The sequence below is a fragment of the Rhinichthys klamathensis genome, unplaced genomic scaffold, assembly GCF_029890125.1.
Source record: "Rhinichthys klamathensis goyatoka isolate OS25496 unplaced genomic scaffold, OSU_Roscu_1.1 h1tg000323l_1, whole genome shotgun sequence".
Classification (NCBI taxonomy): domain Eukaryota; kingdom Metazoa; phylum Chordata; class Actinopteri; order Cypriniformes; family Leuciscidae; genus Rhinichthys; species Rhinichthys klamathensis.
The window spans coordinates 644,743-759,836 of NW_026606839.1; the positions used below are offsets into that span (position 1 = coordinate 644,743).

The 115,094-nt window shown below is 38.8% G+C and overlaps 2 protein-coding genes across 4 annotated transcripts; both read left to right on the plus strand.

Annotated features, from left to right (window-relative positions):
* Window positions 1-20,607: 20,607 nt before the first annotated feature.
* LOC130105581 (interleukin-6 receptor subunit beta) lies at window positions 20,608-55,779 on the plus strand. Of its 2 annotated transcripts, none has more exons than XM_056271636.1 (14): window positions 20,608-20,693; window positions 22,415-22,541; window positions 38,687-38,865; window positions 39,844-39,983; window positions 41,336-41,495; window positions 43,221-43,303; window positions 50,250-50,472; window positions 51,681-51,869; window positions 52,179-52,277; window positions 53,097-53,234; window positions 53,330-53,458; window positions 53,561-53,651; window positions 53,888-53,969; window positions 54,777-55,779. In XM_056271636.1, the coding sequence occupies exons 1-14, from the start codon at window positions 20,621-20,623 to the stop codon at window positions 55,239-55,241; spliced, it is 2,178 nt and encodes a 725-aa protein (XP_056127611.1). In that variant the 5' UTR covers window positions 20,608-20,620; the 3' UTR covers window positions 55,242-55,779. The 2 variants fall into 2 exon arrangements, with proteins under 2 accessions (XP_056127611.1, XP_056127612.1); XM_056271637.1 differs by having other exon boundaries at window positions 22,418-22,541; window positions 54,777-55,380.
* Window positions 55,780-65,013: 9,234 nt separating this feature from the next.
* Window positions 65,014-108,089, plus strand: plpp2a (phospholipid phosphatase 2a). 2 transcript variants are annotated; one of them, XM_056271654.1, is made up of 6 exons: window positions 65,014-65,305; window positions 91,220-91,371; window positions 96,183-96,445; window positions 99,712-99,769; window positions 101,198-101,374; window positions 107,352-108,089. In XM_056271654.1, exons 1-6 carry the CDS (start codon window positions 65,242-65,244, stop codon window positions 107,499-107,501), a joined length of 864 nt encoding a protein of 287 aa, XP_056127629.1. In that variant the 5' UTR covers window positions 65,014-65,241; the 3' UTR covers window positions 107,502-108,089. The 2 variants fall into 2 exon arrangements, with proteins under 2 accessions (XP_056127629.1, XP_056127630.1); XM_056271655.1 differs by lacking the exon at window positions 65,014-65,305 and adding an exon at window positions 73,142-73,163.
* The last annotated feature ends 7,005 nt before the right edge of the window (window positions 108,090-115,094 follow it).

Here is a 115,094-nt window from a genome sequence, read left to right on the forward strand (position 1 = left end):
GTACTGTACTGTATCCCACAATGCAATGCACAATACATTTTGTTTTAATTTAATTATTGATGACATGACTTGCAGAATTAAGCATGCACATAATGAGGTCATGTGATTTACTATTTAATTTCTAGTAACTTTCACAAATAATTACAAGAAAAGGCAAGTAACACATTGAATTAAACATTAAAAAAAACATATTTTCTTGTAAAACGCACTTTAACCCTTTTATGGGGCAAGTAACCATATCTAGTCACTTCGCACGCATTCAAAATGCCCTCCCCCTTTGGAGTTGTAGAGTCATGTGGTTTTCTCTCAGCCAATCAGGGGAGATATTGACATCAAGGCATCTGACCAATCAGCAGTGGCCGGAGCACCTCAAACACAGCCATCTTGCAATAAATAAATCAGAGTTGGTTTAATATTGACTAAGCATATTCCTTTTGCAGCTGTCTGCTCGGCTATTTTATGGGAAGAGGAACATTGTTGTTCCCGTAAACCCTGCCATCAGCGATGATGATAGCTCAGAGGAAGAAGACAATGATGTGGCAGATCCCGACTTCCTTCCAAAAAACTTGTTCTTATTGTTTTTATACATGCACTTTTTAAAAAACAAAACAAAATGTGTTTTATTTTTAACCATGATCCTCGTGGCTGCTTATATTTTATTTGTTGTTTAGAATTATTTTGTATTCATCAAGTATTTATGATTTATTTATTTTTCTATGACCAATTATAAAGTTTGTTTCACATATTATTATTTATTTTCTTCTTATTTGCCAATATTTTGACTGTTACTGCTGTAACAAGTGGTCTTGTTATCGGTTCCAGAAATGGTTCTGAACTGAATGTTATGTGTTTTTGTTGAATGTGTTTTTCTTGTATGACAGTCATGCCAGTATCAGTACCTCAAGACATGGATGTCTCTAAATAAATGTTCCTTAAAGTGTGTGTGCGTTTTTCTCATATTTTTTTTTCATTCACTCTCGGTAATTTCTTTTACCCTAGACGGGCAAGTGCTCATATATGGTAACTTCATTGACCTTGATTTGCAATGCAAAGATGAAAAAAATTGATTTTTTTTTTTTTAAATGTTCTGTAACATTTTAAAATTTAGAATTTCCAAATATTTCGATGAGTGCCCTATTTTTACAGAGGGGGAAGGTCGGGGGTATACGGACATCATAAGTCTGCTCAGGTCATTGGTTCAGAATTAATTAATTTGTCTGTTACTTCTTTGTACAGTAGCTAGGTGTCACTAGTGAGCAATGCTGAATGAAGCTTCGAGTAATGAACCTTTGGGTGAAGCAATGGGCTGCGAGGTCTCAGTGGTTCAGAATTCAAAATAATAGTATTTAATAACTTTCTTTCTAACTAATATTTCTTTCTAACTAATCTTTCTTTCTTTCTAACTAATCTTTTTTTTCTAACTATCTTTCTAAACTAATCTATCTTTCTAACTAATCTTTTTTTCTTTCTAACTAATCTTTCTTTCTTTCTAACTAATGTTTCTTTCTTTTTAACTAATCTTCCGTTCTTTCTAACTAATATTTCTTTCTAACTAATCTTTCTTTCTTTCTAACTAATCTTTTTTTTCTAACTATCTTTCTAAACTAATCTATCTTTCTAACTAATCTTTTTTTCTTTCTAACTAATCTTTCTTTCTTTCTAACTAATGTTTCTTTCTTTTTAACTAATCTTCCGTTCTTTCTAACTATTCTTTCTATCTATCTATCTATCTAATCTGTCTATTCTTTCTTTCTAACTAATCTTTCTTTCTAACTAATCTTTCTTTCCTTCTAACTAATCTTTCTTTCTTTCTAACTAATCTTTCGTTCTTTCTAACTATTCTTTCTTTCTTTCTTTCTATCTATCTATCTATCTATCTATCTATCTAATCTGTCTATTCTTTCTTTCTAACTAATCTTTCTTTCTAACTAATCTTTCTTTCCTTCTAACTAATCTTTCTTTCTTTCTAACAATTCTTTCTTTCTTTCTAACTAATCTTTCTTTCTTTCTAACTAATCTTTTTTTCTAACTATCTTTCTAACTAATCTTTCTTTCTAACTAATCTATCTTTCTTTCTAACTAATCTTTCTTTCTTTCTAACTAATCTTTCTTTCTTTCTAACTAATCTTTCTTTCCTTCTAACTAATCTTTCTTTCTTTCTAACAAATCTTTCTTTCTTTCAAACAAATCTTTCTTTCTTTCTTTCTAACTAATCTTTCTTTCTTTCTAACTAATCTTTCTTTCTTTCTAACTAATCTTTCTTTCTTTTTTAACTAATCTTTCTTTCCTTCTAACTAATCTTTCTTTCTTTCTAACTAATCTTTCTTTCTAACTAATCTTTCTTTCTTTCTAACTAATCTATCTATTCTATTCTTTCTTTCTAACTAATCTTTCTTTCTAACTAATCTATCTATTCTATTCTTTCTTTCTAACTAATCCTTTCTTTCTAACTAATCCTTTCTTTCTTTCTTTCTAACTTATCTTTCTTTCTTTCTAACTAATCCTTTGTTTCTTTCTTTCTAACTAATCTTTCTTTCTTTCTAACTAATCTTTCTTTCTTTCTAACTAATCTTTTTCTTTCGAACAAATCTTTCTTTCTAACTAATCTTTCTTTCTTTCTTTCTAACTATTCTTTCTTTCTTTCTTTCTTTCTTTCTAACTAATCTTTCTTTCTAACTATTCTTTCTTTCTTCCTTTCTTTTTTTATTTCTTTCTAACTAATCTTTCTTTCTTTCTAACTATTCTTTCTTTCTTCCTTTCTAAACTAATCTTTCTTTTTTTTAACTTTAAACTATTAAATCTTTCTTTCTTTTTTTCTAAACTAATCTGTCTTTCTTTAAACTTTAAACTATTTAAACTACTTTAAACTACTTTAAACTTCAAACTAGTTTAAACTTCAAACTTTCTGGTCCAACCTTTCACAACTTATAGGTTGTCTCGACAAACTTTTTCTAGTTGTATAGTTCATGTTTTACTGTTGTTGTTTTTTTATCACTCCATGTGACAAAAACAGTTATGCCATGCAGAAAACAAAATGCAAGTCTTCAAATAAGCATTACTGCATGAATGATTCTTGTTAAAATATCTCCGTATTCTCATTTGAAGCAAATATTTGGTTAAGACGAGATTTGAAGCAGCTTTTTATAACATGTTGCACTTTGTTTGTCATTTTGCCTTTATTCTCATATTCTGCATTGTTCCTAATCCCAATTAAGCAGCCAATCTTCAGTTTTTCAGTTCAGCATGTTTCTTATGCAGCTCTGAAAGAACCTCTCGAAATCAGCAAATTTAGGTCATTTGAAATAAATGATTTTCTTCCAGAAATCCAAAAAGTTTGCTTTGCACAATTATTACATGCATCCTTTAGTGTAGTGATAATCAGATAGGTAATCAAGCCAGCTCTGGTATGTGGAGTAAATTAAATAGATTCTAATTTACTAAAGTCTCTTCCATTCGTGAGTAAACAAAGGGGGGGATTCTGTATATGACCCCCTTCGGGCATGTTGACCAGATTGGTGCCACTATGGCTAGCACATGACACATTTGGAACAAGCCAGCGTTGTCTTCAACAAATAGTCAGCCATTCAAACCCCTCCGTCTCACGGGACACGCATCCCCCCACAGGAAGAGTCCACAAAGCTGCCTGAATGCTGAAGGACAATCACACATTGATTGCACACACACACACACAAATGTCCTATAATGTGTATATAAATGTATACTGTATAACACAGAAATTGGATCCAACCTTCCGGTATGCATGCATATCTAATTAGTCTTGTCTTATTCTATAGATGTAGTTTTAACTGTTCTGTAACTTCGAACCTTAAAGTTTATTTCTAAGGAAAGGATCTATAACTCTCCCTCTTGGGTCAAGACTTTATGACTCCCAAAAGGAATTCCAAGGGAAATCACAGCTCCCACTTGAATTCTGATGAAGAAAGAGGAATAGACTCTGCAATCTTATATTGTCTATAAGTATAACCACTTAAGAAATGCATAAACATGAATTTGATGTTTCCTAGGTCATGGTAGCAGGTATTATGGCTTTATAGTCGTGTGAAGAAACTTTAAAATGCTTGTACTTCTGCATATGAATGTAACTATGTTCTTCTACTTTTACCTGCCATGTCTGGTAGCTGTTTGACCGTCTTGTTTTGACCGAACCAGTCATACATAGGATATTACTGTAAAATCTATTGTCCGGTCTGTACAATCTTTCTGGGTAGGAATGACAAAATGTTATACCATCATAAATGATCCTGACAAGACAAAGAGGAATCTTCCGCGGCACTTTTCTCCCAGCTGATTGGTGCCTTCATGCCAGAAGGGGCGTGAACCTAAGTGTCCTTAAAGAGACGCGCCGAGCTTCCCTTGTCTGTCTGCTGAAACCCTTCGGAAAGTTTCCTGAAAACTCTCTGCCTAAACTCCCTGGCTCTTCCTGCTCTTCGTGGCTTCATCATGTGACCCCTCGTGCGTCTGGACATCGCCTTTGTGTGATGATCCATCGTTTCTCTTTTGTTTTCGTCAAGTTTATTTTATCTTTTTCGAAGTCTCCTCTGTTCATGTCTTCTCGCGAAGAAAATGAACACAGCCAGACTGGCAAGCTTCACCTACAAGGACATTCAAACACGCCGCGCTCGCTGGACGAACTCGAACGCTCGGCATCCACATGACAGAGATACACCCACACGCCTTTTTCAGATCAGCCCCACCAAAAGAGCTTTACCTGTGCAAGTATTCGTCTCACTATGCTTATTTAAGATCTGTTGAGTCTTGTTCTAATTCAAAAGGTTCTGTGTCTGTGATGAATTGTGCCAAGAAGATCTCTCATCTTTCTCTCTCTCTCTCTCTCCCTCTCACTCAATCTTGCGCTCTCGCAATCTCTCTCTCTCACTCCTGTTTGTTGTTCGTCTGTCTCATTAGTTTTACTGTTTACTGTACATACATGTATCCCGTGTGTAAATGTAGAATTCTGTATCCGTAGTTTCATTTTATTAAAACCATTATATTCTTGATTGTTTTGAATGCTCATATTTTTACAAGTCAATGAAATGCGATCCTTAGCTATAAAAGCTTTACAAGTTGTTACCATATCAGTAACGTAAATTTTATAAACACGAGAAAATTAATGTTCACGGCCGGAACATTGAGCTTTCTCGGAGTTTATAAAAAGGGACAACCCTGTTGAGAAGTTGGTTAGTTAACCTTACGGCTGTTTGCTGGACAAACCGATTGTTTGATAAACTAAATTGATTCCCTTAACGTTGTCTCATATAATCGATCTGTAATGAGACCATTGATATATGAATGAGGAATTATAATTCGTTATGATTTACCATTCATATATACAATCGATCTATTTTCAATTTCGATAATTTAACTGTAATATGCAATATATTAATCATATTCATGATTAACTATTAAAATTCCCTATGCATAATTTGAGCTAATTAAGGCACATCTCAATGTGGCTACAATTTGGTGGAGAATGCGGGCATTTCAAACTTTGTTTTATGAGCAAATTCAGTTTCAATCTGTTTATATGGTTATTAATAATTTTGTGCACGCACGATAGGGAATTTTGAAATTATGAGATAAGTCGCACTGCGAACTCACTCCTAACTGACAGGCAAAAAAAAAAAAACCCGACGTCAGTCAGTAACGTTACATGTTAACAGCTGCTAAAATATGCATAGACATGTTTTTATCACTGTTAAATGATTACACTGCAGTATTAATATCACGAATGTCCTGTTTTGAGATGAAGACAACTCTCTGCAGGTGATACATTTTAATATGTCTAAAGCCGCCTATTAAGACGAAGCAATCTCTTACTAGTGTGAGACAATCTGATCAAAGCGAGAGTCCTTTGATTCAGTAGTAAAAGGCCTGATATTATAATCGTTAGAGTAACGATGAACTCCTGGTTTGAAAAAACATTGACTTAGCTACTCAATTGTAAAAAAACCGAAAAGCATATTATCACAAGTGCTATTTGATATATGCTTGGAGTCGAATACAGATGAATAATTCCTGTTTCCTTTTGCACGACGCAGCGAAGAAAACCTGCTAACGTGTTAAATATAGCACCGATAAAAATCCAAAACTGAAAACATTTTTAATCAATGCCATTTGATAAATGTTATCGGGAGCCGAAGCAACAGATGAATAATTCCTGTTGTCCACAATTTACGTGTAGTGCAGTGAAGAATCCTGCCACACACTTTTGTGAAATATAGCACCAAAAATCCGCCGAGATTTTGAAATAATTGTGATTTTTGCAGACAACTGACTCATAGAAACGCACTCAGAGTTAAACCACTCTGAAGCCGAGTGCTCAGTTCCGCTGACAAACACTAAAGACACCTTTTTAGTGCTTAATAGTGCAAGTTACTTCAACCCCATGACTTCAAATGGCGCCATCGTGTGGACGTTAGGAGAAAGAAATTCTAAGCGTAAAATCACACTGAATGTAATTCCGCTGACGAACACTGGAGGGCAGCCTTCCAGTATAGTCTGATTACTTCCGCTCCGTGACATCATTCTGCGCGAGCTAAATTGCGCCCCCGTGTGGGCATTCCCAAACAGGTCACTTTGTTTTCAAATTCTCTCTTGTTTTTTTTTTCTCTCTTTTTCATTTTCCCTGTGATAATGAACTCTGCGGTCTAACTTCAATGTATATATGTGCATTAACAGCTCTGCTTGTGCTAAATATTATTGGATGTTAGATTGTCCTGCCCCTGACTGATTGTAATTATTTTGAATTTGATTCAAACAAGATTTGAATTAAAATTTAAGTTAAGACTCTCAGCTCAGCCACTGATACCCACTTAACAAAGGGCGCCCCCTCGTGGCATCCCCTGCTAAGTCGGTTTATCACTTTTCCTGCCTTCATTCTGTTTTGAAGTGGTCAATTTCCAGTTGGTTTTATTTGAGGTGCCATCACCGATACCTTACAGTAATCGTGATTATCATCAAATATTATTCTGAGCTTTAACTCGTCTTACACTTATTCAAATTTGGTTTGGAATATCAAATTCCTAATTTAAATTTGAATTAAGTTTCTCATGTCAATTCCTCTTTTCTCTTTTTTCCATTCCGTTGTGAATTGTTTTATTTCTACTTCTCTCTTTGGATTATTTCATAATTATTAATGATACCTTGCAGTAATCTTGATTATTATCAGAGATAATTCTGATCTTTAACTTTCAGTACGCGCTTATTTAAATTGAGTTTAACAAATTTAAATTTAAATTTAAATCAAGTTGCCTATTCAGCCATCTGATTTATCATCAGATATTATGCTGATCTTTAACTCATCTTACACTTATTCAAATTCAGTTTGGGATATCAAATTCCTAACTTAAATTTGAATTAAGTATCTCATGTCAATTTTGTTTTCTCTCTTTTCTCTCTTTTCCATTCTGTTGTGAATGGTTTTATTTATACCTTTCCCTTCTGATTATTGTATAATTATTGACGATACTTCACTGTTATCGTTAATTATTATAGGATATCATCTTGACTTTTCAATCCCCTTACACGCATATTTAAATTTGGTTCGAGACCAGTTTGAACTTAAAATTTGGATTGTGTTGGTCTGTCAGCCACTGATATCCACTTGGAGGAAACAGCGCCACTGTGTGGCCTTGTGGATACCAAATCGGTATCACTCTTTTCCCCTTTTCACTATCTGTGAGTGTTCATGTATATCACCTTTCTCTCCTGATTATTTTACAAATAGGACTGATACTTCAGTGTATCTGGACTATTGTAGGATATCATTCTGAGTGTTACATTTCCTTACACGTTTATTTAGATTTGATTTCAACTCCTTTGAATTTAAATTTAAATTAAGGTGGCTGACTCAACCAGGTTAACCACAAGTGCGCCCCCTGGTGGCAAAAACCCACTACTACGGTTCACTTCCTCCTGCGTTCAGCCTGCTCTCTCCAGTTCTACCTTTCGTTTTTGATTATCTAATAATTGTGGATGATACTTCACTGCTATCATTAGTGATTATTTGATATTATTCTGATTTTCCTTTTAATTCTTCGTACATGCTTATTGTAATTGAATTTAACCCTCTTTGAATTAAATTTGAATTAAGTTTGTCTAATTCTTGTGGCACTAACACGCTACTACCTGCCTCCTCCTTTGTGCCTCTGGCTTTCGTTATTTTCTATTTTCTCTTTTGGGTTAGGTCATTTTGATAATTACCAACATTATCATAATTTCCTTTAGTTTACTATTATTTAATAAAGCCTTTGCCTTTATTTCTACATACATAACTACCCCATTGGGTTAAACAAGAAAACCTTAATTCACTTTGAGTTTCGCTTGCTAAATCCTGTTCTGTATTTGTACGTAGAATTCCCCAGGTGGTGATTTGACGATCATCTCTGGCTGGTTTCCGGCAAGCTGGTTTGTCTGACTGGCGTTACCGGCGCGGACCGTGAGTGAGCCTCGGACTTCCCTGTCTCTTTCCATTGGTGCAACACATAAAACTGTGTCATCAGAAATCTGGCACTCCAAAGTCGCAGATTGTTTGAGAAGAATGCACCTTGGTAGAGATGAACGGAGAGGCCCGAGGACACGGCGGTTGAGCGTGGGGGGCGACGGAAGGATTAACCACGACGCTGGCTCCAACCAGAGTGACCTCAATTCACCCAGGCAAACTAAATAAGGCTTTCCACCGGTAAACCCACTAGCCCGTGGGCCCGGCTATAAATCCAGCTGGATAGCAGGCTCAGGCTCCCTATCCCCTGTAACACTCTCTGTGTTAGTATATCTCCCCTTTTATTACAGACCTATTCATTTGTTCTGTTTAATTTTACTGCAATCTTTTCTATCACACTATCCTTCTGTTCTGTTGTGATTTGTTTCTTTCAGTTCACCTAGAGACAGAACCTATGACATAAAGGACAGCTAAATAACAGATCGACCACTGAGCAGCTAGCGTCACCATGTGACCCACTAGGCTGCCGCCCTGTCAAAATCTTTATTTAGGCCTTTTCGCTGACCTACGCAAATTGTCCCAATCTAACTGTCTGCATCAGTTAGCCAAAATTCGCATAGACGGCATAGCCCGTATTAGCATAATTCATTAGCTCGTAAACGAACTTGCAGTGGTTTTGCTTTCTTGTGTGTGTGCTGTGCTCCTCTCGCCCGCAGTGAGCCAGTATTGTGCCGGTCTTCCTGTCCCGCAGCCCGCTGGGACAACCTGGAGACATGGCTGAGATCCACCACACCTCTACTCCTCCCCAAAGTCGCCAGTGACTCAGAGCCCCCGAGCCAAGAGCAGCTGGACGCCGACTTGGACAAGCTGAGGGCTCACAAACCGAGCCAAAGCTACAACGACAAAGACTGGGCCCGACACGTCGGAAACCTCGCTCACAAGCTCATCGCACAAGCACGCCTCCACGAAAGGAGCCGCATCGCCCTGGAGCATGAAGGAGCAACGCTAAAGATGCAAGCGGAGGAGGCCCAGATCGTCAATCGTCTAGATCAACTACTCCTCGAAACCGAGGAAGAGGATGACACCGACCCTAAGCCACAGAAGGAAGTGGAAAGACTTCAAACTGCCCCGTCGGATCTTCGTCTACACACAGACCGAAAAGAGCAGTCAGAGAAAGAAACCAGAGAGGAGCTCAACATGAAACTCCAAAACGGTGAAGCTCTCCTTGCAAGAGCAGAGACTGAACTAAAAGAAATAGACACTAAAGCCAAGGCCTGCGAAAAACACTTGCAAGCGGCCCAAGCTGAAATCCATGAACTCATTCAGCACAAAGACAATATCATATACAAAATTGACATTGTTCACAGAGAGCTGAAACACTCTTATAGATTACAAAGCGACCGGAAAGGGAAAACGTCACACCACAAAGTTTCCCCTGACCAGCCATCCGCACCTTTCAGCCAACAACACAGAGCTGAAAAGAAAGGTGAAAGTCCACCGTTCCAAAAAAAAAAAAAAACACCACCAGCCAGCCCACAAGAACCCCCGTCAGCGAAAGGGGGAGAGCCTTTCCAAAGAACCCCTGCAAGAGGCCACGACGTGCACACCTACCTGCAAGACATTGACTTTCACTTACAGACTGTTACCAACACAACCGCGTGGGACAGACTTTACCTGATAAGGATTACGTCCAGCCGTGAGGTGCGCAGCCTCGTAAATCGTAAAAAAAAAAAAAGACACTGTCAAAACTGACTACCAGCAGCTGCAACAAGCTTTGATCCGTGAATTCTCTGATCCAGAATCAGACCAAGGGTTATTCACCGCCATGGACCTCAAGCAGGCCCGACTTGAAACCCCACAGACCTTCAACAACCAACTCCGACAAGCCTATTTCGGAGCCCAAAATCACCCAGGTATGGAAGAAGATTTCAACTTCAGAACTCTGTTTCCCCGAAATCTGCATCCTACGGTGAGTCATCACCTAGGTGTCCTGGCCTGTCCCCGTAGCATGTCTACCCAACAGCTACGAGACTTGGCCCACCAAGCTCACATTAAGCAAAAGACTGTGTCCAAAAGACTTTGAAAAATCCAACAATCTACTCTGTCTCTGAACACTACTCAGAGCTGCCCATAGAGGGCGCCCCACAACACCCAGCCACGTCACAGATCCTGAAGGTGCTGAAAGAGCTTCTTCACGGAAGATCTCCCAAGAGAAACAAGAGGTACGAGCCCGACATCCTGTGTCTAAGCACCCTGAACACTGCTCGTCGGCCCCAGGCCACAGAGCCAGCCGTCACACCACAAAGTGACAGCATCACCCAGCCACCACAGCTGACCGCTGCACAGCCTGAGCATGACAGCACAGTGTCACACAACTGGGACCAAAGTCCCGAAAGACCAAGCAATGCTGTTTTGGCTACCTGCCTCCGCAGCGACCCACACAGGGCCGGCCCTAACCGCCCATCGATCAACACACCAGCCCCAACGCCAAGACGCCTGGGAAACCTGATCCAAAAGTGGGTGGCCCGGAAGCTCTACCTTGCCATCACGATAGACCTTGATTTCAGCATTAAAGCCCTGCTAGGCACAGGCTAAGACCTCATTTTGATATCAGCTGAACTTTTTGAAAGACTCAAAGCTAAGAGACAAGATCGAACTCTTACATCTCAAACGTGTGAGCTGAGCGTACAGTTGTACAGCCAGAACAACATCTGGCTAGAACGGGTAGCTCACATCCACCTGACAATTGGTCCTTCGAGTCTAGTCCATCCCGTGCTCATCTCACAAATGAACACTTTTCCACTTCGAATTGGCAAAGATCTGCTAGATCGATTTGAGCCTTTAATAGACTTCAAACAACTGCAAGTTTGGGCTCAATTGCGAGAACCTGACCCCCGCCAGTCACACAGGTCACCAGAGCTAGACTGGCAGGCCACAGAGATCACAGGAACTCCCACAGCCAGCCATGAAAAGACACAGACTCAACACCAGGTCAAGGTTCAACTGAGCTACCCTGCACCTTACAGCTCACTAAAAGACTTTGACACCTGCTGCCCAAAGGTCATGACTGACCTGCAGCTATATGATCAAACACCTGCCCTTGCCAAACCTGGCGCATTAAACGAGCTGAGGCCATTTTCAACCCTCAAGGTTGAGGTGAATAAACACTGCTTGGCAACTTTACGAACTAAACTGCCTACCTCAGAGCCACTTCCGCTGGCTCCGCTGTGTACAACAACCAAAATAGCGGATGCGGGCTTCTGACACAATAAAGACTTTGCTTAAACACCTCTTGACCCCCCCCCCCCCCCCCCCCTCTTGGTTTCACTTTCACTTTCACTTTCAAATGGAAACCCAGATACTTTTGTTTTCATTTGTTATTCATTTTATTTTGACTTAAGGCGACCCCTATTTTATTTGTGAGTGATTACACCTGTTGAGCCTGAACATTCCCACTCAGTTCAGTTGAATTAAATTAAATTTGGGATTTAATTAAATCAATTTGCTTAGTCGATTTCCATTCTAGTTACTAGAGCTATGAGAACACTCGATGTTTACCCTTTTATTTTGATTTTATTTCAATTTATTGACTTCAGGTTTCAGCCTGAATCCTTATTCAGCTCAACAAAGCTTAACTAGATTTGAAATTTACTCACATTGCCTGATACGCTCCCCCTTTAGTCTCCTAGAGCTATAAGGACGTCCTAACTTTACCTTTACTTTATTGTAGATAAAGTCACTATCACTAGTCACTATCCTCATCTTCTTTCTCTCTATAGGATTACGATATCTAGCGACTGTTGTTTCCTTAGCGAGTTACCCAGAGCAGTAATATTCTACTTCCTGTTTGTGTTTTACCCCTCCTCACTCCTGAGCACCAAGCTAAGTACATGAAGTACGGATAACACAAATGCACAGTAGGCCCCAGACAGAACTGCAAACACTTCCCGTGGTTTCTTCTTCTGTTGACCTTGATGTTTGATGTGTCCCTGCCAGTTTAGTCTAAAACAGCAGCTTACCCATAAGGAACAACAGTCTACTTATGTCTCCTAGCTAAACTTAAATAGGTAAAACACTCCTTTCTTCCTCTTCATTTCTGGTTTCATCCTATCTCTTATTTTTGTTTTTACTCTATTTTGTTACTCTCGAAGTATAACATCTGAAAAGAACCAACATGCAATTTTTTTTTGTTTTGTTTTTTGTGTTGTTTTGAGTAATAGGTTATGACATTTAAGAAACCAGTCATCAGTCGACGCTGCTTAATGCACATCTACTAAGATAATCAAAACCTTTTGTGTGTGTGCTCACCAAAACCTAAATTTTTGCTGCATCTACAAGCAGAGTGATACCTAGCGGTCAAAACTGTTCACTAGCTGGAAAGTCTGCTTTTATGCATAACAGGGCAAAACTATATAGGCTTAGACAAGCTTTGACGTACAGCTAATCTATTTTCTTACTCTGTAAACAAATAAGATAAGTTGTTTAAAGTTAAGAGAAGAGTTCCATGAGTAAAAGTAACAAATGCCAAAACACATTTGCATTTTACTGAATGTAACGCCAAGTTCTTGAAAGACTTAAAGTATAGGAGTCCCCTTTTGACCCGTTTAAACATGCATAACTCAGTAAAATGTGCAGACACTCTGCAGATACTGTTGAATTGTTCTGACATGCTCTGGTTCCCATGACAACAACTTGCCACAAGAAGTGTTAACTTGTAATGTCACTTTTGTAAACAAACCAGCCTGGGTGGCTAAGCTAAATCTAGCCTAGCATCCAGCTAACTTAGGCTAAGCTAACCTAGCTTAGCATCAAGCTAACTTAGGCTAAGCTAACCTAACCTAGCTCCCGTACAGCATAGGCTAAGCTAAATAACTTCCACAGTTAGCAGCTAGCATCATTTACTTGAACCCTTAATCACCGCCTGTGTTCCACAGGGCAAAGTATTCTAGAATACTTTCCTCAACACCAGTTAGGGTTTCTAAATATCCACTTTCCGGGTTTGCAATTCTTATTAGCTAAAGTTCACCTTCACTGGTTTGGGAATACTCCTTGCTAACCGTTGAAGACTAACTTCGCAGATCCCCTGTTAATTAAACTTAAGTTTAACTACATGTAAACTGCGTAACTAACCACAGAAGAATTTGTATAACCATAGGAATTTTCATCTGCATGTTGACTAAACCTTTGGAGGGACACACACGATGTGGTTTTGAACATGCAACCGCTACAACCCACTATAAAGTGTTGGTCTGGGCAAATCCAAAGTTAGTCACTAGTGCTACTGATTATTATCACATTCAGATCATTACCGCTGTTTTGATTACTTACTTTATGTTTATTTATTCTTTTAAATTTTTGTTTTCATTAGTTATTTATTTATTTACTTTTCCCACTTTGATAATAATAGCAGTCAGCTATTCCCCGGTCTATTTGGTCATCTATATGATTTAATTTAATTTACTCTCTTGTTCGAATGTGGTTCCATTTCCTATTGGGCCCAGAAAGGAAACAGAGACACCTTTATTTGTGATTGTGCTTACTTTCAACAAGTGCACTCATTTTTGTGACCCTGCAACACAGGTAATTTCAACAATTTACTAGGGCACAACTATAGTCCAAAGGATTGATAATAAGCATAATTGGAATAGGAAAGCTGTCCTTTTTCTCCCCATCATTCACTTCGTCAAGCCGTAGTGAACCACTACTTAAGTCCAGAGAAATAATTAAGTCGTAAGAGCCATCTTAAGTCATTTATGTAATCTCGGCTATGCCCTTTCCAGGAAATACTCTCGGAACCACATAAGTCTTAACATCCACAGCCAAGATGATAAAGATAAAAAAGACACATCACTAGCTAGATACACATGAAACACCTAACTTTATGCTACATATCTAGCGAACCCATTAAACTGTGGTTCTGAACTTTTAGGGTCATGCATTAGCCTCTCACCACAAGTATGACCAAATGTCACAGAGCCCCTGCTTCACCTGACCTTAACCTTATAGCTACCACAGACTGTGACAAAACAATGGACACTATGAGAAACCACCTCTCTACCCCGCCAACCGCCCACGAACACCGTCTGCACCCAGCGACAACCAGTGCCCCTGACACCCTACGTCAACAAGCACATGCTGCGTGCACAGGACAACATTCAGCGTTCTGCACCTGATGCCATCACTGCGCCAAAGCTTGTGATGCCACAGTGCAAAAGGGGGGGTCATGCCAACGTACGCCCTGGACGCACCACGTGCTGCTCAGCACCAGAGACACTTGCAAGACACCGAAGCAAGTGGCATACCGGCATCCTCAAAGCGAAAAGACTGTCCGAGCCAACCGAGGACGACACTCGCTGAAATTTTTCCTCCCTTTCTCTTTCTCTCTCCCTTTCACTTTTACCAGGATGATGCTGTGGTTCGCGATGCCTGTGCCTCCAGCCAACCAGAGGACAGCCGCAATCGGACATCTCACCAGGTCCGACAGCAGGCATCGTCCGGAGAGGACAACAGCTCCTGATCACCAACTGCAGAAACCACACCCAGAAAGTGTGTGTTCGACGCAACCCCCGCAACGTCTACAGAGCACCTCACCCCAGCACAGCAGCCCAGCTGTACAGCTGGACCCGTGCCCGATGGACAGAGGACTCCCTCGCTCACGCCAAGGCCGAGCACATGCTCAACCAACTTGATAAAATGACTGTCACACAAGCGGACTTAGGTGGACACAACCACCGTTTCAAACGGTTCCTGGGAGCTTTGCTCGGAGCCGCCGCTGCTGTCAGAACTCTGTTAAGCATTGGTATGCCCAGTGCCAACGCAGTGAACCATGTGACTGAAATTCGGACTGAGGTCCCACAGCTAAGACTGCAACTCACAACACAGAGTGCATCCCTGCAGACCATCGGAAAGACATTGATGGGAACTGTGGTAATTCTCAACATTCACAGCGTTCTGCTGAACCAGACAGTAAAATCCATGAAACAGCTGTTTACTGTCTTCCAGAAAGACTTTGCTCAAACTCCGCTGGTCACAGCCCCGGACGGGGTGGCCTACCACATGACCAGCAACACACCGCTGCACCTGGCCCCACATGTGCAGCCCACGACCAAAGACATTCACTATCTCTGCCCTAGTAAACCCTTCCTCAAAGACAACACTGACGGAATCTGCGGTTTGCAACCCATGATCAGCAACACACGCTGCCTTGCAGAAGCCAAGCCTCGCACGCAAGTCACCGAGATACAAGCAGAGACTGTAGGTGACAGATGGCTCGTCAACACCCCCGTGCGAACAGCTACGCTCACTTACAACCAACATGACACTGCCACCCGTGTCACTTTGCTCAAACAGAGCGTGTGGTTTCAAGTACCGAAAGGTGCCATCCTCCACCTGGATGACCTGACATTGTTCCATCTTCCAAGCAAAGAGTACAGATTAGAACTGGAAACCCCATCCTTCGTCAGGAACCACACTGTCACCCTAACTCCAGAACGGGAATTGTGGTTTGCAAAAGGGGGTCCCAGTGAATTGACATTGCTCGTATCGACACAGCCCTCCAAGCTCTGTCTCGACCGCCAGTCGTGACTACCGCACCTGTGGTCCAAGCCTGGACCGCAGCCGACACTGCGCGGTGCATCTCTACGGTAACCGGCCACACTCTGACACTAGGTTTGGCCTCCACTCTGCAAAGGAGACTCAACGAGATGCAAACATCTTCAGCCAAACTCACGAAAGCCGTGCCTGAAGGTCTCAGACAGCATCCCCGGAAGAGGGGGAGCTAAGTCAGAGACCACGCCGAACCTCATCGGGCTGAGCCCTCAGTCCTAACGACCACCTGCCATCCGACCTTCATGACTTACCTGCTATCCTACCATCAGGTTCCACCTGCCATCCTACTTTCATGACTTACCTACCATCTGACCAATGTGACGGTTTAACGAGGCCGCCCACACGGGTCCTGCCAAACCGCCAAAAGGGGGAATGTAGTGATAATCAGATAGGTAATCAAGCCAGCTCTGGTATGTGGAGTAAATTAAATAGATTCTAATTTACTAAAGTCTCTTCCATTCGTGAGTAAACAAAGGGGGGGATTCTGTATATGACCCCCTTCGGGCATGTTGACCAGATTGGTGCCACTATGGCTAGCACATGACACATTTGGAACAAGCCAGCGTTGTCTTCAACAAATAGTCAGCCATTCAAACCCCTCCGTCTCACGGGACACGCATCCCCCCACAGGAAGAGTCCACAAAGCTGCCTGAATGCTGAAGGACAATCACACATTGATTGCACACACACACACACAAATGTCCTATAATGTGTATATAAATGTATACTGTATAACACAGAAATTGGATCCAACCTTCCGGTATGCATGCATATCTAATTAGTCTTGTCTTATTCTATAGATGTAGTTTTAACTGTTCTGTAACTTCGAACCTTAAAGTTTATTTCTAAGGAAAGGATCTATAACTCTCCCTCTTGGGTCAAGACTTTATGACTCCCAAAAGGAATTCCAAGGGAAATCACAGCTCCCACTTGAATTCTGATGAAGAAAGAGGAATAGACTCTGCAATCTTATATTGTCTATAAGTATAACCACTTAAGAAATGCATAAACATGAATTTGATGTTTCCTAGGTCATGGTAGCAGGTATTATGGCTTTATAGTCGTGTGAAGAAACTTTAAAATGCTTGTACTTCTGCATATGAATGTAACTATGTTCTTCTACTTTTACCTGCCATGTCTGGTAGCTGTTTGACCGTCTTGTTTTGACCGAACCAGTCATACATAGGATATTACTGTAAAATCTATTGTCCGGTCTGTACAATCTTTCTGGGTAGGAATGACAAAATGTTATACCATCATAAATGATCCTGACAAGACAAAGAGGAATCTTCCGCGGCACTTTTCTCCCAGCTGATTGGTGCCTTCATGCCAGAAGGGGCGTGAACCTAAGTGTCCTTAAAGAGACGCGCCGAGCTTCCCTTGTCTGTCTGCTGAAACCCTTCGGAAAGTTTCCTGAAAACTCTCTGCCTAAACTCCCTGGCTCTTCCTGCTCTTCGTGGCTTCATCATGTGACCCCTCGTGCGTCTGGACATCGCCTTTGTGTGATGATCCATCGTTTCTCTTTTGTTTTCGTCAAGTTTATTTTATCTTTTTCGAAGTCTCCTCTGTTCATGTCTTCTCGCGAAGAAAATGAACACAGCCAGACTGGCAAGCTTCACCTACAAGGACATTCAAACACGCCGCGCTCGCTGGACGAACTCGAACGCTCGGCATCCACATGACAGAGATACACCCACACGCCTTTTTCAGATCAGCCCCACCAAAAGAGCTTTACCTGTGCAAGTATTCGTCTCACTATGCTTATTTAAGATCTGTTGAGTCTTGTTCTAATTCAAAAGGTTCTGTGTCTGTGATGAATTGTGCCAAGAAGATCTCTCATCTTTCTCTCTCTCTCTCTCTCCCTCTCACTCAATCTTGCGCTCTCGCAATCTCTCTCTCTCACTCCTGTTTGTTGTTCGTCTGTCTCATTAGTTTTACTGTTTACTGTACATACATGTATCCCGTGTGTAAATGTAGAATTCTGTATCCGTAGTTTCATTTTATTAAAACCATTATATTCTTGATTGTTTTGAATGCTCATATTTTTACAAGTCAATGAAATGCGATCCTTAGCTATAAAAGCTTTACAAGTTGTTACCATATCAGTAACGTAAATTTTATAAACACGAGAAAATTAATGTTCACGGCCGGAACATTGAGCTTTCTCGGAGTTTATAAAAAGGGACAACCCTGTTGAGAAGTTGGTTAGTTAACCTTACGGCTGTTTGCTGGACAAACCGATTGTTTGATAAACTAAATTGATTCCCTTAACGTTGTCTCATATAATCGATCTGTAATGAGACCATTGATATATGAATGAGGAATTATAATTCGTTATGATTTACCATTCATATATACAATCGATCTATTTTCAATTTCGATAATTTAACTGTAATATGCAATATATTAATCATATTCATGATTAACTATTAAAATTCCCTATGCATAATTTGAGCTAATTAAGGCACATCTCAATGTGGCTACATTTAGCATTTTTCAAGGATGGCAAGCATTTGTAACACTGGCGACTCTTAATAATGACCGAATGCACCTGTGTGTGTGTTCAGTCTATATGAGAAATATTCCCCCAGCATCACTTGTGTGTGAGTGATTGATCACACGAGGGCTTTGAGTTTGTGGTGTTGGGTGGGATTTGCAATTACATGAATGTTTTCCATCTGATGTAGTTGAAAACAAACATGCCCTCCCTCTCTCTCTCTCTCTCTCTCTCTCTCTCTCTCTCTCTCTCTCTCTCTCTCTCTCTCTCTCTCTCTCTCTCTCTCTCTCTCTCTCTCTCTCTCTCTCTCTGAGTAATATAAACCGCTCGAAACACATCTGATCTTGTTCAAATATTCTTTAAGAAGACGCGTTATCAACCTCTAAACATCAGCTGTGTCGTAGGAAGGTTTGATTTCATTTGGTTTTTAAGTCACCATTTTCATATTCTAATATTCCAATCAATTCTCTTTTCATAATTAAGACTCCTTATAAACTATTGCAGTTTTTCCTTATTATAATTGTCAAATATCTTAATCCATTATGTTTTTTTTCTAACAGAAAGACTCCCAAAACTATAATCACACTAATGTTATGAAGTTCAAAATGTTCAGAAGCTGCGCTGAAAAACACGATTGCATAAAATGTTCCAATCATTCTCTTAATAATCTCAGTGTGTAATGACCATTTCCTATCTGTGTATTTGAAAGGCTTTGTGAGTCATTTGAAGGAAAAGATGAACATAAAATACTGTAGAGTCATAGTTTAATCATACAGTTGCATTTCAATTTTAGGTTTGTTTTTGTTGTAGGCCTATATTTTTTATTTGAAATTAATATTTGATGCATAACCACTGAAAAAAAATTATATATATATATATATATATATATATATATATATATATATATATATATATATATATATATATAACATAAGAATATGTACATACTATTTATATGAAATGTATTATTATTATTAAAATAAAATCAGACCCCATTTTTGTCGTAGCTATTGTATTTGCATAAGAAACATGAAAATAAAAGTTTGATATTTTTAACCGTTTATATTTCAGCTAGGATAGAACGATATTATCCAGAACGATATTATCCAGATGTATAACCAACTCCATTATTAATGATGATATAGCCTGTTGTACAGTAGTACAGTAGCAACACTCAACACGTGCGTATACTGATGTCTTCCTCACGGCGCTCCACACGCGTGTCTGCGTTACATCAGCGTCTGACACCTGACACTTAAAGAGCAGGCTGGAAATGTTGGATTCAGCGTTCAACTCTTCTCCTCTTCTTCATCATCTTAGCCTTCACCCAGCACAGGTAAACTCGCGCTCATGGCGACTTTACGCTGTTATTCTTGCTTTCGCTTTGTTCTGTGGTTGAAATCCGCCATAAAAGTCATTTAAGTTGCATCATTTGCGCTTTCATGCTTGCCAAATGTGAATCTGTTTTGACTGAACGACTAGAAAATCTTAATGTGTTATTGTCTTATTTTTTATTTTGCTTTACTTTTTACCCTCTAAAAAATACTTTCTGGATTCAAACATGGACTTATTATTATTATTATTGCTTGTATGTGTGTATTTATTTATTTACACATTATTAATAATAACAATAATAATATATTAATATTTTATTATTTGTTTGTTTATTTATTTATATTTTTTAGCCTCTAAAAATATACTTTTCTGAATCCATGCATTCATCTGGTAATTCGACTTATTCTTATTTTTCCTTTTATGTATGTATTTGGATACTTTAAATAATATAATAATAATAAAATAGTATTACTTGTTTATTATTTTTATTTTCCTTTTTTTTTATAAACATATAGGCTACCGTACTTTTCTGAAACCATACATCCAGTGATTGGACACAGACACACAGTGTGCTGATTTAATGTGGGAAATTGCGCAAGAGTTTGGCTCTGATCGAGCCTCTGTTTACTTGATTTATGAATCCATCACATTCCGCTCATCAGCTGAGATAGGCTATCGTGATCTATCTTTTACAGCAGTGGACAGTCTTCGCGTCAGAAATGAGCCAACGGAAGCCTTCTCAAGCTGGACTCCTGCTCTGGATGTACGTAATGAACAAGTTCTTGGACACAGGTTAGAGTTTTTATAATAATAAATGTAAATTTACTTTCTACCAAGTTAAAATGAGCGTCTTGGCCGTGTCAAAGGGTTAGTGTAATAGTTAAAGATCTGGGCTCGTGTAGTAATTGACCGGTTAAGGGGATGAACTGTCTCTGATGTGCTCGAGTTAGTTGTTTAACCACAGTTTACCGTGGTGGCAGTCCCAAGTTCTCAGTAAGTGAATGAATAGGCACCCAAAAAATTCAGTTTCATCCTCTTCCAGTTTTGTACGCTTTCTTTTTTCAGTAGAAAACAACAGAATTTCTGTAGAATCGTCACATGGCTTTTTTTTTTTTTTTTTTAATACAATGACTTTTCATATAGTGACTGAAAAACACCATAACAGTATAGTTCATATGACTTTTGTTATTCATACGCAAGTTTTGATTGAAGAACAGACCGGTATTTACATTTTTATTCGCTAAAGATCTTTCAAAGCTATATGCAAATATGGTGCTGGTTGGACGTCAATAACACCATGGTTCTCACATGTCTCAAACCTGATGCAATACATCAAACGCCGCCATATTGTATATTTGTAAGCATTCTTAAAAAGCTGTAATTGTGATCTTTTGGTATTCAATTCAAGTTTATTTGTACAGTGCTTTTCACACGACGCGAGGTTCACAAAAACAAATCACGTTTCAATGTTGCTATCAGTCAGAGATGAGTGTCAAAGTTAAGTCCATATGGCAGTAATATATAATCATAGATAATTCAAGTTATGTGGTTATTTAACATCATGTAGCCTATTTAGTTAAGCAGACACAATGAACATGTTGCAATGATTACTTCTTATTAATACAATATAAGGATTATATTTGATAGTTTTGTATGTTCTTCAGAAGTACACCTAATATCAAAGTAATATTAAAAAATATAATATTTCAGCTGAATCAGTAATTAAACATTTTGCATAATGCATTTGACTGAACTGTGTAGAAAGAGAAAGAAACAATGCATTGTGGCACAATGTTTTTTCATTCACACTATTACAAGTATTGGGCCACCGTTACCAATACCCACAACAATGTTGCAAAACGGCAGTTAAAATGAAGCACATGTTTGTGGTTGTGTTGTGACATCATTCAGTGTGTGTGTGTCCAGCTCAGAGTTTCTTTGTGATTCCCAGCACTGGATTATTTCTTGCCCTTTATCTGAAACCTGATCTGTACGGCTGGTTGTTTTGAGTTCAGTTCACACACACACACACACACACACACACACACACACACACACACACACACACACACACACACACACACACACACACACACACACACACACACACACACACACACACACACACACACACACACACACACACACACACACACACTGCTGCAGGGGTTGATGCTCACCGGCTGTATGTTGTTGTTGCACACCTGCTATTTTTGTGTCAAAATGAGTTATATTGGGCGGACCGGGGCTAGTTGTCACACTGAGGGCTCAATCCCAGTAGCTATAAACTTTCAACCAAAAGATCCAATTACACACATGCTCAATAAATATGAAAAAAAGATTTTAATGGAAAGATTTTGAACTATATTCTCAGGTCCAAGGGTATTTACTTGTCATGATGCCAGGGTGAGGCAAGTTGTCACATGTTTTATATGTTGTTATTTTATGCAATAAGCCCAGAGACACTTTCTTTGTGTTTAGAAACACCATTAAACATGTGCTAACTCTCTCAGCAGCAGCAGCTTCTTTGACACTGTCCATCACACAGTGTGTGATTCTGCAGTACATCAGCATCACCTGTTATTGGGAAACGAGCGACCACCACCTGAACGCCAGCAGATACAGACTGCAGATTAACAAGTAAGACATTTCACACTAACAAAACGATCTAAAATGTAGCATGTTTATGGACTGGTCGCACCATCAGTAACATGGTATTGTTAAAGTACCTTAAGGTAACTCATTAATATCATGATATACATGTGAAAAAGAAAGTACACTCTTTTGAATTTTATGGTTTTACGTACCAGGATATAATAAAATATCATCCGGTCGTTAGCAGCAAATGAGGTAAATACAACAACACATGACATATTACACTGTGTCATTATTTATTTAACAAAAATAAAAGCCAAAATGGAGAAGCCATATGTGATAATCTAAGTACACCCTATTCAGTTGCTTGTAGAGCCACTTTTAGCAGTAATCATTTTCTATATGACTGCCTTATCTCTCACATTGTTCTGGAGGAATTTTGGCCCGCTCTTCTTTACAACGTTGCTTCAGTTCATTTGTGGGCATCTGTTCATACACATCTCTCTGAAGTATATGAAATCATTGAGCAGCATGACATTGCAAGTATTTTTGTATTAAAGTGACAGTTCACCAAAAAAAAAAAATGAAAATTCTGTTCTCATTTACTTAGGTTGTTCCAAACCTGTATGAATTTCTTTCTTCTGCTGAACACAAAAGAAGATATTTTGAAGAATATGGCTAACCAAACAGTTGATGGGCACTATTGACTTCCATAGTATAGAATAAAATATTATGGAAGTCAATGGGGCTTCTGTTCGGTTACCAACTAGGGCTGTCACTTTTTATTCGATATTCGAATATTCATTCGAACATGACGTGAAATATCCGTAATCGAACTATAAATAAACTATCCGGTTTTTAAAGTGCCATGTGTAGCGCATTTTTTACAGTCTATGATTAGACCGTTTGTTTTTTATTTTATTGTTTGCCATCTCATCCAGTAGCGGGCGCTCTAAACGCATTGTAGCGTAGGCCCATGACCAAATCCAGCGAATAATAGCCAATAGCCATCCTGTTTTGAAAATGGAAGATAACTCACAGAACGGCTCGTAGATATTCGAATACATTTACTTGATATTTGATATCCGTTCGAATTCGATTTTTCTTAAAAGTGACAGCCCTATTACCAACATTCATCAATACATCTTCCTTTGTGTTCAGCAGAAGAAAGAAATTCATACAGGTTTGAAACGCTTGAGGGCGAGTAAATGATGAGAGAACATTTTGGGTGAACTGTCACTTTAACATCTGATACCATAGTACCACCACAGTACTCAGATTTCTTATCACATGCTCTTGCTGGTTTTGATTGGCGTCACTACTGTCAACCAATATGGAAATTTGTGCCGATCATCGAAACTGATCATTAATGTTTCATGAAACGTGTTAAAGATCCTTTATTCAAGTGTCATGCGTTAAAAAAAGTCCCTTCACATTTAATTCGTTTTTTCTTTTGAAATTAATTTACATATACATGAATACACATGCTTTTTAGGATTTTTAGGGGCTTTACAAACTTGTTATCTTGATTTGAAAGTGGTTAATGATCGTGGTTAAGGATCTGTCAGTGTTGTTTTGAGTGGATAGAAAAATGATAAAAGAAACAATCGGTTTAAGTTGCCAAACACAAGTTCTGTTTTTATATTTACGCATTGCAATGGTTTTAAAAGCACTTTTATTTGCTGTACAGTTTTCTTTACTTCCTATATAGATGAAACAAGTTCTTGGTGTTTCATTACAGGTTCTTCAGATCAGTGTTTTGATTTCTGGGTTGTTGTTTTTTAAAGAGGATCTATTAGGCCCTTTTACAAAGTCTTGATTTTGTTTTGCGCTCTACTAGAATAAGTTTTCATGATTGAGTTTTCAAAAACACATTGTTTGTCACATATTTTAAACTTTTGCAGGACCTCTTTCCCAGTCTGTCAGTAACGTTCAGTTTAGTTCCAGTCTCTATGAAGCCCCTCCTTCTGAAAAGCACACTGTGCTCTGATTGGTCGGCTGGATGAGTGAGTTGTGATTGCTCAACCACTTCGAGCCTGTTTCGGAAATGTCACCGTAAAGGCTCGTACACACCGGGACGAATATCGGCGCGCGTTATTCGCCAGCGTTTATCAACGCGTTTTTTGTGTTCACACCCAAGCGATTTTCGCTGACGATGAGCCGAGTGGACATGCAAATTCATTCCCTGACATTAGATGGCGCCCATTTGCTCTGCAATACCACTCAATAACATTCTCTTTTATTAAGATTTAGATATAGTCGCTGTCGCGTTTGTCATATAGTTCTTTGTTCCGACACCAACGAGACCAGCAGCTCTACATTCATCTTGCCTTGCATCTTCCTCGTCTTATTTCTTCCCGGCAGTGTAGACGCTACTTGGCGTATATCTTCTTCGCCGTTACGTATGTGTGCTCGGCAAGACCGTTTTGTGTTTGAGCGCCCCCAAGTTGTGTTTTACTGTAACTTCAGAAGCTCCAGACACGTGAGCAAAAGCGCCAATCTCATTGGTCGGATAGTTTTTGACGCGGCGCGTCAAACTAAAAAAACGAACCCGAGGCGTTTTTTAAAAAAAAATGACGCTTTTACGCGTGGCGTTTTTCGCGTCGGTGTGCACACTCACATTGGCGCCCTTTGTTTAGTCACGAGGCGTTAAACGTTGGCGAATATCGCGCGCGAAATTCGTCCCGGTGTGAACAGGCCTTTACTTACCCTTACCTTACTGCAACTCAACCAGGCTCCGCCCCTTTATTTTGCATTTGCCGTGGGTGGGAATTATTTAAATGAGGAATATTGAGACGTGTTCATTCCTGGAAAAAAACCATAGACTGTAAAAAAATATGGACGTAGTGTCCGTGACGTCACCCGTAGGTTTCTGAAGAGCGTTTTTGAAGCCTAAAGTGGGCGGGGCCAGCCGTCGCCATCTTGGCAGCGCGTCACCTTTCGTCACTACCGGATAACAGAAAATGGGCAAAAAGGCAGGACGTAGGTGGAGCTGAGGGAGAGGGAGTAAAATCTTTCCGTGGCAGGGACAGCTGCCACCGAGACCTGTCACTCCACCCGTCACCGCTATTGGCAGCTGTCTCTCGACCTGTCACCGCTATGTGCGCCTGCCACTCGACCTGTCACCGCTATGTGCGCCTGCCACTCGACCTGTCACCGCTATGTGCGCCTGCCACTCGACCTGTCACCGCTATGTGCGCCTGCCACTCGACCTGTCACAGCTATGTGCGCCTGCCACTCAACCTGTCACAGCTATGCACGCCTGTCCCGCTAACCGCCACCGCTATAAGCGCCTGTCACGGCTATACGCGGCTGTCCCGCGACCCGTCACGGTTAACTGCGCCTGTTTCGCGACCTGTCACGGCTATACGCGCCTGTCCCGCGTCTGTCTCGGCTATACGCGCCAGTCCCGCGCACTGTCACGGCTATACGCGCCTGTCCCGCGTCCTGTCTCGGCTATACGCGCCTGTCCCGCGCTCTGTCACGGCTATACGCGCCTGTCCCGCGACCTCACGGCTATACGCGCCTGTCCCGCGTCCTGTCTCGGCTACCTCACTGCATGCTATCTTAAGGTAAACTTGCACTAATGTTGCACTATGAAAGTGCGTATCTATACCACGAATTTAATTTCTCGTGCCATTTATAAGCCAAAAATAGTTTTTGCGTATGATACGCAGTTTTTGCGTGTAAATGATACGCAGTTTTCGCGTGCATATGATACGCACTTTTTGGCGTGTAATACGCACGCACTCCACACCCCAAATCCTACCCAAGAGATTTACAGTGCGTGCGCACTACCTTAGCCCGAATGAACAGGAACCGGGCTAACGTGAAGGCTGTGTGCGCGAAAATCAATGAGTAAATTTACGTCACGGTAACAAAGAAAGTCTATTCAGACAAACTGTTGAAGGTTCAGTGGAAAGGGGATAAGAGTGATGTTAGGAGGTCCATGCTCGGTCATTTGCACAGATTACAGACAGTGTGCGAGGCTGCGAGCTCAACACCAATTTGTTTGAAGTTCAAGCTGTTCAAGCAGATGATATGCATTTGTCATAGTGAATGAGGAGTGGGGGTGTTGTGGGGTGTAATGGGATTTTCAAACTTGCTGTAAACGTATAGCATAGGCCTATTCACACCAGCCGTCAGGTGCCGTCACCCTTCCTCCAAAATGTACCTTTACCTTTTTTAACCTCGAGTACCCTGAAAGCTAGCTATTTGATTGGTCTAAGTGCGTTGACCAGTTTAATTTGATTGGTCCAAAATCGACACCAATGACGGAGGCAGCGATGATGATCAACTTCAAGGATCATACATGCAGGAGTATCATCAGCGTAAGTACAAATTTGTTCTGGTGTAACCATAGATTTGCATGATTTATCTTTTATAAAATAAAGTTTGATGTAGGCTATGTTTAATAAAAAAAAAATATTTATGTCAATCTCTTTCGCATTGGCACTGAATATAGGCCTATAATTTTCTTTGATAGGTATCGACACTTGTTTGACTCAATTATGGAAGGTAAGCAAAGTCATAACATTTGATTATTTGTTTTGCATTTTATTTTGATAATTCTTTTACGGGTGTCCGCAGATCCATTTGTTAATGTAAAAAGGTCTTGATACTTGATTATTAAGATGTCTTAAAGGTCTTACAATGCACAAGTCACAAAAACACGTCCCGTCATGGTTGAAAATATGTTAGTTCCAAAATGAAATTCGTGCTTTCAACGTCTTGACTTTGACGTTATCTGTTCTGTATCTGTTCGATTTATTTATGTCCTACCGCGACTATTTTTGGCCATGGACACGATTACCGTCGGACCAATGTTTGTATCAGCAGATACCATTTTTAACTTAAGTTCGTGCATAGCTCTACGAACGCTGTGTTTCTTTTGCATATGGCGTTGTATTTATAGTGTAGGCAGGGCTGTCATGTTGTGTATGAGGTGATGAGATGTGACATTTTTTTTTGTGACATTTTTTTTGTGTTTTGTGAAATCCACGGTTCAAGTAATGATGGTTTAGTGCCTGGGGGAGGGGGAGGGGGAGGGGGGGTTGGTTGTTTTTTTTCGGTAGTTTGGATTTGACCGTGGGGGAGGGGTGGGTGGGTGTGTGTGTGGGGGGTGGGGGGGAGGGGGAGCTAAAGTTAAACAACGACAAGATGTAAGAGGTTACTTTGAAGGCCAAGCACAAGTTAAAAAAAAAAAACTTTTTTTTCTTTTTCTTGTGCTTGGCCTTCAAAGTAACATCTTACATCTTGTCATTGTTTAACTTTAGCATTTGTTACAATAAGAATTTAATTACAAGTAAGACTGATGGCTCCTTATTAGGCCTATGCTTAGGCCAATGTTCCTTTTTTATTTCTTTTGTATCTATAGCATTTGTTATGAAAAACGACAACCTACACAGTTAGAAACTATAGCTAAAACATGCCACAGTTGTAGCTAATAAATATTTAGTGAAAAATCTATTCCCTTAACAGAGATTATCTATTAGGCTATAAATTCAACAACTAGTCATATTGAGCAGATAATTGATCCGATCAGTTCGTACAGATTATGAAACCTCCACACGTGCGATGTAGGCTACCTAATACAATTAATTAATAGCCTGATTCTTTGTTTTCGTAAAAAAGTAAATTGCGTGACGCTGAAGTTTCATTATTGATCATGATTGATTTAAGATTATTTATTTATGTATTTATATTTTTTCTATGCATAGGACAATTTTTCTAACAAATGTAGCAATATTGATATAGCTATTTGCTCTATTGTTGTCTTGTGTATATCTTTGGCAACGAAGTATAAATGGATGTGAACTTCATTATTAGACTTTTATTTTCCAATTACATAATTGGATTAATCATATGCTCTATGCACATCTCTCTCTCTCTCTCTCTCTCTCTCTCTCTCTCTCTCTCTCTCTCTCTCTCTCTCTCTCTCTCTCTCTCTCTCTCTCTCTCTCTCTCTCTCTCTCTCTCTCTCTCTCTCTCTCTCAACATGTCTTCTGTTTTTATTTGACAGGAAGGGTATTTGAGTTTCTCAACAAAGAAGACTTTTTGGAGCTTGGAGGTGATCAGGATTGTTGTTACTGCTCTTCTTTAGTTACAGCATCTAAAAATCATTTTTCTATAAAGCATCTGAGATTTGCTATACACTTTAAAGAGGGTGACACAAGTGAGTAATATCTTGAGAATTAAATCTTGCAAATATTAAAAATCTATTAAATATGTAGAATTTATGTACTGAAACATTGATTACAAAAAGTCCTATTGTCTTATAGGCAAGTTCACCATACCATGTCACTGTCCAGATCGTAAAAGTGGTAAAAGGAGCCACTGGCATTGTCCTAAGTGTGCCAAAATAATAAATAGATCTGGAGATTTCAAATCCCACTTACAAAATCATGGTAGGTCAATGTAAACAATTAAAATCATACTCTTTGTATCTTTGACAAGTTTAAAAGTTACACTACATCTGTCAAATGTATTCCTTTTCTTTGCCATAACAGGTCTGATTGTGACAGCAACACCTTCTGGTGAGTACACTGAGAAATTTAAACCAAACAGAAGTAGAGATACAACAGTGGTTTATAACTGAAATTATGATCAAAATGGAATTTGTCTTATTTTTCTCAGATGTGGAAAAACCTTCTGTGCCTACTGTTGGAACTGACCAAGTCCAACAAGGAACCAGGGTGTGCCATATATGTGGGATTCATTTCAGCACCACCTCAAACTTGAGACGTCATGAAAAAGAGCAGCACGATGGACAAGAACCCATGATGTGTATTGACCCCAAAAATGGACTCTATGTGACAACAAAACATTCCCATGGCATTAGACTTCCTATACATGTACAGAAGTGTTTACCAGGACGGCTGTATGATTGTGAAGTGGATGAATGCAGGGACTTTATGAGCATTGCTGCCCAAAGTGGAAACCCTGGTAAAGAATGCTACCACCTAGAGAGGACCAGAAAAGCCCAGGCATATATTCCACCACCAGCACTGAAAAATGAGTCTGTAAATGAGATGGTGGAAAAAGGACTCATCTCAACATCCAGGCAAGAAGAATGTTTGGCACTCTACCAACATGCCTACTCAGAGGAAGTCGACTGTGTGTTTCCAATTTTCTGGGGGGAACACAGTCTCTCTGGTAGATACATCTTCTTCTCAGTGTACACTGGTGAGAAGGACAACTGGTGTAGGTTTGGAAGGACAATTTCAACGTTCGATACCAAATCAGGTAAATGGCACTGCAAGTGTATAGGATCAAAAAACAGAATCAGCTGTGTACATAGATACTTGTCTATGTGGTGGCTGTTCCAAGAGCATCCACACCTGGCCAAAAATGCAGTGGATACCTCAAACGAGGATATCGAAGATATTGAGGAAATGGTCAGTGGAAATCTGGGTATGCATTATCAGCCAGAATACACGCATAGTAGTGTGATCATTATGACCAACTACTTGTGGAATTCCAAGAGAATCCCAGAGGATCTTCCACTTGATTTAACAAAGACAGAGAAGCGCATTCCAGAGAAATTTGAGCCTGCAGAGGCAAATTGTCCTTACTGTCCAGGGCCGTGTCCTCCTGAACTGAACAATGCTTTTGTCATAACAACACAAGCAACGGTCTATGGGATGTTTTCGCAGAACAAAGGTAGGGCATTCTTTAAAATTTTTACACTTAAGGCACTTATATGAATTATGCATATATAAAAAGTGAAATGCCAATAAATGTGTTGATGTGTTTTCATGTAGGTATTTCAGTCTATGGAAAGGAGTGCCCAGTTTGCAAAAACGTAATTCGTTTTCAGGATTACAATTCTGGATTTCACAACTACAATAACAAGATCTTTCTTTCCATACCATTATGTTCTCTTCTGACAACCGGTCTTTCGGTGAGTTCGTCCAATTGGATTGTTACAACTGTGGGACGTGTTTTTACTAAATTAAGCACATACTAAAATATTAACAACATGTTTTAAAACAGTCTTTTTTATTCTTTGCAGAATCACATTGCTGTTGGACGGATGTTGCGCACAATAGAGTCCCATTCTGGGACTAAAGTGCCATACAACTCCCTAAGGAAGGCTTTCTATCACTTCTGTGCTCTCAAAAAGTATTCATACAACTATTTTTGTTACCGCTGTGGACACCACCCATCTGTCGTCATTGCTGACGCGAACTGGAAAGTTGCTTTTGAATTGCCAGGTGAGAGTTGATTTAAAATGCATTTCAAAACTTCTAGCATAATTTATCCCACATTCACAAGCTCATTGTCACTTTCCTTTTTTTCACAACTACCAGTCCATCTCCTAAAACGTCCGGAGAAACATAATATCACACCCCAGGACACGGAAGTTAACGTGGCAGCAAGATGGGATAACCTGGAGAAGGAAATTATAGCCACCGGATTCTGTGATGGTAGGCATAATATGTTAATACGTTACGTGCTCTGTAAATTTTGCAACATTATTAATCTTATTTCTCTTAATATGAATTTATACTAATTGTACTTAAGTTCAATTTCTGTATAATTCTTTAAGTTAAAATTCTGTATTGTTTCACAATATGGTTGAAGCCATGCATTTTTATTGTACTTCAATTACATACATGACAGAATGAACCTTACAAATTTCATTCTTTAGATGCATCTGGCAATCCATTTCAAACCTCATTGTCCTACTCTGGCTTTGCTCCATGGATGGGGCAACATACACGCACCAGTGATACCCTACCGAAAACTGAGGTATTCAAAGGGCTATCCCACAGTGACAGGGCCAGCAGCAGTCGTGTTGCAAAGGACATCGACGAGGACCAGATTTTACAAGTTCTCGATGCAAAATTGGTAAAGTGCATTGTACATGATTTTCTTACATTCACATTAACATGCAACACATTATCTATAATTTTGCATTGCTAATAATGTTTTAATGTAAATTTTCATTTGATCAGCCAAAAAAGGATAAACTGATTGAAGCCTGCAATGTCCTCGGAGTGTCTGCCAGTGGATCAATCACTGACATGATAAACAGGCTTGAGGAGCTTCTCCTTTATAAGCATGTTTATCCTAAAATGTTTGTGAAACTCAAAAAAGCTGGAGGTAAGATGGGTTTTGTTACTCTTTGGCATGTATATAATTTATAGAAGGGAACAATATATTAGAAATTTTCTTTTGTGATACAATATCTTTTTGGTTAAACTCACCTACGCTGTTCTGTAAATATTTGTTGTAATACAGGTGGAGTTTTACACATGGGATGCACCCATGGAGTGGTCTACTATGCATCGCCTTTATGGTGGCAGGAGTCCGCTCGGGACCATGGGGATGCCTTGTTGAGTTTCAAACACCCTCCTACTGTGTACATATGTGACATTGCTGGACGTGTTGCCAGACATGTCAACAATCGCACACAGCAGCGATTTTTCAAGCCACATGATGGGAGGGTGTGTGAGCCAACAGAGGAAAATATATCATTGGCATCTGCTGGGAAATTGAGGGTACATCCTGACTGGGTCAACAATATCAAGATGAAAGCAAGACTCAACCCAGAACCATCAACAATGGACAATTTCTTACAACCTCATCCAGAAAGTGGAACATCAGACCGCTTCTCCTTTTACGATAGGTTCCACCAAAAGAACCAAAAACGACCAGCGGAGAAATTGCGGAGTCTGAAAATAATCCCTGAACTGGCTTCTCTTATCAACACCTCAGAAGCTGAACAAGTGAATAGGGAGCTGTCCTCAAGCCGGTATTCATTGTGTCAGATGAGAGATACCCACTATATGTTTTCATTACGCCTGTACTTCCATCTACACAATACCAGGAAAAACTCTGCATTTTTGAAAGAAATGCAGAAACGTACAGAGGAAAATATATACCTAGGACTACAGGGCAAACTGATGTGTGGCCAAAAAGGTAATGATGTGAAATTTGAAGTAATATGTGCGGTTACACATTTTCATTATAGCGAATCTATAATATTTACTGAGGAGTAATGCAATCATAAATAATTGCAGAAACAAACACACGACCAACAGAAGAACAGGGCAGAGATCCACATGGCCCAGCAAAAGTTGACAGTATGCCTGAGGAGGGGAAGAAGTTTTCTGTGGCAATGTTCCCCATTGAGCAGATGCACAAGGTAACAACATTGGAATTTTCACACCACTAACAACCATGAACAACAATAAGAAATTTAACAGTACTATCAACATGTACTGTTAATAGTAATTTGCTGTACTTTTTCATCATTAGGAGACAATCTCCAAACTGTACGCTGTAAAGAGGAAAGAAGATGATGTCATTGCCAGGATTTCTCGATTTGCCATTTTATATCTGAGAGACCTTAAATCTGTTCTTCCCCCTCATCTGTTGAGTGACACAAGCAGTATAGCAATGCCGTGGCTAACTGATAATGTAAGTATGGAATGCTATAAAGCATTATAAAAGTTGTCTTATCCATACATTTAATATGTATGTGCATCACCCCATACTGTATATGTTTATATAACAAAAAAACTTTTTTGTTGTTGTTGAAAGGCTGTCAATTGCCGCATTGCTCAAATTGCGGAAGAGACTAAAGATGTAAGTTATTCAAACAGAACCTATGACTTACCTGTGACATTTATAGTTTGTTATATAAAGACTAAAACCTGTGATTTTGGCTTTCAGGTTGTGGCCCTGAACACAGACACGTTCATTCTCTGGCACAGAGATTGGCAGAGTAATGCAACAGTGTCAGATGTGCACTTGAAAGTTCTTGGGGTATTTACAAAATGTGCAGTACAAAATGCACATATTTTTTCAGCATAAGCATCAAGACACATAATAGTGTCATAAATGTCTCAGAAGTTAATGTTTCCAGTTTGCTTCATTTTAGAATGCTTCAGATCTCCAGAAAATTCTTTTTCCAAGGATTGTTGGACCTGGAGATAACCCAGAGATGGGATGCCACTTCATTCTTTGGGTAAAAACAAATGATATACTAATACTATAAAAATATTACTAGTTGTTGTTTTTTCCTTTTCTTTCCCCATTTTTCCAGCTTCAGGCTGCTTTAAACTGGACCACCATTTCATATTGCAGTAGCCACTGCTTTTTCATATGCAAAAGATGTTACTGTTATTTTTACTTAACAGGTTTATGACATGACTACAAAAAACATTAGACTTTATGACAACACAAGTCAATATCTGACAATATCCGACCTTGACATGGAAATTCTGAAGTAAGACATTTATACTGTAATTCTTTTTACACCCTATTTCATGTAATTACAAATTGTGCCCAATACATAATGATTTATAAATAATAAATTAGCAAAATATTTTAAACAATTTCAGAGATGCTTTTAGAAATATTGCATCCTTAGAAGATTGGACTGTGTCCAGTCCAAAGCAATGGAACAGAGATGATGGAAGGAACTGTGGTGTTTTCGTATGCACAGTGAGTTAACTGTTTTTAAATAAATGTATTATGTTGATTTTTTTTTAAATATGTTTTTAAATATATATATTTTTTATGTAACTAACTGATACTGTTAAATCATTTTTGGAGTAGATGGCAGAGATGGAAGCTAAAAATATTAAAATGTGCCAGGAAATTCTGCACAATGAGCAGATGGGATACCTTCGTCTTTACCATGCCTCGTGCATGGTGAAAAATCTGCAACCAGAGGTATTGCTGGGAATTTAAAACAAGGTTTACAGTTTACAGGGTTTGCAAAGCTTAACATGAAACATTTTTTTAGGACTTTCCACCTGAGGTTAAAGCAGTCCAGAGTGCAACACAAAACAGCTGTATGGCCCAGGATGTTGATGTCTGCATTTACCAAAAATATCGATCAAAGTATGTAATGACTATTTCATTTCCATGTAGTCTACTGTTTTGATTAAGCAGTTACTCATTGTTATCATTTAACTGTCTGCAGAGTGATGCACCCACAAATCAAGTCACTGGGCTGGATTCAGTGTGACCTTTGCCAAAAATGGCTGCATGCTGACTGCGCTGGCATCAGTCTTGAAGCGGTCACAGCAGAAACATCATTTAGCTGTGGATGTAACACTAACCATGTGCATACCTTCGAGAAGTATGTTATTCCTTAAATTATATCTTTTGCATAATAAATTACAATACATGTTTTAATGCTACTTTGATTTTACAGAACATGGGCACTCTTGAAGCAGGGCTGGTTGGTTGACATTGTAATAGAGGATCAAGAGATCTTGGTAAATATTAAAAATTACTAAGCACACCATTTTACTACTTATATCCTAGCTGTATCATTTTGAGTATTGTTATTTACAAAGAGATAGTCTCTCATTTACATTTCACTTTTGTAATGGCATTCATGAGATTACATAATGTATAGCAATGTAATCTGTTAGAGCTTGTTGAGGGGCACTATAAATGTAGATTAATAAACACACACACACACAGACACATATATATATGTCTTACACTTGTCTAACTTCTGTAACTATATAACATTCCAGAATTTACACGAAGGCCTGAGAACTGACACAATCCGATCCAACAGGATGTTTTTATTTAAACATCCAACATTTTCTCCAAAGCTCAAGATGAAGCTCAGTGAAAAGCTTTGTTTTTTTGATGAAGAACAGGTAAAATTTCATATTGTTGCCTTGTTTAACAATTTATATAGTAAAAATAAGCTTGTGTTTGTTTATTTATTTTGAACCAAGAATATAAGACTGTATACAGATGCATAAGAAAATATGTCGGACTATTTGAACATCTCACATTTCATCACATCCGTATACTAGCAATGTAGATATTCTGTAGAAACATTTACAAGGTTACTTTATAAATCGTAATACATTTTTAAAGCATATAAATGTTAATAAGTACAACTTTAACAAATTTTTTTCTACAGACTGAGAGGATAATTGAAAGATTATACACAGTAACACAATTGCCCAGAGACTCCCTGGAAAACACAACCTACATTCTTGATGTTTTGACCCCTGAGGTACATAAACAGACGCTTTGATACAGTACATTGACAATAGCATTAAATGCACTGTACATGTACCTTTCATAACTGTATATTCTTGTCTTTTAAAGCTAACACTGTTAATTCTGCACAAGACTGAGGGCTTTCACAGGTTCCAGGCAGAAATGGCTTTACAGTCAAACTTTGCTTTGGAGTACGTCTTTATTTTACTGTTGTTGTTGTTTTCCTCCTTAAAACATTTACAAAAAACTTATACCCCTGTCCTATTTTTCTTTTAAAGGGTGAAACAATCAAATCCACCATGGTTTTGAAGGCATAACCGTCTGTGTGATAAGGGAGGTCGGCTACAACTGAGCAACTGTGCTTTTGGTCCAAGAGCAGGGGAGGCCCTCTGCAAAATCTGTTTCATGCCCTGTTTATGTTTTTGTAAAGAAGAGCCATATTTATTTAAAGATTGTTATTGAAATATTAATTTAAATACATGTTTATATATATTTACAAATATATTTATAAAAATGTATGTAAATAAAATATTTCTTATACGCATGCAAATTTCAATAGGGGACTATTTTGAAGTTTTATTACAAGAAATTGTAAGTGAAAAACTAATAAACATTCTTTGTATTTATACATATAGGCCTATTGCATTTTTTTTTTTGCAGCATTTTAGGTTACTGTTATAACTCGGTTGCAAAGCAACTACATCACTGTGTATTTTAGACAAATGTGACCTCTTTAATGCAATATAATAGCCTAACTGTCATTAACATTGATGTTTTAAAAAAATCTAGCCTAAACATTGTTAGATATGATGACAAAAAGACACCATAGCCGTGCCCGTGACGGGTCGCGGGACAGGCTCGTTCAAACGTGACGGGTCGAGTGACAGGCTCGTATAGCCGTGACGGGTGAAGTGACAGGTGCATTTAGCCGTGACGGGTCGCAGGACAGGCGCGTATAGCCGTGACAGGTCGCGGGACATACGCATAAAGCCGTGACGGGTCACGGGACAGGCTCGTATAGACCTGACGGGGAGCGGGACAGGCCCATATAGCCGTGACAGAACGCGGGACAGGCGCATATAGCGGTCGCGGGAAAGGCGTGTATAGCCGTCACGGGACATGCGCATAAAGCCGTGACGGGTCGCGGGACAGGCTCGTTTAGACCTGACGGTGAGCGGGACAGGCCCATATAGCCGTGACAGAACGCGGGACAGGCGCATATAGCGGTGACGGGTCGCGGGAAAGGCGTGTATAGCCGTGACAGGTCACAGGACAGGCGCATATAGCCGTGACAGGACGCGGGACAGGCGCGTATAGCCGAGACAGGACGCGGGACAGGCGCGTATAGCCGAGACAGGACGCGGGACGGGCGCATATAGCCGAGACAGGACGCGGGACAGGCGCGTATAGCCGAGACAGTACGCGGGACGGGCGCATATAGCCGAGACAGGACGCGGGACAGGCGCGTATAGCCGAGACAGATCGCGGGACAGGCGCGTATAGTCGTGACAGGTCGAGTGGCAGGCGCACATAGCGGTGACAGGTCGAGTGGCAGGCGCACATAGCGGTGACAGGTCGAGTGGCAGGCGCACATAGCGGTGACAGGTCGAGTGGCAGGCGCACATAGCGGTGACAGGTCGAGTGGCAGGCGCACAAAGCGGTGACAGGTCGAGTGGCAGGCGCACATAGCGGTGACAGGTCGAGTGGCAGGCGCACAAAGCGGTGACAGGTCGAGAGACAGCTGCCAATAGCGGTGACGGGTGGAGTGACAGGTCTCGGTGGCAGCTGTCCCTGCCACGGAAAGATTTTAGCCTTACTGAGCTGAGGTGCTAATGCTATACTGGCCTCGCGTTAAAGTGGCAGCTGATTGAAGAATTAAAGCCAATAGTTTAGTTCATGTTTTTGCCCAAATATTATAATAGTTAAAAGACGTAACTAAAAGTGAGACTGTGTATCGTGATGTATTATTATTCTGCTATAAAAATGTATTATCATGCAGTAACTTACAATATTGCTCTGAGCTTGTGCGTTTGACAGTGATTCATGTGCATACATGTCAGTCAGTATGGCATCGCACGTCAAGTTTGTAAAGAGCTTTATTCAGTCCATTTCAAAATCTGATTTTGGCCGCCTCTCAATTATTCAAATGGGTTAAACCAAAGATATTACCTCAGAAGTTCAAGTAAATGCACTAGAAATCCGCGCTCATTCAAGGGTGTGCATCTGACGTTACTGCATGGACGGAGAGAAAGCACTGACACCTGCAGGATTTCATCTGATGGTACTTTCAATAAAAAGTTAAATAAGCATATCTGTTCCGTGAGAGCAACAGTACCGCATTTAATGAGTGTGCAATGTGCATGGTCTCTATATCTATAGACTTTTTTTAGCAAGGAAATTGTCAGACATCCATTAACGTTAGTGCATGCGAGGAAAACAACTGGAAATACAGCGCTAGTTGTTCTCTCCATACTCGATAACGACGGAATCCAACGGCGTGGGCGGAGGTATAATGCGTGTATTAAATTGTATGAAATAATCCCGAAAAAAGCACAAACACGGCAGAGATGGCAAGTACAGCAGCTGCTGGAATAAGCTCAGAGTGACGTTAACAGACAGCAGACAAACGAGCGCAATCCACCTGTCACTCAAGTGGCCACGCCCTTAATTATGCAGGCTTAATATAATTTAAACGGATGAGTTGTAAAAAAATTCACCCCCCTCACAGTTGTCATGAAGGGCAAAATAAGCTATAAAGACCAAAACCACTTTTTGCTCCAGGCTGTACACATGTTTTTTTTCTGCTGTAAAGTTGGGCATTTTAACATGGGGGAGATGCAGATTTAACTCACTTCTGCCTCCAGCCTCAAGCGGCCAGTCGATGAATTGCAGTTTAATTCACTTCCGTGTTGGTTTCAAGCGAGAGACAGGGAGGTTGCCGCTTGTAGAAAACTCAAGACTACAATGGAGGCGTTTCAGGGAGTTCAGAAACACTGACACTGATATAGAGAATAACTCCCGCTGGAGAGACTCTGTGCTTTGTAACTTTGCAGACATTTTTCAGGCTCAAACAGCAACATTACACACTAAAGAAAGCTGAACATGTAAAAAAGCACAAGACCCCTTTAAACCACCAGTACACAGTTGGCTCTTAATTTGCAAGCATGTAAGTGTGAATATTCTTGTGTTATTCTGCACAGAACCTATTGTGAAAGCAAAGAAAGCTACAATTGTGTGGGTGTCTGTGAAACCAGAGGGTCTAACTGCTCCATCCAGCCCATCAATTCAGCGTTACACTGTTTCCGTGCGGACGTGCTGGCGTACACACACACTGGATCCATACGCTCACCGCTGTACTTCTTCAACGGTCTCGAGTCAGGTACAACACTTCACTAAACAACATTAATGTCCATCTTTGTGCCGACTGTAGCTTTGAAACTGGAGGTATGAACACTTTGGACATAGCATACCACTATACAAGTCTTACTACTTACTACTGTACTATTTAGGGTGTATATTGTGCCTAATAACTTCCATTATGCATATAATACCCAGACAACCTACACTACTGGTAAAAAGATTGGGGTCAGTAGGAAATGAACACTTTTCAGCAAGGATGCATTGAATTGATCAAAAGTGACAGTAAAGACATTTATAATATAACAAAAAAATCAGTTTCAAATAAGTTCTTTTGAACTTTCTGTCCTAAAAAAACAACAATGTGTATCACGGATTCCACAGAATTGTAAAGAAGCACAATTTTGACATCGCAGGAATAAATTACATTTTAAAATATATTCAAATAGAAAAGTTATTTTTACATTTAATAATATTTCACAATATCATGTTTGTACTGTATTTTAATCAAATAAATGCAGCTTTACCGACCCCAAACTTTTCAATGATAGTGTACTATATACAGTATATTCTTGAAATCTAGCATGTTAATGTATTAAATGTTCATTATCCATATCCAGTCATCCACACAATTTCATATGCAATTTTTTTTAGGCATACAGCGCAATTAGCAGTATGCTAGTATTCTATTCTGCCATTGTAACAGGTCAAGGTTGGTCGTGACAACGCAAACAACAAGCAATGAATAAAGAGAACAAAAGCACACATGCACACATTGTTTATTCCTTTCTTACGATGGTGACACATGTCTCAAAAAATGTCATTAGAATGCATTATGCAAATGACAAATTTCCATCAATTATGATGTTTACAGTCAGTATTCATCATTCTTTGCACCTGTGTTCAGTGCCAAGGGCATTTCTGACCACAGGAAACAAAAACCTGTTAATAAAGAGTTTTTTCTTTCCTATTTTACTTATGTTTTCTCTCTCTATTGCAGTGAAACTTCCTCCCCCACAGATTAAACATCTCAAGCCATCAGCTGGATGTTTGCATGTGGTTTGGGGATTGACTGAGAGCTTTCCCAAGGATGAGAAAAAACACATACGGCTCCAAGTGGAGTTCACAACACATGACCAGGTTTATACATATGTCTATAATGAGCAAAAATATAAGAGTGATAGTTCACCTAAAAATGAAAATTCTGTCATCATTTACTTATCCTCATATCATCCCAAACTCAAACTTACTTGATTATAATAATGAATCATATTTTGGTCTATTTCGCGCACAAAGACTTCAGAAGATGTAGATTACAGTGCATGAGTCACTGTAATGACTGCTTGTATGGGGCATTTCCACTAAAAACTTTTTCAAAAAGTCTCCTTTTGTGTTCCACAGAAGAAAGAGAGTGAGCGAAAACAATGATATAATTTTCATTTTTGGTTGACGTTTCCCTTTAAGAGTGTCACGTGTGTGGTTTCTTTGTGAATAAGTGCACTTAATTGTATTGATTCAAATCTTAAATTTGAATATATATTTTTAAAGCATATTTTTAAATGTATTTACAAATGAAATAAGAGTACAATTGCATACACTTAAGTACACTTTTAAAAAGTGCACTTTGCAATAATGTCTAAGTAAAAGCTTTACAGTACATCTAAAATCATAATTCAAAAAACTTGTCATGCTTTAAAGGAGCACACTTATTTTGATGTGTTGACTACCATACTAAATTACATGTAAAGATGATAATTTTAGTTGTAGTGTTATTTAAAATTATTTTTAAATTTACATTTTTAATGTACTAAACTGCAACTTTATCATTACAAATATATGCAATTAAAATATATATTTAAATGCATGACATACAAGAATACAAGAACAAAATTTATACAATGTACTGTATATTCTTTTAAAGTATTATCTCCATAATAAGTACTATTTTAGGCCCAATTCACACTGCAACAACAGACGCCCGCCAACCGACGCCAACAGTCAGGGTTTTGTCGGATCAGTGTTGTTACCCCTGTCGGCATCTGTTGCCATTGGTCGGCGCTTGTTTTCGCTGATTGAACATGTTGAATTGGCGTTTGACAGGTTGTGAATTGTCTGAGAAGTGACATACTTTAATTTGGCTATTGTCTGTGTGGATTGGTCTTTAAAAGTATGATAAAGTGTACTTCTTTTTCACAAAGGTTAACAAAAATGTTATTTGATTACACCAAATATAAGATTAGACGGTAACGCTTCCTTTTACAGTCCTGTTACCCATGTACCTACTATATACTTATTATAGTAATTATAACAACTGGGTAATAACTAGGTACTAACCCTGAACCTACCCCTAACCCATGTACTTACCTTATATTAGCCAGTACTTTCTAGGTAAGTACACTGTAAGTACACGTAAGTACTGTACTGTAAAAGTAAGCGTTACCGATTAGACTTATATTTGGTGGTTAATGAAACTCTCTCCTATGATCCTGTAGACTCGATCACAGACTATACAAGCGTATTCCAATGAGACACTGGAGCTCTGTGACTTACACCCTGGATCCAAGTACACAGTGAGACTGAGAGCTCAGGACAATCGAGCATGCGTTCACTGGAGCTCATGGACCTCTATAGACACCACCACAGCGGAGAAAGGTAAAACTCGGATGGGTCTGACAGAGAGCGCTGCCGGGATGACGTATTTCTGTAGGCCAAGTTACCCAGAAGTTAGCACAACAACAAAGAAGTTAGGCCAACCCAGAAGTTAGCACAACTGGTCCCACAACAGAGACCCAATAGGATTTTTCCATTGGCTTTTGGATGATTGTATAAAATAAGAGAAAGGTTATGATTCTTACATGTTTTGTTCATCATGATACTCTTGACAAATGAACACAAATGAACTTCGGAAGCCTAAATTCAATCGGCAGAAGTAAAAAGCTAAACGTAGGCTATAAAAGAACCACACTACAGCACTTATATTTCACCTGAGTTAAGAGAGTTTACAAGACCGCAATTTATAAACACAATGAGGCTGTGAAAGCAGACTGGAGAGTAGTTGACCTGTTTAGTGTGATGATGTTTCATTTCACCAACAAACTCTGCAGTCTCATTTAGACACTTGGTAGCAACTGCCTTTTTCAAAACAAGTAAAAGCTTTTAAAAAAAATCACAAGGGGAATTGTGATGTATTTTATGTTGTAGAATAAAACATGAAAATAATTTGAGTTTGAGTTAACCATAACCCTTTTGTTTGCCGGTGAACGTGAGTTCACCAAGTACAACATGATCCTGGATCAACATCTTTGTGGGAGCCAATCAGATTTGAGGGACAAGTTTACAGTTTATGTCAAGTTTAGGCTTAAGACCAGGGTTAGGTGCTTCTACATCAGTTTAAGTTCACCTATTATTTCCCTCTGATTTAGGGAGGTTTTGGGTAGGGTTAGGTTAAGGGGCAGGGATAGGGCTAGGACTACATTTTCAGACAAGAATGTTGTTCCAGTATCAACAAAGTATGCTGATCCAAAAACATGTCTTACTTGGCAAAATCACGGTGACCTTTGTCTGCCATTTCAGGCATTTAGCCAAAAACCCCCATTGCTAAAATACTAACTCATTTCCGGGTTTTGACCTACAAAAATACGTCATCCCTACAGCACTATTTCCCTTTTAAAGTGCCCCTGTTATGCTTTTTCGGTATTACTTTTCGTGTATTTGTAGTGTATAATATACTGTAGCTGTTTGTGAATGTAAAATGTCTGATCAAAGCGAAATGTACAGATCAAAACGAACAACAAAATCTTAAAAAAAAAAAGAACCGATTCTGAACTGCCGAAACGAGTTGTCAGTAATTCCAGTCTTACTTCCTGCATGAACCGACATAACAAATTTGCATAATGCCAGCCTTTGGTGTTCATTGGCTGCCTGCAAACAAGGTCTTCTTTGACCCTCAAACACTGTAGTTGAAGCTGTCAACATGTGGAGAAGATGCTGTCTTCTGTGCTGCGAAAGCAAATCCACTTTGCTGCTCTTTTCAAAGGATGAGGACCGTTTAGACACTGTGAGAAAAGAGCTGATGCTGCAATGTATATTATTAGAAAATTAAAGTGTTTTTTTTTTTTTACCTTGGATGCCCGTAAACCTATTGAGACTCCAAACCTTATTAGGAACCATTAAAATAGGGGCACTTTTTGGCTTGAATCTCTTAAATGAGCGTGCATTTTCACATCAGACCAAACACACACTTGTTCAAAGCAATTCTAGAACACTCTTTACGATCAGTTTTAGTGTTTGATGACAAAGAGAGTCATTTGCGTTTAGTAGTGTGGTTAAATGTGGTCGTATGGATGAATATGAGTTATAGGATTGATCTTTCCTCAGCCCCGTCTGCGGCTCCTCGGCTCTGGAGACACATCCAACCTGCAGAAGAAGCTGGAAAGAGACGCCTCACCCTGCTCTGGAAGGTTTGCTTTTATTCTATAGAAATCTGTTTTCAAATATACATGATGAGGATGTGATTTAAAGGATGATTGCAGAAAGGCAGTTAAAGCACCGAGCCCACAGACAAACAGGCACCTCCTTTATTAGATCATTGTTGTGTTTCTCAGATATTTTGCGTTAGCTTTTTATAAAGATGATTCACCTATAATTCCTTGAAATGAGAATTGAAAACAGACACAAATGAGTCTGTTGACATACAGCACGATGTTATTGAGATATCTGACTTTGATTGCAGACTTTATCTTGGCACAATCTGAGCACAGTTTATGATATCTGAGACATTTCAAATTACTGGGGACTTTTTTGCAGAAGTATCGAGAAGTATTTGAGATGTTAAAAAGACCTAATTTGTGATTTTTCGTTCCTGTGCGATGGACCATTCTTGATGTATTTATTGGAAAATGTATTTAACCTTAACAATGACATCATCATTAATATTTAATATACACTCACCTAAAGGATTATTAGGAACACCATACTAATACTGTGTTTGAACCCCTTTCGCCTTCAGGACTGCCTTAATTCTACGTGGCATTGATTCAACAAGGTGCTGAAAGCATTCTTTAGAAATGTTGGCCCATATTGATAGGATAGCATCTTGCAGTTGATGGAGATTTGTGGGATGCACATCCAGGGCACGAAGCTCCCGTTTCACCACATCCCAAAGATGCTCTATTGGGTTGAGATCTGGTGACTGTGGAGGCCATTTTAGTACAGTGAACTCATTGTCATGTTCAAGAAACCAATTTGAAATGATTCGAGCTTTGTGACATGGTGCATTATCCTGCTGGAAGTAGCCATCAGAGGATGGGTGCATGGTGGCCATAAAGGGATGGACATGGTCAGAAACAATGCTCAGGTAGGCCGTGGCATTTAAACGATGCCCAATTGGCACTAAGGGGCCTAAAGTGTGCAAGAAAACATCCCCCACACCATTACACCACCACCACCAGCCTGCACAGTGGTAACAAGGCATGATGGATCCATGTTCTCATTCTGTTTACGCCAACAGAAATCGAGACTCATCAGACCAGGCAACATTTTTCCAGTCTTCAACTGTCCAATTTTGGTGAGCTCTTGCAAATTGTAGCCTCTTTTTCCTATTTGTAGTGGAGATGAGTGGTAACCGGTGGGGTCTTCTGCTGTTGTAGCCCGTCCGCCTCAAGGTTGTGCGTGTTGTGGCTTCACAAATGCTTTGCTGCATACCTTGGTTGTAACGAGTGGTTATTTCAGTCAAAGTTGCTCTTCTATCAGCTTGAATCAGTCGGCCCATTCTCCTCTGACCTCTAGCATCAACAAGGCATTTTCGCCCACAGGTCTGCCGCATACTGGATGCTTTTCCCTTTTCACACCATTCTTTGTAAACCCTAGAAATGGTTGTGCGTGAAAATCCCAGTAACTGAGCAGATTGTGAAATACTCAGACCAGCCCGTCTGGCACCAACAACCATTTCACGCTCAAAATTGCTTAAATCACCTTTCTTTCCCATTCTGACATTCAGTTTGGAGTTCAGGAGATTGTCTTGACCAGGACCACACCCCTAAATGCATTGAAGCAACTGCCATGTGATTGGTTGATTAGATAATTGCATTAATGAGAAATTGAACAGGTGTTCCTAATAATCCTTTAGGTGAGTGTATGTTTATATGTCCGCACCTGGCATACAGACAAAAACAAATCAACAGCATAAACATAGAGATGTAAAGCAGATCAGCGACTGAAATAAAAGACTCATTTATACTCTCTTACTGTGCATATGGCTCAAGGCACTTCCCTTTTAAACAACACTCTTTCAAATTTTCCTGTCAGCTTAAATCTGACAAACAGCACGACCACATCCTGCCTCCACATATCAACTGATATGGCTGAATTTAGCACATTTAGCGCCTGATTTAGTGATTAGACAATCTGTAGAGTATTCTATACCAGATTGCTTCTCGACTAACTTTTTTAAAAGAGATAGTTCAACCAAAATTGATAATCCTTTTTAAAAATGACAACTCCGACAACTGTCATCATTTACTCACCCTCATGTTGTTCACACCTCACCTGTATGACTGTTTGACACAAAAAAAACATATAAATCTGAAAATGTTAATGTCTTTTTGAACATACATTGAAAGTCAATGGGGTCCAATGTAAAGTATCATCATTCTACAAGAAGATCTAGTCCCTGACTTGTCCGTACCGTCATCTACTCGTTGAGTTTTATGGAATAATAATTAATGAGGCCTCAGTTCAACTTAATAGGTTTTAATAAGCGGTTTTGTCTCTCGTCTTTCACTGCTTGCAATAACATTTAGAAGGATAATAACCTCAGAATGACTCCAGGCTCACAGCTACTGTGATTAATATGATTTGGTGTGGGGTGAAATGGCTCATTCTGTTGCAGAGGAACATTTGGAACAGGAAATGAACACAGAACCCAGTGCTAATTAAAGACAGAAGTGTGCCATGCATGTTTACTCCTTTACATGTTTGTCATTTTCATTGCTTTATAGTCACTCTGTTACATTTAGTGTGGATCAACTAAAGCAGGACTAAATCTGTTCTGACAAACAAAATAAACTAAGTAAATCCTTATTATCTAAATCAGGGATTTTCAAACTGGGAAAAGTGGGTGGAAAGTTAATAAATAAAATCATTTTTTAGGGCTTTCATTTCATTTTAATTTTATATGTTGGTAATTTCATTTTCATTTCATATGTTGGTAACGCTTAACATAAAGCCTTATGTGTAATGCATTATAAAGGTATTTATTATGTTATAATGCACTATCTTTTCATAATTTGTTTAATTTAAAATGCATTATAATTAGGGCTGTCAAATGATTAATCGTGATTAATCACATCCAAAATAAAAGTTTTTTTTACATAATATATGTGGGTGCATTGTGTATAATTATGTTATATATATAAATACACACACATGCTTGTATATATTTAAGAAATATTTTCATGTATATACTGTATATAGATTTATATATAAATGATATTTTTTTCTTAAATATACATGCATGTGTGTGTATTTATATATATATACAAAATAATTATACACAGTGCACCCACATATATTATGTAAAAAAACTTTTATTTTGGATGTGATTAATCGTGATTAATCATTTGACAGCCCTAATTATAATATTTGCAGATTCTTTGCAGAAATTGGTTGCTTGATATGTGTTTTAAAAACATTATACTTTCTAAAAGGGGTCATATAATGGTACATGCACTTTTACAAGTTGATTGTACTGAAATGTGTGTTGGCAGTGCCTGTACACAAACATCATATAATGTGACCTGATCCAGCAAAATGAGTCACAGTGACCCAAATTTAAAAATTGAGATTTTGGTATTAATGGAAAGAGGAGACCTTAAGCTTTCAATTGATATCCTAGTCAAAGTCATACCTTGAATGGTTGTAAAGATATACACATTTGAATTATGGTCGTCTGCCCTCTTTTTCCAATTGAAAACCTGAGAAAATCGCTTTTAAAGTTTTTTGCCCGTTTTTTGTTGATATCTTTCAAAATCCATTACATTTAAAGGGATAAACTATTTATTTTACAGCTTAATTTGACCAAAGACATTAATATATAAATGCTATTAAACCAGGCTAAAGCTCAAATTATTTTAAAGTTTTTATTTGAATAAATAATTTAACAGTAGGCCTACCTTTTACAAAAATGTACTAAAATCAGAAAGATTGAACAGAGGTGCTACATTGCTTGAGAGAGAGAGAGAGTGTGTGTGTGTGTGTGTGTGTGAGAGAAAGTGAGAGGCAGAGAGACAAGGAAACAGATCAAATAATGCTAGTCTATGCAATCATATCTTAGTGTAGGCTAGTTGACAATAACAGCGTAACAAATTCATAACGGAGATACCAACAAATATTGGGTTAATCAAACACATTAATGAATTCTCCTTGCAGATAAATAGCTACACTCATTCACATTTGTCAATCACGTTATGTCAATCACGCTTGCACACTACGACACTTTCATCCGTTATATAAAAACAATCGTAAGTTTTTCGCATCCGTAGCAAGCAGTTTGAATGGTGTTTTGACAATTCGGAGCCACCGAATCAATACGAAGAAAAAACCCATACGAAAAAAACGCGGACTCAGTGTGCAATGGCCAGGGGGCTTGATGACGCTTTGGCAACTTTGCTCGCTTTTGACAGCGACATTTCTCAAATTAATAATATTTAATCTTTCTGAGGAGATCTGCTAGCTTGTTTATTACACAGAGCGCTCGCTGCGAGTCTGACGGTAGGGTGACTGGACCAATCGCGTGCAAGGGGGTAATCCATCGACCGGAAGTTGAAGCCGGCCGGGTGCCGCCATGTTGTAGCAGAACTTCACTTGCGTTAGCATTTCCATTGACTCCCATTCATTTTTGCGTCACTTTGACAGCGAATAACTTTACATCTGAGGCGTTTAAAGACTCCATTTGTCCATTATTTATTTCTAAAGAAACACGACAATGCATAAAGGGCTCCATTACCTTCTATGTTACACTATGGCCCCGTAGAAACAGATTTAGTAAAAAAAAGCTAACGATTGCGTCATAACCACTCGACTCTCTGTCGCGCTGTACAGAAAGTACCGTACAGACAGGAGGAGAAGCTCGCAGGCAATCGGGGGGACGTCCCGTCAAGGGAGAAGCCCATAGATAATGAGTCCATAAAAGCAACGGAATACTTACTCCTGCTCACTCACGCCAAAGAACTCTTTGCTCAAGTTCCCCGTCTCTGCAAGATTAACGTTGGCAGTTTTCACGCACAGCTACTAGAAGATTAACGTCTGTCAGACAGGTTGCTCACGTCATCAAGCTTAGTTTGAGTCGGTCTGAGTCTGCGCGTCAGGAACGGAAGTGCTCAAAAATCGCTAAAAGTGGGCTTCAACTGTCTCAACTGAGTTCCAATGAGATCGCTCTGTCCATTTCTTTTACTGTCTATGATCGCGTGCCGGTCACTCGAAACGGCTTCCCATCGACAAATAATCAGCATTTGTGTACATTTCTAAGCTTTTTGATTGGTTCTATACAACGTGTAACACCATTTAAAGAGCAGAGATAGTGACGTTTCAGGGGATACCCGGGAAATGCTCAGAGGTGACGAGAGGAGTTGAGAAAAGCAATGTTCATTTCCAGCGAATTTAGTAAAACTTTGTAAACTTTAATAGTAATTTAGATACCTTTACTCAATTATCTGGACTACGAAACTTTGGGAGATTATTTTTGAATGTCTGTTCTTTGAAATTAGCACCAAAAAAAAAAATCTATTATTTCATTGTTTTTCCACATAATCGGCCCATATCTTAAAATAGAACGTTGCGACTTCCGACTCATTTCGCCAGATCGGGTCACTAATGATAAAAATCCATCCAGTGGTTTTGTTTTAATCTCCTTATATGTTTTCCCCTGCCTCAAATCGAGCCGTTTGTTTTTGTGACGTCAATAAAACGGACGCCCCTCCTACGATTGTTGATTGACGGGAGCGTTTCAACACAGACCCGCCCTCGCACATGAGGTAGCTGTCAATCATAGTCTGCGCGGCGCGGACCGGACCGGCGCGGTCATTGTTGATGTGCCGGAGCACTGTCTATGAGCAGAATGGCTCTAAGCGATTGTGGTGTTCTGTTCTTGGGTGTAATAACGAACACAGTCACTTTAATGTTCCTGAATCCGAACGGCTGAAGACGCAGTGGCTGAGTTTTGTTTTCGAAGGGAATATTCCCCACGAGCAACGTCAATGCTTTCATGTTTGCGCGAATCATTTCACACACCAGACTGCTTTATAAACGAGGGTCAGTATAAAGCTGGTTTTGCTAAGAAGCTTTGCTAAAAAGGATCGGTACCAGATATTCGTGTTCCTGCTGAACCTCCAGAAGAACTGAAGTGAGTGAAACGTTTTATTAAACTTTATATTAATATATTAATCTTTGCAAATCGCTAGCTGCACGCTTCATAATGAATGCGTCTAAGGTTTACACTCAGTCAGGGTACATTACGGCATGTTTTCTATGTATGACGTTCTCAATATAATTCATAATTCCACGTTTATACTGAACAACGGGTTATGGTCATTGTATTATTGTGTTACACACTGTGTACACACAGAACAGAGAGACGGGGTGAGCGCAGCTCATGATCATTTAAAGGCATATGCACTGAAACGGCGTGCTGAAAACAGAGCTGTTTTTGACCAGGTAAAATAAGTGTTTTCTTACAATACTAATGAGAATTTTTAATTAAAGTATATTACAAACTTTTAATTTAGACCCTAAAGAATCATATTAGCTTGTACAAAAATGGCATTATATGACCCCTTAAAGGTGTAACAATGAATTGAGAAGTATTATACATATCTAGTTCAGTCATGAAACTCTAGAGGGCGCAGGCTGATACATGCAATCTTTTACATCCTTTACATGCAATCTGCAAGCAATCACATAATTACTGCATGGCACAAGCTGATTGGCCTTTGCTGATCCTGCAGCCAATGAGATTGCTTGCTCACCATTTAAATAGTCTGGTTTATTGTTTGCTGTAAGCTAGTCCTGCAGCGCGCTATCAGAGTTTCTCTGAAACCCTCCACCTCCCCCAGCTCCACCTGCCTAGATCTGCTACCGGATTTATGGATGTCTATTTAAGCAGCAGCAGCATAACTTACATGCTTTACAGCAGCGTGTCTTAGCAGTAGCAAGTCCATACTTGCTCTGTAGCTCCGGCTGTGATGAAGGGGTCAATGTTTGTCTGCTTTTCATGGCCCTTTTAGCCCCTGCTGGTAGATTTTGTTCCTACACTATCTGCCTGGATATGCATCTTACTCCAATGACCTGCTTTAAAGCATGACTAATTATTCATAATAATTAATATCTTTGGGTTTTGTGTGTGTGTTTCAGCCTGTCTCCTGGCCTGAGGTCAATGGTGTTGTGCTGAGTTACTCAGTGTCCTGTCGCAGTGAGCTGGATTCATCTCAGTGGACCTGCGGCGCATTAAACGCATCCAGAAGCTCCTGCGTCCTCGCCGTCTCAACCGATCCCTGTCACTGCAACCTGACGGCTACCAACTCTGCCGGGACGTCACCTCCAGCTCACATCTACATACCCGCGCACACAGATGCAGGTAAATCACTGATGTGATGCTTCAGCGTGTTTGGGAGTTTCAGTGGAATTGATGTGTTGGAAAATGCAGCTAATAACCACTGGACTGGTTTACATGGTTTCTAGCTGGTCCAAACCGGTGGTCATTTATGGTTGCTTGTTGGCCCTAGCTGGTCTTTATGCAACTTGCTACATTAATGTAGAATTGAATGTGCATCACAGGTGTACATATATCATATTTGGTTAATTTGATGAATTCAATGAATTTGAATGTGTTATAAATTTTATATTGTATTATATTAAAGAGCATTTACAAGTGAACTGAAAACAACACAGTGCTATTTCAATGAACAGTTTTATCACGTATTACATTTTCCGAAGAAAAAAAGCCATTTCTGGGTCACTTCGTATTCCCAACACAGATCTGAGCTCCCTCCAAGGCTCAAATGCGAAGCCGATGTTCACTCTAGTCCTTGCTCGGCGCCGGTCGCTCTCAATCTTCGATCTTTTTTGTCCACTTGTCAGGGGTTTAACTTTTTTAGTCTTCTGTCGAGTTACTGTTGGTGTCCGAGTTGTCCTGGGTCTCTTCTGTGTATTCGCAAAATCCATTGCACTGCTTGCGAGTGTAGGCTACTTGCTGACTAGCGGTGGTGGCAGAGTGATCTGAAACGTTTAACATGAACGCGCTTGACGTCACATCCGCAGACAGCGCGGGATAAATCCGACCCGACAGAAAATAGGAAAAATAGGATACAAGCTTATAGGTGCACCCAATGTGAGCGGACAAGGTGTCAGTATGCTCATCAGGAGATGTTTAAGTCATAAATGGTAAAATAAAAAGGCTATTGTTATGTTTATTTTGGGGAAAAAGTTCCATATAGATAAGTTTGACTGTTTTTGACTGATACGAAAATAATCAAATGAAAATAAGCAGCTTTCTTTGTTTTAAAGTATTTCATTCTCTGATTTGTTTAAAAAAAAATAGGCACCGCAATTTTTATTTAATATACAAACTTTTTTTCATTGAATTTTTTTGCCATAAAAAAACCTAAAAAACGGTTGCTTTCTTATGCTTGCTGCAAAAATCTCAAAGCAACTTCCTTGTGGACGTGTAATGAAATAGTGATGATTATATGGGAAATTCTGCACAAGCATTCATAAAACAACATCATTATCAGAAACCTTACGTTCATTAATCCCAAATGTATCTCCCATTTCCTGCCCTGGAAGAACTCCCTCCCCCTCAGAACTTCAGCGTCACCCCATTGGACGACACTCGTCTGAAGGTGGAATGGACAGCTGCACTGAACCAATCAGAGAGCGGATTTGTGCTGCAGTGGAGTTCTGTGCCTCACAGTGGACCAGATAGTCTTCACTGGGAACATATGAATAACACTGCAAGAAGTTTTAATCTCACAGGTCTGATCAATCACTTATACTCCTATAGAATGCGCACTAAGTCATTTTTTGTTTGTTTTTGCTGGTCGATATGACAGTGGCCTGTTGGTGTGGATCACATCACAAGTTCATAGTTACTGGTGGCATTAATATACTGTATTTCTTTATTGACTTCATTTTATATTCATCTTTCATAAGAAGTGTTAAGTTTTCCTTCTTTTTCGTCCTTAGATGAAAAAACATACTGTCGTCTTTTACTACTTATAATCATAGTTTAATCAAATAACTCGAACAGAATAGTTTTAGTCCATGTCTATGTGTGTGTTTTAGGTCTTCTGCCAGAAGTCCCATATAATCTGTCAGTCGTGAGTCTGTATGGGCGACGAGCAGGAAGTGACAAGTCTGTCATTGCCTTCACACAGGAAGGAGGTCAGATATTACACTGAAAAATGTAAAGTTATTGGAACTGAAGGTGTGGTAGTACTGCAATAGTGTATTTGTCATTTGTTTTCTGTCATATGCCATGCTGAAAAAAAAAAGCAGACAGAAACATGAACTTTAGAGAAGAATGGGGCTAGTAGGATGTATAACTGTAAGGTTGTGAGTCAAAAGTCCAAATACATAATTGTATTACTATTTACATTTAGATGAAAAGCCACTATATGTGTTGTGGAAGATTTATATTTATGTATATAAAAATATTTTATATATATAAGTGTATTATTATATGTAAGTATATTATATATTATATATGTAAGCATATTATATATAAGTATTTTATATAGTATGTCATATTTCAAATATGTCACTCCATATATTGTGACAACATGCCCCAGTCACCCTTAAAGGGATAGTTCACACAAAAATGAAAATTCTGTCATTAATTTCTCACCCTCATGTCGTTCCAAACCCGTAAAACTTTCATTCATCTTCGGAACACAAATTAAGATCTTTTTTTATGAAATCTTAGAGTGTTAATGCATCTCCATTGACAGCTAAGCAATATATTAATCATAATAATAATAATCATAATACAGTGCAGCTACTCTAATAATACTAATTTGCATTACGTTCGACTACTCTACTCATCAATCCAGCTCATGGCAATACCGGTATTTAAATATCAAGATGAACACAATGAACAGTGTCTGTTCATGTAGTTAAAGGAAGTCTGTAAGTGTATGCAAAGGCACATCAAAATCCTTGTTGCCGGTGTGAATGCTTTACTGATGTGTTCCTGTGTATCAGCGCCCTCTGTCGGCCCAAAGATGACAGTGCTGAAGACGAGCGGCAGCGGCGTTGTTCTGAAATGGGAACCTGTTCCTATAGAGAAACTTCATGGCTTCATCCAGAATTACACTGTTCTGTACAGTATAAATGGCCAAAGTAAGACGCACACTTTTCTTTGCAAAACATTGAAAAGCCATATCAGAACTATTTCAGAACTGAGCTTTCATTTTTGAGTTTGTCTCTATCTGAAGGTGAGAAGGTTTACACTAGTGCTGAACAGATATCTCTGAGTGGACTAACAGCAGGAACCTATAACATCTGTGTAATGGCTCACACTGCAGTAGGGGGCGCCGCTGGGCCGTGGCACATAGTGGCTGTGGGTAAGAATGACACAATTTGGGTTGAATTTATTTTTGATACATTCATGCATGCCTGCATAAACACAATGTTATCTTTAAACCTGTTTGCGTGTGTGTCCAAAGGGCTGGAGGATGTACAAGTGATCCCCATACTGCTGTGCTCACTACTACTGAGTTTTCTGATACTAATAATCCCATTATGCTTGAGAGTGAGGTAAGATAACTTATAAATAAATCATGATTCAGTTATCAAATATATTCATTCAAGGAGAGCATTAATAAACATGGTCCAATATTTACAACCTCAAATAAATGGAGATAGCATATTAAAAACACTTTGCAATGCAGTATGTTCTTTTATTTAGATAAAAATGTCAGTGTTTAATTAATATGATAACATACTACTAGCATGCAGTACTTATTGTCTCTGTATTTATGTTTGTTTTTTAGGATTAAACAGTGTCTCTGTCCGACCGTACCAGACCCCTCAAAAAGCAGCCTGTCCGTCTGGTCCAACACTAAACCATGTCAGGTAAACACAACCCTAGTTATAGTTATTCAGCGTGGTCAGGGATTCTTCAATACGACCCACATGCTGATAGGAGGAAATATATACACCTCTTGGTATCAATATAATCTTAAACTAAAATATGTAGGTGAGAATAATTTTTGGCGAATTAATTGTATCTCTTGCTACAGTCTTGGAAGAAAATTCCTTCCATATTAATGATGTGGCCTTTTTTAATTTAAGTATATTTAGATATTTTTACTGGAAAACACATACCAAAAAATTTTAAGGACGAAAATATTTTTTGGATACAGTACTCAGTTTCCACTAATACTAACAATTTTTAATAAAGTTTTGTCAAAAGTTGGTGTACTTGGTTACCAAGTACGACAACAGTGTCAGAGAAAATCATCCACAACATGAAATATAACATATGAATGAAGTGAAATCCTGGTAAATACAACTTGTGAACAGAATATTTTTTAATATATTTATAGAATATTATTATTAATATATTATTAGTTTGGAGTTTTAAATAATTCGGAAGGTTAATTAATGGTAAAAAGCATATTAGAAATATTTCTGAAGGATCATGTGACACTAAAGACTGGAGTAATGATGCTGAATATTCAGCTTTGCATCACAGGAATAAATTACATTTTAAAATATATTCAAATAGAAAACAGTTCTTTAAATTGTAATTATATTTCCACAATATTACTGTTTTTATTGTATTTTTGAGCAAATAAACGCAGCCTTGGTAAGCATAAGAAACTTCTTTCACGCACATATATATATTGTAGAAGTGTTCAACTCTTCTATGTTCAACAGCATAAACTAACATCCACCATGAGCTCCATCATCTCTATCGGTCAAGCTACAAGCTATCAGGATTATGCTGAGAAAGACTACGTCCCAGTTCAGGTATTAGCCTACCACACTGTTAGACATGACGACAATGAGGCCGAAACCAAGACCAACAGCACTGGAACACACCTGGACCCCAAACCAGCACCAACTCAAGCTTTCCCGACACATCTCCTCAACCAGAGCTACACCAAACCAGACCAAGTCATTCCTGCTGGATCTACAGCAGAAGACTTGGAGGCCTCAGCGGCCGATCTCTTGTTTGATTCACTCTTCAGCTGTGAAAGGAATCCAGTAGATTTCAGCAGCTACATCCATGTGTCCCAGAGCTACGCACCGTTTGTTACAACCACAGAAGCATTCAGAACTCCCGAGCTCGTCGAGTGTTCGCACTTCCTGCAGGTTTTACCGGAGGACACCAACATTTAGTTCATCACAGCGTAAACAACGAGTCCTACGTGACTGGGGTTTCACAATCCCACTCTCTCCAGCCAGCCCGCCAAAACATGTGCCCTCATATCAAACACCATCTTTGTGTGCATTCTGATCGACAGATATACACAGGCTTGGGAAGTCACAGGAGAGTTTGAAACGGCATAAAGCTGGTTGGGACGTAAAGCCAGATGCAATGGAATCTGATAACTGGCCTGATCTGGAAACTGTCTGGTGTAGACAGCCTCAGTTAATTATAATTGCACTGGATTTACAGAAGTTTCATTGGCAGGTTCAAGAGATTGGGTCTGCTCACTGTTCTGCCTGACACTGTGACCTAGCAGGAACTGCTTATCCTACCGTCAGATCTCGTCGAGGTCAAGGACTAGTCATTTCCACATGCGATATCTCTCACTAAACCATCTCAAGAAAGAAAAAGGTGCATAAACCACTGATACCAGTTACAAACTGCATGGAAAAAATGTGCCAGGTGGGAAAATTGCTTCCGTCGCATGGAAACTTCTTAAAATATTTTCTGTTTCTACGATAAAACAGTGCTGTTGACAGCGTATTGTTTTTCTCATTTTTTTATTATCGTATGGTGCTTTGAAAACTTCAAGTATTCTCATTATGTTACTTTCATCTTGTGATATTTGGTTTACTGTTACATTTTGTAATTAGTGTTTTTTTCTGTTGACATAGTCAAGGACAAACAGTCCCAGATGGGACATCACTTTCCCCTTCGTGGGACTGGTTACATCACGGACACATCTTGGAATTATACAGACCCGTTTAACTTCAGAGGGACCAAATTGTCCTGTTTATTATTGTGCATTGTGTATTTCTGATGGTCTTAACTAGCACTGCTCCTTGCATTAAACCTGTCGTCTCCTGCTTTACTCTGTCCTGCCGTTATATGGCCTTTTGGCTGATTAGATGAGTTAGTTTATGACTGTTTTGGATATCAGACAAAATACATTGTTTACTGGTTTTGGATATCAAACAAAACTAAATTCTAACTAGTTTTGGATATCAGTCAGAACTCAATTCGAACTGGTTTTGGATGTAAGACGGAACTCAATTCGAACTGGTTTTGGAAATCAAACTAAACAGGTTTTGGATATCAGATGGAACAATTCTATTTGGTTTTGGAAATTTGACAAATTCTAACTGGTAATGGATACCAGACTAAACTAATTTCTAACTGATTTTGGATATTAGACGGAACTCAAATCTATCTGGTTTTGGAAATCAAACTAAACTCGATAACTGTTTTTATATATATATATATATATATACTGTATCAGACAGGGCAGATTTTTGGGGGGATAAACTCAATGTTTATTGGTTTTGGATATCAGACAGAACTAAATTCTAACTGGTTTTGGAAATTTGACAAATTCTAATGGGTTTTGGTAACCAGACACAGAACACATTTCTAACTGGTTTTGATTATCAGACAGAACTCAATTCAGGTTTTGGATATCAAACAGATCAACATTTTTTACTGGTTTTTGATATTAGAAAAAACTAAACTATGATTTTGGTTATCAGACAGAACTCAATGGTTTTGGATATTTGACAGAACTAAATTCTAACTGTTTTTTTTTTTTTATCAGACAAAACTAAATTCTAACTGGTTTTGGATATCAGGCAGAACAATCCAGACAAAACAAATAACATCTGACAGGATCTGGTAACAAGACTGGATCTAGCTAGTCTAGAAATAATCTAGAGCTAATCTTAATCCAGTCTTTTTACAAATTACCATTTGTGTCATTAGCCATATATATGAACGTAAACTGCTAACCAGATGGACTGGTAACCTGTTAAGCTGAGAAAAACAACACGACCCACCTGATCTGAACTACTGTATGTATATATATAAATATACACTGAACAAAATTATAAACCCAACACTTTTGTTTTTGCCCCCATTTTTCATGAGCTGTACTCAAAGATCTAAGACGTTTTTTACGTACACAAAAGGCCTATTTCTCTCAAATATTGTTCATAAATCTGTGTTAGTGAGCACTTCTCCTTTGCCGAGATAATCCATCCACCTCACAGGTGTGGCATATCAAGATGCTGATTAGACAGCATGATTATTGCACAGGTGTGCCTTAGGCTGGCCACAATAAAAGGCCACTCTAAAATGTGCAGTTTTATCACACAGCACAATGCCACAGATGTCGCAAGTTTTGAGGGAGCATGCAATTGGCATGCTGACTGCAGGAATGTCCACCAGAGCTGTCGACCGTGAATTGAATGTTCATTTCTCTACCATAAGCCGTCTCCAAAGGCGTTTCAGAGAATTTGGCAGTACATCCAACCGGCCTCACAGCCGCAGACCACATGTAACCACACCAGCCCAGGACCTCCACATCCAGCATCTTCACCTCCAAGATCGTCTGAGAGCAGCCACCCGGACAGCTGCTGCAACAATCGGTTTGCATAACCAAAGAATTTCAGCGCAAACTGTCAGAAACCGCCTCAGGGAAGTTCATCTGCATGCTCGTCGTCCTCATGGGGGTCTCGACCTGACTGCAGTTCGTCCTCGTAACCGACTTGAGTGGGCAAATGCTCACATTCGATGGCGTCTGGCACTTTGGAGAGGTGCTCTTCGCGGCTGAATCCCGGTTTTCACTGTACAGGGCAGATGGCAGACAGCGTGTATGGCGTGTGGGTAAGCGGTTTGCTGATGTCAACGTTGTGGATCGAGTGGCCCATGGTGGCGGTGGGGCAGACGTATGTTATGGACAACGAACACAGGAGCATTTTATTGATGTCATTTTGAATGCACAGAGATACTGTGATGAGATCCTGAGGCCTATTGTTGAGCCATTCATCCACGACCATCACCTCATGTTGCAGCATGATAATGCACGGCCCCATGTTGCAAGGATCTGTACACAATTCCTGGAAGCTGAAAACATCCCAGTTCTTGCATGGCCAGCATACTCACCGGACATGCCACCCAATGAGCATGTTTGGGATGCTTTGGATCGGCGTATACGACAGCGTGTTCCAGGTCCTGCCAATATCCAGCAACTTCGCACAGCCATTGAAGAGGAGTGGACCAACATTCCAGAGGCCACAATCAACAACCTGATCAACTCTATGCAAAGGATATGTGTTGCACTGCGTGAGGCAAATGGTGGTCACACCAGATACTGACTGGTTTTCGGACCCCGGACCCATTCCCCCCCCCTCCCCCCCCCCCAATACAGTAAAACTGCACATTTTAGAGAGGCCTTTTTATTGTGGCCAGCCTAAGGCACACCTGTGCAATAATCATGCTGTCTAATCAGCATCTTGATATGCCACACCCGTGAGGTGGATGGATTATCTCGGCAAAGGAGAAGTGCTCACTAACACAGATTTAGACAGATTTGTGAACAATATTTGAGAGAAATAGGCCTTTTGTGTACATAGATAAAGTCTTAGATCTTTGAGTTCAGCTCATGAAAAATAGGGGCAAAAACAAGTGTTGCGTTTATCATTTTGTTCAGTGTATACATATATACACTCACCGGCCACTTTATTAGGTACACCTGTCCAACTGCTCGTTAACACTTAATTTCTAAGCTGCCAATCACATGGCGGCAACTCAGTGCATTTAGGCATGTAGACATGGTCAAGACAATCTCCTGCAGTTCAAACTGAGCATCAGTATGGGGAAGAAATTTGATTTGAGTGACTTTGAACGTGGCATGATTGTTGGTGCCAGAAGGGCTGGTCTGAGTATTTCAGAAATTGCTAATCTACTGGGATTTTCACGCACAACCATCTCTAGGGTTTACAGAGAATGGTCCGAAAAAGAAAAAACATCCAGTGAGCGGCAGTTCTGTGGGCGGAAATGCCTTGTTGATGCCAGAGGTCAGAGGAGAATGGCCAGACTGGTTCGAGCTGATAGAAGGGCAACAGTGACTGAAATAACCACTCGTTACAACCGAGGTATGCAGCAAAGCATTTGTGAAGCCACAACACGCACAACCTTGAGGCGGATGGGCTACAACAGCAGAAGACTCCACCGGGTACCACTCATCTCCACTACAAATAGGAAAAAGAGGCTACAATTTGCAAGAGCTCACCAAAATTGAACAGTTGAAGACTGGAAAAATGTTGCCTGGTCTGATGAGTCTCGATTTATGTTGAGACATTCAGATGTTAGAGTCAGAATTTGGCGTAAACAGAATGAGAACATGGAACCATCATGCCTTGTTACCACTGTGCAGGCTGGTGGTGGTGGTGTAATGGTGTGGGGGATGTTTTCCTGGCACACTTTAGGCCCCTTAGTGCCAATTGGGCATCGTTTAAATGCCACGGCCTACCTGAGCATTGTTTCTGACCATGTCCATCCCTTTATGGCCACCATGTACCCATCCTCTGATGGCTACTTCCACCATGTCACAAAGCTCTAATCATTTCAAATTGGTTTCTTGAACATGACAATGAGTTCACTGTACTAAAATGGCCTCCACAGTCACCAGATCTCAACCCAATAGAGTATCTTTGGGATGTGGTGGAACGGGAGATTCGCATCATGGATGTGCAGCCGACAAATCTGCGGCAACTGTGTGATGCCATCATGTCAATATGGACCAAACTCCCTGAGGAATGCTTCCAGCACCTTGTTGAATCTATGCCACGAAGAATTGAGGCAGTTCTGAAGGCAAAAGGGGGTCCAACCCGTTACTAGCATGGGGTACCTAATAAAGTGGCCGGTGAGTGTATATATGTGTGTGTATTCACCGGGCACTTTATTATGTACACCTTGCTAGGACTGGGCTGGACCCCCACTTGCCTTAATTCTTCATGGCATAGATTAAACAAGGTGCTGGAAACATTTGGTCCGTATGATAGCATCACGCAGGCCATTTGAGCATTGAACTCATTGTCATGTTCAAGAAAGCAGTTTGATATGATTTGAGCTTTGTGATATGGCGTGTTATACTAAAGGCCCAAAGTGTGCCAAGAAACACATCATTACACCAGCAGCAGCCTGAACCGCTGATACAAGGCAGGATGGATCCATGCTTTAATGTTGTTTGCGCTAAATTCTGTATGTCGCAGCAGAAATTGAGACTCATCAGACCAGGAAATGTTTTTCCAGTCTTCTATTGTCCAAAATTTGGTGAGCCCGTGTGAATTGTAGCCTCAGTTTGCTGTTCTCAGCTGACAGGAGTGGCACCGGTGTGTCTTCTGCTTCAAAGTTGGACGTGTTGTGCGTTCAGAGATGCTCTTCTGCAGACCTCGGTTGTAATTTGTGGTTATTTGAGCTACTGTTGCCTTTCTTTCAGCTCGAACCGGATATTTTCTTTTTTTCAGATCATTCTCTGTAAACCCTAGAGATGGCTGTGCATGAAAATCCTAGTAGATCAGCAGTTTTGGAAATACTCTGATACCTGTCTGGCACCAACAACCAGGCCACGTTCAAAGTCACTTAAATCACCTTTCTTCCTCATTCTGATGCTTATGACCATGTCTAAATGTATTAAGTTCCTGCCATGTGATTGGCTGATTAGATATTTGTGTTAACGAAAAGTTGAACAGGTGTACCTAATACAGTGCCAGGTATTGTTTAATTTACAAATGAATATAATTAAGCAATCCCCTTGTAAAATAATGTTAAAAGTTCATTTTTGTGAGCTGTATCTGAAGATAAACCAGACTACGGAAGAGGAAAAGACAGCGAGAGAGTCGCTAGGCGAGCATTGGGAACATTTTGTTGGGAATGTTGTGGCTTTAGGCCAGAGTTCACCACCGCTGGTCCATCTTTCCTGCGACTGGAATTCCCGACAAAGTCCCTCTTTGTTTGGACAGACAGACGGGCCAGGGCAGTGTCACACATACATCCGGCTCCACAGAGCTGATCTTCGGTGACAAGAGGCCGTGTGCCAGAGCTGGTGCAGCAATATTTATTGTGGATGAAATGTGTTATTGTTGACAATAGATGGATATTCACGCTGACCTGCCAGAACTGTGCTAACACACTCCTTGCATTCCACCAGTCCTTCGGGAATTTGTCAGCCTGCGAATGTGGCTCAAAAAGGAATGGATTAATGCTTAGCACACAATTTGTCATTCCTGTAGTAATGTTCTCAAGGCTAGGTATGTATATATTCTGACAAAGCACATGTTATTGTTATTTGACTTATAAAGTGAACAGAAAATCACCTTGTGTTATTCTTATCTAAAGTCACAAAGGTCAATATTTGAAAGTAAACACTCAATTTGAGGAAATATGTGCATTTACATAGACTATACATGTGCTGAGTGTGTTGAGCGCTTGGAAATGCCAGCATACGTTGGACTTTGGTTATATTTATTGATATTTCTTGGGTGTGGTGATTGATCATAGCTATTTCCTTTGCACTTTGACTGCTCCGTGTAGATCTTTCATGTATGGAGAAATTAAAAAGTAAAAAGTGCATGTTAGCTTTTTCTCTCTGTGTAGACATTTTGTTAACTTTGGGTATTTTTGTATTTAACTTCCCTAATGTTATCAGAGCAATAGCACAACTTGACAAAACATCCTAGGGACAAAGGAATAAAAGGGCGTAGTGATTATTAGGGTTCATTTACTTAAGAACTAAAAATAAGCTGGATATATAAACGATCTTTTGTGTATATTTTGTATTGTGTGAGACAAGTTTGCACATCTTTTCCAGTTGAAGTAGCATAAATAACTACTCGGGAGGCAAAAAAGCAGTGCGAGCTGCTGTGAAAGGCATCCATGGTGTGTAAAATAAATTGGGGTTACACATACACAATGCAATTAACAGAAGAAAAAAATACTATAAACCATAAACTACATCCAAATGATGCTATTATTAGACTGGATACTGTTAAAGGGATAGTTCACCCAAAAATAAAAATTCTGTCATTAATTACTCACCCTCATGTCGTTCCAAACCCGTAAGACCTTTGATCGTCTTCGAAACACAAATGAAGATCATTTGAATGAAATCTGAGAGCTTTCTGTCCCTCCATTGCTATGCAACTACCACTTTCAAGTCCCAGAAAGGTAGTAAAGACGTCATTAAAGTGATCCATGTGACTCCAGTGGTGTAACCTAAATTTTATGTAGCAGCGCAAGTGTTTTGTTACCGCAAAAAAACATAATTTACCACTTTATTTACAAAATATTAATCTCCCACAGTCGTTCACGCAACAACATCTGCTCTCGCATTAACACAACACGCATGCATCGTGGTGCTCTCGTGAATGCACATTGGAGATTAATATTGTGTAAATAAAGTGGTAAATTGTGGTTTCCGCGCAAACAAAAGCACTTGTGTTGCTTCATAAAATTAAGATCTTTTTAATGAAATCTGAGAGCTTTCAGTCCCTCCATTGACAGCCTACGCAACTACCACTTTCAAGCCCCAGAAAGGTAGTAAAGACACAATTAAAGGTAGGGTAGACAATTTTCTGAGAGGCTAGCAATAGCGAGCTAGCTTTGAAAGCATGATATCCCGTCCTCCCTTCAGAGCGTCTTCAAAGCCACAACTGCTTCAAAAGTTTCAAAACACATGAACACGTACAGCAGTGAGTAGCCTACACAAAAGAATCACGAGAGACGGCGTTAAAGGGTTAGTTCGCCCATTTAAGACATGAAGTTGTATGCAATCCTTACCAGCACTATAGTGCATACACACTGACCCACTCTGTTGTCACCTCCCTGGTCAGAGTTCTGGCCGCTGGAAGTTTTTCAATAAAGTACTCCCGGTTATTTTCCGGGGCCACAAAACTGTGCGTTTTTACGTGAAAAAATGATTTGCGTTTCAAAGCTTGATTAATTTACCACACAAAAAACACGCCGGTCAAAATTCATACCTCAGTTTTAATCGGCACTATTTTCTATCCATCCGCGCTGCTGCTGTCAACGTCAACAGTGCGCACGTTCCGATCTGCTGTAGTGTTTACACAATCGATTGACAACGACGTAAAAAGTATTAAATTAACAATTTAAAGTGCGAACTTGTAAATTCCCAGGCTGTGAACACAAGGATGTGCCGGGATCAAAGTTCAGATTCCATCGTTTTCCTGTTTCGAATATAACTAGAGACAGCTTACCGAGCATAATCTCCATCTGCTGTTAGTCGATCTCACCAGCAGGGGGTGCAAGCGCTTGTTGTTGGCTGGTTGCCATCGGCTACTCTGCGGGAGCTAAAATATCCAGAATAAAGGATTTTCGTGTGCGTAGTGCTCACTTCAGCGAAGACGATTACATCCCCAACCGGGAGGAAAAGGAAAATTAAAGAGTTTTGCTGTACCAGTAACACGGGTAAGCTCTATTTACTAACTTTATTATCCCATGTCTAAACTGTACGGTAAACAAGCTGATGTTTAGACTCCATTATAAAACACGTGAAAAGATGTCTAATATAAAAACAGTATATAGGGATGTTGGTACAATTTGCTGAGAAAACTATTTGATTGAACACACACACAATTGAGGTTTTGTGTTGCAATCAATAACATTGTCGTTGTGGTAAAATTACTTTAATCATCTGATCCGTCTGACATTGTGCTAAAATTGGTTTCATCATCAGAAGTTTCCAAGTTTCGCAGTCAGACATGTTGTCAGCGAGTCGCACTATCAACAGCTGATCGGAACGTGCGCACTGTTGACGTTGACAGCCGCGCGGATTGATAGAAATGGATAGAAAATAGTGCAGATTAAAACTGAGGTATGAATTTTGACCGGCGTGTTTTTTGTGTGGTAAATTAATCAAGCTTTGAAACGCAAATCATTTTTTCACGTAAAAACGCACAGTTTTGTGGCCCTGGAAAATAACCGGGAGTACTTTATTGAAAAACTTCCAGCGGCCAGAACTCTGACCAGGGAGGTGACTACAGAGTGGGTCAGTGTGTATGCACTATAGTGCTGGTAAGGATTGCATACAACTTCATGTCTTAAATGGGCGAACTAACCCTTTAAGCTGCTTCATGTCTCAAAGCACATAACATTACAATAATAATGAACATAAACAAAGAGCGCTGACCACCTGACTGCTGGAGAATTATTTCAGCGTTGATAGTGTTGCCACTGAAACACATAAATTTGAGTCATAAAACGCTCATATATCGTCACGGGTTTCCAATCTGCAAATGACAGTTATGGCGTGAATGCAGCATGAGCTGGTTGTTTTGGTTCAGGAGGAACTGTAAAAGTTGCTGCTGTTTCGGCGCTCGGAGACTGACATCTGTCTAAATCTGAGCATTAACACGCTGATGATGTGTGATATTTGCATGAGCAGGTGTGCGGAGGTATGGAAATACATAAGTTGACAGGCAGGACCGAATGCAATGATTGGACGACGAACATTTTATGGTCTTAGACCATATATATATACATTTTTAGACCACTTAACTTTGTTTGCTATCAGGATGTAAAGAGACTTTCAACTAGCGTAAAAAAAAAAAAAGAATAGAACAAAAAGCCTACCCTGCCTTTAAAGTAGGTAAGCTAGTATCCTTTTGTTTTGTGGAAAAAAACCCATAATTTACCACTTTATTTACAAATTATTAATCTCCACGCGCTAGTATACATTTTCTTGAAGTATGACACAAGAAATATTATTAACAATAGGCTATATTTGTGTGCGCCTACACACCGTTACACTGGCTACACTAGTCTGAACGAGTTAATCTTCTATTATATTTCACTCTTCAACTCCAGTGTGTCAGTGTGTGTGTGTGTCTGTGTGTGTGAGAGAGAACACCGATTGACGTCAGCAGTGGGCGTGTACCTGGGCGAGTAAAGTCAGTTCAACAGTTTGTGGTTCAGTCTTCACTTTTCAAGCGTTTTGTTCACTCGCGTGAAACTCACGTCCGTGAAATTTGCCAGCGTGAGGGAGGACGCGTTACATCATCAGCTCACCTTTAACGCAGGTGACACAGAACACCCGGAAGAACGCGCGCATCGAATATCATACGAGTCGCTTCAGTTTCCATAAAGCCCAGAAGAGCTCAACAGATCACAGTCATGTCAGAGCTGAAGAAGAACAAGCTGTTTATTGTGCTGATGGATGTTGTGTGTGTGCTCGCGGGTAAGTCGGATCTTTTATTACATATGCATTTCTGTCTAACATGTTCTAAGCCGATGATTGTGAAATCCAGCCTGAGTTTACCGAAGTTCACCTGCAACCTTTAACTTCTGTTTCTTCCCATAGGATACAAGCACATCTCACACAACACATTATATCTGGGTCAGTGACTATGACCATTGTCTGATATAAAACGTTTTATGTCCCAGTTGTTAATATAATATGCCCAGTGCCCAGTTCTTAATATAGGATAATATCAGTTTTTATTTTGGTTTCATTCATTTGAAAAAAAAAAAAAAGTTCACACCCTTTCCCACACTTATTTTACATTTAAAACATTGTCAAATCTTTTAATTATAAATAAAGTGTGTATATTGCAAATTCTCATGGCTGCTCAATTTGACCTGAACAAATATTAATTTTTAATGGAAAGGTCAAAAATAGAGAATGACTCTGTTTTCAGAAATTAAAAACATTTATCGTAGAATAATTATTTTGCATGAATTGCATTTATAATTGCATGAATGTTTTAATAGATATGACAAAACAAATAAGTGTCATGTCAATGACTTATACATTCTTTTCTTTTTTTACGGGCTTACGACTTTATCTTTCTATTTACCTTTATTTAAAGCTGCATTCCGTAACTTTTTTGGGTTAAAAATGATCCAAAATACATTTTTGAGCAATAACCAGCCACTGTTCAAAACTATCTGCTTGCCGTAGCTCGATTCAAAACGGTAAGCTTGTAATAATGTTTTAAACTCCAGTGGTACTGGTGGATTTCCGTGGGATATTCGAGCATGTCTTTGCGTCATTACATCACATCTGTATACATAAAGAAGGAGTCTCGGCTAGTATAAGCTATATCGCGTGTGAGGATGCTGGAGGTGGAGATTTATAGCCTTTTCTCACAGCTCTTGATATAATTAAACTTATTAATTTGATGGCGGATCCAGAAAGGTTCAAACGACAATCACCAGTGACAACTAGAGACTCACCCGCTGTAAAATGCAAAAGACTTCGTTCGGACTTCGGAGTGGCTACAGAAAAAAAAGAGACTGCAACCGGACCCATGCGAAAACAAGGATAATATCGGAAGGACATTACATGTAGTCACGCAATGCTGACGTTGTTAACATTAACAATTTGAGAACAAAGTATAATTTGCACGGTTTGACGTGATATGATAACTTATAAGCGATCGTTATATTTAATCAGCGCGTTTTACTGCAATGCTTTTTTCCCCTTAGTTGGTCAGAACAAAAGTGGATGTTTACTTGTTCAGACATTTTCCGGTGAAAATTCTTATGTTGGTCATACTTCCAAAAAGTAGAATATGTGATTCTGAATGCCAGTATCCACACCGGCGCGGTGATTGACAGCCTCACACTCTCCTCAAAACATTGTATTCATCCGCGCTGTGCCGTGCCGAGGCACAACCCACGTAAAGTTGATAATTCCGCGAATAACTGCAATTGCAGATTTCGAACAGAGATGGCGACAAAGAGGAAAAACTACGGACTGCAGCTTTAAGTGACTGGTTTATACAAGGTGAATGTTGAGCAATATAAAACCTGAAGTGTTACATTTATTTGTCTGGTGTTTAATATAAGTGATAATTATGTATTTCATGCCAATTGAAGCGACACTACGGGCACATACCAAGGATGTAACCAAATTCTCAAGATTGTGGGGACCAAACGTAAAGTAGAAATCTGACTTTGAAAATAATTCTGAATATTGTGTCTCCCTCAATAATGTACATAATAGGGGTGTAACGGTACATGTATTCGTATTGAACCGTTTCGGTTCGAGGCTTCCGGTTCGGTACGCATACAAACCGAACGATTCCTTGGACCATTTTTCCTGCCGACAAAATTCGCGCTGGCGTGATCACCACAACGTTGCGCAACATCAAATGGCAAGCAAACCGGAACGAAACTGCGCTATTGTGCTTCACGGATCGTTTATCAGTTCGGAGCAGAGCAGCAACATCTGTGCAGCGGGAGCCGATCTCGATCAAGCGACACTGTTACAACCGTTACAACACAGTGCTAAGAGATCCAGTAAAGAAAACATTTGAGTTCGCCACTGAAGTAATAACATCGCTGCGAGATCTAGTGAGAAGCATTCACATTTCTCCGTTATTAACCGTAGATCTCTATTAGATCAAACAGCACTGACGTGGACACCAGGAGAAACATTGTGCCGTGAATGAACTAGTAATACTTTACGTCCACAGACCAGCAACATTCACCATGGATTTAATATAGTAACACTAACTGTAACCAGTTTGGCTGGAATAGTGAAATGCTTTCAAGTACTTCACACATCTTTTTCCAGCACTTCAAAACTCAAATATTATATAAATAAATAGCCTATATGAAGAGTTCAGATGCAAAAGCCTCTATAAGTGCCGTTTGAAATTTTCTTCTAGAAATTAGAATGATCATTTTTATGAAGCTTGTACATTTAAGTTCAGTAATTTCACTCAAATGACAATTAATAGGTAATCTTCATTGCCATTTAAGTGAAATTACTGAACTTAAATATACAAGCTTGATAAAAATGATCATTCTAAGAAAATTTCAAATGGCTTTTGCATCTAAACTCTTCATATATTTAAATGTTATTTTTAATGTGATGACCAAAACATTATTTGTTCATCCTTCAAAGATGACCCCCATTTATAAACCTGAAAGTTTCAAGATGTAGGAAAACTCACTTATTTAAAAAATATTTTTTCTTTTAACAAATAGGAAATTTCTCTGGCACTTCTTACTATTTGCTGTATCGAAAACGTACCGAACCGTGACTTTAAAACCGAGGTACGTACCGAACCGTGATTTTTGTGTACCGTTACACCCCTAGTACATAATGATTTACATCCTATATAATACTGTTTTTTTTTTTTTGGGTGGTATTTACCTTGCAGTGCCGTGTTAATACCATCATACATTAATATGATGATACGTTATTTTCTAATTAAATACTAACATTTTCATTACAATTTAAATATGACATGAACAAAACCTGATGATCATGTTCTCCAGCATGATTTGAGATGCTGAGAGTCATTGGAAAAACATCTGACCGTCCATAGAAAGAGTCACATGATCAATGTCACTAGTTTGCATTTGATTAGTAACCTACAAATTTCACTTGTAGAGCTTGTTCACACATGCAGTGCTTTATTTGAATGAATCAATCTTATGTTACAAAAGGACTGAAACTCTTTATTTCCTTAATTATTAGTTCAGATGCAGCAATTATAATAACTGTTGGTGACGTTCCCATTCCTGCTTTTCATATGGTTTCTGTGCCGCTGTAACTTTGATTTGAGATTCTGCTTTGTATTTCGGCACCAACTACTATTTGAGGCAGCACATAATAACACCTGTAATATTACACCGGTAAAATGAACTGTGCAAGCATTATCTGATGCGCTCCTCTACTAAAGCATAGGCTATGTCATTCATCACAGTAACAATGCTGACCTTTAGGAGTGTCTCCATGCATAATTAAAGTTAAAGTGAACAATGCCTTCTAAAGACAGAGTTTTACTGCGGCTCATATATGCTTCAGGTCTTCTGTGTGGTCTAGTAGACCTGTCCAGATGACTCAGCGTAGAGTGAATAACATTTGTAAATCAGTTTTACTTGGTTCACTGAGTCAGATTTACATCCAAGAAGTGTTCATTAACTGCTGCTTACACAGCAAACTCTCACAGATGAGTCCCAGAATCATTATATCAGTGCCAGTATTGGTGTATTGGGATCTGTTTTCGTTTAAAGCAATAGTTCACCCGAAAATACCAAGTCTGTCATCACTTACGTTCAAAAAAGAAATATACAAGCACTGTAATATGACTTATGATAGGTTTGACTATGATGGAGGGGAAGATATTCAGTGAATAACAGTCTATTCCTCACACAAAGCTAACAAATTGCTTCAAAAGACTTGGAATATAGTGTTTGAATTGAATGAACTAGTGTGGCAGTGCTCACCCACTTTATCATTTTATTTGGCCTTGGTTCTAGAAGTATTTTTCCCATAAGAATTGTTTTAAAGTTTTTGTTAAAAGAGCTAATAACAATGAAACAAACCAATCAATGAATCACATCATTGTACAATTTTAGGCATGCACTATATATCGGTCGATATGTTTTAATGTTGTCTTTAATGACCCGATAAGAAAATTTGTCTGATATTCTAAAGCCGATAAATAATGGATTATTTCCTTCTGCTGAAACACTCCAGATGCAAACATGATGTTCGACATGATGCTTTTGAGTTGCTTGAAATATGATTGAAATCACAAATACAGTTAAGTGCAAAATGTGCAACGCAAGTTTGTCTTGTAGGCTACATAAAATTATAATGAAAACACTTTCATAAAAGAATGGTGTGAATTCTTTGTACACCCGTGTTTTATCACGTTGTTACAGGATAAGCGCATCCAAAATGAAGTTACACCTTTATGACCATCTAAAATTGGATTTCGATTTATATGCCAATATATCGGTTATCGGCTTTCAAATATAAATAATTATTGGTTATCGTTTTTATCATCAATTCCGCTGTTAAACAAGATTATTGTAAAAAAAAAAGCTGACTGCTTCAACAAAAGCGTATACCATTGATTAACAACCTGGTTTACAGAATGTCTGTTTTTAATGGTTTATAACTTATAGCTAAAAATAACAATTCCCCTTGTAGAGAAAATTAATTAGATTTTTACTTCTGAAACTGAATTTTGGTCTTTTTTATTTGAATGAACAACAATGAAATTAAAAGTTATGGGTTAAATCTTAATAAATAAATAAAAAACTGTAAACAAAGCCAATTTTTTCTATAGACAGCAGAGATTGACAGTAGCCGCGTTTCCATTACAGATTTGACGTCAGACAACCGTTGCGATATTTTCTAAATGTAGATAAAAAACTATTCCGAAATGACGCCGTTGCACATTTGCGTATATCGCAGCCACCGCACTAGCCATTATTTTTAATGGAAGGAGACGTAGGCGTGTATCCAAGCATTAATGGCAAAGAAAACCCCTTATACTGGGAGTGGCTCGGATGAGGTGTTTCTTCCTCATATCTGCTTCAAACTCTTGATAAATTGTGGCATTTCTTTGTTTTCCAGTATTCCCGTAATACTTCTGTCTTTTATGAGTTTAATTCTCTCTGTCTCGTCTTCTGTCCGAACATACCACGTCATCTTTACAGAATGATCGACTTTTACACACACCACGTGACCTGTAAATGCGATTGCAAAACTGTTTCCATTTCAGTTTTGCGAAATATTCCTTTTTCGAATTCCCTGAAAAACCACCTTATGCAGCGTGTTAACTTTTTTGCGATATATGGGAGTTTTTGAGAAATTGACATGTTTCCATCTGGTTTATTTTCAATTTCAATTTGTGCAATTTGAAGAGATGGTCCTCACTGCAGAACACGAAATCCAGGGGGAGGAGTTGGATCCATATCCAACTCCTCCCACCTTACATATACCTAAACCTACCCATCTTTGCCCCCTGATCCCTAACCCCACCCCTAAACCTACCCTTCTCCGCCCCCTGATCCCTAACCCCACCCCTAATCCTACCCATCTCTGCCCCCTGATCCCTAACCCCACCCCTAATCCTAACCATCTCCGCCCCCTGATCCCTAACCCCACCCCTAATCCTACCCATCTCCGCCCCCTGATCCCTAACCCCACCCCTAATCCTACCCATCTCCGCCCCCTGATCCCTAACCCCACCCCTAATCCTAACCATCTCCGCCCCCTGATTCCTAACCCCACCCCTAAACATACCCATCTCCGCCCCCTGATCCCCAACCCTAATCCTACCCATCTCCGCCCCCTGATCCCTAACCCCACCCCTAATCCTACCCATCTCCGCCCCCTGATCCCTAACCCCACCCCTAAACCTACCCATCTCCGCCCCCTGATCCCTAACCCCAACCCTAATCCTACCCATCTCCGCCCCCTGATCCCTAACCCCACCCCTAATCCTACCCATCTCCGCCCCTTGATCCCTAACCCCACCCCTAATCCTAACCATCTCCGCCCCTGATCCCTAACCCCACCCCTAATCCTACCCATCTCCGCCCCCTGAGCCCTAACCCCACCCCTAATCCTACCCATCTCCGCCCCCTGAGCCCTAACCCCACCCCTAATCCTACCCATCCCCACCCCTTAGATCTGGATCCATCTCCGCCCCCTGGATCTCGTGTACTGCAATGAGATGCTACTGAATTTGAAGGGTAATGGAAACGCGGCTACTGTGAATGATATTTCCTTACAGTGTGGGCGTGGCCTACAGGTAAACCCCACCTGTGCCATTTAGTGGGAAGACGATAGTGTGGACTGTCAGGAAAGACCAACTCAAACAGATTGGGCCAAAACAATAAATCTAATGCAGGTGTTTGTCTGCACATTCCTGCTGCACTGTTTGCATCTGTGAATGTGCTGCGACGCTGCGTGTCAAGGCTTGCTGTAGAATCAGGTCAGTGCAAGTCACACGCTATTCTCTACTGTCAACACCGGATAGGGATTGCTCTCAAATCATCTACATTTACGTGTCTGTCCAGACAAAGGCATATATTTGTACATGTGTTTGGTTATCCGGAGTGGCCAATAGGCCAGAAAGGGTGAATTAGTGTGGAGTTTGATGCTCATATATTGAGTAGGGCTGCATGACTAATTAAAATAAAAATAAAAAAGCAGTTATAAAGTTGCAAAGGCTGTGATTTATTGAATATGCGCTGCGTGTTTCAGAATGAATCGCGGCACTGTGTTCTTTTACACCTGTGTTTTTTAGCATCTCAGAGAGGCTCGTTCATAGTAAATGTTGCTCCACATGAACTCTGCATCTGCTCTGAGTTTGCAGATCTGTGGATCGCTTATAACATGCGTCAACCGTCTTCCCATATTTGTACACTCTAAAAAATGCTGGGTTGTTTCAACCCAAATTTGGGTCAAATATGGACAAACCCAAATGTTGGGTTAAAAATGTAATTAAAAAATTTACAGTTGAAAGTGAAAGTTGAAGTTGGGTTAAAATTTAAAATTACATTTTTAACCCAACATTTGGGTTTGTCCATATTTGACCCAAATTTGGGTTGAAACAACCCAGCATTTTTTAGAGTGTAATATAAACCCTTAAATTTTACACCAAAATAAAAGCTTGATGGTTTAACATTTGAAAATGAAGATGAAGAAAGCCATAATATTGGTATTGTAATTTAACAGTTGTCCTGATGATTATTGGTGATTATTGATTACTGTTTATTGATGATTTTTCTTTAATACAATTTTTAATGTGAAATATTACAATAGTAATATTTCTTTTGTATTATATATAGAAACTTTCATATGCGATAAATCGAGATTCGTCGATTTGACAGCACTAATAATAAATTCTAAATATATATATATTATTTACTAACTTTTATGTTAGATGTGATTGATCACGATTAATCAATTTGATTATTATTGGTAATATTATTGATTTTTTTAAAAGTCATATTGCTATAATTTTATTTTGGAACAGGGATTTGTTTTATAAATAAAGAATATGTTGCAATTTTGCATTGCAATTTTTTTTCCTTAGATCATGCAATCGTTGATCTGAGGCAATAGGGATTTGAAGTTGAACTCTTTTCACTTGACTTAGTGATTAGTGATTAGCACCTAGCAACCACCTCAAACACCATAGCAACTGAATATCAATGTCCTAGATTCATTAATGATTCTCACGCACACCAGTCCCGTCCATCTAGATCTGTATAGAGAAGCATTTGAGGGGAAAATAACAACGTTTGTCGATATAATTGCTGATATAGAAGATGTAAGTGGCACTTTCTTCTTTCAGCTTGTCTAAATTGTGTTTTCAAAGGATATTGTTCACTTTTGGCTTTGAAATTGCATTATAGTCCAGCTCTGGTGCTAATGTTCCACGATTATGATTCACTGCCTGTTTAATATCCCGCCTTTCTAGATAAAGTTCCCTTCACGGCTCATTGGTAGACCTTTGAGGGGTTTGGTATTGGAAAATCTCTGCAGTGTTGGGATTGGCAGGTTGCATTGTTTGTGACATTTGAGCAAATCCTCAGATGTCCACACCCCTCAGAACTTCATACACATGTAGAAACATTTCAAAGCTCTTCATACTGAAACGGGTAGTGAAAATGTGAGATTTGAAATGCTAAATGTTCCTTTAAAGCCTCACTCTTAAAGGGATAGTTCACCCTAGAATCAAAATTAAGTCATCATTTAAGATCTGTGGTGTTGTTCTAATGCCGTATCTTTCTTTTATGGACCACAAAAAGAGAATGAAAAAAGTCTATATAATGGTAGCGAATAGCGACCAGCATCAAGCTTTTTAAAAAAAAAAGATCGATGATCAGAATGATCCCATGCGACATGTGCCGTATATTACAAGTGTTCTGGGGTATAAGATTTGGTGAAAAACAAACCGAAATTTAATGGAGACCTATTATTTGAAGAAATTCTTCATTGGTCTTCTCTGCACAACAGCTAAAGTGGATTTACTCTATTGAGTTAAGGAAAGTTATCATGAGCACTGTAAAGTTTGAAGCGGATCTCAAAACAAATGTCAGATGACGGGGAAGATTTTAAAACGAGTGGTCATTCATAAATCCGTAAGATCTTTCCTTCATGCTGTGGAATTACAAACCGGTTAACATGCAGAACACAACGAGCGCAGCGCTGAAAAAGGGTTCACTCCGTCCAGAAAAAGCAAAAGTTATGAGAAATAAAGAAAAACAAAAGCAAAAGAAAGTATCCGTGTACTTGCTTCACTCAGTCAAGTATCACCGGGCCGAAACTCGCTTGTCTGATGACAGTCAGAATGACAGTTGACAGATGTGAACGCGATAACTTACGACAAACACAACGGATATATTCACCTCAGCTCAGAGAAGAAGGTACATGGGTTTTATTTCATGTCGGGTTTTTGTTAATCTTGATTCCTCACAGCTTGTGTGCTTTTTGAGTTACACGAACGAACGCGCACTTCGTGCACAGAAGACCAATGTCCAAGAGTTTTGTTAAATAATACGTTAAATAATTTCACCAAACCCTATTGAATACCCCCAGAACACTTGTAATATATGACACGTGTTGCATGGGATCGTTCTGTGATACTTTTGCATCTTTTTAAAAAAGCTTTTAATATGCTGCTCGCTATTCACTGCCATTATGTGGATGTGAGTGGGGCATTTAAAAAAAAAAAAGATTCTCCTTTTGTGGTCCATAAAAGAAAGAAGCCAAGGGCATACAGCATTAGAACAACACCAGGGTGAGTAAATGAGCTTAATTTTCATTTTAGGGTGAACTGTCCTTTTAAAAATAAAAGTTCCAATTCCATAAGGGATTTTCACAGTGATGCCATAGCATAGAAGAACCATTTTTGGTTTCTCAAAGAACCTTTCAGTGAACAGTTCTTACAAGAACCACTTTTTCTTAGTGTGAAGAACATTTTCAAAATCTTAAGAACCTTTTTCCACTATAAAGAACCTTTTGTGAAATGGAAAGATTCCATGGATGTTTAAAGGGATAGTTCACCCCAAAATGAAAATTCTGTCAGTAATTACTCGCCCTCATGTTGTTCCAACCCCGGAAGACTTTCGTTCATCTTCGGAACACAAATTAAGATTTTTTTTATTAAATCTGAGAGCTGGATCACTCCTCCATAGGCTTTAAGGGATTGAAACTTGCCGGCCCAGAAAAGTTATTAAAGACATCGTTAAAATAGTCCGAGTGACTACAGTGGCTCAATCATAAGTTTATCAAGCGACGAGAATACTTTTTGTGCGCAACAAACAAACAAATATTGCGACTTTATTCAACTATTCATTTCCTTCTCTGTGGGCCTCGAGATTTCACGTAGTGTAACTGCGCAGCGCTTCTGTGAACTATCCCTTTAAACATCCATGGAATCTTTCCATTTCACAAAAGGTTCTTTATAGTGGAAAAAGGTTCTCAAGATTTTTAAAATGTTCTTCACACTAAGAAAAAGTGGTTCATTTTGGGGTGAACTACCCCTTTAAGGTTCTCCATCTCTGCCAATAAAGAACCTTCATTTTTAAGGTGTACAGGGATCCATCATGGGAGTGAAACTTCATCTCTATGACTTGATTTCCTCTTTCCTTTGATGCATCAGCAGTTTTAGAAGAATTCATGTTTGTGTTTGGCTCATAAAGTCCTCCACAGGATGCAGAGGTTAAGAGTCTCTGCTGTTCTGTATTTCCTCGTCCTGTATGTCCCATGATTCCTACTGAATTATTGAAAATGCTCCAGCTACTTAAAAGTATTTGCCTCATGTATAGAATTCTCAAACTTGACCACCTTGAAGAATGTTAATTACAGGATTTCCTCGACCTAACCGGACTGTAGTTTAAATATAAGAAAAAATACGTTTAGTCATTCCCTCACCCTCGTGCTGTTCCAAATCTGTGTGACTTTCTTTTGTGGAATACAATTATGAAGTATGCTGAGTTGAGTTAGTTGACATTTAGTTGCAAAGTTAGTAGAATGTCCTAAAGTAGACATGGAAATCAAGTGTAACTTTTTTTTATTTCTGGGTGAACTATCCTCTTAATAGTTAAAAAAAAAAACTTTTTCTTCCAATCCTTAAGACGTGATCTGGATCTGAGAAAGTTTGCGTGCTTCCAAAACGTGTTTGTTTGAGAAAGGTCTGTTTGTGAGGGTTCAGTACAAGTTGTGAGCAAAATATTGCATGAGATATTTAGTTTTCTTTTATATTGATGAGGCTTGTGAGAACGAGCTCCTGATATTTGATTTGGAGTGTTTTGTTCTCTTCTCTCTGAATTAGTTTGGGACGGCCTTGGCCAGATAACATCAGATAACATGCCAAACTGATTTAACCCAAAACCTCTGATTTTCAGAGAAGCTGTTGTGCTAAACGCTTAAAGGCTCTATATTTAATTCTTATCAGATGCGTTCCTTCCTTTTCTTTTAAGCCATGCTTCAATTTCCCCTTCCCTACATCTGTGTTCGGATGCTTTTTAAGTCTGTCAGATCTGACCAAATTTCCTCATTGTGTTTGTTTGTGGGCACAAATGAGCAACAAATGGCTAAAATAATTGGACATGCTGGAAGCTTTCTGTTGCTTATTCTCACTGGCTTCATCCCAGTTTGCAACTATACTATATTAAGTATGCAAAAGTAGGATTTCCAGATCATAGTATGTTGAAAATATCATGCCAAAGGTGCCTGGATGGTGTATTATTTCTGTATTTTCGAAGTGTGCATCAGTGCAAATCCTTTTTTTTTTTTTTTTTTTGCAATGACATGCACTGATAAATCATTCACAATAAGAACAGGTAAATAGTCAGTTTTAAATTCATATTGACTTGGCATGTGTGAAGTTCAAGGTCTCCAATCTTCCACAGCTGTTTACTGGTCAAAAGTTTGGAGTTGGTAAGATTTAAAAAAATAAAATGTTTTTCAAAGAAGCCTCTTATTCTCACCAAGGCTGCGTTTATTTGCTCAAAAATACAGTAAAAACAGTAATATTGTGAAATATTATTACAATCTAAAATAACTGTTTTCTATGTGAATATATTGTAAAATGTAATTTATTCCTGTGATCAAAGCTGAATTTTCAGCATCATTACTCCAGTCTTCAGTGTCACATGATCCTTCAGAAATCATTCCAATATGATGATTTGCTGCACAAGAAAAAGTTGTGTTGCTTCATATTTTTGTGGAAACCATTGATACGTTTTTTCAGGATTCTTTGATGAATAGAAATATTTATTTGAAATAGAAATATTTTGTAACATAAATGTCTTTACTGGCTCTTTTGGTCAGTTTAATGCATCCTTGCTGAAGTAAAGCATATATTTCTTCTAAAAAAAAAAAAAAAATCTTACTGACCATAAACTTTTGAACTGTAAACCCAAAAGTTAATTATTATATATATTGCATCTTGATAGTTATTTATTTTTATTTTATGATGTGGTAGTATCTATCTCCCAAATATGACATACTCCCTATGAGAAAACTGCTTTACCAGCTTAAGCTGTGTCAGGTTTAGTGGACTGAGGAATGAATAAATCCGATTATCAGGTCTGTCTTCACTCTGCTGAACACTCAGAATGCATGAAACAAAACCACAAACCACAGGACCCACAGAACGAGGGATCAAAAGAGAGCAGGAGAAGAGATGTGGTGGTGATATTTGGAGATAAAAGAAAGAAAGAAAGAAAGAAAGAAAGAAAGAAAGAAAGAAAGAAAGAAAGAAAGAAAGAAAGAAAGAAAGAAAGAAAGAAAGAAAGAAAGAAAGAAAGAAAGAAAGAAAGAAAGAAAGAAAGAAAGAAAAGGGAGGTGGTCTCGTCTGTGTGGATTAGATGTTTCAGGTTTAACAGCCATTTCTATGAGCACATACCTCTGAGTATTACTCACACACTTTTACTCTCACACACACACACACACACACACACACACACACACACACACACACACACACACACACACACACACACACACACACACACACACACACACACACTTTTACTCTTACACACACACACTTTCACTCTTAAACACACGCATACACACACACTTTCACTCTTACACACACACACACACACACACACTTTCACTCTTACACACACACACACTTTCACTCTTACACACACACACTTTCACTCTTACACACACACACTTTCACTCTCACACACACACACATACACACACACACACGCACACACTTTCACTCTTACACACACACACACACACACACACACACACACACACACACTTTCACACAAACACACACACACACACATACACACACACACTTTTACTCTTACACACACACACTTTCACTCTTACACACACACACACACTTTTACTCTTACACACACACACTTTCACTCTTTCACACACACACACACACACACACACACACACACACACACACACACACACACTTTCACTCTTACGCACACACACACACACACACACTTTCACTCTTACACACACACACACACACTTTCACTCTTACACACACACACACACACACACACACACACACACACACACACACACACACACACACACACACACACACACACACACACACACACACACACACTTTCACTCTCACACACACACACACTTTCACTCTTATACACACACACACACACACACACACTTTCACTCTTACACACACACACACACACACACACACACACACACACTTTCACTCTTACACACACACACACACACTTTCACTCTTACACACACACACACACACACTTTCACTCTTACACTCACACACACTAGATCAAGAACTGAAAGGAACATTTGAGTGTAACTGTTGAGGAACTTGTACATCAGTAAGCAGCATTTGAATACGTCATAGCAAGCAAGAACACTGAGCTGGTTTTGGAACAGAGCTATAGAATACTGTACACCTGGATGATCTCAGAGGATCTTGATGATTTATCGTGGCTCTTCAGATCAGTGTTTTGGTTTCTGGGTTCTTTAAAGCACTGGTGTGTTGCTGGTGTTCTAAAGAACTACTAGAGGATAGAAAGTTATTTGTGGAACTTTGAAAGGTTCTTCTTATGACATCATCAGAATGTTAATGCCTTTTTTGTTGAAATTGGAACTTTTTTCACCTTCTTTTTCCAAGGTGGATCTGGTGTTGTATAGGTCTGGTGCTTGGTTAATTTGAGTCGTGTGGTTTCATTTGAAAGGCTTTGGGGTTATATAATGTTTGTCTTTTTGATGTGTTAATTATGGTCTGATGAAGAGCCGTGGAGCTTAATATTACCAATGTGGAAATGTAATAAATTGCTTTTTTTTCTTCTTCTTCTTTTTTTTTTAAATCTGTGCCTTTTCCAAGGAATGGAAAAACCGGTAAATTTGCTGAAAGACATTTATAATGTTCCCAAAATTTATATTTCAAATAAATGCGTTTGAACTTTCTATTCATCAAAGAATCTTGAAAAAATATAGATTTATCATGGTTTCAACAAAAATATTAATATTAAATCTTACTGACCATAAACTTTTGAACTGTAAACCCAAAAGTTAATTATTATATATATTGCATCTTGATAGTTATTTATTTTTATTTTATGATGTGGTAGTATCTCCCAAATATGACATAACTCCCTATGAGAAAACTGCTTTACCAGCTTAAGCTGTGTCAGGTTTAGTGGACTGAGGAATGAATAAATCCGATTATCAGGTCTGTAAATTGCTTTTTTTTCTTCTTCTTCTTTTTTTTTTAAATCTGTGCCTTTTCCAAGGAATGGAAAAACCGGTAAATTTGCTGAAAGACATTTATAATGTTCCCAAAATTTATATTTCAAATAAATGCGTTTGAACTTTCTATTCATCAAAGAATCTTGAAAAAATATAGATTTATCATGGTTTCAACAAAAATATTAAGCAGCACAACGGTTTTCACCATTGGTGCAGCCTTGGTGTGCAGAAGAGTATATAGCTATAGTTAAATATACATTCAATGTTTACTATTTGTGAATGCTATTTCTATACAATGTTTTCTTTAATAGTCCTTCTGCTGTAATCCTGAAGTTTTTCCTCTGTTAGCCTCTTTCAATCAGTCCTCTCTCTTTTAATCAGCAGACGTTTCATATTTTTTCAAACATTAACCTGTGCTGAAGTGTCCATCTCGGGGTCACAGCCTCACGGTCTTCTGACCAGCTTGTCTACTTCCTCCTAAACGACAACAGCTGCAAAACAGCAAATATTCATCCAGGGCCACTGAAAGACGTTTGTTGTTTAGTGACCCCTTTTAAAATCCTCCTCTGTCATTGGTGCAGAGTCTCTGAAGAGTGTTTGTCAGTCACCCAACCTTTAAGGAGGAGTGATGCACTGATTTACCCTCTTAGCTTCTAGAGTTCGCTGAAAAGTGCTTTCCACGTTTGCATTTTCTCAAAAGGGGGAAGTTTCAAAGCATGCATACGTGAATTAAACCTTGTGGATCGATTAGATGCTAAATAAAAAAACACAATTTCTGTGTAGTAAAATATGCATAAACTTAAGCACTAAAATCGTAGAAAGAAATTGGCCTCATATTTTGCTCAAATGCATTTTTAAGGATGGTTTCTATATATGTCTCGGGGTCTTTATTTAATGTAAGTCTGTGTTTTAAATTTTTTTTAACTACTAATACAAATTGCTTATTGACTATATATATTGGCACTGAATAACCAGCAGAAAGCCTCGATCACTAGAGATCAAGTGTGATTGACACACTCTAAACAATGCTGGGTTGTTTTAACCCAAATTTGGGTCAAATATGGACAAACACAAATGTTGGGTTAAAAATGTAATTCAAAATTTTAACCCAACTTCAACTGTACATTTTTTAATTACATTTTTAACCCAACATTTGGGTTTGTCCATATTTGACCCAAATTTGGGTTGAAACAACCCAGCATTTTTTAGAGTGCATCATTAGAGTTTCTATAGCGTATGATAAGAGAGTTGACCTCAGCTCTTCCTTCTGCTTTTCTGTTAAACGTTGTGAGGTCATCATCCTTTCAGTGTGCTTCCCCACAGTCTGCACTTGACCGGTGCATTCATTTATTTCTGGCCATTGTGGCCAAAGAGTCCTCTAATGTTATCTTTCTACATACTCGTAGACTCCTTCTGATGTTTCATCATCTTTAAAACTGTCAGTACTTGTGATGCTGAGGGCAGCACACCTGATATGGCTTTTATCAATCTGAGTGAACCGCCTTAACTGCTGTTCAGAGCATGTTCTGTTCTGTCTTTTTCTATCATTTCCTCTGAATTAGTTGGTTCATTCTTTTGGACCCTGCCTCGTCATCTCTTGCTGTTGTCTTTCAATGAAAAAGGAAGTCCTTAGTGTTTTGTCAAATGTCAATCCTGGGCAATATTTAGTCCCGGTTCAAAAAAATGATCCCTCAAATCACACATTTTATTGAGAAAAGTTGTGCTGTTACTGTACTAAGAGATCAGACTTAATATATTTATGGAATATCCATGGAACTGTCACTCGTTTCTAATTTTGCAAATGGTTTGTTTCTGAATATAAAAATGTCGACACAATGTAACGCACTTGCTCTGGCACTAGTTTTGGATGGAGAGATGAGCTTGTTGCTGTCGTTTGATATGTTGTACAAGCAGGATGTGGTATTTGTCCCGCCTCTCCTTCACTGTTTGGATGGCTGGGTAAAAAGTGACCGTGATGAGCATTGTGTTTTGCCCAGAGCTGAGCATTATTTAACTCTCAGCGACTGGAAAAATCTGAGCGTACAGCATGAAATAGACATTTCTGCCTTTTTAAAAACACGGCGCTCCCATTGAAAACAATTGGAAAAATATGCTATCCTCGGGGGAAATATGCTTATTTTAAGTCACTAAATGCTTAAAACAAGAGAAAATATCTGCCAATTGGGTCAGAAAAATAAACCTAATTTAAAGGGAAAAACACCCCATTGGCAGATATCTGTTCTTGTTTTAAGCCAAAAACACACTGAATTTGGATACATTGCTCATTGCTTCTCAAGTAAATGCATCTTAATTTGTTAGATATTTGTAGAAAAACAAGACTCAAAATTACACTCTAAAATGTTGTTATTTTTTCAACCCATGTTTGGGTTAAATATGGACAAACCCAACTGTTAGGTTAAAAATTGTATCAAAAAAATGTAAACCAATGGTTGGGTTTGTCCATATTTGACCCAAACATGGGTTGAAACAACCCAGCATTTTTTAGAGTGTACTAAGATTTATCGGTAACACTTTACTTGAAGGGGTGTGCATAAGACTGACATTACACCTTCATAATCATGACAGGACACATGTCATGAATATGAAGGAGGTTTTATGCCTGTTTATGACAACTGTCATTAAGTGTCATTCGCACAATTATGACATTTTTAATGCAAATATGACATTGTTTGAGATGTTTTTGTTATGACAACTTGACATAAACCAATACATCATAACCTGTCAGTGTCTTTGCCATGACAACTTGACAATACTAAGACAACACAACCTGTCATAAATATGTCATAATCATGACATAGCAGACTAATTATCAAACTTAAGAAACCACTTAGCTTTATGGGTTAACATTACATTAAACTGTCAGGTGGTTGGGTTTGACATTAGCTGTCATGAGACCATTATAACATTTTAATGACAAATTCAATTTGTACCACTGTAGTTGAGGTCAAGAAAAATATTCATGACACAGTTATAATGGCCTCATGACAGCCAATGTCAAAACCAACCACATGACAGTTTAATGTAATGTTATCCCATAAAGCTAAGTGGTTTCTTAAGTTTGATAATTAATCTGCTATGTCATGTTTATGACATGCTTATGACAGGTTATGATGTATTGTTTTATGTCAAGGTGTCATAACAAAGACATCTCAAACAATGTCATATTTGCATTAAAAATGTCATAATTGAGCGAATGACACTTAATGACAGTTGTCATAAACATGCATAAAACCTCCTTCATATTCATGACATCTGCATTGTCATGATTATGAAGGTGTCATGTCAGTCTTATGCACACCCCTTCAAGTAAAGTGTTACCAAAATATAAAACAAAAAACACCTTAGCAACACCCTAGAAACCATCCTTCACATCCTTGAAATGTGACCGAGTTTTGCGTGGACAGACGACACTCACATTTTCCTCTGTAAGTGTGTTATCTATTGGATGTGCGCTCCGCCATCACAGTTGTTTTGATATTATGCAGAGGCTGTATGATATTCTCTGTGGTCAGTGTCAGCAGTTTCGTGTGAAAATGACACTGATTCCAGTCTAGAGAGACATCTAGATTTCACACGCACACGACGAGCTCGTAACTCAGTGGTTTGAGATTCAGGGTAGAGATTATCATAGAAAAACCAGTAAATATCTGGTTTGAAATTGTTATTTACAGTACAAGCATGGAAAAGTCATGGAAATTAGTGTAATCTTGGAGATTTGAAGTTTCTTCTGCTCACCAAGGCTGCATTTATTTGATCAACAACAACAAAACACAGTAAAGACAGTAATATTGTGAAATATGATTACAATTTAAAATAACTTTTTTTATCATTATTTAAAAATATTTGTAATGTATTCTTGTGATCAAAGCTGAATTTCCAGCATCATTACTTCAGTGTCACATGATCCTTCAGAAATCACTCTAACATGCTGATTTGCTGCTCAATATCAACATTTCTGATTATTTTAAAAATCAGTTGTGCTGCTTCATATTTCTTGAAACCATAATCCATATTTTTTCCGGATTCTTTAATGAATCGGAAGTTCAAAAGAACAGTGTTTATTTGAAATGGGAATTTTTTGTAATGTTATATTACTCTTGAACAATACATCCTCGCTGAATAAAAGTATTCTTTCGAAAAACAAAACTGGTTTATCAAACTAAGTCATGCCAAAATGATGAATAAATAAATGTAATTTCTCTAAGCAAGTTAAAAGCCGATTCAAGAGGTTTTTTCAGTCATGGCTCATCATCTTTTGCAATCTCCCGCAAGATTTTTATCACCTCTGTCTCAGCCAACATTCCTCTTTAAATGTTGTCATGTCACTTTATCTATCCAGAGCGGCAGCAGCGCTTTCTCTCTCGCTTATGTACTTCGTTTTCCATCTCTGTAAAACCAAATCTTCATTTTTGGCTGAATGGCCACATTCTGTGATTGTGAAACAAAATGAGATTTTCTGTAAAATTTGAGACCTGACCAGCTGTCTCTTTAAGTTTCTCTTTGGCTGGTGTTAAACACTGACATTATTGTGATATGATGTGTATTTTGGCATTTCTGAGTTTGAGAAGACCAATAACATGTATAATTTCAAATTTCTCTGGCCATGGGAAACACAGAACAGAGTCAAAGGCCACAAGGATAGCAAACTGTGTCCAAATGTGAATTCTTGCCTGTTTATTTTATCCAGTTTCATCCTGATTGAAACGCGAGAGCCAGATGACATTGCGACAGGCCCCCGGAGACAATAGCTCTTCTTATTCCGTGAGTTGGGATCCAATGCGAGCGCTGAGACAAACGATCCTTTGGCGCAGCTCCCGATCACTCGGCACTGCATGTAATAACTTCAAAATATGCCTGCCATGCAGCGGATCCATTATAAGGCCAGAGCTGTGCGTAAGTCCGGCTCTTCGGGGAGGAATCTGAGATGTCGAGATTGGCAGAAACTCAACGGCTCCGTGACCTTGCTTCGGACAAACCATCGCGATGAATAAGACACGAGCTGTTCTCAAGCTTTCTTGCGATTATTGAGGCATTTCTTTTGAGACTTTTGAGTGGCGTTTGTTAATTTATTAACAATTTGAGAGTGTTTTGATTTTGAGTGCTTACAACTAAGCAAGCAGTTCAGTCCGTTTCTTTTTTAGTAACTGACCCAAAAAATATGAGATGAAATATGATATTTGAGTCACCCGTCAGCAGCATTTCCATAAGTCCCTGTTCCGCGTTTTGTTTTAGTTTTTTTGTATGTAGTAAAATGTTTTTGTTAAATGCATATTTAATATTCAAATTTAATGCTGTTGCATAAACGGTTAACAGTATTTTAATGCAACACAAGGACATGTGGTTTAAACCGAAGTCATGTCAATATTTGAAGCACATTTAGTCAAAGCTGGAACACAATTCCCTCACAAACTAGTTTAGGAGAAAATTCCAGAAATTATATAAAGATCCCATCTGGTGCAAGTTTATTTCAGGTGACATTTAACACACACATGAAGTGAGACACCTGTTGAGCTTGTCTTTCTGTGCTAGACACACATTTCCTGATGCTACAAAGATACTACTGTAAGCTGAATGCAATCATTTGTTGACATTTTTGAAGCTCTTTTGCACATTCTGTTCAGTGTTGACCATCTTGCCTCATTCTGCTGGTGTGTTCCAACAAATATAACATGCTGGACATTTCAAAACCATTAATAAAAAAAGAAATGGCATTACAAATGTACTGTGGTGTTAGCATGACGCGAGATGGCAGTGCTATATATCATTGTCCTGAATATGTGTGCCATATTCATGTACCATTTGCATACTTTAAGATATTTTAGATGGTTTTACATGGTCTAAAAAAGTATTTTCATGATTTTTGATGTAGCCTACTTAAATCTCTTTTGTTGATAGGAGATTTTTAATACAAGCATGGGAAGATGGTTTGCGCATCTTGCGTTCCTAAATGCATGTTAAAGCAACTTTGTGATTTGATATTGCGATTTTGGTTTGGTTTCGATTCATTTTGCAGCTCTACTTGACTCTATTTAGCATTTATCGGTTTTAGGCCACGCAAGTATGAATTATTTAAATCAATTGTGCAATCTGATGGTAGCAATTAAAAGGTTATTGCCCTCATAAATAGCTTCAATGTAGATAACTTTTTTTATAGTACAGTAACTTCACAACTTTTTTAACTACTTTACTGCCTTGTAATTTCACTACTCGAACCGATGAGAAGCTTGTAGAGCCCGAACGCTGTGGTCCTCTGCCAGCGGAAATTTCCTGCACACATGGACTCTTATTAAAACCCCAACGCTCAAACTCTGTCATCCGACTGCAATCCTTTATCGAATCCCAGCCTCGAGATCAGTTTGAGATCTTCATCTGCTCTGTGAAAAATGCTCATCTCAGTTCTCTAAACTGCATCAGTGATCTTCTCAGAGAGTTTCACATCCCTCGGGTTAAACCAGTATTCAGCACAAGCCGAAAGGAAGAACTGACCCCTAGATTTTGCAGTGAAGTATTGTTCTCATCCCCATTCCCTTCATGCTCAATATCAGAGCTGCTCTAGAAGTACATGTGTTGGGCAAAGATCATTGCGTGTTATTCTCCATGGTTATTCAAATGTGCAATCATCAGTTTTTTGTTAGTTTTTTTGGTTTCACTTTATTTGGATGGTCCCTTTAACACATTTAGTTGACTATAAGTAACGTTGCACCTACATCTCTACTAACTCTCACTAGAGTGTTAGTAGAGTATTAGTAGACTGGTAGGGTTAGGTTTAGAATAAGTTGACATGTAGTTGCAAAGTTACTTATAGTCTGTAGAATGTCTGTTGGAGGAGCATCACAATAAAGAGTTGGCAGATATTAAGCAGACAGTCTACTAATACTGTAATGAGAGGTAGTTGACATGTAGTTGCAAATGTACTTAATATAGACAACAGAATGTTCAAAAGGGACCATCAAAATAAAGTGTTACCGTATTTTTTTTAAATAAATTTCACAATTTGTTGTAAAAACAACACATTATAATGTCGCAATATGGTCGACTAATAACATTCAAAAACACACAAAGTTTTGCTTCATTATACAGTATTTTATATGTGTTTGTTATCTGATATGGTGCCACAATTGTTTATACTAAAATATACGCCATAAAAGCTGCTTTGTTGTTGTTTCTTATCTTTATGTTCGGTCTTAAATGACTGTGTGAATGCTAAGCGAACCAGTATTATTTTCTTTTTTGGTCTGAATCAAGAGAACCGAATTACAAGTGTGAACACACCCTTAGTCTAGCTTTTACCAGGGGAGAGTTGAATTTGGAAGCATCAAACCCTTAAAGTTGATAAGCTACAGTTGATAAAGCTAAAGTTGCTATCCCAACTGTATGACTGTATGATCGCTATTATTACTGTTTTTCAGAACAGACCTGTGACACATTTGTCGTGAGCTGAGAACTTTTCCATTACATTTTTATTTGTATAGTGCTGCTCACAATACACCGTTTCAAAGCAGCTCTACAGAAAATCATGATGTTAGTGTTTAGAATATCTTAATATTTTCATGCCTTATAGTTATTTAGCAGATTAGAACTGGGCGAAAATATATTTGACATTATGACGATACAAGCAATGAAGCAGTTGAGATTTTGCTATATACATTTCTTTATGTGAGTACTGTATGTATGCAGGTACTACATCCAAATATATCACTGAATGATAATTAGTTTAAATTATGCGATAATATAAACAAGTTGAGATTTGCTATCAATCACGCAATCTGAAATAAATGCATATTTTGTCACATAAACACAAATGTTATCGTTAAAGCAACACCAAGTAACTTTTCCTCTGCGGTCGCCCTACAGGTTGGAAGTGGAATTGTCCATTACTGCTGTCGTAAATAATTTAGTCTACCGCATCCTACTGTCGCACACACGCTCGCTGTTTATCAGCACTGGCTTTGGAATCATGATGACAATTCAAAAGCTACCCGGCTGCTAGGTATCTTACATGTAGTTGTAGTCTACTGTCGAGTACGCTTGCCGTAAAGCAAGTCAAACTTGTAGTTTTCTTATGTCTCATTCGGACTACAGAAACGCGACCCGATCTGGAAATCTTACATAGCGTGGTTATATCAGATAAAGGACCGCAAAGCGGTGGCCTAAGTGCATTTCACCATGTCACGACTTGATGAACCACTGAAACGATTTTGAAAACATTATTTTAAGGTAAAAAATCTTACTTAGTGTTGCTTTAAAGTGTTTAATTTGATCAAATGGAACTGCAAAGATGATTTTTTTTAAACCTGTTTCCTGAACTTCATCTTGGTTATCTTCGTCTTGAACTTTGCTCTAGATGAACTGAATGTCTTTAAACTGAGGAAAACCGAATGATGCGGTCTCTTCAAACAAGAAGGAAGAGGGAGATTTGTAATCGACAGATAATGATGGAAGAAGGAAGGGAGAGAAAAGGCTTTGAGTGGAAGGAGGTTAAAGGTTGTTTTGTGTGTTTTTTACAGTCTGACATACAGAGAGAGTTCTGATAGAGACTGTTAACCTCAAGGCTCTGAATGTCCTGTAATAGTGGACGGTCGTGTTCCTTTAGGACAGTCTAACCTTCACACGCATGATTTGAGAGTCTCGTGTAAAATAACCTTTAACTTGTTTAAATCAGGGGCTGCGTTTCTGCAACTAAAGGTTCAACCCTTTCATAACAATGTTATCAGTCTGAGTCAGAATGTGGCTCTGCTCCCAAATTGTAAGTTACATAGGAAGCATGTTACGCACGTTTTAAAAGTCTAGTTATGTTGCTTTTTAAGAGGTTTTCTATTCAAAGGTAGTCTAATCCTCTGCAGAGAATGCAATCCCAGAATGCTTTGCAACAAGCTAATTGAAAAAAGTTGAGAAAAGTTGGTGAAAGTGAGAGAAATTAAAATGAAAAATACTTCTAAAGCATTGATTAATCTTAATTTCAGCATTTTTCATTGTTCGTTAAAGGGATAGTTCACCCAAAAAGGTCAACTTTCCCTTTAACTTTAACTGTAGTGTCTTCAGAAAATTTGGACTAAACCGCTCAATTCATATGGATTCGTTTTACGATCTCTTTATGAACTTTTTGAACCATCAAAGTAATATTTGTGTAGCTGTCAATGGAGGGACAGAAAGCTCTCAGATTTCATCAAAAAGATCTTCATTTGTGTTCAGAAGATGAACAAAAGTATTACAGTTTTGGAACGACATGAGTGTGAGTAATTAAAGGGTTAGTTCACCCCAAAATGAAAATTCTGTCAGTAATTACTCTCCCTCATGTTGTTCCAACCCCGTAAGACTTTCGTTCATCTTCGGAACACAAATTAAGATATTTTTGATTAAATCTGAGAGATGGATCACTCCTCCATAGGCTTCTAAGGGATCGAAACTAGAAGCGTTGCGCAGTTACACTACGTGAAATCGGAAATGAATAGTTGAATAAAGTCGTTATTTTTGTTTGTTTTTTTGCGCACAAAAAGTATTCTCGTCGCTTGATAAAACTTAAGGTTGAGCCACTGTAGTCACTCGGACTATTTTAACGATGTCTTTAATAACTTTTGGGCCGGCCAGTTTCGATCCCTTGGAGGAGTGATCCAGCTCTCAGATTTAATCAAAAATATCTTAATTTGTGTTCAGAAGATGAACGAAAGTATTACAGTTTTGGAACGACATGAGGGCGAGTGATTAATGACAGAATTTCCATCTTTGGGTGAACTATCCCTTTAATGCATGAACTAATGGAACTTTATTGTAAAGTTTTACTGATTTATTTCATAAAATTTTAAGATAATGATGTCATATATGCCAGCTTGGAAGTGTAATTTTTTTTTTAGAATAGCAGATTTTTATTTATATGTAATTTAATGTGGAATTATTTGTATGCATAAATGAACTTTCAAGGCAGCTGCTCATGTAGGCTTTGACATCGAGGTTAACAGTAGCTGAGCTTATAACTCTGCCTTCGTTGACACTGTAAGGTTCTAATTAAAGTTTTATGAGTTTCCAACAGACGACCCCCAAAGCTCATTGTCATCCCCTCGCATCTGTTAAAAGACAGCTTTACAGTCGAATTCATTGTGAAAATGTGTGTGGTTGCTGGTGCCATTGTGTCAATGTAATGAATGTAAGCCATTTTTTTCCCTTTTACAGCCCATCTGGGTTTATTGACATTTCCTTTTGTGCAAGAAAAACTTGTATTCTTTGTGTCTGAAAACAATGCATGCTTACTCAACACATTTTAAACCTTTCACAGGATGTCTTGTTGGATCTAAAATGGGGATTTTTCTTTCTGGAAATATATGATGTATGGATGACCTACAGTACCAACAATGCTTCGTAAATAATTATTAGCTATATATTAAAAGCCAAACATGCATTTGCCAAAAATCAAAAAATGCACTCTGATACAAACATAGTGATCATGAAAGTACCATGGCACTTTTGAACACTCATTTTATTGCATTAGATAATGTCAAAAGCGAGCTTCTTTTTTTTTTTTTTTTTTTTTTCAAACTTAAAATGTTAAAATATTTTTCATCTTCAATATGTAACTATATTTATTGTTTTATATTTTAAACTTGAATATAAATCTTTAAGTTTGAGCATTTAATTTAAAAAGATCTTTTAAATAAAGATTTGTCTTTTTCTTCTAACAAATGTGCTATATGAATAAATAGAATAAGAATACATTTTGCTTGAAAAGTGGGCATGTCTTAATTTTCTTTAACATAAATGCTATTTGGTTTGATGACATTCACGCATTTTTAAGTGTCCAAATACTTTTACGCTCCACATTTTTGGAGCCTTTAGTCCTTTTGGGAGCACATCTTTAAACTTGTTCTGACTAAGGCTGGTTTGAATCTGTAATTTGGTCGTGGTCATGTGTGGATTCAAGTAATATAATATGACTGGACTCCAAGGTCCTGATCTTGGGAAAGTTACCGTTGCTGTGGGAATAGAAAATATGTTGATGAACTTGATGATGAAGCAAATATATTTCACTCTGCCTCAATATCCAAAGATTATTTTCCCTCGACGGTCCCTGATAAATCTGATTGGCATTTTTGCTGTCCGATGGGAAAAGAGCTGCGTGGAATATTCAGGCTTTGAGAAACACGACCAGAGGTTCTCATGACTTTTGATTAAAAAAATAGTGGAGTTGCACATGTTGGAGACATAAATCAGTGCTTTTCCTGGTTATGAGATACTGTTGTGGGCATCTGTTGAACTGACATCTGGTGCCGTGACCCTGGCGATAATTCCCACTGACATCCTGTATCTGGATGGCAAGTGGAAGATTATCCAGCATTACTGAATCCACAACATGTGTTTGACATTTATGATTGGTCAATAATATCTCTTGATGTGGAAAAGTCTGTTGTACACTATCTGTGTTGATTTTCATTTTTTTTTCCTGCATGATTCGCAGAAGCACTGATGAACTTGAATGTCATCTGTTTCCTATTATAAAAGCATTTTTTTCTTTTTTGTTGTTCCCATGGAAAATTCAACACAAGACATGCGCTAGATGATTTGTTTGATGTGTGTTACTGAGCCAGCCATCTGAGCCCAATAATAACGCTGTTGTTTGTGTTTCAGTGGCGATGCCATTCATCATAATGACCATCATGTTCCGGCCTTACCAGCGTGGCGTTTACTGTGATGACGAGACCATTCGTTACCCCTACAGACCAGACACCATCTCTCACAAGATGATGGCGGCCGTTACCATTTCCTGCTCCATCATTATCGTGAGTCTCCACCAATCAGGCAGCTGAGCAAACCTTTAAAGGGGTCCTATTAGGCATTTTACATTTTCAGCTTTCTTTATTGTGTAATGTTGCTGTTTGAGCATGAAAAAGGTCTGCAAAGATACAAAGAGTCTCTCCAGCGGGAGTTATTCTCTATATCAGTGTCAGTGTTTCTGAACTCCCTGAAACGCCTCCATTGTAGTCTTGAGTTTTCTTCTGGGAATGAACATGTTACAATATTCCCCATTTAAATAATTCCCGCCCAAGGCATACGCAAAATAAAGGGACTAAAATGAGTTGGGGCGGGGTATTTCTCGCTTAAAGCAGTTGACCAATCACAACACACTGGGGCTGCAGACTTTAGCCTCCTTGTTAGAGCGCCTGACTCTCACGCCGGAGACCCGGGTTCAAGGCCCGCAGAGAGCAGGCCGAGTAGGGCCCGGGTGGACGAGTTACACTTGTGCAGTTTGCGACATTTTTAAAGTGTAATGTCTAGTGTGGCACTAAAAGTCCATTTGATTTTCCTCAAAACAGGTGAACGTGGGTAGTTTGCTAATGTTTTTAATAGTAATGGTTGTTGTACTTATCACGGCAGATTAAATGTCCAGTGAGTGGCACTAAAATGTTAATGCTTTATCGCATGTGAAAATAACGTACTTGGGGGACTCAGCCGACGTCGATGAGGAGACGCACTAGATTATAAATATTATTGAACGGGGACGTCGACTGTAGACGAGACCCAGATACAGGAAACTAACGTCGATTGGAGACGTTCGGGGACGTCGACTGTAGACGAGACCCAGATACAGGAAACTAACGTCGTTTGGAGACGTTCGGGGACGTCGACTGTAGACGAGACCCAGATACAGGAAACTAACGTCGATTGGAGACGTTCGGGGACGTCGACTGTAGACGAGACCCAGATACAGGAAACTAACGTCGATTGGAGACGTTCGGGGACGTCGACTGTAGACGAGACCCAGATACAGGAAACTGAGGTCGTTTGGAGACGTTCGGGGACGTCGACTGTAGACCAGACCCAGATACAGGAAACTGACGTCGTTTGGAGACGTTCGGGGACGTCGACTGTAGACGAGACCCAGATACAGGAAACTAACGTCGTTTGGAGACGTTCGGGGACGTCGACTGTAGACGAGACCCAGATACAGGAAACTAACGTCGTTTGGAGACGTTCGGGGACGTCGACTGTAGACGAGACCCAGATACAGGAAACTAACGTCGTTTGGAGACGTTCGGGGACGTCGACTGTAGACGAGACCCAGATACAGGAAACTGACGTCGTTTGGAGACGTTCGGGGACGTCGACTGTAGACGAGACCCAGATACAGGAAACTAACGTCGTTTGGAGACGTTCGGGAACGTCGACTGTAGACGAGACCCAGATACAGGAAACTAACGTCGTTTGGAGACGTTCGGGGACGTCGACTGTAGACGAGACCCAGATACAGGAAACTAACGTCGTTTGGAGACGTTCGGGGACGTCGACTGTAGACGAGACCCAGATACAGGAAACTGACGTCGTTTGGAGACGTTCGGGGACGTCGACTGTAGACGAGACCCAGATACAGGAAACTAACGTCGTTTGGAGACGTTCGGGGACGTCGACTGTAGACGAGACCCAGATACAGGAAACTGACGTCGTTTGGAGACGTTCGGGCACGTCGACTGTAGACGAGAGCCAGATACAGGAAACTGACGTCGTTTGGAGACGTCCGGGGACGTCGACTGTAGACGAGACCCAGATACAGGAAACTAACGTCGTTTGGAGACGTCCGGGGACGTCGACTGTAGACTAGACCCAGATACAGGAAACTAACGTCGTTTGGAGACGTCCGGGGACGTCGACTGTAGACGAGACCCAGATACAGGAAACTGACGTCGTTTGGAGACGTTCAGGGACGTCGACTGTAGACCAGACCCAGATACAGGAAACTGACGTCGTTTGGAGACGTTCGGGGACGTCGACTGTAGACGAGACCCAGATACAGGAAACTAACGTCGTTTGGAGACGTTCGGGGACGTCGACTGTAGACGAGACCCAGATACAGGAAACTAACGTCGTTTGGAGACGTTCGGGGACGTCGACTGTAGACGAGACCCAGATACAGGAAACTAACGTCGTTTGGAGACGTTCGGGGACGTCGACTGTAGACGAGACCCAGATACAGGAAACTGACGTCGTTTGGAGACGTTCGGGGACGTCGACTGTAGACGAGACCCAGATACAGGAAACTAACGTCGTTTGGAGACGTTCGGGAACGTCGACTGTAGACGAGACCCAGATACAGGAAACTAACGTCGTTTGGAGACGTTCGGGGACGTCGACTGTAGACGAGACCCAGATACAGGAAACTAACGTCGTTTGGAGACGTTCGGGGACGTCGACTGTAGACGAGACCCAGATACAGGAAACTGACGTCGTTTGGAGACGTTCGGGGACGTCGACTGTAGACGAGACCCAGATACAGGAAACTAACGTCGTTTGGAGACGTTCGGGGACGTCGACTGTAGACGAGACCCAGATACAGGAAACTGACGTCGTTTGGAGACGTTCGGGCACGTCGACTGTAGACGAGAGCCAGATACAGGAAACTGACGTCGTTTGGAGACGTCCGGGGACGTCGACTGTAGACGAGACCCAGATACAGGAAACTAACGTCGTTTGGAGACGTCCGGGGACGTCGACTGTAGACTAGACCCAGATACAGGAAACTAACGTCGTTTGGAGACGTCCGGGGACGTCGACTGTAGACGAGACCCAGATACAGGAAACTGACGTCGTTTGGAGACGTCCGGGGACGTCGACTGTAGACGAGACCCAGATACAGGAAACTGACGTCGTTTGGAGACGTCCGGGGACGTCGACTGTAGACTAGACCCAGATACAGGAAACTGACGTCGTTTGGAGACGTCCGGGGACGTCGACTGTAGACGAGACCCAGATACAGGAAACTAACGTCGTTTGGAGACGTCCGGGGACGTCGACTGTAGACGAGACCCAGATACAGGAAACTGACGTCGTTTGGAGACGTCCGGGGACGTCGACTGTAGACGAGACCCAGATACAGGAAACTAACGTCGTTTGGAGACGTCCGGGGACGTCGACTGTAGACGAGACCCAGATACAGGAAACTAACGTCGTTTGGAGACGTCCGGGGACGTCGACTGTAGACTAGACCCAGATACAGGAAACTAACGTCGTTTGGAGACGTCCGGGGACGTCGACTGTAGACGAGACCCAGATACAGGAAACTAACGTCGTTTGGAGACGTTCGGGGACGTCGACTGTAGACGAGACCCAGGTAGACTTAAGTCAGGATTGAAAGAAGAAAAAACCTACCACACACCGTTTTCACAAATTTGCGTTTTTGTAGTTTATACTGAAATGATAATGGTGTCATTCTCAGAAAACCCGTCTTCATAAACCCGTTTTCAAAAGTTTGCATTTTCAGCCCCTCAAAACACTGTTGTCATGTAAATGAACGGCCAAAACTAAATTTTTCCGTTTAGTTGAAAACGGTGTAGTGTAAACACCCCCTAATAGTGTGTAAACAAAAGCAAAAGTGAGCTAAAATGAATTTAGTGAAGCAACCATGTAATTTTAGCTTGTTTCTACAAGTCTTTGAGCTTTTAATCATAACTCGTGTTTCACAGGAATGATACCCGAGCCCTCCACATTGCAATGGTGAGCTACTGAGCAAATTTACTAGAAAAGCCAAACGTATAGAGCTGGTTATGTGACGGAGTCACGCAAACATCAACATGTGTCAGTTTACAAATCATGCACTATGTTAAAAGTGTTTTGAGGTCATGGCATAGTTTTGTGCAATTAACCAAAGGAAAATACGTCTTTATTAATCAATAATCTGCAACTGTAATCATAATTTGTGTAAAAAGGAATAAAAGTTGTTGGTGTTTTACTGCCTCGTGTTAATTTCAGCAGGAAACTGCAGTGAATTGTATTTTTATAAGCGAGAGGAATGTTTTTCCATTGGAAAACATGGAATGTTATGTTGAAAAAAGAGGATAGTGACTGTGGCTGTCAAGCTTCAAAAAGGACCCAAAGAAGACCAAAAGAATCAAATTAATGTGTTTCATGATTTTAACTCACTGACTCACAGTGGTTCTCATGAAGCTCACGGGGAAGTGATCTTCTTACTTAAATATCTGCCTGTTCTTCACACAAAGCTATCATAGGAATTCAGAGCAGAATTCAGAATATAGCACACAATTCAATGAACTACTTTGATTGGGTTTGACATATGTGGGTTTGACTTTAGTTCATAGTGACTGTTAGTTCATAGTTTTTATTTTTCTGTGAACTGTATGTTTAAGAAGCATCGTAACTGTCTAAAGGGATTTATTGTTGGAGCACTTTTGAGAACCAACCAGTTGTAGTAATTGTGAAATTTCGGGGCTGTATTTGATTGTGAAAAGATGCAGGTTGGTTTTGTATTGTGGCCACATGTTCTGAGAGAACATTGTGATTAGTTCAGTATGATTCATCAGAGTACAATTCAAAACATGAGTCATCTACATCCGACAGACTCATATATTTACTTTTATTACTGAGAATGAACCTTAAGGCAAGTTTATTTATGTACCATTTGATAGTTACACAATGGGGATTCAAAGTGCTTGACAAAGTAATCATAATAGATGTATACAAAATCAATAAAAAATTTAATATAAAAAAAATACAATGTACCAATATTTACTCATGGATCGTTATTGCTATTGCTCATACATGGGTAAAATGCTTAAGTGACTTCATTTTTCCTCACTTGCAGATCACATCCGGAGAGGCCTACCTGGTCTACACCAAACGGCTTTACTCCAATTCAGACTTTAACCAGTACGCTGTGGCGCTCTACAAAGTGGTGGGGACGTTTCTGTTCGGCGCGTGTGTGAGCCAGTCTCTGACCGATATGGCCAAGTACACCATCGGACGCTTGCGCCCCAACTTCATGGCGGTGTGTGCTCCAGAAGTGTGTGACGGCTACGTGCTGGAGATAAACTGCACGGGAACCCATCGCAACGTGACAGAATCCAGGTACAGAAGCAGGGGATGGGAAGGGCTGGTGTCAGAGGTCATAAACTGCTGACCTCACTTCCTGTATTTGTTTATTTCTGCTGTTCACCTGTTGTTTCACTTCCTGTTTGTCCAGTACATTTGTGCTTTCTTATGCTGTGACCTTTGCAGTCCAAAGGTCTCACTTGTGGTTTCAAATGCCATATTTCCTCAAGAGGCTTGAAGTATAAATAGATTTGATTATACACTCACCGGCCACTTTATTAGGTACCCCATGCTAGTAACGGGTTGGACCCCCTTTTGCCTTCAGAACTGCCTCAATTCTTCGTGGCATAGATTCAACAAGGTGCTGGAAGCATTCCTCAGGGAGTTTGGTCCATATTGACATGATGGCATCACACAGTTGCCGCAGATTTGTCGGCTGCACATCCATGATCCGAATCTCCCGTTCCACCACATCCCAAAGATGCTCTATTGGGTTGAGATCTGGTGACTGTGGAGGCCATTTTAGTACAGTGAACTCATTGTCATGTTCAAGAAACCAATTTGAAATGATTAGAGCTTTGTGACATGGTGGAAGTAGCCATCAGAGGATGGGTACATGGTGGCCATAAAGGGATGGACATGGTCAGAAACAATGCTCAGGTAGGCCGTGGCATTTAAACGATGCCCAATTGGCACTAAGGGGCCTAAAGTGTGCCAGGAAAACATCCCCCACACCATTACACCACCACCACCAGCCTGCACAGTGGTAACAAGGCATGATGGTTCCATGTTCTCATTCTGTTTAAGCCAAATTCTGACTCTAACATCTGAATGTCTCAACAGAAATCGAGACTCATCAGACCAGGCAACATTTTTCCAGTCTTCAACTGTTCAATTTTGGTGAGCTCTTGCAAATTGTAGCCTCTTTTTCCTATTTGTAGTGGAGATGAGTGGTACCCGGTGGAGTCTTCTGCTGTTGTAGCCCATCCGCCTCAAGGTTGTGCGTGTTGTGGCTTCACAAATGCTTTGCTGCATACCTCGGTTGTAACGAGTGGTTATTTCAGTCACTGTTGCCCTTCTATCAGCTCGAACCAGTCTGGCCATTCTCCTCTGACCTCTGGCATCAACAAGGCATTTCCGCCCACAGAACTGCCGCTCACTGGATGTTTTTTCTTTTTCGGACCATTCTCTGTAAACCCTAGAGATGGTTGTGCGTGAAAATCCCAGTAGATTAGCAGTTTCTGAAATACTCAGACCAGCCCTTCTGGCACCAACAATCATGCCACGTTCAAAGTCACTCAAATCAACTTTCTTCCCCATACTGATGCTCGGTTTTAACTGCAGGAGATTGTCTTGACCATGTCTACATGCCTAAATGCACTGAGTTGCCGCCATGTGATTGGCTGCTTAGAAATTAAGTGTTAACGAGCAGTTGGACAGGTGTACCTAATAAAGTGGCCGGTGAGTGTACATGCAACACAAAGCATGACCAGTGTTTAGAAAATATTTCAGTTCTATCTGGGCGATTTGTCAATTAGGTATGGAAGCTTGTTTCCGCCACTGAATAAAAAAATAATAATAATAATTGCGACTTTTTATCTCACAATTGCGAGATGAAGTTAGAATTGTGAGAAATAGTCACAATTGGGAGAAAAAAAGACCGAATTGAGACTTTATCTCACAATTCTGACATTTTTTCTCACAATTGCGAGTTTACATCTCGCAATTCTGACTTTATAACACATAATTGCGAGTTTATATTTCGAAATTGTGACATCTTTTCTCAGAATTGTGAGATATAAACTCGCAATTGCGAGTTATCAGGCCAGTTTATCTAGTTTATATCTCACAATTCTGACTTTATAACACGCAATTCTGACTTTATATCACGCAATTCTGACTTTATATCTCGCTATTCTGAGAAATAAAGTCAGAATTGCGAGATGTAAACTCGCAATTACCTTTTTTTATTTTTCATTCTGTGGCGGAAACAAGCTTCCATAATTAGGGGAACTTTTTTTTAATTAAAAATATTATTTTGAAATATTTTATTATTATTATTATTTGTAATCAGGGCTTGACGTTAACTTTTTTGCTCACCAGCCACTGTGTCTAGTGATTTTCCAAAGTTACTAGCCACTCAGCATTTTCACTGGCCACAATTTTGACATCAATACCATTGGGAAAAACTGTCATATTAGATATTTTTGATATTATCTCATAATTTGGCAGCAGGTATATTAGGCTGCCGTCACTTTAAGACCTGACGCACGGATCCATTATACCGTAACACGTGTTTTCTTTCTAAACTGTTTAGGTTTACTTTAAACATAACTGACTGTGTTTACGACATGAATAATCACCAAGACAAAATAATGTCAAAATGCCGGTTTGAGCGTAATAAGCAGCTTAAAAAAACTCAGTTAGTAATGAGAGGCGGCTTTATGTGCTGCACTTAGGGGTGTTTGAGCACAAAATCTGCTAGAATTAGTAAAATGATGCACAATATGCGCAATCCCTCGCTGAGATTCAAGCCCTGTAACAACAATATTTATCCAGAGCAAATGAAACGAGTGAGTGAGGAGAGGCGGGTTTGTGTGTCACTCGCTCTCGGAGAGATGAGAGAGAGAGAAACCGCAGCTGATATAGTCTATCTATTCTGCTGAAAATGAGTATTAGAAGCGTTTCAGATATTTCAGTATCGTATTAAAATAATCTATATTTTTGACAACACTACATTGCACTTAGTTTATTATTTCAGATGCCTTTTTAAAAGACTTCAATTGAAAAAGTATATTATATATAAAATTCAACCCGTCAAAGTGTCTAGTAGGAGTCACTGCGTTACACACCACTGCTGGAATACACCCGCATTTGGCAGGTTTTAATGTCAAGCCCTGTTTCTAAATATTTTTACATCATGTATCTCTATATTTAAATAATCTGATATTTACTGTTAGAAGTCCACTTCTTTTTATTATTTTATTAATTAAAAGTTATTTGTTGACCTTGCAAGTCCAAGAGTTATAAAGCTCTTTCTCCTAAACATAAAAAGGTCATTGGCATCACGCATACCAAAATGCATTTGAAGGTCAAGGCCATTATGGACATGTGATAAATGTTTTAGCACAGTTGATATCTTGAAACATAGTTTGACAAAAAGTCCCTTAAAGTGAAGAATGACCCATGACCGTTTCGTTCTAAATGATGCGTGAACTGTGAAAATGATTCTTTTTCCTCTCTCCCTCTGTTGTTTTGTATCTGTCCCATCCGCCCTTCCTCCGTCGGTTCTGTTGCACCAGGCTGTCCTTCTACTCCGGTCACTCCTCCTTCGGGATGTACTGCATGTTGTTTCTGGCGGTGAGTTGTCACAGTTGTCTTCCTCTTCTACAATCATGCTGACACAGAAGACTTGTGTAGACAGATAAAGCAGACCCTCTCAGAGCAACAGGAAACATGATAGAGACAATAAACTATGACCTCAAACATCTCAAGCTTTAAATCAAGATAGTATGCAATGCTTAAAGGGACCTATTAAAACAAAGTTTTGATTTAGTTGTTTGGGGCCTACTAGAATAGGTTTTCATATTTGAATGTTAAAAAAAACAGTATTTTTCACGTATTTGACATTGTTGCAGCTCCTCTCTTCCCAATCGTTTAGTTCCTGTCTCTATGAAGCCCCTCCTTCTGAAAAGCTCAATGTGCTCTGATTGGTCGGCTGGACCAGTGTTTTGTGATTGGTCAACCGATTCGAGCATGTTTAAGAAAAAGTCCCGCCCCCTAACCATAACTGCGACTTTCTACACACTTAATCAGACCCCACCCCTTTATTCTGTGTATTAATTATTTAAATGAGGAATATTGTGACGTGTTCGTTCCCGGAAGAATTTTCAAGACTACAATCGATGCGTTTCAGGGAGTTGTCAGAAATGGTGACACTGATATAGAGAATAACTCGCTTTGTAGTGACTTGTAGTGTAGTCAGCAACATTACACACTAAAGACAGTTGAAAATGTAAAAAAGCACAATAGGTCCTCTTTAAAGGGTAACTAAACCCTAAAACAACTTTTTTTTAGCTAATGATCTGTAAGACTGGGGCTTTATTAATGCTGTTCATTGATTCAAGTAATTTTTTTGACATTTGGGTATAAAGTGTTTTAATTCTACAATATATGGTGTAAAAACGTCTGAGTGCTGCCCTCTTCAGGTTGAACGGTGGCTACTGCAGTTGAATTTTCCTATTGGAAGTTGTGGTGCCCTGTGATGTAAGCAGGCACCAGCTAACCACGCCCCCTTGCCTACAGAGAGACCTGTCTCGGGTGCACGCCCCCCTCCGCTGGGCTCCGCCCACTTTTCCAGCATTTTTCAAATATTGCCAGTGGGTGGAGTCAGGCTCTGACCAGGGGTTTAGTTACCCTTTAAGTTCTGACATCATTTAGGCTACTCATCCTCACACCTGCATGACTTTTTTTCTTCTTAGCATGAATGTTCTTCAGAATTTCTCTTTTGGTGTTCCACCGAAGAGAGAAAGTCATACAGGTTTGTGGCGACATGAGGGTGAATTAATAAACACTTAAGGTTTTCTGGTTGCTTCACTCATGTTCCGACGTGTCTGTAGTTAAGATGCCGCCAAGTCATATTTAGACAAGGTGCTTTCCCACAACTTAAAGACTTTTTATATTTCGTTTCCTGCTGCTGAATGCACAAGGTTGATTATCTATTTTTCTTCCCATATCCTCTTTTAAAATATTGCGTAATCCGTCGTTGTTTTTCCTCATCCCGTGTAGCTGTATGTCCAGGCACGAATGGCATCCAAGTGGGCCCGCCTCCTCCGGCCCACAATTCAGTTCTTCCTGGTGGCCTTTGCCATTTATGTGGGATACACACGTGTGTCTGACTACAAACACCACTGGAGCGACGTGGTCGTGGGTCTTCTGCAAGGGGCGCTGATCGCAGTCCTCACGGTGAGTGGAGTAATCTCATGAAACCAGCTTAAATTTCACCCCAAAATTAAAATACAAATAAAAATGCATAAGGAAAATGTCCTGTTGTAGAACCACTGGGATTTGTTTGCATTTTCATGATAATTAAATCTATTTAAATACTCTCCCTCAATCTTCAATAACTTAGATTTATGCTAAAAAAAAAGAGAAAAATTTGGTACATTTGGTAAAATTGCACTTAATTAGAATGTTTTTTTTTTTCTGTTCTATATGTATCTATAAATTACAGGAACGTCTGTGTGTCTGTCTGTTAATCGAATATCTCTCGAACCGTTAGTCCGATGGATTTCAAACTTGACAGGTGTCTTTCTACGGGCACGAGAAAGTGCAGTGCCGAGTTTGACGTTGTTTGGATTAGAAATGCAAAAGATATCTGTAAATATATCGGTAAAAAAAGCACACATTGAAGTTGTGGTTTAAAAATAAACATTCAGTCAGCTAAACATTAAGTCAGTTACTTCTGAAGTAAAAAAGTAGCGATTCTTTTCAAGGTTGTTATTATACATTTATGACAGTGTTATTATACATTTATTACAATGTAATTATACTAGAGGTGGGCATAGATTCATTTTTTTAATCTAGATTAATCTAGATTAAAATGGCTCATTTGAATTCTCCCGAAGGCATTCAGAATATGTGTGCTACCCAAATAATGACTAAAAGTAAGTCTTTGAGAATAGTTAGCCTCGCGTAGGGATGTGGATTTCTGCCAAAAATGCCATTCGACAATCGAGGAGCAAAAGTCGAATATCGTAAAAAAAAACAAAAAAACCCCGCAATGACAGAAAGGGAGGCCAATTTCATCTTTAGCGATTTGTCATCAAACAAACTGTTTATTAATTGAACAAGTAACATGTTTTCGTCCTTTTTTTAACATAGTAGGCTTATTGGAAGAAGAAAAAAAACAATACGCACGACAGTCCGTTTTTGCATCGCCAATGCTCGTTAGGTCAAAAAATAATGTCATCATATGTCATAAGAATTTTATGTGAACCTGCCTTGTTACTGCAATAGCCTCATTTTTAAACAAATTAGTTTCAATCAATGTAAACTATTCGTGTGATTATGCCACTGCACAATACACGCGCAATACACACACAATGTATTACCTGAATGAAATGAAATGGAATGTATCGTCCTGTGGAATCATTCATTCACAGACAGCTTACGAAGATGTTCAACTAATAAAGATCTTCATCGCTGGCAAAAATATGATGCATTTGCAGATTTGCATTCACTAGACTAGACTGTAGATCGGCCACTTCATCCAACACTCTTGATGCTCTTAAATCTTCCTCTTTCGACTCCGAGTGTGAATTGAAAGCGCTTCAGACGATTCAGTGCGCGAGGAACTGAACAGATCAACTGATTCGCGAACCGATTTAGACAGATCATCTGACAACTTGTTTGATGAAGTCTTTGAACAGAATCGACTCAAAAGAGTGATTCATTTGTAAATGAGCATCGCTCATGCCCATACAAAGGACACAGCGCGCTTGGAATAAACTCATTTAACAACGTATTGCATTAAAATAAAGTAACGAGAGGAACGTCGCCCAACGTAACAAAGTAAAAGTACACCTTGTGTCCCTGACAGGAAAATACCCTACTGCGCGATCTGTGACAGTAGGCGCGGCGTCATACTACACATTAGAATTGCGCGAAAATATAACGATATTCGAAAAAGCTATTTATGATCCCAACCCAACTTTGATTAACGGCGATATTTTTTTTATCGCCCGATAAGAGTCTCACGTTAACGCAGCACGTTAACGCCGATAACGGCCCAGCACTAAATTATACATTTATTACAGTGTTATTAAACATTACAATGTAATATACGTTTATTATGTAATTATACGTTTAATTACAATGTTATTATACATTTGTTACATTATTATTATTATACATTTGTTACATTATTATTTTGTTACATTATTCTTTTTGAAAAAGTAGTGTAAAAAAATTTAATTATACATTTGCTAGTCTTATTATACATTTATTACAATATAATTATAAGTTTATTACAATGTTATTATACATTTATTACAGTGTTATTATATGTTTATTACAATGTAATTATATGTTTATTACAATATAATTATACATTACAGTGTAATAAATGTATAATAACACTAATAAATGTATAATAACAATGTAATTATACATGTATTACAGTGTTATTATACATTTATTACAGTGTTATTATACATTTGTTTTATTATTATTATACATTTGTTACATTATTATTTTGTTACATTATTCTTTTTGGAAAAAGTAGCGATTCTTTTTGGAAAAAGTAGTGTACTAAATGTGATTATACATTTGTTACAGTCTTATAAATGTATTACAATGTAATAAGTTTATTAAAATGTAATTATCCTTTATTACAGTGTTATTATACATTTGTTACAATGTAATTATACGTTTATTATAGTGTTATTATACATTTATTACAGTGTTATTATACATTTATTACAGTGTTATTATACATTTATTACAGTGTTATTATACATTTATTACAGTGTTATTATACATTTATTACAGTGTTATTATACATTGTTACATTATTATACATTTGTTACATTATTTTGTTACATAATTTTGAAAAAGTAGCGATTCTTTTTGAAAATAGTATAAAAAAATTATTATACATTTGTTACAGTCTTATACATTTATTACATGTAATTATACGTTTATTAAAATGTAATTATACATTTATTACAATGTAATTATACGTTTAATTACAATGTTATTATACATTTATTACAGTGTTATTATACATTTGTTATACAAAACATTACAATAGTCAAGGCGGGACAGAACAAAGGCATTAATAACCTTTTCTAAATCTTTTCTCAACAGAATAGGTTTTAAGCGTGCAATAGTCCTAATCTGGAAAAAACAACTCTTAACCACGGCATTAATCTGCTTGTCAAATTTCAGCTCTGGGTCAAACACAACACCTACGTTTTTTACTTGGTCATGGCAATAATCTGACCATGTGCCAAAAATATGTTGCAATTTCAAGGCATCTTCTGGCAGGGCCGAAAAACATGATCTCAGTTTTACTTTGATTTAACTGAACCAAATTATGAGTCATCCAGCTCTTAACCTCCTCCAGGCATGCCAACAGAGAATTAGAACCACAATTCTCTCCTGATTTCAACAGGAGATAGATTTGTGTATCGTCGGCATACAAATGGTACGACATGCCATATTTTTTAAAAATCAAACCCAGGGGCAACATGTACAAAGAAAATAAAATAGGGCCTATAACAGAACCCTGAGGAACCCCACAAGTGACGGGCACTGCTGTTGATACAAAGTTACCATACTTTACTGAAAATGTTCTATCAGTAAGATACGACTTGAACCACTTTAAAACTGTCCCACGTATTCCAACCAATTGGGATAACCGCTCTATGAGAATCACATGGTCTATAGTATCAAAAGCCGCACTCAAGTCCGATAAAATCAGAGCTGCAGCATTACCTGCATCTCGGATTAAACGAAGGTCATTAACAACTAGGGCAAAAAAATTGATTTTTCGATTAATCGTTTTTTAAAATGTGGTCGATTCAAAATCGATTCTCAACGGCCACGAATCGATTTTTTTCATATTCAGGGCTCGCGCTGCTGCGTCTTCTCACTCTGCACAAGGCAAGCATCAAGCGCTGCAGGCGTCGATACACACTCGTGTTTAGGAGTCGGGACATGATTCACTTGCACAATCGGGCCAGCAGTGCATCGTAACTAACGTTTATCATTTTCACGACTTTAAGTTTTACCAGTTTAAACATTCAAGCAATTTTAAACTATCCTGTGCTCGCGCACTCGCGCATGTTTTTCATTGCGTGCACATACAGTAAAGCCTAAATCCGCCTCACAAACAGCTCGCCAGTAACAAAAGTTCTTTTTCGTGGATTATATCGCTTTAACAGTTAAAAACACGCAAAATGATGTCAAAACTCTGGTCTTGGTGAGTAACCTCGTAAAGACAGTCGGTTATGTCTTAAATAAGCATAAAACGCGTCTGACAGACAGTATAATGAAACAGTAATGGATCCGTGCACTAGTTCTTAAAGTGAACGCAGCCATATGTGTCTGTCATTAATTTTGTTGTCAAAACAACATAATATAGCATTAATTGTAAGGAATCAGAATTAATAGCCTATATGTATTTAATTCAGTCAGGACTAAAAGACTATCCAGTGTTATTTTACATTGGATTACTTTATTCAGTTTCTGTAGTATTTCTGACCTACCCAAAAACTTTTCTTTTTATGTCTCTTTATTTGTGTCTTTAGGCCTATTCTATTGTATTTATTTGTGCTACTTTTTTCAATTTAATTCAAAGATTGAAATCAAGCTTCCATGTGTTGCATAAACTCTTAACAAAAAAATTACCCCATTGTAAAAACAAACATTTAGGTGAGATCAATGTAATAAAAAATTGTCTAAAAAATGATAGCTGATATTTAGACTGAGATTTGTATTACATCTATATTCATTATAGTCGAATCGAGAATCGAAATCGAATCGAGAATCGAAATCGAATCGAACTGTGAGCTTGTGAATCGAAATCGAATCGGATTTGAATATCTGAATCGATACCCAGCCCTATTAACAACTCTCAAGAGTGCTGATTCCGTACTATAACCTGCCCTAAAACCGGACTGAAATTTATCTAGGATCTCATGTTCACTTAAAAATAACATCAGCTGTGCGTAAACCACCTTCTCTAAAACCTTTGACAAGCATGAAAATTTTGAAATAGGCCGATAATTCTTCAATTCAAAAGTCTTCAATTTGTTAGTCTTATTATACATTTATTACAATGTAATTATACGTTTATTACAATGTTATTATACATTTATTACAGTGTTATTATACATTTATAACAGTGTAATTATACATTTATTACAGTGTTATTATACATTTATTACAGTGTTATTATACATTTATTACAGTGTTATTATACATTTATTACAGTGTTATTATACATTTATTACAATTTAATTATACGTTTATTACAATGTAATTATAGTAACGATTCTTTTTGAAAAAGTAGCGATTTAACTGAATTTGTAAGTCAGCTACACTGTTTAATTCTGAATCTTATATTTTATTCTGGTGCGCTTAACGTTAGCGTTTTCTCAGAGTTTAGGCTCCTGTGTAATAGTAGCATAGGCTATTCAGCAACTCAAACATACCAAAGCAACAATCACTAAAAACAAACAAAAACTGATTTTGCACAGGCATTGCACTAGTTACAGTAATTTTAACCAAATTTCTCTACAATTTAAAATAATAGTTTTCTATTTGAATCTATTTTAAAATGGAATTTATTCCTGTGATCAAAGCTGAATTATCAGCATCATTACTCCAGTCTTTAGTGTCACATGATCCTTCTGAAAAAAATAAAATAAATCAATCCTTTTATTCAGCAAGGATGAGTTAAATGGATCGAAATTACAGTAAAGACATTTATAATGTTACAAAAGATTCTATTTCAAATAAATGAAATAGAACCCTCGCTTAATCAAAGAATCCTGAAAAGATTTTGTACACAACTGTTTTCAAGTTTGATAATAATACTAAACGTTTCGTGAGCAGCAAATCATCATGTTAGAATGATTTCTGAAGGATCATGTGACACTGAAGACTGGAGTAATGATGTTGAAAATTCAACTTTTGATCACAGGAATACATTACAGTTTTAAATTGTCATAATATTTAACAATATTACAGTTTTTTTGATCAAATAAATGCAGCCTTGGTGAGCATAAGAGACTTATTTTAAAAACATAAATCTTACCGATCCCAAACTTTTGAACGGCAGTGTATATATCACTTCTTTTTGTGATTTATAGTGGAATGTGAACTAATGGTCTATTTTGCGAGTTGCATTAAGTGTTTCTGCTCTCCGTCACAGGTGCGATACGTCTCTGACTTCTTCAAAGAGCGCCCGCCCCGCTGCCAGGATGTCGAAAACGCTGAAAACGAAGACAGCGAACGCAAACCTAGCCTTCAGATAGCAGACACGGACAGGAACAATCTTTACTCCTACAGCAGGCCTGCATGAGCCTGACCTTTGACCTGTGAGGGCAGACACTCCGAAACCACTGGATGCTGCACCACGTCTCGTACAGACAGCCACACACACACGCTGCTGCACACACACACACTGTACACTGGCACTGACCGCGCTCTCTTCCACAGGACAACACTCACATTTCAGAGAGAGAGCGAGTGAATGCATGAACTAACACTGAATATTAGATTTTATACTCCTCTACAGACGGCTGACCGTGTTTATACCGCTTTTTGTTTTATGCACGCTCATATACGCCAAGTGCACAGATCGCCTGACATCTAATGAACCCTGAGGGACTTTATTGTATCGGAGCACAAAGACGAACTTTTTCAAGGGGAACTGGCCGTTTCCATGACAACCTCAAAACCACCGGTTGACATTTACTGACTAGATGTACTTCTGCTGTTGGAAGCGATTCTTTCGGCATGGGAAAGAAAGTGAACTTTTCTAAGTCATCGGAAGACAAGAGTTTGTGGTATCCTGAGTAAGAAATCCAGGAAGAAAAGTATGAACATGGAACAGATGCCAAAAAAGGTCTTTCTCACACTGGTAATTAGATGCTATATACATATATATATATATTAAGACCTCCGATTCAAAAGCCACCTATGTCAAAAATGAGATTTGCTCACATAGTAGGCCTATACGTTCATCAAATAATTTCACTTCAAGCTCACAAAATCCCAGCCTCAGCCCATTCAGAAATTCAGGTAGGCTACTTAAGTAGAAACCTATACATAGGAACCTGATAAAAATGTTAATATAAAAGAAAAACGTTAGACAGACTTAGAGGCTTTTGCTTCTGAAGTCTTCATACATACATATATATATATAACTGGATTATAGTGACTTTATTTTTTGATGTAACGAAATGTTTTCCTGTGGCGGTAGGTTTAGGGACTTTATAGCCTTTTATAACCACAACAATTTGGTGTTATAATATCCAGACACATCTGCATAGCATGATTAATTTTTATAAAATACTACTTTATTTGAATGTTTTATTTACTAAAGTCTTTATCCATGACAACTCTGCAATCTCGTGTCGATCTCGCTATCTCTCATAAGGACGCCGTTTATAATTAGTACCACTAGCTAACCAAGGCACGTGTGTATGTGTGTGTATATATAAAAATATTTTGGAAATTAATCTTACTAACCAACCTGTCCACAATAGGTAACAAAAATATTAACTAGCTGTATATTAACAGCCGTCTGACTCTGAACATTATCACGACATCCTAAACAAGTGTAAAGTTAGATTTCACTTCAGTTCTTAACGACGTGAAACGCTGCTCGTAGTGTTAAAATCACAGCCAATCATAAAGCTGTACGCAGATTCTAAACCAATGAGGTTTCACTAAGGGGCGGGGCTACCCAAAAGCAAAACAAACTGACGCCATGTTGTGCATCATCATGCTGAATGTCTCACCTATGTTATTTATAGAGGAAAAACAATTCCTATTTTATTTAAACAATTTTTTCATCCCCTCTTACCAGTTGTTGACAATCAATCATACAAACCCTGTACAACAGAACCTGCTGTCTACTGTGAGCTTCTAATGCTGCAATTTTTTATGGAGTCTATATTTAGTGAATATGAATGATGTGTCCCTCTTTTTTCTTCTATGTGGAACAGAGACTCTCTTTGACTCTGGTTTAGTCACCAAAAACGAGACGGCCTTAAAATATATGAGGACTGAGCTTATAGTGACTTACACAGTGAATGTGAAGAAGATTGTGATTCATGTTTACACTTTTGCCTATACATATGTAAAATGCAACTATTGTTTAGTTGAACGTCCCAAAGCAATGTGGAGTATTTTTGCAGGATTGTTGTAAGTTTGTGCATATACACGACTGTCTAAAAGTTTGGGGTCAGTACGATTTTTTTTAATGTTTTTGAAAGTTATGCTCACCAAGGCTGCATTTATTTGATAAAAAAAAATACAGTAAAAACGAGTAACTGTTAAAATAAAAAATAAAAATAACTTGTTAAGATGTAATGTATTCATGTGATCAAAGCTGAATTTTCAGCATCATTACGCCAGTCTTCAGGGTCACATGATCCTTCAGAACTCAATATCAACATTTATTATTATTATTATTATCAGTGTTGAAAACAGTTTTTTTGTGTTTAAAGGAGAACTCCGGTCAATTTTAACATTGAGCTAATTATTTTGTACATTTGGAGTGCTGTCAGTAAAGACAAAAACGACAAAAATCGGTGTTGCCTACACCGTGTTATCCTCTTTTTAAAATTCGCACCCTGTTGACTTCAATAGGGCAAGTTCTAAACCTGCTTTTAGCCTCTTAACAACCTTAATGTGTCATTACAAGTGCACAGCCATGCGAGTGGTGTTATTAAGAGTGACCACGGTCAATCTGACTGCAGTAGATGTGAAAGATATTAATAAAAATGATGTTAATTCAGCCAGCTCACATACCTGTATTTACTTCCTGTTTTCGTTCGAAGTCCACAGTAGTCGACTGTCGAGTGCGCGCGCGCGATTTTATGTTCTCCTTTAACAGTGATTTGTGTTTTTTTTTTTTTTTTTTGATAAATAGAAAGTTCAAAAGTACAGCATTTATTTGAAATATAAACCTTTTGTAACATTATAAATGTATTTACTGTCACTTTTGATCAATTTAATGCATCCTTGCTGGATAAAAATAAATGAAAATCTTAATGACCCCAAACATTTGATCAGTGTATCAGATAAGAATAATTCATGATTGGACGTGTAATACATGAGAGCATATCAACTAATGTTCATGAACACAGTATAGTGTCTTCATGTCAAAACCAAAAGAGTTTGATTTTCACATTGAGAAAAAAAAAAGTCTAATTGGTTAAATTAAAGCTACTGAACTTTTTATTATTTTCCTGAACATGAATAATTGTAAACCACTTACGCTTACAGCTCAAAAAATGTTTTTATCTGAACCAATTATCTCGTCCAATAAATATTTTGTAATAATTGGCATCTTTTTATCGTATAGCATATGAATGTTCCACATATAATTTTTTATTGGTATGTTTTATATTTGTTTATACCTACAACGTTCAAAATAAAAAAAGGTTGTTCATCATCTTTCTGCTCTTGCTGTAAATGAGCTCAAAACAGAAACTTGTAAAAAGTTTTGAAACTGCTCAAAGTTCACACTCCAGATGTCTTTAATACTTTTATCTTATCAGTCGGTAACACTATATTTTAACGTCTATGTTATCGGTTTGCTTGGCCAAGTATCAATATTACTCCTGCTTACACTTTGCGGTTTTGTTCAAATCACTAACATACGTGCAGTAAAGCAACTTTTCCACAAAATGAAACTCATATGAACATGCTGTAAATGCGGTAAGAATTTGATTTCATGTTTTTGCACGTGTCTTTGATTGGATGACCTTTTGTGAAATTCAGTCAGATGCCGTTCAGCCAAAAACTTGTCCTTATCTAACACAGAGATGATTGTACATGGGAATCATGGGGATTTAAGCAGCTGAAAGTGTCACAGATAAATCCAGCTGGTTCTCATCAGAATCGTGCTCAAGGACAGCGAAGGTATGTTGACTTCCCTTCAGCTTCAGTAACTGCATGTAACTGGCTTGAAGCTTCTAACAAAAGCTAAATTCACATTTAATGTCCTCAAGGCAAAGTGTTCATTGTCATGCGTATGTTTAAAACCTTCTTTCTTGAATAGGTCTGACTGGTTTCAGGCTCGTTTGCCTGTTTTCATTCATTGTGTCGTGGACACGATCTTTATTTACAGTTCATGTGATTCAACAAAAGGTACTTTTACACCCAGCACACTGATTCTTGAAAATTGGGACAAAACACCCCATATTTTCAACTTTGAAATGAATCAGAGATGATCACTATACATTAACACAAACGTACCATTCAATTAGATTCTCTTTATTTTATCAAAATTTTGTAATACCAACTATCCTTAGAACTTCAAATATGTGTGTGTGTGTGTGTGTGTGTGTGTGTATATTCACACACACACACACACACACACACACACACACACACACACACACACACACACACACACACACACACACACACACACACTATACAAACCCCTTTGTCGTACAAATTGCATTAGCTGAAATAAGAGCCCGTTCTCATCCTAAGGCGTCATATACTGACGCTTTTGCCAAATCGTCTAAATCCAACGCACATGGCACCCTTTAGCGTCAATATGAGACGAAGATATATAAGGGCCAGAAGGCGCCTCCTAGTGGTCTAATCATAACACTACCCCAGACCTAAACCTACCCATAACCAAAGCGTGTTATATTGACGCTCAGTGGCGGCCTTAAGCATCTGGGGGCCCGTTTCAATAACTAATAAGGGGCCCTACCCACATAAAACATAAACATAATAGAGGATTCCAAGGATTCCTGTTGGTTTGCATCAATGGTATATTATTTTATTACGTGCACTTTCAGCTTCATGAACAGGCAGCTCAACATAGAAATAATCCAACCTTATTTGATTAAAACTATACAATTATACAGCGTTTTACATTGGAATAAGCCTCGCCCTTTCACGCAGAGTAACTTCACTTTTGGTAGACTGAATAAAGCTTTTCTTTTGTTGTCCGATATCTTTCGTTTTTCAGCACCACTGGCATATGTACGTTTCATTTCCTCTTAAAATTATTTTTCTGCTCAAAATAACATTTTAACCTAACGGCAAAAAAGGCAAAGGTGTATAATACATAAACTACCGATATTATACTTCAGATCGCTTAAGCCGTTCGTGGGAGTGGTAAACGTCGCCATGGTAACCGCCACCATGGTAACCGCGAGTTCGACCAATCAGAGACGTCAGTGTTTTGCAAATAACAAGGTTGATTTCGTAGCTTGTGGCTTTTAAAGGAGCAGAAACTTTAATTTTACAACCTCGTAGCTCGTGGTCAATCTACCTTGAATGGTTTAGAGTAGACATTATGGCTGAAAATCAATATCCTACGGAGAAAATGAATGGGATTTTGCTGGTCTGTTGGGGCCCCCTTGGAGGGCGGGGCCTGTTTCAATTGAAACGGGTGAAACATAGGTAAGGCCGCCCCTGTTGACGCTAAAGGGTGCCATGTGCGTCGGATGTAGATGCTTTGGCAAAAGTGTCAGTATATGACGCCTTGGGATGAGAATGCGTTCACTTTTAGGTTTAGACTTTTAATAACTGGTCTTATTTTCTGAATATTTATAGAAAAAACATATTCCTTTAGTTTTGTATTAAGCATTATGGGAAATGTTATTTCACAATCCACCGAAATCGTGATTTATAGAAAGAAAAAAAATTTATATATAGCCTATACATACAAATATATTTTTAAAATCACAGCCTTCATCCTGAAAGACATATTGGTCCCTCATTTTAAGAGGATCCTGTTAGTATCTACACCAGAAAAACGTCTCTTGCATGTGATGCCGAAAACTCAAGCAAATGCTAGATTAGATTTCTCCATGAATATTTGTATGGACGTTATTGTTGACACACATCGAGTGACTGACAAGACCGACTTGAGAAAATTGAAGTAGGTTCTACCAAAATCCAAATGTTAACATGTTAATCCAGAACAGTCCTATGATACATAAACCTTTAATTTTGCACTTCTGTCCGCTATTCAAGAATCAGTATGAGGACACGACCCAAAATGTTTCCAGTACTTCATTCTCAAAGCATTCTGGGCTGTATGACCTGCGTCTGACCGGCGATATTTCATGTTGCTGTCTTACATCAGTCAGATAAGACTTTGGCCACTTCATCCAAAACATTTGCTCATCTGTTAAATGATTTTAGAAGTACTAAATCTATCAGTGTTTGACGTCAACACTCCAGCTTTCACGTGTTTAATTGATTTGTTTTTCACAATTTGTGTCAATGGCATTTTGGAAAAGATAGTCAATCCATTATATCTGTCTGAGGGGTAAAGATCCCATAACTAGTTCCACATTGAGCAAACAATATCAAGTGTAAACCTGATCTGACTGATTTGTTTGATTATAGCACAACCTAGTGTTTAAATCAAGCAGTACATGAACAGACTGAACGCAGTGTCCTATAAAGGATTATGCCATTTTACAAAGTCTTGATTTGGTTTTTGGGCTCAACTAGAACAGGTTTTTATGTTTGAACGTTCAAAAAACATAATTTTTCTCATATTTGTCATTGTTACAGCTCCTCTCTCCCCAGTCTGTCAGTAACGCTCCTGGCTGTCTCTATGAAGCCCCTCCTTCTGAAAAGAACACTGTGCTCTAATTGGTTGGCTTGACTAGTGTTGTGATTGGTCAATCGCTTCAAGCATGTTTTTGGAAATGTCTGTCCCTTACCATAACCACGAGTTTCAACAACAAACACACTATGATGGCCTTGTCCACACTAATACGTTGAAAACGCTTCTTTGTCTCTCCGTTTTGGCCTGAGACGGCTTTTTTGAAAAAACACTCCCAAGTGAATAGATTCGAAAATGTCGTATTCACGTTGTAGTGTGGACTGTGATAACGGAGGTATTCGAAAACGGCATTTTTAGTCATCTGGCTCATATTGTACCAATAGATGTGTGTGTGTGTGTGTGTGTGTGTGTGTGTGTGTGTGTGTATGCCGGTATTTTGCCTGTTATGTGCTATTCACTTTCACACTGTTGCTTAAAAATATGTTTCTTTGTACACTCTTCATATCGGAGTCCTGCAAAGATGACAGAAAATTCCCTCGCATTTGCTGTCCTGAAGCAAAACATGAGAGCAGTCGTGTTGTAGACCGAACATATAACGCTGAGTGAGAGCGACCTGGACGCATTAGTGAATGGTGAGATGTTGCTAAATAAAATGATCCTGCTAGAAGAATAGCATGAGAACTTTATGTCTGTTCCGTCTGTGTATTTCCATCTGTTCCGGATGTGAAACTTTTGGGAAAACTCATAGTGTGGACGGAGAGCGTTTTGAAATGATAATGTCATTTTCAAATGTATCCGAATTAAAGGGATAGTTCACCCCAAAATGACATTTCTGTCATTAATTACTCTCCCTCATGTTGTTCCAACCCCGTAAGACTTTCGTTCATCTTCGGAACACAGATTAAGATATTTTTTATTAAATCTGAGAGCTGGATCCCTCCACAGCATCACACACATGACCAGCGTCGGCCAATAGTGAGCCTACATGTGACGTACAACCCAGAAGCTTTGCGCTACGTGAACTATCTCAAGGCCCACAGAGAAGGAAATTAATAGTTGAATAAAGTCGTTATTTTTGTTTGTTTTTTTGCGCACAAAAAGTATTCTCGTCGCTTGATAAACTTAAAGACCCACTCCGATGAAAATAATGTTTTTCTAGGTGTTAACATGTTCTTGTGGCATTTTTCTGATGTTAGAGGACATATCTTGAGAAAAATAAGCTCAAAGTTGTATTTCTGAGTATTTCTACATTCAAATGGCTGTGAATCAGTAGCAGACGCTAAAATGCCAGCTAAAATAGACTGGAGTTGAGACGTAGTAACTCCACTGGGCGTCTCCACACGCGATGTCTTGGAGTGAAATAGTGATCGGTGATAACTTTGATTAACTTCG

What these genes read in the sequence shown, in the direction of transcription:
- LOC130105581 (XM_056271636.1), top strand. Translation starts at nt 20,621, where the DNA reads ATGAGCCAACGGAAGCCTTCTCAAGCTGGACTCCTGCTCTGGATGTAC. An exon ending in ACCCGCGCACACAGATGCAG is followed by an intron (nt 50,473 to 51,680) that starts GTAAATCACTGA and finishes CTGCCCTGGAAG; the next exon opens with AACTCCCTCCCCCTCAGAAC. An exon ending in CCATTATGCTTGAGAGTGAG is followed by an intron (nt 53,652 to 53,887) that starts GTAAGATAACTT and finishes TTTGTTTTTTAG; the next exon opens with GATTAAACAGTGTCTCTGTC.
- plpp2a (XM_056271654.1), top strand. Translation starts at nt 65,242, where the DNA reads ATGTCAGAGCTGAAGAAGAACAAGCTGTTTATTGTGCTGATGGATGTT. An exon ending in TGTTGTGTGTGTGCTCGCGG is followed by an intron (nt 65,306 to 91,219) that starts GTAAGTCGGATC and finishes TTTGTGTTTCAG; the next exon opens with TGGCGATGCCATTCATCATA. An exon ending in CGCTGATCGCAGTCCTCACG is followed by an intron (nt 101,375 to 107,351) that starts GTGAGTGGAGTA and finishes TCTCCGTCACAG; the next exon opens with GTGCGATACGTCTCTGACTT.